Source organism: Ursus maritimus, unplaced genomic scaffold (assembly GCF_017311325.1).
Source record: "Ursus maritimus isolate PB19 unplaced genomic scaffold, ASM1731132v1 scaffold_11, whole genome shotgun sequence".
NCBI lineage: Eukaryota > Metazoa > Chordata > Mammalia > Carnivora > Ursidae > Ursus > Ursus maritimus.
The window spans coordinates 21,386,108-21,530,286 of NW_024423453.1; the positions used below are offsets into that span (position 1 = coordinate 21,386,108).

The 144,179-nt window shown below is 41.1% G+C and overlaps 3 protein-coding genes across 16 annotated transcripts in view; 1 reads left to right on the forward strand and 2 right to left on the reverse strand.

The window, feature by feature from the left end:
• The first annotated feature begins 40,822 nt into the window (after positions 1 to 40,822).
• On the forward strand, positions 40,823 to 100,432 carry JADE1 (jade family PHD finger 1). Of its 7 annotated transcripts, none has more exons than XM_040626296.1 (11): positions 40,823 to 40,979; positions 57,753 to 57,830; positions 69,455 to 69,540; positions 72,559 to 72,716; positions 74,664 to 74,851; positions 78,045 to 78,256; positions 80,917 to 81,084; positions 82,362 to 82,478; positions 86,381 to 86,902; positions 92,363 to 92,480; positions 96,625 to 100,432. In XM_040626296.1, exons 2-11 carry the CDS (start codon positions 57,779 to 57,781, stop codon positions 97,533 to 97,535), a joined length of 2,532 nt encoding a protein of 843 aa, XP_040482230.1. In that variant the 5' UTR covers positions 40,823 to 40,979; positions 57,753 to 57,778; the 3' UTR covers positions 97,536 to 100,432. The 7 variants fall into 7 exon arrangements, with proteins under 7 accessions (XP_040482230.1, XP_040482232.1, XP_008697953.1 ...); XM_008699731.2 differs by lacking the exon at positions 40,823 to 40,979 and adding an exon at positions 41,232 to 41,400; XM_040626297.1 differs by lacking the exon at positions 40,823 to 40,979 and adding an exon at positions 42,466 to 42,487.
• On the reverse strand, positions 90,811 to 95,405 carry LOC103671150. 3 transcript variants are annotated; one of them, XR_570734.2, is made up of 4 exons: positions 95,260 to 95,405; positions 94,688 to 94,943; positions 93,132 to 93,493; positions 90,811 to 92,539 (listed from the first exon to the last, which is right to left on the reverse strand). XR_570734.2 is itself a non-coding variant. In XM_008699730.2 (3 exons), the coding sequence occupies exons 2-3, from the start codon at positions 93,418 to 93,420 to the stop codon at positions 91,844 to 91,846; spliced, it is 615 nt and encodes a 204-aa protein (XP_008697952.1). In that variant the 5' UTR covers positions 93,421 to 93,493; positions 94,688 to 95,395; the 3' UTR covers positions 90,811 to 91,843. The 3 variants fall into 3 exon arrangements, 1 of the variants encoding a protein (XP_008697952.1); XR_570733.2 differs by having other exon boundaries at positions 94,688 to 95,398; XM_008699730.2 differs by having other exon boundaries at positions 90,811 to 92,169; positions 94,688 to 95,395.
• A 9,081-nt stretch (positions 100,433 to 109,513) lies between the features above and the next one.
• Positions 109,514 to 144,179, reverse strand: part of SCLT1 (sodium channel and clathrin linker 1) — a 193,217-nt gene continuing 158,551 nt past the window's right edge. For 4 of the 6 annotated variants that reach the window (XM_040626301.1, XM_008699737.2, XM_008699735.2 and 1 more), the window contains 3 exons: positions 116,535 to 116,613; positions 113,897 to 113,992; positions 109,514 to 110,048 (listed from right to left, as the gene is read on the reverse strand). In XM_040626301.1, coding sequence (XP_040482235.1) covers positions 109,986 to 110,048; positions 113,897 to 113,992; positions 116,535 to 116,613 — 238 coding nt within the window. In that variant the 3' untranslated portion in view covers positions 109,514 to 109,985. Of the gene's footprint in view, positions 110,049 to 113,896; positions 113,993 to 116,534; positions 116,614 to 133,437; positions 133,515 to 144,179 lie in introns of those variants that run through there. The other 2 variants (XM_008699736.2, XR_570736.2) reach the window with 2 other exon arrangements.

A 144,179-nucleotide genomic window follows, 5' to 3' on the forward strand; every position in this document is an offset into this window, starting at 1 on the left:
TGCTTAACCAATTGAGCCACCCAGGCGCCCCCAGGTATTATTTCTTTAAATAAATTCTCTGGCCCCTTTTCTCTTTTCTTCTAGGACTCCTATTGTACGAATGCTATTATGTTTGATTGAGTCACTGAGTTCCCTAAGTCTGTTCTCATTTTGCATAATTCTTTTTTCTCTTTTTTTCAGCTTGATTACTTTTCATTACTCTGTCTTCTAGGTCATTAATTCACTCCTCTGCTTCTTCCAACCTGCTGTTCATTCCATCAAGTGTTTTTGTCATTTTGTTAATTGAAACTTTTATCTCTGCTATGCTATTTCATATCTCTTATGATCATTGCTTTAAATCCTCCATCAGACATGTTACTTATATCTATTTCAAGCAGATCTCTGGCTGTGGCCTTATCCTGTTCATACATATTGGATAAATTCCTCTGTCTTCTTATTTTGTTTAAGTCCCTGTGCTACTTCTCTATGTTAGGAAAATCAGCTATGTCTCCTGTTCTTGAGGGTGATGGCTTTATAAAGAAGACGTCTTATAGTGCCCTGCAGTTTAGTGTTCCCTGTTCCCCAGGGCCTGGCACTTCCTGGAGTGTCTCCAATTTGTGCTGTGTGTGCTCTCCTGTTGTGTCCTGGTTGCTTTATCTTTCAGGCGAGTCATCTGCAGAGGCTGTCTTTGCCTGTTGTGGGCAGTGTTTGATCCCTTGTCTGAATGTGGTGCAATATTGGTAGGGGTTTGGGCCAATCTTCTGGGGCAGGGGACCCACGGTGCAGGGACTGAGGCTAGCATGACTGGAAAGGGTGGTTCCACTGGAGTGTAGGGCATGAGTCTTGGTGTAAGCAATTTAGGTAACAAGTGTGGGTGTTGTGCTGGTTCCCAGGAGACTCTGTGCTAATGCTGAGAGGCCAGTGGGGGCGGTGGGGGTGGGGGAGGTGTGTGAGTGTTGCTGGGGAAATGGCACCTGCCAGTTCCTTTGTTTCTGGTGGGATTTCTTCATGAATGCTGCCTCTCTGGGACGTGCTTTGAGATGAACAACTAACCTCTCCACTGTGTGCCCCAGGCGCTCTTCAGATCTCTGTTTCCACACTGTAAGTCTGCGGGCTATTTGCCCTACCTCTTTTCCAAAAGCAGCCCCAATGTCCTCTGAGCTCTTCCAGAGCCAAGCACGCTGACCTGTAAAACACCAGGCTTTAAACCCCACTCTTTGCAAGAACTCACAAAATTCAGGACTTTTTGCTTTTCAAGCCGATTGCTATGGGGATTTGTTTTTCCTGTGCATTCCCCTGTGTGAAAGTCTGTCCCTTGCCCTTCTCTGTGACTGTGGCTCCTTCCCTACCACAGTGGGCACAATCCATTTGTCTCCAAGTCATGTCTCCATACTTCCTTCGATATGGCTCAATGTGGCTTCTACTCTACCTTTAGTTGTGGAGTTTGTTTTGCCAGTCTTTAGATCAATTTCTAGGGTATTTAGGAATATGATAGTTATAGCTGTATTTGTGGGACGTAGCAAGTCTAGGGTCCTCCTATTCCGCCATCATCTTTCCCTGTGTCAGTACAAAATTGTTTTGATGTATGTGTATGTGTGCATGCCTGTTTTCTCTATTTTATATTATAAATATTCTGGAAATTTTTCTTTCTGACACATTAACTTTTTAAGCTTAATTTTTAAAAATTTTAAATAGACAATTTACATAATCCAAATTTTTAAAAATTTAAAAGTGTATACAATAAGGAATCTTTCTCCCTCTCTGTTCCCATTCCAACCCACCCATTCCCACTTCTGCATACAACCAGTTATTAAATTTTGTGTATCCTTCTGGAGATATTTTAAATATATACAAGAAAAACAATGTATAGATAATCTTTTTTCCCTTTTTCACACATGTGATAGTCTATTTTGCATATTTTTCACATTTTGTTTTTAGGCAACAATGAATCCTGATGATGTTTCTCCACCGTGGTGCTATCTATCCTCTCTCTTCCCATGCTCCCATTTCTCACCCTTGATATGCATTTACTCTGCACTTTTGTATGCTGGAAATACATTAGTCTGTTCACTGACTAGTTTAGTTCTTATTGTGCTAAATCTTGTACGTGTTTATCCACTCAATGTTGCCCATTTAAATGTAAGCTTCCAGCTGACGTAACAGATGCACTTAGGTCTTTTTTGGGTACAAAATCTAGCATAGCACCAAGAATAATTGTGAGTTTAACAAATATCTTTCATGACTCAACGTCTGATTTCTTTGCCATTCATTCAGTGTTTTGAAACTAGTTCTATCTACTTTTACTACTGTTCAGTTAAATAACATAGATTGGCCAGATTCTGATACAAGAGACATAAGACATTACTTTATTAAGTCAGTGTGATAGAAAAAGACATATGAAATAACTATAAACCTTCAGTTCTTTCTAATTGTATCTATAAACTCAGTTCAATCCTAATCAAAATACCGGTTAGATTTTTTTAAAGAACTTAATAAACATGTCCAAAGTTTATATAGAAAGACATATGTATAGCCAGCTTAATTTTTAAAAACAAGAATAAAGGGGTATTAAAATACAACAAAGCCTTTGTAATAAAAGCAGGATAATATTTGTGCAAGAACAAATCAATGAATGGAATAAAATAGATTGGACGTATTAGACATAATAGAATAGAGCAGACAATAGATATATACCAACGTATACAAATTATTATTGTTAATTTTGTGGTACCACGAAAGAATGAAGAGAAGATAATTTAACATGTTTTTGGGGAAACTTGTTCTCTATATTTAATATTATAAGAAAATATATAACTGGATGTCTGCCAAAATCATACATGGATTAAAGACCTCAATGTGAACTTTGGAAGTATAAAACTAATAAAAGAAAATATAGAAAACCATTCCTGCCCTAGGAGAAAGAAATAGCTCATTTTTCATTTTATTCATGTTAAAATTTCCAAATATATCAAAAGTAGAATAGAACAGGGGTGTCTGTCTGGCTCAGCAGGTAGAGCATGTGACTCTTGATCTCAGGGTTGTAGGTTCAAGCCCCATGTTGGGCATAGAGCTTACTTAAAAAAAAAAATAGTAGAATAGAATAATGAACTCCACATAGTCATCACTCAGATTTTAAAATTAATAAGATTTTTATCATATTTTATTCTTCTATCCCCTTTTTTCATTTTTTTTACTTTACCAAATTATTTTAAAGCAAACCCAAGATTTTGTATCATTTTATTCTTCATAGCCTCCAGTGTACTCTTAAAAATATGGCCGTATTTTCTATGTGTGTCCATGATGCCATCAGTGCACCTATAAAAAATAGCAATCATTAGTTAATGACTTTTAAAATAAGATTTCAAAATGTAAAATATTGATGCATTTGATTATATCAAGGTTAAGAATTTCTCTTCAAGGAAGAACACAGTAAAGATATGACAATGCAGAATGGAAGAGATATTTGCATTATCTAAAACTGTTGAGATTAGTATCTAAAATAAACAAGGAACTCTTGCAAATCAACAAGAAAATGATATCAAACTCAAAGGGAAAATAGCAAAGGCTACAACTGGCAATTTGTAAGAACGCAAATCCAAAGTCTAAGTATGTGAAGAGGTACTCAAAGTAACTAGTAGTTAGTGCAATTAAAATGAAAATAACAAAATATTACTTCACACGTTTATCCTCAAAAAATTTGGCTAGCTAATGCTAAGTATTGGTGAGATGTGTGCTGGTTGAAGTGTAGGCCGGTATAATTTGGGAGAGCAATCTGGCTCTACTTAGTTAAATTAAGTTTACAGTATTCCAGGATCCAGCAGTTCTGCTCCCGGGTGCACATCTCAAAGAACTGTCACACAGATCCATTTAGCAATGTGTGTAAGGGTGTTTGTTAGAGGATTGTTTGTGATTATGGGAGGTAGGAGGCAATATGGGAGAGCGAAAAGATGAAATATAGAGTACCAATCTGCAGTTAGAAGCAAGGCAGAGATGCACACGTAGCCACATGTATGGACATTAAGATTACGGATGAGTAAAAAAAGAATGAAATTTATAATAGAACACCATTTGCTTAAGAATACTGAGCACAAAACACTGTACATTTTACAAAAGTACATACAGCCAAAATACACATTAAGTACATTAGAAATAGTTTCCTGGGTGGGAGGAGGAGAGGGAGAAGAAAGGGGAAATGGGAATGGAGTCTAGGGATAAGAGAATAAATAACTAGAATAAAAGCAGAAACTTTGCACATAACAGTGATGATAATGTACCATGTACTGAGGAACGTGATTAACTCGTCTTTCTATGCCCAGGCAGGGAAAGGGGTGGGAGGTGCATAGCAGAGACAGTGTACATATCTTTGGATGAGCCTAAAATAATGGTCACCTTTATCACAAGATTTGAGAAACTAAATCCAGATACCTGAAAAAAATCTCTCCTTCTGATTGAATCTCAATATTAGAAACTATTAAAGATTCTTTTGCAGAATAAAAAGGAGTCATAAAGTGCTAAAAAAAACAAACACATATTTCTGGGTGCCTATCAAAGGGTCACAGGAGCTAACTGAAGGGCTCACAATAGCCAAATTTGGAACAACTCAAGCAACTAAATAACAAACTAGTATCAGATTATAACCCAACACATAAGTATCCATAAGTCTATACTAATAGAAATAAATGATTGAGTACATTAATAAATGGGGAAGAAGACACAGATCTCTTCTGTTCGTATGCAGAATTCCATATAATTTGTGTAGAGCATAATTCCCCACTCCTTAAGCATGGGCTAATCACAGACTTCCTTCCAAAGAGGACAGTATGGAAAGGGGACATAAAGAGTGACTTTACAGTAGAGAACGCTGACAGAAACTACCTCCACATAGCGATCGAGGGCCACTGCAACAATCATAAATCATGTTGATAGTGTGTACCCTTAATATGACATGATGAAAATAGCACTGTACTCAGTGATCTTAACAACACCCCATAACCCCAGTCTAATCATGAGGGAAAAAATCAGAAAAATTCCAATGGAGAGGCATTCTACAATATACCTGATCAGCATTTCTCAAAAAAGGTCATCAAAAAGAAAGTCTGAGAAACTGTTACAGCCAGAGGAGCCTAAGGAGACACGAGAACTAAAATATAATTTGGTATCCTGAAACTGAAAAAGGACATTAGGTAGAAGGGTATCTAATAAGTATGGGCTTCAGATATTAATAATGTATCAATATTGGTTAATTAATTATAACATGTACCATATTAATGTAAAATGTCACTAATAGGGCAAACTTGGGGTTTAGTGTGGGGTGGGGATGCAATGTGGGAACTCTTGGTATGATCTTCTCAATTTTTTTGTGAATCAGAAACTTCTTGGGGCACTTGGGTGGTTCAGCCGGTTAAGCATCTGCCTTCAGCTCAGGTCATGATCTCAGGACCCTGAGATCAACCCCTTTGTCAGGCTCCTTGCTCAGTGGGGAGTCTGCTTCTCCCTCTCCCCTCTCCCACTCATGCTCTCTCTCGTGTGTGCACTCTCTCTCAAATAAATAAAATCTTAAAAAAACAAACAAACACAACCATTCTTTAAGAAAAGGCCATGAAGTCAGTGGTCAATGGACTACCTTATAATATGCCCTGATTCGTTCCTCTATCCCCCTCTATGTATAACAAAAAAACTTTCCTTTCCTCCCTTCTGACTAGGGAAGTATTTTGTTTGTTTTCTTTTTCTTTTTTTTTTAAGATTTTTTATTTATTCAATAGAGAGAGAATGAGAGAGAGAGAGAGAGAGAGAGAACACAAGTGGGACAGAAGGGCAGAGAGAGAGGGAGAAGCAGGCTCCCAGGGAGCCCGATGCTGGGCTTGATCCCAGGATCCTGGGATTATGACCTGAGCCGAAGGCAGATGCTTAACCGACTGAGCCACCCAGGTGCCCCTATTTTGTTTGTTTTCATGTTGTTTTTGTTTTTTGCTAAACACAGAAGAGATCTTTGCTCAGAGACACAGAAGGTTTTTCTTTTCCCCCTTTGGTGTTATGAGTGAGCTTGCTAAAGTTAAAAGCAGATGACTTAGCACCCTTGAGTAGATAATATAACTACATAACTAGTTGGAACTTGGAGAGACTTCCAAGGCAGCTGAGAAATGGCCAGTAGTATACACTGATAGTAGCTTCTACATGTTAGAACAGTGGACCCCTTCCTTTGCAATCTTCAAAGTTCAACCAATGCAATAACAATGATAGTTTTAATTGATCAGAAGTAACTACCATTGGAAGTCTAGTTATAGAATCTCTGAGCACAGCGTTCAGACAGGATTCCCTGTTGGGGCTTTCATCTCCAGCGCCTAACATGGTGCCTGGAACCCAGTAGGTACTTAACAAATATTCATTGAGTTGATGGTAATGTGCTCCTAGCGTTCAGTGCAGTCAAATCTTTGAGCAGAAGAACTGTGTATTTTATTAGGGGGAAAGTTGGACCATGTCACTTGAAAAGTATCTTTCCCTAAGTGTGTATTAATGTGCTAGCATGAACTCAGAACTGGCCTATCAGGAATGCCTTATGTTTTCCTCAAGGAATCTTGAAGCAGTTGAATGTTACAATTTTTGTGTGTATTTTTATTAGCTACAGAACCTTGCCAATTCACTCATGCTAATCTGCAAGTCCTGTAATTATCACAAAAAAGTACTCTGGCAAATTAACCCCACTTCTCAATGCAAGCTTAATAGAAAAGAGTTATTTTGAAAGCTCAATGAATACTTTACAAAACACAGTGCAACACACTTATACTTTGAGATACAGCCTTAAATAGCTAAACAAATTCATTGGCATTAAGTGGTTACATTTCCATCCTTTATTTTTTTTCTATTGACTTAATTTCTTAAGATATATCTGACTGGATGCTGCCAAAGGGTCTCCTGGAAGTGTGCAGCCATGGTGGAGGGGAGTGGAGGGAGCCCCATGTTTGTGAAGGAGAGTAGACGTCATGGGAGATACATATGCTTTGAACAACTCGCTCCACTGAAATATCATTAAGAGAGTAATACTTGGTTATAATCAGGGGTTACACAGTAAGACTGTGGATTCAAAGTAACTAATAATTGCTTAGTATAATCTAAGACTCAGAAAGACCCACAATAGAATAACTACAAAGAAGTAAAATCAAAACACAGTCTTGGATGTTTTGATCACTGAAGCTGGAACAATAGGGATAACCATGAAAGCTTATCTCTAAAATAAGTTCTTGCAGGAGTCAGTGAGTGGAGACCAAAAGCAGACTCTTAGAAGAACTAACTTCAAAAAAGATTCTATATAATAAGGGTCAAACTGTTAGACTAAAATGCTGAAGACCTCCCAGGGATTCTAGGTCATGCCTAAACCATCAAGGTCAGCACAGACATTTCTAGAGACCTAGTATACTTGCTCTTCCAGCCTCAGCCCCACTCACAGCTCAGGTTAGGCATTGAAGTTCCCTACCAGCTGGTTGGACTGGGATACAGGACAGGCCTCTTTAAACGTAGAACTCCCTGGATACTGCAGTACACTGGAAGTCTTGTGAGAGCCAGTAAGTGCAGCCTGAGTGTCTAGGGAGATCAAACCTGGAGAGTGAGATAAGGAGAGAGTCGAGTCATTAGTCACCTCTTTTAACTAACTCTCTGAAGTTGGCTGGCTTCACACTAGACCTGGAGATTAATGGTAAAGAGATAGCTCTTGCAATTCAACTTCTGTTAAGTAGAAGGAAATTTAAAGCCTCCCCCGAGCATTTGCTTCCTCTTTAAATGCTTCAAAACAAATTTCAGCATCTGTAGGCTGTTGCTGGCTCTCATCTTGCACATAGTCCTTAATGGGGAAGAGGGAGAGAGCCAGGCATGCCCTATTGGACAGGGACCCATGGTTCTCTGGCTTTTCACAGCATTCTCCCTAAGGGAGAAACAAAATGACAAAAGTCATGGGACAAAATGGCAGCCCTGAGAGGTCATTACACTGTCAGTACACACAAGTTATTATGCTGAAGAGGGGGAAAACTACTTGCAATTTTCTAAGGATAGCCTGGAGTTTGCCAAAGAAGTGCTTTTTGTTCAATTATCCCTTATAGACAAGGATACATATGTAAAAGTTAAGAAAATTCAATACTAAGAATGTTTTTTCTGGCTTTGAAAATTGTACTAATACATAAGCAAGATTCTTACTTCCAGAGCCTCAATTACTCAGTTACCAAAACATGATGTGGATAAGGTGACAAACCCCACTATCCATCCACCCACCTGCTCAAACAGAAATCTGTGATTCCTCTCTTCTCATATCCAATCCATTAGTCTCATTAATTCTCCCTTCAAAAGAGTTTAATTCATCCTCTCTTCTCCATTTCCATGGTACCATGCTGGTCTAAATCACAATCATGTTTCACCTTAACTATTACAATATCCTTAAATAGAGGTTAAATAATCTTATAATAATCTTAAGTAGAATTTACTCTTGTCTCTTTGTAATCTATCTCATGGCAGCCAGAGAATTTTTTAAGTAATCTCTATACCCAATGTGGGGCTCAAACTCATGACCCTGAGATCAAGAGTCATATGCTCTACCAACTAAGCCAGCCAGGCATCCCAAGTCAGAGGAATATTTTTGACACTCCATGAGATCGTGTCATTAATGAGAGCGTGTCATCTTCGATAGCTTCCTTCCAAGGCCATACATGATCTGACCCCTATCTACCTCTCAACTTCATTTCCTACCACATCCTGCCTGAACACCAGTGGCCTGTTTGGAGTTCCTTGACTAAGCCAAGCTTCTACCTGCCTCAGGAACTTTGCCCTCATTTCCTCTGGCTGTAATGCTCACCTCCTATGACTGGTTCTTTTCTGTCCTTTAGGACTTAGCATAAATGTCCTTTCCACAGATAGGATCTCTCTCACCAATCTGTCTCCTTCCCCAGTTATTTTCCCTTTACTAGTATCTCCTATTTATTTTGTTCACAGCATTTACAATTTGAAATTGTCTTATTTAGGGACACCTGGGTGGCTCGGTCCATTGGGCATCTGCCTTTGGCTCAGGTCATGATCCCAGGGTCCTGGGATCAAGCCCTGCTTTGGGCTCCCCGCTGAGTGAGGAGCCTGCTTCTCCCTCTCCCTCTGTCTTCTGCTCCCCCTACTTGTGCTTGCTCTCTCTTTGTCAAATAAATAAATAAATAAATCTTGAAGGAAAAAAAAGAAAGAAAGCACCCTATGTTTGTGGAAAAAAAATTTTTTTTTAAATTAAATAGTTGGGTAGGTCCACAACAAACTAAAACCAAATATAAGCTCATATTTTTATTCATATTTTAGAATAAAGGTACAGAAAGGTCAGTCTACTAAAGAATCTTGAGAAAGAAAGAGAGGCACAGAAAGAAGCACAGACCTGAAGCCACAGGGTCCCAGGAGGAAAGACTGGCCTTGGGTCTTGATCATCCAGTTCCATGTCTCATACGGTCTGGGTGTACTTTGCTTACGTCCTTGGACATCTATGAAGTGTCTATTGTTATCTGTTCTTAACTGACCTAATTTGAGAGAGTTTCTACTTCTGACAAGAGGAATGGGTGTTTCACATTACCATCAAAACCATCAATCAGGGGCGCCTGGGTGGCTCTGTCGTTAAGCATCTGCCTTCAGCTCAGGTCATGATCTCAGGGTCCTGGGATCTAGCCCCGCATCGGGCTCCCTGCTCAGCAGGAGGCCTGCTTCTCCCTCTCCTTCTCCCCCTGCTTGTGTTCCCTCTCTCTCTGTCAAATAAACAAAAATAAAATCTTTAAAAAAAACTGTCAATCAGTACACACATATCTAATGGATGTCTATGTTTAAGACACCTGATAGACGGGATGAGGGCAAACAAATACGTATAAGAGGTTTTTATTGCCCTCCGGGAGGGTAAATTTAGCTGAGGGATGGCACAGAGATATAGGGAGTGTGATTAGCAGTGCAAGGCTGTATATGCTAAGTACCACATGACACGATTCTGTGAGTCTAGGACTTTTTAAGAATCAATTTTAATAGTATTTAAGGCAAAATGAAACTAGAGGCTGAGGAAATAATGGCTGCTGTTTCAAAAGAACCACACAATACTGAATTTTGACAAATTGCTTTTATCAGAATTATACTTTTATCTAAGTATTTAAGGCACATTTTAGCAAAATTTCAAAACTGCTAACCATGAGTCAAATCTATTCAGATTAATTAAGAATAAACCATTCTTGTGCTCTTTCCGAAAGCGATAATGACTATCTCAGAGTATCTAAAAAGTGTTTGGTCTTAACAAAGGATATATAAAGTCCCTGGCGTGTCCAAAGTGAACTCTTGGGTATTCTATCAAAACGGGCCTCTTGTTACCAATCACCTTAAAAAGGCACTGCCTGATACCGTCTCTGCTGACAAAACATTTGCTCAGAAAAGTAATCTCTAGAGACCTGTGTCTGATGTGAGTGCATGTAGGAACTAATTTTTCTGAACCACGATTTGTAGAAATACCATCTTCTAAGGATGCTTGCTCTAAGATCATCTCAATCTGAAGTAGAAATAAACTCTGTAAAGGCAACAAGTTTATTAGGATTTTTTAAAGTACATTTTTTATCAACACATGTTTAAAAGGAAACAAAGATGGGAGATGAGGAATAATTGGTTGTCTGTCATATCGTTGCATAGAAATCCAGCATATATATCATGATCTGCTATTTTGTTCCCAAATGACGTTCTCTGTCTTCCATCAGGTATACATGTTCACAGCATTTACAAGTTGAAATTGTCTTATTTAGGGACACCTGGGCATCTGCCTTTGGCTCAGGTCATGATCCCAGGGTCCTGGGGTCTCTGGACCCAAGACAGAATATGAGTTGGTAATTTGTGTTCATGTGCCAGTGCTGATAGTGCTATTGCAGTGAATGAATCAGTGGTTCTCAAACCTGAATGTGGACTGGAATCACCTGGAGGCTTGTTGAAGTACAGATCTACTAGGCCCCACTCCCAGAATGTCTGATTCAATGAGTCTGGGGTGGGCCTGAGAATCTGCATTTCTCTCAAGTTTCCCAGGTGCTACTGATGCCGCTGGCCTGAGGGAACACACAGAGAACTGAACAACCACTCTATTCATATAAGCTTCAGCCCTCTTACTAGTGTGGACTGTCCTGTTAGATAAACTCAGAGAGTGCACCGGAACTGTATGAGAAACAATCAGAGGTGGTTTTCTCATGAAACCTATTGCTCCAAGTCATACAATGGTGTTGAGGATTCTGTCTGTGATTCTGATTGATTTTTAGCTTCCTGTCTTCACATAAGGCTCCTTGCCTGCTGATGGTGGTTTCTTAGGTAAAGAGGCACACAGAGCAGGCACCAGTGAGATTGCCAGCAAGGAGCCATTGCAGATGAAAACCTCACTGAAGCGAAACAGATTGGTTCACACTGATGGCTCCAGTGACAGTGCTGGGCCAGTCCAGTTGTGGTGTTTGGAAAGGATTGCCCAAAGGAATGGAGTGCTGACGAGTGCTACAACACGGGCACACCTTGAAAGCACTATGCAAAGTGAAAGAAGCCAGTCCCCAAAGATTCTATTATATGACATGATTCTACTCATATGAAAGTCCAGAACAGGAAAGGCTATAGAGACAGAAAGGAGATTCGTAGTCTTAGGGCTGATGGGGGCCAAGGCGGGGGAGGCAAGCAATGGGGGAGGAGGTTAGCTAAAGAGTACAAGGTGATGTAAATGTTCTAATCATGGTGATGGTTGCACGTGTCCGTACATATACTAAAAACCTAGTGAGTGACTGCTGTGGTGTGTGATTTCTATCTCGGTAAAGTGCATACTTTATTCATTTTTATACCATGCTCATTGTCTTCCTACTCTCTAAAAAGCTTTTTTCAGTACTTGTGGGTATACAGACTGTCTCAAACACAAGGCAAGGCACTAATATTAATGGCCATATCTAAAAGCAAAGAAGGGATTCCCAAAATATGATTAAGCCTTTGGTACCTATTATTTTTATCCAAAGTGAAAGAAAAAAGGTATGAAAAAGTGCAAAAGGTATAAGACGGACAAAACAGGAAAAAAATTTCTGGCTTCTTTATAAGGTGATTTGTAAAATGTAAGTGCTCTAAGCATGAGACTTAGGAAGAAACCACCGAGGCCTCCACTCCAGGAAGCACAGTTTGAAGGGGAGCATAAGGCTGGGGCCCCAGAAAGCACTGTATACATCCCTAGGTATAAAGATGGTGTTAAGGAGCTAAATAACATTTCCTCTCAAGGGTAACAGGAGACACTGGAAAAGAGGTAGGAGGAAAAAAGGCCCAGAACAATCCAGGCCTTGAACACAGAAAAAGAAAAGTAAAGGCTTCAGAAAATGAAACTCATCCCAGAAGCAAATTAGGTTAGAGTTCATGAATGTATTCACAAAACATTTTCTGAGGACGTATAATAGCCCCCAATGCTGTGGTCAGATACCATCCTGGGCTCAAGCAATATAAAGAAAAAAGATGCCACATCACCCCTCAAAGAACTTATTATCTAGTAGGAAAACTGGACAAACCAGTGGTCACAGTACTTTCTGATGACCATTTTGATAAATGGTGCTTTGCAAGCCCAGAAGAGGGACCGGTAAATCATACTGTGGGCTCAGAGACAGCTTCCTGTAGAAAATAACCCTGGAGCTGCATTTGAAAGGACAGGTAGGAGTTGGCTAGCTAGAGAATGAGGGGATAGTGTGTGACAGCTCTGACTTAAGAGCAGCTGGGGACCCTCAGCTTTGGAAGTCACCATTGGCAGGGCTTGGGTCCTCCATGGTCCCAGCATCTGCAGAACAGATCTACCATGGCTCTAGATTTCCCTGGGGAACCCTGACCCATGGGATCTGGTGACACCACCTCTTCCTCTTATTCCTCCCTCCTGAGGACTTGCTATTGGTAGTGGCTTGCTATTGTTGTTCATCTCTGGTTGCCTCACCATCTCAACTGACTTCTTAGTTCTTCCATCACCTATGTAACCAATTCACCAAAATAAATGTCCTCTGGCCCAAAGACAAAAAAAGAGCAGGTGGGAAGGCATAGAAACAACCCGTACCATTTCTGACAGGAAACTGCGATTAACTGTGAATGGCTGGGGTGAACCATATGTGTGAGAGGAGAGAAACAAATAAAATAAGACAAGTATGGGGGCGCCTGCGTGGCTCAGTCAGTTAAGCATCTGCCTTCAGCTCAGGTCATGATCCTGGGATCCTGGGATGGAGTCCTGCATTGGGCTCCCTGTTCAGTGGGGAGCCTGCTTCTCCCTTTTCCTCTGCCTGCTGCTCCCCCTGCTTGTGTGCACTTGCTCTCTCTCTGTCAAATAAATAAATAAAATCTTAAAAAAATAATAAGACAAGTATGGTGTTAGTGCTAAACTGAAAGAAACAGGGAGTCATTGAAGGATGAGGCAGGGATCTGATTAGCATTTAGTAAGATCACCTTGGAAGCAATGTAGGAAATGGTTTTATTGGGATTGGCCATGGACAAATCAGTGGCAGAAGAACCATTTAGGAAATTGTTCAAATAAATCCTGGTGAGGGATGATGCTGGCATGGAGTAGGCAACCGTTCTCAAACATTTATTCTCAGGAGGCTTTCACATTTTTAAAAATTATTAAGGTCTCCAAGATGGCTACCTTAGTTCTAGACGTATGCGGACACATCAATGTGATAGAAGACAGATGATCAGTTAATGAATATTTGTGTTTAAGAGCCAAGATAACTTTTCTCAAAAGTCCCTCAGCTGACTCTCTCCCAGTACTTAAACCAGTCAGTAGGAAGTTGGGGGTGGGGAAGAGGAAGCATCATGTTTGGTTTTAACTGATCGCGATTCATTCTCTGGGCTCCAGCCCCCTCTGAAGCTCTTAGAGGCACCTACTAGTAAGGAAGAAAATGGGAAGGTAAGTGCTATTGGGTAAGCAACTGCCAGGGGCAGCTATAGGATTCATCAGTGTAGAAGATATCAGTGGAAATCTCGTGTCTACTGGTGATTAACCAGAGAGGCGATTAAGTAAGCGGAGCTAAGAACTGAGGACTGGACTCTGAGGAACACAGACACTGGAGGAAGGAGCAAAGGGAAAGGAAGCTTTGAAAGAAACTGCAGAAGGTACAGTGGTTGAGAGCGTGTGCTCTAAGTCAGCCTCTTGGAGTTGGATGCTACTAACTTCCTTAGCTGTCCGATCTGGAGAAAATCACTCAGATTTTCTAACCTAAGTTTTCTCATCTAGAAAATTGGGGGGATTAATTATGCCTATTTCATTAGTGCTCTTAAGAGGGAGGATTAAACACAATAATGTGTGTAGTTGTCCCAGAACACTTAATAAATGAGGGCTCTTGTATTATTCACGTTAGTGTTAATGAGGATCTGCTTCAGAGATGGCAAGATAGTCAGATGTAACCAAAGCCAGGAGACTAGAGAATTTTTAAAATACCTCCGGCGGGAAGTACAGAAAGAAGTCATAAGGTGAGGACCATCACGAAACGCTTATGGGTGTCCTATTGGCATTTTTACCACCTACTATTACTGTACGTTAAACTGGCAGTCCACAAATTTTATTTATTTTTTCTTTATTAAGTTTTTAATTTTAATTCCAGTATAGTTAACACACAGTGTTACATTAGTTTTAGGTATACAATATGATTCTATATTCTATACAGTTTATACATTATTCAGTGTTAATCATGATATGATAAGTATACTCTTAATTCCCATCATCTATTTCATCCACTCCCCTCTGGTAGCCATCAGTTTGTTCTCTATAGTTAAGGGTCTGTTTCTTGATTTGTCTCTCTCTCTCTTTTTTTCCTTTGTTCATGTTCTGTTTCTCAAATGCCACATATGATTGAAATCATATGGTATTTGTCTTTCTCTGACTTACGTCACTTAGGATTATGCTCTCTAGCTCCATCCATATCATTGCAAATGGCAAGATTTCATTCTTTTTTATGGCTGAATAACATTCCATTATATATGTGTATGTATATTCCAGTATGTAGACATACATATACACATATATATATCACACATCTTCTTTATCTACTCACCAGTCGATGGACACTTGGGCTGCTTCCATAGTTTGGCTATTGTAAACAATGCAACAATAAACATAGAGGCGCATGTATCCCTTTGAATTAGTGCTTTTGTATGTTTTGGGTAAATACTCTAGTGAGATTACTGGATCACTGGGTCGTAGGGTAACTCTGTTTTTAAGTTTTTGAGGAACTGCCACACTGTCTTCCACGGTGGCTGCACCAATTTGCATTCTCACCAACAGTGTGTGAGGATTTCTTTTTTCTCCATATCCTCACCTTCACTTGTTGTTTCTTTTTTTTATTTTCGCCATTCTGATACCATATTATTTTTTTTACAAAAACTCCAGGGGCTCTTGGGTGGCTTAGTCAATTAGGCATCTGCCTTCAGCTCAGGTCATGATCTCAGGGTCCTGGGATTGGCCCCTCATGGGGCTCCCTGCTCAGTGGGGAGTCTGCTTCTCCCTTTCCATCTGCCCCTCCACCACCCCACCCCCTGCTTGTGCTCTCTTTCTCTCTATCTCAGATAAATAAATAAAATCTTTAAAAAACCCCAAAACTCCAGCTAAACATTCTGTATCTGTGTAGCTGACTGCAGGATTTATATTTTATCTACTGTATTGTATTTAACCTTTGGTTTCAGTCAAGCTCTCTAGCCTGACAAGATCAGTTTGAATCTTTGGTCTATCATGCTTCCATTAGGTGGCTTTTCCACTGTTGATGTCATCTATGTATTAAATGAGTATGTCTTGTATATTTTTATCCAATCTTATAACAGGTAAGCTGTAAGAATATTTAAAAGAGAAGTAACTTTTCTCTAAATTTCATTCCATTTCCTCATTGGTAAAATGAGTATAATTATATTTATCTCACATAGGGTTGTGATAAATAAGTAAACGCCTGAATATGCTTAATATTGTGTCTACACAAAGGTGTTACTAAATTCTTCCTTGTTTCCTCCTCTCTTCTTCCTGATACTGTTCCTTTCCTCTTTTTCTTGTTAAATTTCTTTAAAACATTGCTTTAACATATTTCCTTGCTTATAAAGAGAAATCACATATAGAGTAGCACAATGTTTTGAAATCCAATTGGCTAGCATAGATTAAATTGAATTTCATGCTTTGAATTGATGACAGTGCCCTAAAGTTAGGATAAAGGCATAAATACACTTCAGTCTCCTTTCTCATGATCCCCTAATCCCCACTCACACACTATTCCTCACACCCCCTCCTCCCACATACCCTCAAGCCCCTCAAAGCAGATCATAGTCACTTCACTGTTAATAGAAATATAATCACTGAGTACCTATGCTGTGCACAGCATCAAGTTGGGGCTAAAGATAAGATAGTAGAAGCCAAAAACAACCTCTGCTTTTAGTCCTAATGTACTCAAGTACCTGGATTTAATCTCCTCAGGCTAGAATCTCTCCCTTTCCTTATAAATCAACTGCCTCATGCAACACAAATGGGGAAAGAAAGTTACAAGAACCTTTCTGGATTTTTGCCCTGTTTTCCAGGTAACATGCACATTTCATACATGTATTCCTTTGTGCTTTCAACAAATATTTCTTAAGCCCTTATTATGTGCCAGACATGATTATAAATGCTAGGGATACTGTAGACAGCAAGACAGGCAAGGTCCCTATTCTCACAGGGTTTACATTCTGGAGGGGAGAGGCATACAATATACACACCAAAAAGTACATGAACAAGACAGTGTTAGAAGTAAGTGTCATGTAGAGTATTTGAACACGTTTACAAGTGTGTGACTAGAGTGTGACTCCTTTAGACTGGGTGGGCAGGAAAAGCCCGTTTGAGCAGGTGACATTTTAGCTGAGACCTGACTCACAAGAAAGAATCAGTCACACTAAGATCTAAAGAACATTCCAGGCAGAAGAAACACTAGCACAAAGCCTCTGAGGTAGGGATGAAATTGCTGTGTTCAGACGGCTGAAAGGAGGCCAGTGTGGCTGGATTATAGCACCTGAAGGGGAGAGTGGTGTGAGATAAAGGGGGAGAGCCAGGGGCCAGGTCATGCTGGCAGGACCTCAAAAACATAGAGTCCTGTTAGAATCTCCTGGGAAGCTTTAAAAACTATGTGGGGCCGCCCTCCAGGGATTCTCATTCACTTACCCTGAGGTGGGGTCCAGCCATGAAAGGTTCCCAGAGGTTGAAAATCAGTGATGTCTGGGCTTCACAAGCCATGGTGGGGGATTTGTGTTTTCTCCTAAGTGGGGTAGGAAATCACTAAAGGGTATTAAGCAGAAGAGTGATGGGATTTGAGTAATTTATTTAAAAGATCCCTCTAGCTTCAGTATAGAGAGTGAATTTTTGTGGATCAAGAGAGGAGGCAGGCTATTACCGTATTTTTGTGGACATATGCTTTCAGTTCTCCTGGGTAAATACCTAGGAATGGGATTGCTGGAAACAACCCAGATGTCTATCAAAAGGTGAATGGATAAACAAATTGTGATATGTTCATACAATAAAATACTATTCAGCAGTAAAAATCAAGAACTACCGATACATGCAATAATATTGCATGTTAGGCAAAACCAACCAGACACAAAACAGTATATGCTATACTATTTTTTTATGAGGCTTAAGAAAAAGTAAAACTAACCTAATCTATGGTGATAGTGATCAGAAGTGGCTGCCTCTAGTGAGTAGGAACTGGCTGGAAGCAGGTTACTAGGGAATTAAGTAGGGTAATGGAAATGTTTGACATCTTGATTACTTAAGTGTACGCTTTTATTAAAACTTATTGAAAACTTAGGATCTGTACATTTCATTGTATGTGAATTTTGTCTCAAAAAAAAAAGACAAAGGATACTAATACACACCAACTAGAATGGCTTAAAAAAAAAAAAAAGAAACCAATACCAACTACTAAAGAAGATGTGGAAAACTGGAACTCTCATATATTACTGGTGGGAATACAAAATGGAAAATAGTTTGGCAACTTCTAGTAAAGTTAAATAGGCATTTAGCATGTGACTCAGCAATCTCACTTCTAGGTATTTACTCAAGAGACATAAAATATGTCATGCAAAGACCTGTAAGTGAATATTTATAGAGCAGGGATTACAGTTAGAAGGCTATTTGTAGTGTCCTGTGGAAGATGATGGCCTACTCTAGGCTGATAGGAATAGAGATGAAGAGAAGTTTACAAATTCATGATATGTTCTAAAGGTAGAACCTCATTGTTGATTGCATGAGAAGAAGAGAGGAATCAAGAATGACCTAGGTTTTTGGTATGAGCATCTGGGTGGTTGATGATGCTATTTACAGAACTGTAGAACACTGAGAAGAGTAGGCAAGGGGGAAGGAAAATTGACAGTTCTTTTTTAGCCATGTTAAGTCTGAGATGTTTATTAGACTTTGTGGACATTTTAACTATGATGATAAGTGGCAATAGAATGCTGTTCCTGTAGGTTGTGATAATAGAGTCCGCAATAGGCCTATGAGACACAGAGCTTGACGTACTTTAATGTCAATAATTGTGGATCAAACAGGAGGCAAAAGCAGGATGAGATGAAGCAATAAAGAGTTTAATCCAAGCAAATGGTGTAGTCACGAGTGGAGATTTATGGGAGCTAATAGACTTAAAATTAGATAATGACATGCTTTAGATTCAGAAATGTGGCTGATAGGACCATTCCTTAATAGTTTTTTTGTGTGTGTGTGCCATAATTTTTTTTTATTTTAATGTTTTTTTATTATATTATGTTAGTCACCATACAGTACATCCCCGGTTTCTGATGTAAAGTTCGATGATTCATTAGTTGCGTATAACACCCAGTGCACCATGTAATACGTGCCCTCTTTACTACCCATCACCAGTCTATACCATTCCCCCAACCCCCTCCCCTCTGAGGCCCTCAGTTTGTTTCTCAGAGTCCATAGTCTCTCATGCTTCATTCCCCCTTCTGATTACCCCCCCTTTCTTTATCCCTTTCTTCCCCTACCGATCTTCCTAGTTCTTATGTCCCATAGATGAGAGAAATCATATGATAATTATCTTTCTCTGCTTGACTTATTTCACTTAGCATTATCTCCTCCAGTGCCGTCCATGTTGCAGCAAATGTTGAGAATTCGTTCTTTCTGATAGCTGAGTAATATTCCATTGTATATATGGACCACAACTTCCTAATCCAGTCATCTGTTGAAGGGCATCTCGGTTCCTTCCATGATTTGGCTATTGTGGACAATGTTGCTATGAACATTGAGGTGCATATGGCCCTTCTCTTCACTACGTCTGTATCTTTGGGGTAAATACCCAGTAGTGCAATGGCTGGGTCATAGGGTAGCTCAATTTTTAACTTTTTAAGGGACCTCCACACTGTTTTCCAGAGTGGCTGTACCAACTTGCATTCCCACCAACAATGTAGGAGGGATCCCCTTTCTCCACATCCTCTCCAGCAATTGTTGTTTCTTGCCTTGTCAATTTTTGCCATTCTAACTGGTGTAAGGTGGTACTTAGTGTGGTTTTGATTTGAATTTCCCTGATGGCTAATGATTTTGAACATTTTTTCATGTGTCTGTTAGCCGTTTGTATGTCTTCATTGGAAAAGTGTCTGTTCATATCTTCTGCCCATTTTTTGATTTGTTTATTTGTTTCTCGTGTATTGAGTTTGAAGGACCATTCCTTATTAGTTATCTACAACTACGTAACAAAACCTCCCGAAGTTCAGAGGCTTAAAACAATAGTAAATGTTTATTATCTCACAGTTTCTATGGATCAGGAATTTGGGAGCAGGAGTTTTTGTGTTTTGAGCAGGAAGCACCTGCTTGGTCTTAGTGTCAGTCAGGGCCACGGTTAGCTGAAGGCTTGATTGGGGCTGGGGTATCTGTTTCCCAGATGGGTGATTCATACACATGGCAAGTTAACACTGGCTGTTGGCAGGAAGATTCAATTCCTTACCATACAGACCTCTTTGTAGTGCTGTATAGGAGTAGCTGGCTTTCTCCAGAGCAAACGATCCAGGAGCACACAAGGTAGAAGCACTGTCTTTTATGACCTAGATTCAGAAGTCACTCTGCATCATTTCCACAATATCTTATTGATTACACAGGTTAGCCCTGTTTGGAATGGAAATGTCTACCCAGGAAAGTAGCTAACAAGCGGTGAGAATCATTGCAGTCTATTTGGAGGTACTGGTGACAGGCAACTCTCTTTTTATGTTTCGAGTTTATGATATATGAAGAGTATAAAGGGACTCACCCTGGTAGTGGTGTCATGAGCAAAATTCCCTTAGATATTTGTGGCTCCAAACCTCATATGTGATTCAACCAACTTTGGAAGAAATGCTCAAAAGAATTTGAGAAAATAAACTTTTTTTAGAAAGCAATAAGCATGTTTTTAAATGGTGGGAAGGTTTAAAATTAAATATAGAAATATGTAAGAAAATCAAACACATTGTATTAGTATTTTTGTGTAAAGAAATCTTTACACTTAGTATTTTAAATATTTATAATGTTTAAGAGAATATAACCTATTAGAATAACAGCACATTATATGTGTAGAGTTAATTTAAAATGTGTAATCTAAGTAAATTATTTATATTTGTTATTTAGAAGGGAAAATTTCAAATGTAAATGTAATATTAGACATTTAAAAGGACTTAAAATTAACACATTTTTAAGATTAATTCATTAGATATATATGAATTACTTAAGTATTTGGAAAGGTTTTTTGTTTTGGTGTTTTTTTTTTTTTTTTTTTTTGGTCAGACAACAGAAGTATTTTAAAAAACAAATAGAATATATTAAATTTATAAATGCAATTAATATATTTAAAATAGATTAGTTAAGTAAATTTGAAAATGTGACCAACCAATCAAAACCCCCCTTAAAACTGTTTAAATTTAGCTATATCTAGGAGCCCGAGGCTGGCTCAGCCGATAGAGCATGCAACTCTCGATCTCGAGGTCGTGAGCTGGAGCCCCATGTCGGATGTAGAGCCTATCTAAAATAAATATAAACACATAAATACATAAACAAACAAATTTATTTATTTATTTAGCTGTATCTATAAAACGTATAAGTTGAATCTGTAGGCTTAGAGAAAAATATCCAGGGGTTTTGACTTTGTAAAGTCAGTAATTAATTTTCAAAACAAAGTAACTTCTGAATAGTTTCTCTATGCACCAAAGTCATGCCTGAGTGAAGAGATTCTCTTGAATGGCAGGTAAGGAAAGGGGGGAAGAGGGATTTTGGCTGATGAGCCAGGCCCTACCCAAATAAGCATGGGCCTGACCTTTGGTCCTGCCTGATGGCTGAGCTGGTCCACCTGGATGAGCTCCTCCCTGCAAGGCCCAGACGGTGGGGGAAGGGAAGCAGGAACCATGCCCGTGTCCCGGTAGGTCTGTGGTCTGTCTCCCCATCTACCTCCTTTGTCCTCACTGTGCTCTGTGCATGTAATAAGTGCTGTACTGGCCTTCATGCCAGTTCACAGTATGATTCTTGCTCTCTCCAAAGAAGCTAAGCACATGGCATAATGGTCTTTATTAACTTGCTCTTTGATTGTCCAAGGGATTTCTAACTGACCTTCGCGACTAAGCAAAGAGTACAGTAAAAACCTGCACAAGGTCCTGGACGTGAAAGCAGCAAAGTCATCACGTTGTAGTCATATGACCTATTGATATAAAACAAAAATATAGACAAACATTGATTAATATTGGATAGCACAGTCTCACATTTTGTTTTTGGTTGTCATATTGAAATTTTAAATTGACTCTAACTGATCTTACATCTGAAACCCCTACCCAGCTGTTTTATGGGCAGGAGTACTCTTAAATTTTCTATTAACCATATCTGTCTGTCTTTCACAGTTTATGCTCTTTGTCTGAGATGGATTAAGGTGCAGGAAGGGAGCTTCAAAAGTCTCTGATTTGTGTGTGTGTGGGTGGGGGGGGGAGTTAAGGGGTACTCTTTGATGCCAGATGGCAGGGTAGCCACCTCTTTGCAACGGCACCTGCCCAGTGCCTGGCCCTACTGCCCTTCACATGGGTTTTAGCATCCCCTGCACTGCCTGATGAGCTGCCACAACCTCTCAGTCCAGATTTCTCCTCGGAGACCTTCTCTTCCCCAACCTAGCCCTGCCCTTACCACCTGCAGGGCACAGCGGCCTCTCACCCAGGCACAGCGCTACCTCCACTCCCTGCCATACCCTGCTCCGACAAGCAGCTGAAATCCCACCCCCCAGCTGAGCTGGCTCAGCTCCAGGGGTTTCCAGCAATCTAAGCACTATAAGGCTTTGCTTTCCTAGTAGGGGAGGCAGCCTGTTTACAGAATCTTGGCTCTGACAAGACCTACTTCCATTTCTCCTTCACCAACTTCATTTTCCTGGATTGGCAGTAAAACTTGCCCATTCAGCCCTCTGTTTTTCTCTTTAACACAGGCAAAAACCCCCTCTGCTCTTGTCATCCCTGTCCCTGGCATGCCAGCCAGCACTCCTCTCTTCCTAGGTGCTCAGCAGTGTACCTAGGCCCCCTTTTTTCTTATTTTCCCTCTCCTTCCCACAGTACTCAGAGCCTGGAGGGCATGTCTTTCTTCAGCGCACTAAGCTCCAAGGATCTTCACTATATCATGCAACAGTGTATGGTTTGAGTCCGTCATGTGAGCAGAGAATGATCAAAGCTAGGTCTTAGGCTGAGGACAAAAATACATTGATATTATATATGTACCTGTATTTCAATTGAAACTAACTTTACATACTTGAATTTTTGAGAGGGTAGGGATGGGGAATTATATTTAACAAAGAACTACCACCTGACTGTTATATACAAAGTACTGGACCTTATCAACAAGGAGTGGACACCTTAGAGGGGGAGAAAAACATGTTTAGAAGTATCTTCAGGGGGCACCTGCATGGCTCAGTCATTAAGCGTCTGCCTTTGGTTCAGGGCCTGATCCCAGTGTCCTAGGATCGAGCCCCCCGTTGGGCTCCCAGCTCCACTGGGAGCCTGCTTCTTGCTCTCTCACTCCCCCTGCTTGTGTTCCCTCTCTCACTGGCTGTCTCTCTCTCTGTCAAATAAATAAATAAAATCTTAAAAAAAAAAAAAAAAAGAAAACAAGAAGCACCTTCAGTAGAAGCCAGAAGATGGCAGATGCTATGAAGAAGTTCCAACAGAGTCCCGCAGGTGCCTAGGGAAGGGTGGGATGAATCCCAAATGAATAGATCCAAGAAGGCTTCAAGAAGCAGCCACAAATTTCACAGGGTTGCTTAGGGGAAAGGGATATAGGAAAGAATAAGATCTATGGGTTTCTGCTTTTGAGGATTCGTGGTCTAATGGCAGAGACCAACATAATTTGTGGAAAAGGTGACATTTAAGCTAGACTTTGAAAGATGTGTGATTTCAGTAAGCAGGGATAGAGAATGAGAGAAAAAGGAATTTCTAGAAAAAAGAAAGCAGGATTATCAAGGCACCAATGGTTCTTTTTCTCTTCTCCTTCCTAGTTCTACTTCATCTGCATGATTTCTGTGAAAATCATCTTCTTGTTACCATAGGATCACATGGTCTCTGTAAGAATCATCTTCCGATCATTGGTTGGTGAATGCTGCTGAATTCTGACCCAACGGGATGATCAGTTCTTCCTTATGGAATTTGGAACAGAAACTGAGAAAAAAGTAGTCAGTTTCTCTTGGGGACCAGAAGGTAAACTTTGCAGTTGTTGATGACTGTGACCTTGACAAATGTTAGAAGACAGAGAGGAAAAAAGAAAAGTGAGAAGAAAGAGAAAGAAATGAAGCAGATACAAAGGGGGAAAAATGTCAGAGTGAGAAACTGGTGGCCTTTGTGTCTCTGATTTTGGACATTCCTGAGGCTCAGCCACGTTTCTGCTCTTGGTTCCCTGAAATAGTCTCATTGTGGTACATTTCCTTTTCTTTAAGCTAAATTGAGTTTTTTAGATTTTTGTTGTTGTTGCGTGCCACCAAAAATCTCCTAGCCAGTTGTGTTAGTTTCCTAGGGCCACTCTAACAAATCACTTCAAACTTGGTGGCTTCAAACAACCATTCATTCTCACAGCTCCGGAAGGTGTAAGTCTGAAATCAAGGTGTCAGCAGTGTCATGCTCCCTGTAAAGGTTCCAGGGAAGAATCCTTCCTTCACTCTGGCTAGCCACGGGTGGCTGCTGGCAATCCTTGGCATTTTCTGGCCTGTAGCTGTAACACTTTAATTTCTGCCTCTATCTACACATAGCCATTTTCCTTCTGTCTGTCTCTTTGTGACTTCATATGGCCTTCTTACAAGACACCAGTCATTGGATTTATCCCACCCCAATCCAGCAACGAGTGGACCCCTTAGTGTCCTTTCACCTTACTAATTACATCTGCAAAGACCCTATTTACAAATAAGGTCAGATTCTGGTGTTCCAGGTCAACATGAATTTTGGGAGGAACGCTAACCCAGTACACCAATTCAATACCCCAAGGCAATGGGGCTGCAAGTTCAGGCCATGTTTACAGCCAGGTGCTTGAAGACCTAGAATGTTGTGTTGAGGATGCTGAGGTTTGCTCTCTACCCGAAAAAAGAGGCATCAACTGCTCTGTGCAGGACTTCCATGGAGGATGGCTTTGGTTACAGTGTATAAAACACATTGGAGCAGGGAGGGCTAAGAGGAAGGAAAACTAATTACACCATTGGATAATTCAAGTGAAAGGTAATACGGTATTGAGTCAGGATAGAGGATGTGGGAATAGGAGAAAGGGACAAGCGGGAGACACATTGCAAATTCAGAGTTATCCAGACTTGACAATTAATTGTACAGGGGAGTAGGAGAAAGAGAGTGAAAAAAAAGAGAAGAGTCTAGGTGGACTGTACAATACGGGTGGTCCATAAACATCCCTGAGCTGTTGCCAAGTGAGAGATGGTATTATCCAGAGGGCTGGTATTAAAGAAAAGGGCAAGGCTTGAGGATCTCACAGGAACCCAGAGACATTATGGTCAGGGAGTTGGAAGTAAGCTTTCAGTTTGGATTACTTCCATGAAAATTATTCCACGTTTGTGTAAGAGGATTCCATGGCATAGTCCTTACTTGCTTTTGTTTATTTTTGTTTTTAAATACTCTTTCCCTGCATCAAGTTCTTTGTCTGAATCATGTATTTTTTAATTTTAAAAAATCTTGCCAGATTACTTTCCTAAAAGGCTATAGCAATTCACGTTTCTACCAGCATTATATGAGAGTCCCCCTTCTTTATTGTTTTCCACTATTAGTAGGTATTTCACTCTTTAATTTTTATGATTTAAAAATACGACTTCTTTTAGTGGCTATAAAACATTCCATCATGGGGCTCCTGGGTGGCTCAGTCGGTTAAGCGTCTGCCTTCAGCTTGGGTCATGATCCCACGGTCCTGGGATGGAGTCCTGCATCAGGGAATCCTTGCTCAGTGGGGAGCCTGCTTCTCTCTCTGCCTGCCGCGACCCCTGCTTGTGCTTGCTTTCTCCCTCTCTTTCTGTGTCAAATAAATGAATAAAATCTTAAAAAGAAAACATTCCATTGAATCAACATGCCATAAATTACTTAAACATTTTCTGATTTTAAGTTTATTTTTTTAGTAATCTCTACACCCAATGTCGGGCTCGAACTCATGACTCCAAGATCAACAGTTACATGCTCTTCTGACCGAGCCAGCCAGGCACCCCAACATTTTCCTATTTTTGGACATTAGATTGTTTCCCATTTTTTGCTATAATAAAATGAAAAACCCAGAAGTGGGCATATTTTATACATAAATCTGTGTCCTTCCAGTGATGCTTACAATGGTGCTTATACTTTCAAAGAAGAAAGAAGATTACACAGATATAGCTCCCCCAGGTTCTTTGCTTCGTTGTTTTTCTTCCTGTGTGCCTTTCTTTCATTTCACTGGTAATATTCTAGGTGGACAGGTAAGGGTATGAGAAGGGGAAAGGGTTAAAACACATAGATTTTTTTTATTGTCTTTGAGTTCTTTTTATATATGCTATTCCTATCCTTCATTACCAAAGTGAACCGGAATTGCTATTAAGCCATTATTAGTTCCCTAATTTTACCTTATACATAAATAAGTTTCTCATTTTATTGATGGAAGAACAAATGCAAGAATATCCTGGCATTGTCTGGAACCTACAAAAGCAGCTTGACGGTTTTCTTTTTTCTTTCTTTCTATCTATCTATCTATCTATCTATCTATCTATCTATTATCTATCTATCTATCTATCTATCTATCTATCTATCTATCTATCTATCTAACAGAGTGAGAGAGCACGAGCAGGGGGAGCAGCAGAGGGAGAGGGAGAAGCAGACTCCCCACTGAGCAGGGAGCCCAACGTGGGGCTTGATCCCAGGCCCTGGGATCATGACCTGAGCTGAAGGCAGACGCTTAACTGACTGAGCCACCCAGGCGCCCCTTGACTGTTTTCTTAAAGAAGTTCTGAAAAGCATCAATCTTTACTTCCATGATGAAAAAAAAAAAAAGAAAAAAGATGAGGGACGCCTGGGTGGCTCAGTGAGTTAAGCATCTGCCTTCAGCTCAGGTCATGATCCCAGGGTCCTGGGATAGAGCCCCACGTTGGGCTCCCTGCTCAGTGGGGAGGCTGCGTCTCCTTCCCCCTGCTTCTGTGCTCTCTCTTTCAAATAAATAAATAAATAAATAAATAAATAAATAAATAAATAAATAAAATCTTTAAAAACAACCAAAAAGCAAGCAACAAACAAAAAGATGAGATTTATATCTTGGTACCATGAATGGTATATAATATATGAGCAGATAAATAAATATCCTTTTCTGTATTCTTTTCCCTTAAACATTAGTTATTAATGTCAGAATGCTTCGATTGCAGAATTCTCACTTGAGCAAGGTTTTTATATAACGTTATTCATATTCTTGGCCTGGACGCCAATTAAGTCTCTCAAGTCTAAAATCGCTCTGTTTGCTTTTTAAAGAAATCTGCCCACCTTACAGACCTACAAGTTAACTAACCAGCCTGTTTTGTTTTGTTTTGTTTTTTCTCCCAGAGGACTTTGCTCTGTTGGTTTCCTGCCAGCCCTTACTTTCAAATTGAAATAGTTCAAGTTTCTCTGTTTCTAGAACATAGAATTCATTATGCCTGGATTTTTGCCAACAATGTCCCTCTCATGTTTTTAAAACTAGATGAATGTTACAGAATGACCTAGTGGGCTTGACCCACGATTAGAAGTCAGGCATTGATGTATTAGATGCCCTTATGGATGCTCTGTTCTGGGTAGCAGGGCTGCTAGGGCAGTGGGATTCTGCAGCATGGGAAGGCATCCAGGGTGAAGCTTAGGGACTGGGGTGGAGAAATATGTGCAAGAGATTAAGTAAGATTTGGCTGATGTGAGGCAAGACTTAGATTCTCTCTGCCCTTAGGGCTCTGGTGGGTCTCTATCATAGAAAGGGCATAGTCATTTATTCCTCTTGGCCATTTGGGTAGGAAACAGAAAGCCAGGTGACAGAATATTTATAAAGGGCTCTGGGAAGAAGCACTCTAGTTTTGTTTTGTTTTCTCCCTTCCATTTTCAATGCTCTTTTTTCTTTTCCTACTTCTGCAACCCTGATTATATTGTATCTACCAGTCTGAAAAGGTATTCCTTCCTGCAACAGAACAGAAGTTTAAGGAATGTATACATCAGCGTAACCTTACAGCCAAATGAATTTTTCATTTGTGTGGCCCTGTTGAATGACATAAAGAAATTCCTTTGCTTTTTAGGTTACTTCCTAGGAATGTTTAAGAGTCTAAATTTTTTTCTCTTCTAATTGGTTATATAGTTTTTAAATTAAACTTTTACTTTTGGGATAATTGTAGATTCACATGCAGTTTCTAGAAATAATGCTAAGAGATCCCGTGTACCCTTTACCCAGTTTCTCCCAATAGGAACATTTTGAAGAACTATGGTACAGTATCATTGTGTGATTCATTTATGTACAATATCATTAACATTGATACAATCAAGATCTATAACATTTCCATCACCACAAGGATCCCTTATATTACCCTTTTATAGTCACATATACCTCCCTTCTTCCCTGACTCCTTCGCTATCCCTTCTTGACTGCTGATCTACTCCATTTTTGTAATTTTGTCATTTCAAGAACGTGTATAAATGGAACCATACAGTATATAACTTTTGGGTATTGGCTTTTTAAACTCAGCAGAAATATCTGGAGATTTGTGTATGTATCGATGGTTCATTTTGTTTGTTTGTTTATTTAATTGCAGAGTGATTTTTTATGGTATGTATATACTATAGTTTGTTTACTATTCACTCATTGAAGGACATCTGGGTTGTTTCCAGTTTCAGGCTGTTACAAGTAAAGATGCTATGAACATTTGTGTACAGGTTTTTATGTGAACATAAGTTTCCATTTCTCCAAGATATATGCCTATGAGTGCAATTGCTGGGTCGTCCTTAGTTTTATAAGAAGCTGCCAAACTCTTTTCAAGAGTGGTTAGACCAGTTTACATCACCACCGGCAATGTATGAGTGATCCAGTTTCTCCACATCCTTGCCAGCATTGGATGTTGCCACTATTTTTTATTTTGGTTATTCTGATAGAAGTGTAATGCTATATCATTGTGGTTTAAATCTGCATTATTTTATTGATGGCTAATGATGTTGAACATCTTTTCATGTGCTTATTTGCTATCTGTATATCCTCTTTAGGAAATGTGTTCATGTTTTTTGCCCATTTTCTAATTGAATTGTTTGACTTTTTAAAAATTGTTGAGTTTTGAGTGTTCTCCATATATTCTGGACTCTGGTTCTTTGTGGGGTGTGTGGTTTGCAAATATTTTCTCTCGATCTGTAGCTTGACTTTTTATCCTCTTAATGGGGTCTTTTGGGGAAAAAATAATTTTGAGAAATCCAACATATTATATTTTCTTTTATGGTTTGTGCTGTTGGTGTCAAGTGTAAGAACTCTTTGCCTACCCCTAGCTCCTAAAGATTTTCTCATATTTTTTTCTAAAAGTTTTACACTTTACAGTTAAATCCTTAGCCACATATTTATGTGGGTGTTTAGATGCCTGCTGTCTGAAATGAGCTTTAGAACCTGCAGTTCTTTCTGTTCTAATTTTCTTTCTCAAGTATCTACTGACTCAGTTCACTGATACCAAGTCATTGATAACAATTTCTGATGAGGCACATGATTCTGACTTTGTAACGAGTCAGTTGAGTGATGTACTTCAAAGCATGAACTTGGGAACCGGACTGTTTGAGTTCAGATCCTGGGGCCACCTCTCCTGAACTTTGTGATCTTTCGCAAGTTACTCAATCCCTCTGAACGTCAATTTTTCACACCATTTACACCTGGATGAAAAAAATAATCCCTATTCTAAAGATTGTTGTGGTAAGGACGTGAAATATTATGTGTAAAAATGGTTAGCTCAGTGCCTGATACATACACGCTAAACATTCAATAACTGTTGATCTCCATCCTTCCCACACTCTATGCAGATTCTCTAGGACCTCTCCCTAACTCAGAGTCTCCTTCCCCACAGTCTCCATTTCTTCTTCTCTGCCTGTCTCTCCTGATCCTTATTATTCTCCTTCATTAATGAAACCTGCTCAATCTCCTGTGGCATTTGAAAGATTTTTCTATCTCCAAACTATCTGAGTAGCCATATATGTGGTCAGGTTAGCTTTTTTGTTTCATGGACATATTATGTATATAGTACATATCTCCTTAAGGGCATGCTCCTAGCCCTCTTCCATGGAATCTAGCTCTATGCTGGGCAAGTGGCAAGTCCTCAACAAGTCCCCAATACGCTGATACTGGATATCTCAGTTACAACAGGTTTTGTGTAAAGCAACTTGGCAAAATGAATCCAAAGTCTTAAACTCTTTGACCCAGTAATTTACTTTTTTCAGAATCTATCCAAAGAATGCTAAACATATGAAAAAAATTTATACATAGGAATATTTTTCATAGCCTTGTCTATAAAAGTAAGGACTTAGAAAGACATAAAGATGTAGCAATAAAAAATCAGGAATCATGCAAATTCTACTTATATGGTAGAATATTGTACTATTATTAAGATTCCGTTTTCTTAGTCATGGATTATATAGCTATCAGGATAGTCACTAAAGCACTTTTTACACAAACAAAAAACATAGAAATAAATTAGAAGCCCAACTATATGGATAAATTAACTTTAAAAGTCCCGAAATAGAATTAAAGTATGATCCCATCTGCTTAAAAAATGTATGTACATATAGGTACACAAGCATACAAAAGACAGGAAAAATATACACCAAAATTTTGTGGTGATTGTTGAGTAATAGCTTTTTGGTAATTTTAATTTTAATTTTGGCTTCTCTATAGCATAATATTTATATTTTTAGCATAAGAAAATAAGAATGAAAGTTATAATCTCGTTTTTTAAACAGTGTTTTGGAGACTATTTATTACATAAATGTAATCATTATTCATCCATCACATTCAAAACATTTATTTTAGGCCCTACTAGGAACACAATGGAGAACACAACTGATCACAGATTGTCTAGTGAGGGGTACAAAAAAATTACAAGACAGTAAGAGAAGTGACAATACAGCAATAGTGCTGAATATCATGGGAATTTAGAGAAGGGTGGTAGTTAACGAGGTAGGATAAGCCTTTTTTGTGGAACTTGAGTGAGTTGGAGCCAAAAGAGAAGGGACAGATAGCAAAGAATGATCCAAGCTTAGGGATAAAGATTTTCAGAGTTCTCTTGAGATACCACTGATGAAATATGAAAAGCCATGAGTGTGGAAAAGCGTTTGGAAGGAAAACTAGGAAGAGTAAATAGGAATTGGAACATGAAGGACCTGATAGACTACGTTGGTGACATGTTCTATCCTTAAGAATAAATAGAAAAAAAAAGGCAATTAAAGGTTCTAAATGGAAATGGCATGATCATATTTTTTGCTTTAAAAAGATCACACTGACTATTGGGTAGGAAATGAATTAAAGGGAGATAGAACTGGAGGCAGGGAGAACAGCTAAGTGGTGGTTTAGGTCAATGAGATGTTAAGAGTAGCTTTGGGGATGAAGAAATGAGACCTGACAGAGAAATGACTTGGGGATAAATTGGATTGGCGGTGTTGGTGGAGAGGGCGTTGTTGGGGAAGAAGAGTTTCCTCTGCCTTTGGAGGTCCTTCTGGATGGACTAAGAATCAAATTGATATGAGACAGATTAACAGGAGAAAATCAAATTTAAGAGTTAAGTATGGGGAATCCATGGAGACCTGAAGTTCCAAAGACAGTGAGACAACTTGCTGCTTCTATGGGCTAAGGGGAGGTGTAGGGGTCTGAGGATACAAAGGGGAGAAAGACCATTAGCAGGAAGGTGAAAAGAGATGTCTGGAAAACAAAGATTGTCCTATTATGTAGGTAAGTTTCTTAGGTAAAGAGGAATCTCTTTTAATAGCTCTCTTCCTGATACTGGCCAGCAGTGGAGGGGGAGGTTAAGAGCTTTTCCTAAATCAGCTAGGTTTTGATTGCTTTTAACTCAAAATAAAGTTCATGTCAAAGTGGCCCATTTTGGGGCGGCCTGCCCTTGGCCCCCACAGTGTCAACGAAAGGCGGGAGTCAAGGAAGATGTTTTGGCCCCTGAGTTGGCCTTTGTGGATGGTGGTGCCACCAAGTGAGATATGGGACAGATGAGGAGGTGCTAGGTGGGAGGAAAAATGAGTTCCGTTTGGAATATGTTGAGTTTGAGCTGCCAATGGAGTGTTCAGGAAACTATTGGAGACGTAAGTGTGATGGTCAGGTGTGAAAGTGGCTGCATAGACATGTGTTTTGAGGGGCAGTAATGAAAGTAGATAAGGTCACCAGGAGATACATGTATAATGAGAAGAGATGACGGCTTAGTATGTAACTCGAAGGAAAACCAACATTTAAGAGGCTGAAAATGAGAAAAAAAAAATGGACTCAAACCTGGTCTGGGACAGAAATTTTTTTGTATGATGTAATTTACAACTCCTTCTGGGAAGCAATTAGCATTCCTGATAAAGTGCGTGAACAGTATTCTGACAGACTTTAATAAGACTGAGAACTCCTTCTGGGAAGCTAGGGTTACCCATCCAGCTGATTGACTAGCCTAATAATCTTTAACCAGATGTTCTTTTTTTTGGTATCCATTCTAAACGGTTAATGGTTAGTGAACCATTCTTTTTTTCTTATAAAATGTCTCAACCAAAATTATTCCTTTAGTTGAATTTTTCAAAATGCTTCTTCTCATACTCAAGGCATCGCTTTAGCAGAAAAGAAAGAGGAACCTGCAGAAGAATTAGAAGAGGCTAGAGAGGTAAGAAAGAAACCAGAAGACTGTTGGTGTCATGGAAGCCAGATGAAAGCATTTGAAGAAACAGGGCACATATGAGCAATAGTGGCAAATGTTAGTGGGAGGTCAGGTAAAACAAGGTTGTGAAATTGCCACTGGAATTAGTAATAAGAATGTCAGTGGTGATCTTGTCAAGAGCAGTTTCACTGGGGTGATTGGGGACATCAGTCAGATATCAGTGGGCTCAAGAGTGAGTGTAGACCATTCTTTCAAAAACTGTAGCCATGAAGAGGAAGGAATAGGAAGAGAGCTTTGAGAGTTTTTTGTTAGTTTTTTTTTTTTTTTTTTTTTAGTGGAGACATTAACTATATTTAAATGTATTGGGGAAGAAGTCAATAACCAGAGCAGTAGAGGTACCTGAGAGAGAAGGGCTAAATCTTGAGTTAGAGAACAGAGAAAGTGGGCCAGTCTCCAGGGATTCTGAGTCCAGGTGGAGAGAAGGTCCCCTTTCTCCCACTGTGACAGGAAAGAAGGGAGAAGATAGGCCTGCAGGGAAGACTGAAAGTTTGGTGATAGAAAGTCAAAGGCTTTCCTGCTCAATGGCCTGTTACTTCTGTGATGTAGGAAATTAGGAGCTCGGCTCAAAGTGCCAAGGTAAGTGGCAGGATGGCAGACTAAGGATGGGAAGAAAGTTCTGAGAAAGATCCTGAGGAGAATGAGAGGTTGAACTGACTCGGGAAATAGGGAGTGATTTCAGGACATTATGGAGGTGGAGGATAATGAATGCCTTGTGAAACCAATCAGTACAAGTCTGTGATTTTTTCCAGTAGTGCTTAGAAGTTTGGACTTAGGTGTGAAGTAGGCTAAAACATTTCAATCAATCTGGACTGTCTTCAGTGAAACCATTGAAGCTTTGCAGCTTCCTTTGCCCATCCTTTCTTTTCTTTTCTTTTCTTTTTTTTTTTTATGTTTTTTTATTATATTATGTTAGTCACCATACAGTACATCCCTGGTTTCCGATGTAAAGTTCGATGATTCGTTAGTTGTGTATAACACCCAGTGCACCATGCAATACGTGCCTTTCTTACTACCCATCACCGGTCTATCCCATTCCCCCACCCCCTCCCCTCTGAAGCCCTCAGTTTCTCAGAGTCCATAGTCTCTCATGCTTCATTCCGCCTTCTGTTTACCCCTCCTTTCTTCATCCCTTTCTTCTACCGATCTTCCTAGTTCTTATGTTCCATAGATAAGAGAAATCATATAATTGTCTTTCTCTGCTTGATTTATTTCACTTAGCATTATCTCCTCCAGTGCTGTCTGTGTTGCAGCAAATGTTGAGAACTCGTTCTTTCTGATAGCTGAGTAATATTCCATTGTATATATGGACCACAACTTCTTAATCCAGTCATCTGTTGAAGTTTGCCCATCCTTTAAATGTGACACCTTAGTTTTGAGCCTAGGTTCTCTTTTCTTCTTACTTTGTAGACCCTTCCAATTAATCTCCTCTGCTTCAAGGCCTGAATTAATCTCTCTATGCTGGTAACTCCTAAACCAATACTAGTGACTATGGGTGCCAGGGGCATGCTGCCCCAAGATGGGCTACTTTGAAATGAATGTTATTTTGAGTTAAAAGTAATCAAAACCCAGAAAATGCAGAAAAAGCTCTCTTCTTGGTCCTAACTGCCTAAATTTACATCAGAAAGGAGAGCCTGTACCGGGAAAGGAGCTATTAATAGAGACTCCCCTTTACCTAAGAAACTTATCTGCATAATAGGGCAACCTTTGTGTTTCAAGACATCTCCTTTCACCTTCCTGCAAATGGCCTTTCTCCCCTTTGGATCCTCAGACCCTCCCCCTTTCCTTAACTCATGTAAGCTTCATGTTGCCTCATGGTCTTTGGAATTTCGTTTCCGTGTGGATTCCCTGTACATATGCCTATTAAATTTTATTTTCTCCTGTTAATCTGTTTCCTATCCATTTGATTCTAAGTCCAGCTAGAAGCACCATAATGCAGAGGAAGTTCTTCCTCTGCAACGCAACCCAGCCTTTCTCCAGAGCACCAGACTCCTGGGCTCATCTGCCTTCTGAGTCTTTTGTCAGTGTCTCCTCAAGTTCATGCATTTCCTGTACTCTGAGAATGAATGTGAGCTCCAGGAGGGCAAGGCTGTATTTGTCTTTTTCACCATTGCATGCCCTGAGCTCAGTGTTCAATGGATGTCTGTTAAATAAATGAAAGAATCCACTCAGTTCTCTAAGCCTGAGACGTGGGAGTCATCCTTTACTTCAATTTCTCCTTCACCTCTGACATCCAATCCACCAGGTCATGTCCAAAACTAAGTAAGTCTTATGGCAGAAAAAAAAAGTGGGAATTATCAAACAGTTTTAACACAGGAACGTATGTTTGCTCTGCCTCCTTTTCTTGGCTTCATTAACCCTGGAACGAAACCAGTGGAAGGGCACCTCCCTCTCAGCTTCCTCTCCCTATCTACACCCGGCTCTCTCAGTCTTCAAGAAAAGGGAGCCCGTTTTTCATTTGCTAATGATTTGGGCTCAGGTTATAATGGGCCATTGAGGTATATTGTGGAAGAAAAGAGGAAAATAGAGCTTTTCGGAGGAGGGATAAGGACCTCGTGGGGTGGCGACAGACAAGTGAGGGAGGAGGGGCCTGGGATGGGAGCCAAGCTTGCGTGAGAAGGGAGGCTGAGAAAAACCCTGCCAGGGGCACAAGTCCTCCCAACCACATTGGGGGAAACTGGCACTTTGATCGCTCGGGTCCCTGAGGCTTGAGCTACTGCTCTATGTACAGGTTCAGGGCTTGGACCCCTCTGCACTGGGGCTTTAACCTGTTCATTGCCCAGCAGGACCTTCATTTGGTTCCCCTGGAAGATGCTCCTCTCCCAGAACAACTGCATCTATCCAGTGTGTGCCTCTTGAGAGGCCCCAGGGAGCTCATAAGGTCTAGAGACATCCCCTTGGCAACTAATTAGTTGGGTTGAAGAGTTCCTACAGCCCTTCCCCGAATGGGTGCTGAACTGGTGAGCTGGAGACCTCCGAAGAGCGGGGACAGTGTTAACCATGCCTCCATCATGGGCTGGTTTGTCTGCTTGTCTCACTTCCGGGATCAGTAACTGTAGTCCAAGCCACCTTCATCTCTTACCTGGTAACTGCAGAACCCTCCTTACTAGCCTCCCTACCTCCTATCTCCCACCCCATCCATTCTGCACACCGAAGTCAGAGGTTTTGTTAGAAAGAGAAGGAGGAAGGAAGGAAGGAAGGAAGGAAGGAAGGAAGGGAGGGAGGGAGGGAGGGAAGGAGGGAGGGAGGGAGGGAGGGAGGAAGGAAGGAAGGAAGGAAGGGGAAAGAAGCAGCACAATACTTCACAATACTTGACCCCCTCCTCCTCCCTATCTGGCTAACAGCTATACTCCTTCACGTTACAGCTTTAGTGTCACTTATTCTGAGAAGTCTTCTCTGACCACCCCCTTCCCAGTACACACACACAAGATTAGCTGTCTAGGTATATATTTTCCCCAAACCCTGCAGTTTTAGTGTAATTACTTGTTTATATTTTTAACTAACTTGTGGGCAGAAAATAGGCCTACTTGTGTGTTTACTTGTCACCTTCTCTCCAATATCCCTCTGCTTTGAGTATGTTGGGTAGGAGTCAGATCTACACCAGTGGTTCTCAAACTGAGCATGGATCAGAATTACCCCGAGGGTTTATTAAAACACAGGTTACTGGATCCCCCTTCCTGATTCAGTAGGTCTGGCCTGGGGCTGGAAATACTGCATCTCTGACAAGTATCAGGTACAGCTGCTGGCTGGCTAGTTGGAGATCACATTTTGAGTTACCACTGTTCTGCACCTAGTAAGAAGAGAGGCTGGAGAAGTGGATTGGAGTGACTTTTCAGATAAAAAGAAAGTTTGAGTGAGAAGTGTACATTCTGGACATTTCAGAAGTAGTGGCTAAAATGGGAGATATTTGAATTTAATATTAAAGATGGCAGAACTTTCCAATAGTTGACAAGATCCAGGGAGTATCTATGAGAATGCATGGTTGAAGTGGCCTATAGATGAAGGTATGATATGGAGGCAAAGACTTGAAATTAAAAATAAATAAATAAATAAAAATAAAAAAAATTTTTTTACTTGAAAATGTACAATATTAAAATGAAAAAAAGGGTGTAAGTGAAAAGAAAGATTGTAAAATGGAATGTGTGACATCATTCCAATTTTATTAAAAATACCTAGAAAAAATACTGAAAATACTTTGCAGTGTTTATAATAGTTATCCCTGTGGGTGAGTTATATTACCTTCGTAAATTTTCAAAATTCTCTCCATTATCATATTTTCCTTTCATAATTAGAGGAAAGCTTTTCTTATTTTGAACCTCTTCAGTCTTAGACATTTCCATCTGGTTGGATTAAGTTATATCCCCTCTCATCCCTCTCTTGGTCTGAGTTCTCATTGACATCTTAATTTGTGCTAAAAGTATGAACATCAACAAAATTGAAACAACCAAAATAAACAAGCAAGATGAAAGGAAAAGAAAGAACATTAAGAAAAAAATAATGTAGTTGTTACTGACACCCACAAGAAAGTATCTCAGGCATTGGCCTTCTAATTATTGCATATATTTGAAGGTTGTAACCACCTACCTGGAGGGGTGACCAGGTCGTTTGGGACGGTGACCTGATTGACTGGTCAGACAGGGAACTCTGGTCCTAATCTCTTACCCATCACCTCCAGCTTCTTCTCATAGAATTCAGGCATGTGCTGAATATGGTTCCCAACTTTACTCTTCTTTTTCAGAATTATACCTCCTTATCTTTCTTTGAACTCGAGCCCCTCCCATCCAAGTAATACCATTTTTAAAAGTTAACAAAATTTATTTTCTATAATTTAGTATTAAAATTATTATTTTTAAAGATGTTGTTTATCTGACAGGGAGGGAGAGAGAAGGAGAGGACAAGCAGGGGGAGCAGCAGAGGGAGAAGGAGAAGCAAGCTCCCTGCTGAGCAGGGAGCCCTATGAGGGGCTCCATCCCAGGACCTTGGGATCATGACCTGAGCTGAGGGCAGATGCTTAACCGACTGAGCCACCCAGGTGCCCCTAAAATTGTTTTCTTAAAGACAATTTGACAACCTAAACCCTCTTTATAACAAGGTTTATTTGGGGCATAAATTCAAAGTTCCAAACAAGTAAAGTTTAATAAACTTTTAGAACACAACCCATTTTATCCAGGATAGCCTTTGTGCAATAAAAAATTCTCTCTGTGTGTCATAATGTATACAAACCGGCAGTGGTATTTGCCAGTAAGAATTTTTTGCTCATTTTCTAAAGGACTGAGATAAATAGGACTTTCAACATGTGCATTTACTTCATTTTAATTACGAACAATTCTGTGGCTGCCTAGCTGGCTCACTTGGTGGAACATGCCACTCTTGATCTCAGGGTTGTGAGTTCAAGCCCCATGTTGGGTGTGGAGCCTACTTAAGAAACAAAACAAAAGAAAAAAACAACTATTAATTATGAATAATTCTGAATCTCTTATCAAGACCATATAATTCTTTACCTACAGAGAAGTACATACGAGTGAAATGACTTCATGGGTTTAATCATGTATGTTTTCAAAATCAGGAATATGACTATAAAGTTCCAAATATTTATTTCATAAAAATCCATTATTATGGAAGAAAATAATTGAACAGCGTATGACTACAGCAGAACATAAGGGATTTATAGAATTATAACTCATCACAAACACGGATCAGATCAGACCAGATGAGGTCAGGAAAGACTAGAATCTTGATATTTCAACCACACTGATGACTTCGTGGCTCTTTTCTTAAATGTCCTTTCATCTCTGGTAATAAAGTGTGAATTAACAGAACTGTTTTAAAGACTTGAAGATGGTGATCCTGAGTGATTCGGCAAGGTAAGACAATAAGTGACAGAATGGAACAGAAAGTAGTTTTTCTATTTGCCATCTTAGTACTTCTTATTCTAGATTATATTACCTCTGCAGCCGCAAGGCAAACCATGTCACATTGCCTTTCCTATTTTAAAAATAGGTTGTATAAAAGTTTCCTTTGTGGTCTGATGGCAAAAGGCATACCTTATTTTTTAAATGCCAACTGTTGGGGCTCTTGGGTGGCTCAGTCGGTTAAGCATCTGCCTTCGGCTCAGGTCATGATCCCAGGGTCCTGGGATCAAGCCCCCATGTCAGGCTTCCTGCTTGGTGGGGAGCCTGCTTCTCCTCTGCCTCTGCCTGCGACTTCCCCTGCTTGTGCGCACACGCTCGCGCGCGCGCTCTCTCTCTCTGTCAAATAAATAAATGGAATCTTAAAAAAAAAAAGTCAACTGCTGATCATCAATGACAAAATGTTTTTACATGTTCCTTATGGATTCAAGTGTCCCTCATTTCTTCAAATAATCATCACTTTCTAAGTTAGGTAAGACAATCAGAAATCACTGAATTAAAGAAGTTAAAAAGAAGAGGCATCAGATATCATCTTGTCTATCATCTCATTGGGGAAACTAAGGCCAAAAGAGACTTGTCAGAGTCACAATGTGAGCTGGTGGGAGTCTCCTGACTTCTAGTCCAGGGTTATTTATAACACATGACACTGCCTCAGTGCATCAGTATTTTGAAGTCACGGCATAATTGAGAGAATATTCTTGAGACCATCAGTCCTGATCAATCTGTCAGCTAGACGAGTCTGTGTGCCATTTTACCTCTTTGTTTTTCTCATCAACTTATTCAGTACACTTTCATTTTGTTGCCTGATGTTTTGGGAGTTGTATAGTCAGAAAAAACAAGTAAAACATTAAGCGGTAAATGTAATTTGAATTTTTTTTAGGGAGAATATGTGCAGTAAGGCTGGCTGGAATTTAGAAAAGTTGCAATTTTCCAGAGACCAAGAAAGAGATATGGAGGAATGGCTCAGGGAATTGATAACCTCCAACTGCCAGGGCCTCTGCTGGGCACTTTTGTGGAGCTCTCTCATTCCTCTTAACAACCCTTCAGGTTAGAAGCTGTTAACATCATTTTATTACTCATGAAGAAATTGAGGGTCCAAGAAGTTCTATAATTTACCCCCATAGTCATACAAGTTGGTCAACTGGTAGAGCTAGGTCCAATGTGGTCCGTCTGGCCATGAAGCCTGTGTACTCTTACTTCTACAGGAGAGTATGTGTAAGGTGAACCAAGGAAGGTAACAACAACTGCGGTGTGACCTAGTAATAGTAATAATGACAGTATAGTGCTTTATGTGTGTGATCTCTAAACATGATTGAGCATATTGAATAGGACTGACGGGGTGTCTCTGTACTCTTCTTCAGTGAAACAGGAGAGGAAGATAGAGATATATACTTGAGATTTCCTTTGGCTTGTTTTCTGAAAAAGTATTGAAAGGCTTAGTTTTGTTTTGCAACATTTATCAGATTATTACTTTTTTTTTTTTATTATGTCCTTGATGTAGGTGGATAGGTTGGTGTGTGATAGTGTGAAGTCAAACCTGGTATCTTCAGAAGAACTCTTCCAGCAGATAAGCATGCTTTGGGTTCAATAGTGATCACTGTTCACATTTACATGTGAATGGGAGTTTTTATCTGCACCAAGGTCTTTTTCCTTTTGAAGCTAAATGTCATATACACGCTCATTTCCTTTATGTTAATCTCCACATGAAAAAGCAAATTTGTATTCTGTGGAAAATTGGCAACCAGTTATTTTTACACATAAATACCCCCCAAATAAATATCTGCTCTCGAATTTTATATAAGTCTGCAACTCCAGTTTTAAGCTTTAGTCTCCGTTCTCTTATTTGGAAGGCAATGTCCAGTTCTGTAATCCTGTAAAATAGAAAGGTGGTGTCCATTTAGAAATAAACACTGTCTTCTAATGAATTAATCCTCCGTTGCAATTATCAGTTCGATATAAACTTGGGTAAAGATGCAGTCCTTCTCAAAATTGGATTCTCTGTATTTAAAAATGTCATTCTAATTCTCAACTCCCTAGAACTGTTACTACAAAAGAACTATTTATTTTGCCATTCAGCCTAAAAATAAAACCTTTCACCCAGATTACACACTTTAATAGTCTCATTTGTATCTAAATAATTTTAAACTAATTTGAAAGAATCCATTTCTAGGTGCACTGAGATTAGACAAGAGTTGGAACTGGGGCAGTTTGAAGAGGGTAATCTAAAAGCCCACCTCGCTGCTTGGAGACTCCTCAAGAATTTCTAGACCCACAAGGGAGGTGAGGGAAGATGTTTTAAAAGCTGAACAGTGCCGCTCTTTGCCAGCTCCTGCGGACGAAGGCCCATCCGGCTGCGGCGAGGACCGCGAAGAGTTAATGAGGGACGGAGCCCCCCGCGCCGCGGACTCCCGGCGCGCTCCCTCCGCCCTCGTGTCCCCACCCTCTCGTTTTGGCAAGGGATTAAAGTGCTCCCCCCTGTGGCAGCAGTGACCCAGAAATGAGTTTGATTCACATAGCCCTTCCTCCATAACAAGCCAAACGCCCGTCCGAGAGTGCCTCCCTGCGCGAGTGCCGAGTGTGTGCGCGCCGGCGAGAGCAGGGGCCCGCCCGGCTCCCCGCCCGCCCGCCAGCCGCGGCCCGAACTCATGCAGCGCGGAGCGAGCGGCGTGGAGCCCAGCGCCTCCGCCAAACCCTTCCGCAGCAGGTACGCGCGCGGGCCGCGGGGGGCGCGCGGGGTGGGCGCGCCGCGCGTGTGTCCGCGCGTGTCCGCGTGTGGGTCCGTGTGCGCGTCCCGGTACCGCGGCGGCGGCGGCGGCGGCAGTGGCGGCGGCGGCGGCTGCAGGACGAGCCGAGAGGCTCAGCCATGTTTGATGGTTTTGTTGCTTTGCTCGGGAGTTCTCGGGAGTAATTTAATGCCGAAGGTCGCTGCCTAGTGGAAATAATATAGTACGTCATTAATATGGCGCCAAAAGATTGGGTTCTCGATATGTAGCGAGGAGGGAGGGCAGGCAGCCGCCGAGCGCAGCGTTACTATCCCACCAGTAACTTGGGCATTGCTGGGGCGGGGGCCAGAGGAGGAGGAGGAGATGATTTTTGGATCCTGAGAATTGATCTGTGTTGGATCAGTAAGTTTTATTATGATTATTTTTCAATTTTGGGGGGGCTGAAGACTTAAAGCTTTTTCTTCTTTCGGATTTGCGAAGAACATGCGGTTTTCAGGTGAATCATCATTTAAACGCGTTTAGGAGCAGAAGCCCAGTTTAGTTGGCTTTAGTTGATACAATTTTTTAAAAAGCCAAAGCGCATTAGGCTGCATGAAAGTGGAAAGCATAGTAGCAACTTGGTAGACAGATGGCAATGGCAGAACGCAGGTCCGCGTACATATATGAATCCAGAGTGTGTGTGACCGTGGTGGCGGGGGGACGACGACTATATTCGTCCAAACATAGGTGTGTGTGTGTCTGTGTGTGTAGGTCCATCTCTGTAGGGTGGCCGCAGCAGCCTTGGCTCTTGTCACCGCGTCACCACATGTCCAAAATATTCTTTGCATCAATTCAAGGGCAGTGAGCGGGGGGTGTAGGGACAGCTTGGCAATTAGATTCTTCCAAATTGGGTTTCCAATAATCAGACCTTTTACTTAAAGCGAGACTCTGTAAAGTGTAAAACCCTTCATCGGTGAAATTAGGAAGGAGTTGCATTGGTAGAGCAAAGTACCGATTAACCATGAACTTAAAACGGATTGCAAATTGCAACCTTTGGCACCATCTGCAAATTGTGGGGGTGGGGTTGCTTGGGCTTCGCTGCCTTAAATGAACGTGCAGTGTGTACCCCGGGACTGCAAGTTGCAAAGCCCTTCAGTGCACGTGTCTGGTGCCTGTGAGTGTGTTTGTGAGTTGGGGGCTGTTGTTTGGTAGCCAGCAGGCTTTCCGGGTTGTTGGCGCTGGCTTGCAAATGCAGGAGAAGGATGGAATGTGGAATGTTGACCAGGGAACCGAATCCTGTCGGAACGGTCCCATTTGCTGGAGAAATTCGATCCCTTCCACCTCCTTCCCGCTCCCCCCGCCCGCCTGCGGGCAGGAGGCGGGGCCGAGGACGCGGCTGCTGCTCAAAGTGGCGGAGCGCGGCGGCGGGAGGCAGGTGCACGGCACCCGCCAGTGGGGGTGCCTCAACTTCCGCGGGCGTTTAAATAGCAGGCTCTCTCCCCTCCCACCGGTAATAGGTGACCTGGCGGCCGAGGGCGGCGGGGGGAAGGGGACGGGGGAGACCAGGGAGCGAGCCTCCGCGGCACGTGGGCAGGTGCTGGGTGGCCCCGGGGCCAACTTTTGTAGCCCGCCTCTGGCGTTGGAGGAGAGGCGGCTCCATGTGGAAATGGGGGCGGGCGGCGGACAAGGCGCTGCTTTCTCGGCCGCGGCCGGAGCGTCACCTAACGGTCCCAGAGGCGCTGCCGCGGGGCCCGGGTGGGGGGCTTCGGGGGCGGGGACGCCCGGCCCGCCGCGCCCGCGCCGCGGGAGCCCCGCACAAAGCCTGCGGCGCGGGGGCGTCCGCCGCGCCCCCGCCTAGGGAACGGCCCGAAGCCAGTCGCCGTCCCCGCGCCGATTCCGGCGGGCGGCCGCAGGCGTTTGTTTGTTGGTTCCGCGCCGCCTTCCTCGCCGGATGGCTTCCTGTGACAGAGGTGATACACAGTTTCCAGAACTGTCTGGGGGCGGGAGCGGGAGCGGGAGCCGAGCCCGCTCGGGGCTGCTCGCCGTCGCCGCCGCCTCTCCCATCTCACAGCCGTTTCTAGCCGGCGCGCCCGCCCCAGCTCAAAGGTGCCGCCCGGGAGGGACTCGGGGAGGGGAACGGCGCGGCCGTTTCCAGCGGCGCAAGTGGCTTCTGGACGCGAGGGAGCGTTTGATTTGCAACTGGGGCCGAGCGGATTGGTGCAGCTGGCGGCGGCGGGGCGGGAGGAGCGGCGGCGGCGGCGGCGGCGGGGGGTGGCCACTTTCAAATGGAGAGGGCGGCGGCGGGGACGCCGTTGCGGAGGGAGCGGGGCTTGGTTGCGCCACGAGAAGGTGTCATCATTGCACCGGGGCTAATTCCGGCGGAGGTGCTGGAGTTACTTTCCCCTCCTTCCGCGCTGTTGTTTCTGTCGCCTCGGGAAGAGGAGGAGGAGGAGAGGGAGGAGAGGCAGGCAGGGAGGGAGGGGGCGGCGCCGCGCGAAGCCGCGGCCCTGCGCACACCCTGGCGGGAGGCGGGAGCCGTGCGAAGCGTTCTCTGGTGCGGGGCGGTGGCCCGGCTCCTCGCCACCCCGGGATTTCCCCCTCTCCTGCTTTCTCCCCCACAGCCCACCCCGCACTCCTCCCTCCCTCACAGGTTCCGCGACCCAGGATTCTGCACCCCGCCTCTCGCCCCGCTTCTCCCCCACTCCAACCCCTCCCCCCACCCACCCGGCCCCGGGCTTCCCGACCCTGGGCTCCCCCTCCCGGGCGCGCGGGGGCGGCTGCAGCCAGGCGCCCGGTGAATGCAGCGAGCAAACAAAAAAGCGGGCGATTTAAACGTGCCTTCGAAACCCGTTAGGAATGCGTCGTCACCCGGAGACCGTTTAAAAGCTGCTGTGGCTGGCTTTCTAGTAACGAGGAGACCGGCGCCCCACCTCGCCTCGGCGGGGGCGAGGGTCTGTCGTCCGCGGTGTAGTCCGTCCAAGAGGGAATTTAAATATTCTTTTCGTGAAATGATAGCTGCAGTTGAATGACACGACAGCCACATTTTTAGGGAAGTGGGAGAGAATCTGAGGTTTCCATTAATGGGGAATGCTTAGGGGCTTATTTCCCAAAGGTTTTTATTAGGTGAACTATTTTTCCGTTTCAGGAAACCCACTGTGAAAGCCTTGCTCTTTAGTTATTTGTAGCTCAAGGCTATTTCAAAGCTGATGAGCTAGGCCCTGAAAGCTGGTTTAATAGTGGTCCACCAATGGTTAGAGATTACTACAGTAAGTTTCATTTTGATCAGATCATAGCTGACCAAGATTTAATCACTTCTAGGTAGAGAAGGAAGAGTTCAATATAACCATACTTAAACAGATTTAACACATTAGATATAATTGTAGTAGAATGGGCAGCACGAGTTGAGAGAGGATGTTTTGGAGGTGACACTAAATAACAAAGATCTGCAACCCAGAATTTTATTGCTCTTTTATTCCAAATACTTCAGTCTCATTTAATGTCACTTTTAAGTCAGATGACTTCCTGATTTGTATTTTGCTTTTCTTCCTTAAGTTTGTGTATTTTATATTTGTATCTGAATTGGCATTTTCGATGTCTACAACAAATAAAATTTACAGCTAAGTGTTCTGTTTCCCCGTATCTCCCTTCATTTTTATACTATCCGGACATAAAGGGAGTTGCCTGATAGGCTGTAGAATTTGATTCCATCTTAAGCTCGGAGGCTGCTTTTTAGTAAGAAAAGTTGGATGGGCTGCTACAGAAATGTTAACTATGACAAAGCTAGGTATATGTTCATTTAAAAGGAAATAAAAGTCCATCTTATTAGTTCCTCCTTTGTCCCTTGACAGATTTTAGCCTATAATGAGCATTATTCTTATATTAGTTACTAAGGTTGAAAGAATAGCTGTAACCAGAAAACTGTGAAAAATGGTAAGTGTGCTTGAGAGTGAGATGAAAGGAAAAAACTCTTAGGATTTTAAGAAAATGTTATATTTTAAAGGAACTGTTGCTTAGCTCAGAGGCTTGGGGGAAAATGATTAGCTAAAACTTGGAGAACTTCGAATAAAAGCAGATCTCCATGTAAATCGCTTATACTAGGCACTTAATAAATACTGAGTTTTGACTTTAAGGAGCCCTTAGTGACTTAAAGTATTATTACAGAGGTGGTGTTACATGTACATTGTTGGAAATTAGAAAATACAGAGAAGCAAATATAACAACACATTCCTTCTATCCAGAGATCACCACTGTATCACTTTATAAAGTGTCTATGCGTATGTGTATAGGTTTTAATCAAAATGAGATCATACTATATATACAGTTCTATAAAGATTTTTTTTTCCCCTCTCCCCTGTCAGCCAGCTTGGTAAATTTTCATCTCATCTATTACTGGGATATATTCAGATTTCCTCTGTTGGCCCTAAAATATAACAGAGCAGCTTTGTCTAAATTAATACTGTCCAGCTGAAGATCATTTATTGCATCTGGTTATTATTTTTCCCATAAGTAGATTTTAATCCGTAGTTAGTTTATGACGGAACCTCTGACATTGTGGAATCAAGCCTTTGGAATTAATCATGACTGGATTTTGAAAAAGTTGGAAATGAAAATAGCATTTTATTGTAATTCGGGTTTAGATTTGGAAATTATTTGCTTGAAAAATACTTTAAAGAAATCTGCCTGATGTATTTATCAGTAGGCTTGTTGGGAAAAGAATTATCAACTGTTTGTTTCAGTACTGAGGTGGTTGGGACAGCAAACATCAAAATCTCAAACTGATCCTGTCCTGTATCTAGGATTTGTCAGGAGTAAGAGAGGCATATGAATCTCAGTTTGCTTACTTCCTGTTAGTGAAGCTCTTCCCTTCTTTAGTATTGTGCGACACCCATTGTGCCATTACAGTTAACAGTCTGTCAGAATATGCATTGTAAACCCAGTTTTCCCACAAGGTTAGTAAAACAGACATCTTGGCCAGTACATTTTGCTTTTTATTTGGGTTGGCATCAAAAAGTTTGGCTCAGTTGTTCTGTTATACCAGTGTTAAACTTCTTTCCTCCCCTCCCTGTAAGTTAAAACATTGGTATCACATTCAACAATATGTTTTAATTTTTTTTAAATTTTTCAATAAAGAGTGGCTTTGCTTGGAGTTGTTAGTTTCTTAGTATCAGAAGCCTGGTAGGAACCTTAATTGGAAAAGTGTTTTAATTCCTGAGACAAGAAGTTATTTCCTTGAAAGTTTTACTTCTCAGTCTGTTTTCTCTGTTTTCAAGATCTTGTAGCAGCTTATGTGATTCATTATTTAAAATTTGGACAGTTAATATGTTACTTATAGTATACGATATTTCAGAAAGTTTGAGACTTACACTTACTTGAGAGTTTATTGTCATTTGCCTGGCGTACTTAATATAAAAGTATTGGTCTGTGATTATGAGTGGTGTATGTTTTGGTGTTTTTGCTTGGTGGACTGTGATGCATTCCTTATGCAAGTGTGGACTTAGAGGGCCTTTACCTTTGAGTGGAAGTGGCATCTTGTCTGCAATTTTAGCTTAGGGTCAAGTGTCCTGAGTCTAGACAAAATCTAGTCTAAGAGGATATTGCTCCTGACTCTAGCCAGGTTATTGTGGCCTTATCTGGCCTAGGTCTTGAATGATTACTAAGGATGTCTTTCCTCACCTGAAAGCAAAATATTGCCAGACATGGAATGGGAAGCTTAGTTGTTGGGGGAATTTCCATTCTGTATTAACTCTAGACCAGTGGTAGATGATGTGCACTTAACAAATGTTCAGGATCAAACTTTTGATTACTCTAAACAAGTCCAGTATTTACTTTTTGCTTTTGGTTCTCCAGGTAGAGTCAAAACATAATTAGGTGATTGAGGACAGTTGAAGTAAGTTCATTTTTAAAACCCTGGGTTCTTTTGGGCTTGTTTGTTGAAGGAATTAAACCACAATATTCTCTTGTTTTAAAAGCACTCACAATTGGCAGTAGTGTATATGTATATGTAGTATTGATTAATGTCTGCACAGGAGATTTTATTAAATCTCCTGACAGCTTCTAAGACGGTTTCTTTCTTTCTTTTTTTTTTTAAGACTTTATTTGTCAGAGAGAGAGAGCGCGCGCATTGTGCGTGTACAAGCAGGGGGAGCAGCAGGCAGAGGGAGAAGCAGGCTCCCCGCTGGGCAAGGAGCACGATGCGGGGCTTGATCCCAGGACGCTGGGATCATGACCAGAGCTGAAGGCAGATGCTTAACCAACTGAGCCACCCAGGCATCCCCCTAAGACCGTTTCTTAGCACTGATTTTAAATGACGATTTCAGTGGTGAGAGTCCAAACGGAAGAATAAAATGAGTGTGTTTTTTTCTTTACTCCTTACTCCAGAATAAGGAGCAAGAATTGGCAACGGTAACAAGTTGCTGGAGTTCGAGCTGAGTTGCATGGTTTGCTTTTGTTTAACACAGGTATACTAAACATGATTTAAGATTTTTTCTTGATTACTCATGGTCATCTTTACAAGCATCAGTTATTTCAGTGTTGAAATATAGTGATGCATTTAAGATGTGGAGGCTGAGTACTGGTGGCTTGTAACTTTTTTAAAGTTAAGGACCCTTGAGATCTGAGATCTGTAGAATCTTTCCCCAGAAAAATTGAGTTGCACTGAAATTTGTGTGCCATTTCAGGGATTTGGGGGATACTTTTAAATGTGTTGTTGGATTCCAGTTTAGTGTTTAAATTCTGGTGATTTCTTTTTATGATTTCTCTCTGATACTTCTCTATCACCGTTAACCATGTATTGTTAAAATGCCTGTCTAGAACAGTCTTTTTTTTTCTTTTTTCTTATTGGTTATTGGCTTAAAAGTTAAGCTTGTTAGAAGTTTTTATAATTTAGTGTACACTGGCTCCAAGTAGGTGTCTCAGGGGTTTGAGAAAAATTCACACGTTTCCACACATGGCTTTTATTTAATTTGCTTAGAGCATCCCTGTCCCTCTTCTCCCCTTTTGAGTTTAACCTGTTCTAGTTAAAAACTTCTTAAGGAATGTGTGTCTGATCCTTAACTTTGTAAGATTTAAGGCACTTGTTTGCCCAGGACCTGGTCATTAATTCACATTTCACTATACATACATAATGCTGGTTTATAAACATACTACCAGTATGTTGATTTGTAGCAGAGATGAGTACATTCTTTGCAGAGAGCCAGATAGTATATATTTTAAGCTTTGTGGGTCTGATGGTCTCATAAAACTGTTTAACTCTGCTATTGTAAACGTGAAAGCGGTCACCGGACAAAAGGTAAATGAATGAACATAGTGAGATTCACCATTACCTGGTCACCAGATTATTCCTGCTGGGGCTAAGTTACCTTTCTGGTAGGAACCTGAAATAAGCTGAAATCAGAAGTTGGTTTGATAAATAGGGAGGGAGTTTGCTCGTCTGAGGGCTGTGGTTCTTAATTCTTTGGTTCTTAGATCCCTTTTGAGGATAGAATTTATACCATGAGCCCTTGTGTACCTGGGAAAGCACACTTAGGTAGTCACACCCTCCAGGGGGCCATACCAAGAAGCCCCGGGTAGGGGACTATGCATTATAGACTGGAGTTCCCCACAGAGGGAAATAACCTCTCTCCAAGCAGAATGTGTGTGTCCTACCAAAACCAGAAGCTAATGCCTACTGCTCAGACCCCCTGTGATTAGTGTTCAGGAAACTACCAGCACACTCTTCTTGGAGCTCTACCTTTTGTATGCTCCACCAGGCAGAATGGCATTTACAACTGTCTTCATAGCAGCTTGCCAGGAAACCATGTTTCAGTTTCTAAGTTAACAGACTGTTTTTCATTGATTATATTTTAGTTGTCTGCTCCCTGATAATATATAGTACGCCGCCTTAATCTAGATAGCATCTCTCTAAATCACAGTAGGTGTCTAGGAGGGGAGAAGCCCATGGTCTGGGCACCTGGGAGGAGTTGGCTGGCACTGAATGCCTACTCACCTCGGGAACTGGTCTTTTGTTTGGAGACTGGCTTTGTTCTAGATCGGTGGGTCTTTGCTCATGCTGCTTAACTTCTCCTGAATTCAACGTATTCCTCTTTAAAATTAGGAAAAGTGGATTAAATTATCTCTAAAATGTTTTCTAGCACTGCAGCCATTATTTTATGGGTTTCCTTTGGGAAGATTTCCTGTAGACCCAGTCCTTGGAGTGAGACTCTTTTAGCCTTAAACTCAGAATACTTTTCCAGACCTCGTTGCTGGGTTTTGAGACCATCTTTATGTGTCCGTGACCGTAATAACAAGACTTGTACAATTGTGATAATGTTTGTTTTCATATGGAACTCAGCTGTAAATGCGGTTTTTGTTAAGTGTGCTGTCTAGGTCTTCTAATATACAACATTGGGAGCCTTTTTTTTTTCTTTTCTTTTTAACAGTACTTTAAAAGATTTTTGGTGACTTAACATTGTTAGTGGTAACTGATAGTTTCTGACAACCGGCTATAATCAAGGAACAAAGTTCCTCCAAACAGCTGCATTTCAGTCTGTGCACAGTGTGATTGTCATTAGCTGGTTGAGTCTGGTTTCTGCAGAAGCTGCTTTGTATATCCTGTATAAGAGCATCTGGTTTAAGCATTTAAAAATCTTTTAAAATTACCCTGTAGACACTTTGCATTTATTGACTTAGTCTTCCGTGGGCAGAATAAGGGTTTGTGGACTCCTTACCTCGGTTCATGCAGAAATATCTCCTGTTAACATTTGGTTTTTCTAAAGTGTTACCCTTCAGTGGACGTTTAGACTTTGACCTGATTGTGTGTGTTTGTATGTTATACAAAGTAGAATTCGGTTCAGAGACAGGCTGGTACACAACTTTGATTTCAGTAAGTATTTTAGGGAAAAAAAAACTTTTAGTTTTCTCTGGTAAATTGTCAAAAAAAAGTGTGAAGAGGGGTAGGACATATGGGGCAAATAGGCTTTATCTCATAAATTCTGACTTGAGTGGTAGCACTGTGTTAAGAAGGATTCTGAAGTCATGTCTGGGCTTGTGGAAAAGAATGACCTAATTTATTAACCATGCCTGCCATGGGTGGAGGAAATGGCCTATTTGGTAGCCGTCTCTGGAATGTAGCCTTTTTAATTTTTATTTATTTTCCAAAATAGTACTACTCTTGCAATGGTTAGGAAGTGGAATGTTTATTCTTTAAAGGTAGTTTAAACCCTAGTTTTCCTGTCTAGGTTAGTTTTTCCTGTTCTCATTGCATATATTTTTAGTGACCTGCTACTGGTAATGGCTGTTCTTATGTATTTTGAAAACTTTTGCTTTTGAGTAAATAATGAGTGGGTGATAATAGCGTTTTATGGTATTATCCTGTTACCTTTTCTGCTTTTTTCTTTTCTGTACTATTCCATCAAACATTCTTTAGAAGGCAGGCATAAGCCTCTTGTACCTCATCTTAAGAAGGGGTGCAGTATAGTTCATTGTTGGCTGCTGATTTTGGACTGATGCTTCACATGGGACTCAGAAGTTGTGCTCCCAGGATCTAGTATATATATGGTGAGTGAGGAGCAGGGAAGAAAAGTGTTGGATATGTAGGACAGTATAATGGTTAAGCAATTAAAGTCTTATAAAAGGTGAGACAGAGAAGTAAAAGTTCTCATCTCGTTCTATCTGAATACTTCGGTCACATTTCTGAGAAATAAACGGCATTATTAATATCCTTTATATTCTTCCAGAAAATTTCCATGAATATGCAAGCAATTGGTGTATGTATATATTCTCTTCCTTTGTCCTTTTTATATGTAAATGGACCTATATTTCAGGGTTTTTTCCCCCCTTGCAGTTTGCTTGTGTTTCTGAATATGTCTTTGGCGTCTCCATATCTGAGCATACAGATCTAACAGAAGAGACTTCTGAGTAGATGGAAGTAGGGATAGAAGCTCAAGACTGGAGGCCCAGGTGACCCGACTGCCTTTATTGTTTGGGTGCGAATTCCTTTATTCCCACGTCAAGGGAAGTTAAATAAATTCTAAATACAAATGATTGCAATGTTTTGTCATAGCTGCTCTTCAGTTGCTGAGTCAGTGATTACAGATACCTGTGAGGGGTTTGAGTGTTTTTAGAGCTCATAAGCAGGGACTGGATTATTTATAAATTGGCAAATGGGAGCTGCTTGTGATTCATTTAGAACCATTCAAATTTATGTTTTCATTGACTTTTAAAGGCCGAGTTTACAAATAATTTATGAAGAATTTACAGTGAACTAATGCATTATAGCACTTGGGCTTTATTAGTAATGTTTGTACAAATAAATAATCTGGTCAGTTACGGTCTCTTTTGGGAGAGGTGGTTATTTACTGCTGAAATTTCCACTGAGTATTTTCAAGTGTGACATTTTCACAAAGGCTCTATAGTAGCTTGGGCAGCATTTTTTAAACAGATTTTGATGTATGACATTATAAAGGACATTTTTAAAAGTTCTGATTTTGGGGGGTTTGAAATATTTGGACAAGGTTAAAGCTTTAACACTTAAGATCTAAGCCGTTTGTCAGTTACATCAAATATGTGACTTTTTTTTTTTTTTTTTTTTACCAGATACCTTTGCTTAAAGTGAGGAAGCTGGATTTGAGTTATAGTCACAGTAGTATTTTTAGACTCTCAGTGAGCATATGAATTAGATAATGTTGCCAATGTGAAAAATTCTGAGCAATTAATGTTGTCTTTAAAAACAGGTAAGAAATCAGCTGGATTTCTTTCACATTCATTTGAGGAACAGAAAATTGCTATGAAGTACAGATCATTATTATATTTGGATACTTTGTTACAGTGGGTATTGTGTATGCCATGGAAGATAAGAAGGTGATATTTTAAGAAAATGTAAGTTTTTTTCTATGGGGAGTATTCAATAACTTAGGAATCAACGTATCTGTTACATGTTTAAAAATAATATCCAAACTGTATGAACTTAGCAAACAGAAAGGAAGTAGCTCATTATAAAATGCTTTTTATTAAAGATGAGTTAGTGTCTGAAAATATTCTCCTTTATATACCTTTTTATATTACACATTTTCTAAATATATTTTTAAATATAGTAAATTTAGGTATTAGATTAACTTTGACAGAAAATGGAAGGACACCAGTAAATTTGAAGATAATGTGACAGGGGGCTCCTCGTGGGCGTAGTTGGTTGAGAGTCTAACTCTTGGTTTCCACTCAGGTCGTGGTCTCAGGGTCTTGAGATCAACCCTGTGGCAGACTCTGTGCTCAGTGGGGAGTCTGCTTGAGATTCTCCTTCCCTCTCCCTCTGCCCCTCTTGCTTGTGCTATTCTCTCTCTCTCAAATAAATAAATCTTTAAAAATAATACAACAGAAGTAGGGGCGCCTGGGTGGCTCAGTCGTTAAGCGTCTGCCTTCGGCTCAGGGCGTGATCCCAGCGTTCTGGGATCGAGCCCCACATCAGGCTCCTCCGCTATGAGCCTGCTTCTTCCTCTCCCACTCCCCCTGCTTGTGTTCCCTCTCTCGCTGGCTGCCTCTATCTCTGTCAAATAAATAAATAAAATCTAAAAAAAAAATAATATAACAGAAGTAACTCCAGTTAGAGGTCAATTAAATATTAAAGTGAAAGCATCTCAAAATTCTATAAAGCCGAGTGAGCATAAGATACACTTTGTGTATGAGAACTCAGTCATTCATCCAATAGTTTATTTTAATACATAGCATTGCATTAGGTGATAACATAGAGAAGTAGTGGTGTTTAATTGAGTGCCTTCTAGAACTTCTTGAGAGTGAAATAAGAGTGAAACAATGGATAAAATAGATACTTTGAGGAAGAAACCAGACTTTCTACATGAGCCATAAGATAATTAAAATCACTAGGGTGTAATCTTTTTATAACTGTAGAGTTTATGGCCTGATAAATGGTCCCTGCTATGCCACAGAGAGTAATTCTAGTAACTGGATAGTTTGTTTTCCTCAGATCTTTCCCAGGAATAGCATTGAATAAACATCCTCAAATTCTTAATCATGTTGCTCTTTTGTAAAACCCGTTCGCTCCTTATCCCTGAGGTCATTTCTCATTCTTTCTTCCTCAGAATCACATACCAGTCATGCCTCCCTGGGACCACACCCAGCTCACTGACCTGGTTCACTCTTTGGTAAATTCCTGGGCCACCTTGGGGATGGATTCCTTCAGCTCGTGGCTGCTCTTAACTTTGGGCATGCTGATGTTTTTTCCCCCAATTTCAGTCTTGAGAAAAGCTACATTTTAAGGTTTTGAGGTACCTTGCTATCTCATTTATGTATCCTGTGCCCCACCATAATCTATGAATGGTAATCCTGTAACCTTGATAGCAGTTCTCACAGTGAAGCTCCCTGTCTACTTATTTGCTTACTGTATATTCCCTTGGGCCATTCTATATCTTGTTCACCATATTTCAGGTATCCAACTCAGTACAAATTTAATCGAATTAATATATTAGTTAATCCACTAGTTTTAACCTGTGTGAAGAGAAGATTGAAGGAAAGGGATTTGCATGTAATGTCCACAAGGATGGTCATATAAATAGTGCCTGCGCTTCCCGAGGAGGCGGTACCCTGAGCAGTCACCACACGTGCCTGGTTGTCTTGGCACGCCCCTCCCTGCAGCGGAGGTGCCAAAGAATTGTCACTTGACGTCTCCATCTGGGGTCTCTTTGGCCAATGACCCCTCTTACGTGGACTTTCCGGGCAATGTTCTTATTATAATCAGGCTTCCTGGGTAGTCTTCCTCTCTTTGGACAAAGTCCAAATGCCTAATAATTAGTATTTTTATCTGCCTACCTGTTCTGCTTCTCGTGGCAAATGGACACTCCAGGCTCCTGTAAATCGCATCACTTTAAGTCAGTTTTGATGAAACCAGGCAGAATGTCTGGGTGAGGACAACCCAGAGCACTCTGGGTGTGTCTTATTAGAGCTTGTCCTAGAGGCTATTTTGCTCAGGACCCTCTCCATGATGTCTTATTTTCATATTTAATTAAAGAGGATCTCTGTTCTGAAGAACTCTATAAATTTCTAGAGACACACATCTGTGGAACATTTAAGTGATGATACAAAGCAAGAATTGATTATTAAAGAAAATAAAAGGGTGAAAAAGTTCTAAATGAAGAGAGATGGAATGAGTAGTACAGAATGTAAGTGCTTTTAATTGGAATGGGGGACCGTGCTTAGTGGCTTTGTGTGAAGCCCTGAGAAGAGGTGGGATTGGGGGTAGGGAGAAAAGGGCAAAGAAGCCACCATTAGCAGAGGCTGAGAACGGAAAGAGGCCTGGCCCAGCAGAGGCAAGCCTCGCTGAGGGGGCGAGGTGTCAGAAGACGTCTGAGTTTCTGGCTGCACCCATTTTGTAAGTGTACAACAGAGGGAGAGATTTGTATAGGGAATGACTTGATGTGGTCTCCTATTAGAGAGGATTAATTTCTTGTAATCAGAAGGGGTAAGAAATTATAGGCACAGAGAATGGAAGGGAGGTGCTTAAAGCTATCCAGATACAGGTGTTTGAAGACAAATCTGTGAGGCAATGTTAGGGGAACTTGAAAGAGTCCTACATTATGAATCAGTAAGGGTTGGCAATTGGGTCAAAGGTAAAAAGGGACATATATTAGTAAAAAAATGAGCAAATAGATTCTGGGTGTGAAGATGCTGTACAGAATATGGTAGGTTACATGTATGTTGTCAGATATTACAGTGCTTCGCCTAAAATGTCATGCTTCCACTTCAGCTACCTCCCCTTTATTTTTTAGGACTCTGCTCAGGGAATTTTTCCCTGACCCCATCACCCTCTGTTCCTACAGAGCCTTGTGCCTACCACTGTCAAGCACTAACCATTTCTGAATTTCTGTTTACTTGCCTCGCTCCTCAACCAGACCAGGAGTTCCACGAGGTCAGGAATAGTTTTTCTCCAGCGCCCTCTAGTAGATTCGGTATTCACGTGTTCGTGGGATGCATTATACGCTATTACATCTTCTTGTGCTTTCTCTGGAGTGTTGTGAGTTTTAATTAATTGTTACTTACTCCACTGTTGTCTAGATAATAAGCAGCCATGCCCTAAAAGAGTCAGCGAAGATAATGATGAAGAGGGCCCTCTGTTTTCTTTCCCACACTGGCTTTTATTGGACAGATGCTTGAAGCATACAACCACTGTATTGTGTATCTTAAAGATACTAACATGTACTTTGATTTCTTGATATAGCAAGTAACCCCAGGTGAGACAAATCAGCCTGATGTCAAGGTTTAAGTATATTAGAGCAACAGAGGAGGAACTCCCGCTGTGCCCTAACCCCCATTATCACCCCCCATTATTAGATTCCCTGGAGAAGTACAATATAGCATTCTCAACCTTCATTTCTCAACATCTTTCAGGGTGGATGAAAATGGAATTCGTTAGGAGGAAAGTACTATTTTTATTCTTTTTTTACCTGCATAATTTTCCTTGAGAGAGTGTTTATGTGCGTTTAGGAGCGTCATTCTATTTTGGCCAATGCTTGCATTTTTCATTTAGTGACTGTTGAACTGGGTGTTTTCTCTGGCAGTTGTGTTTGAAGGCTAGGAGGAAGATTTTTGAGTGAAAAAGATGCTAAGTTCTTCAGGCTAAATTTAAGTTGTCCTAAGCAATGGAGAAGCGATCAGCACTGGTTTTCTTGTTTCTAGCTTGGGGAGTGTTTCCTGGGCTTCCTTAGCCTCTTTCTCCTCCTCAGTTCTCACACCCGTTCCTGAGGTGGGAGCTCCATCCCTCTTGTGTCACATCACACCCTTACTTTTAAGGAATTTCTCTTAGGTAGTCCTCCCTTCTTTCCTTCCTTCCTTCCTTCCTTCCTTCCTTCCTTCCTTCCTTCCCTCCCTCCCTCCCTCCCTCCCTCCCTCCCTCCCTCCTTTTTTAAAGCTCTTTGGTGTAATAGGCGTTGGGGAGCTGAAGCTGTTGTTAGGAATGGGTGGTCTTTTGCTTTTCCCTCTCGTCCTTGTGCCTCCTGTGGGAAGGGAAGCAGGGCTGCCCTCCCTGGAAGGTTGGAGGAGTGTTTAGCTATCAGTAGTTGGTGTTTTTGGTATGTGGTGACCAGGCAGGGCAGACGGTCCTTCCAAGTAGGGAGTTGGCCACAGGTGTTTGTTGGCGTGGAAGCTTCTGACTGGAATGGGCCTGCCCCAGTCCAAGTTATAGATTGCTGGGTGTTAGTTATGGGTGAATGGGGCTTTGCAGAAAAGGGGTGGGTGGGTTCTAGGACTGTGACCCTGCCCCACAGTATGAAACCCTAGCCCACAAGATAGCCCATGACCCAGATCACAACTCATGTCTGGGCTGCAACTTGGTCAATCCTTTTATTAATGGTTTTGAAGAATCTCAGTTGGTGAACAGAAACCCACAAACCTTAACTGGTGTCTCAGAAAGAAAATATAAAGTTTTGGAATTGTAGATTAGGGCCTGAACATTTGAGTCAATCATACAGGTCTCTTTTGCAGGTGGGAACAGACTGCACTGTATGATGGGTTTTCTGCTTTTTTTGGTCTGCTCTTCAATAGGTCCATTTAGAGTGGAGCTTTGGGTTTCTGATTTCTGTCTTGTTGTAACACGGTGGTTCTCCACATTTTGATCCACACCATTCCTGTGCTCCAGGCTGTGAGAAACACACCACATTCTAATGCTCTGATTCCCATTTGAGGGGGAGTTTGGGATGTACTTTTCTTGAGGGGCTGAATGGGTACTTCTGACTTGAAAAGCCTTCCTCTCTCATCGGGAATCATTGCCCTGCAGTAAGATCAAGTTCCTAAAAATGTCAGGGTGATCAGTAATTTCAGTTTGGAAAAGCTTTTTGGATTTCTTTAGAGAGCTGCCTGTGTGAATATGACCAGGGAATCCATCTTTATTAGTTCATTAAGTGGCATTTAATCTCTGTCCAGTGTCCTCTTTCCTAAGTAGAGTCTTTCTCTTACCTGGTGATTCTGGAGGCCTATTATCACCTGGATGGAGTCAGAAAGGTGTGCCAGGTGTCTGGCTAGGGGGTAGGTTGAACCAGGTTATAAGGAGTTGGGTGAAGCTCAGTGAAATTGGATTTGGAATTCAAAGCTCTCACATACAGTGTGACCTTGGGCAAGGTGCTGCTTAAACTTTTTTTGGCTTCAGTTTCCTCAAGAGTAAAGGTGAGGGGGCTGGATCAGATACTATGTCTTGTCCCTTCCTGTTGGAGCTGTGAATGCCAAGGGGTTGGAGATGGCTGGAGGAGATACTTGCTTTCCTAATACCCCATTTATTTTGTTCCTAGAACTAGAACTCTAGGTTATTTGGCTTTTAGGATTATTTTAGCAATATTTGCCTGAGAAGCATAATCATGCCCAGTGCAGTGTCAGTATTCACACATCCAGGCGCAGCCTCATCCCCATCCCCCATACACACCCGCGTACTATGAATCTGTCTGTGGTGAGGAAGCGCTGTGCTCATTGCCGTGGGTTTTTTCTGCAGTGCTTGCCACCAGTCCGCTAAAAAGACTCCTGGAATTGTTGTAGTGATAATGTCACTGGAACAAGAGAGAAACCTGGCACCTTTGGGAGACCCATTGATACGAAACTTCCCCACCCCCCCCTCCTTTTTGAAATCTGTTCTGTTAATGATTGCACCTAATTATGTATCTTTGGTCTTTTTACTGTTGACAATTCAAATGCTTCTTAAAGCCGATTGTTTGCTTTTGTATGCTGTAAATCCTGGGCTGCCATCTGAAGCACAACTTGATGATTGTGTATTATCATCTTGGGTTAAGTGCTGTCTCATTGCTTTGCAGGCTGCCTGCTGTTTCCCGGGGAGATCATGAAACGAGGTCGCCTTCCCAGCAGCAGTGAGGATTCTGACGACAATGGCAGTAAGTCCTGCTTTGTTGTTCTTGGAGCCTACCCGGGTTTGGGTCAGTGTAAAAACATGATTTTTTAATGTGATGTTTTAAATAGCTGAGGCCCTTCGCATATCAGGCAGGTCAGAAGGCCAAGGCCTGGAGAATCACATCTGAGAGTGGTACTACAGGTCTGTAACCAAGTCTTTCTGGTAAGGTTGACTGCAGGCGGGCATTCCTCAGGCTTCCGGTTTGTTATCCAAGGACGAATAATCCAGTTCCAAGAGTCACTGGTGTGTCTGTTTTTCCTAAACATCATTTATGGCCCTTAGACTTGCTATTTATGAAGAGGGAACTTAATCGAAGCCAGTTAATTATCAACTAGTCCAACCTGATACAGAGGGAGATTGAAGACTGCCTAGTGTGATGTGAGAATATTAAGTATAGGTTTTTAGTAAGTTGAGAGGCCATGCTCTTCACTTGATTTTTAACGTCACTGTATTTAATATGACTACTTCCTTCATCCTTGCTCTCTGGCATCCTCATATTTTCACAGTGCAGTTGAGAACCAGAAGTTAGTTGGCTTCCAGGCAGTCAAAATAAATGTCATACAGCTTCTGTGTATTGAGAAGTTAACATACTACTCGAAGAGCTCCTCTCAGATAACAAGGAAATTTTGTACCTAGCACCGTGCCTGAGCTCCAGCCTGTTAGCTTATGTTTTAGGTTACAGATTAAACTTGAGAAACCTGCTTGCTCTGCTGCATGATAGGAAGGGTATTAGGTCTGCTTTCAAGGAACTCTGTCTTAGACATAATATGAAATCCAGCTCTGACAGAAAGTCATTAGGGGGTAATAGAGATGTCTTTTCGAAGCTTGGTGGAAACGCGTTTTGTAGGCACAAATTCAGGGGACAGGAGGGCCAGGGAAACGCAGGATTGAAATTTGGGCAGGTCCTGGAGGATGAAATAGTTTTTAGGCAAACAGGATTGTTTTTAGTTTTCTAGTCTTGAAGTCTTCAGCAGAGTAAAAGCTGTAAATTAGACAGCAGGGCTTGCTGCTAAAGGTGGCCACACTGACAGCCATGAGAAACACAGGGAGGAGGACCAGAAACATGAAAACCAGAAGAACTCAAACATGGCATTCTGTTGGGGAGCTTTGGGGACAGGCATGGGGCAGTGGGATGTGGATTGGGTGGCTATAGGAAGAGTGTTGGGTGTTCGGGGTACATGGAATGGTAGGCTGTGACAAGATTGCAAAGGGGTGGGCTTGAGGAGCTAAGGGATTGGGACTTGGGGGACAGACAGTGGGAGCTGCTGATGTTTGGCACAGGGAAACAGTTAACTGGATGAGGGAAGGAGAGACACGGAGGACTGGGGGCTCCAGAGAGCAGGGCTTTCCTTTTATTTCCGGGAAAGGTGTTGAGGGTCTGTGCCCAGGCACAGGCAGTTAAAACCACTTGGGAGAGCCGTTGAGGGAGCCTTCTGAACTTCTTAGTGCTTGTCTGTATGCAGCCCTCACTACCTGTTTTTTTCCTCTGATATTTACTTAGGCTTTTTTACTCCTTGAGGCAAAAACATGCTGAGATATTTCTTTTCTGACCCCTGTGGTGCCTATCAGAGTGTCCTCAGGAGCCCTAAGTACTCAATAAATGCTTGCTGTTTGCTCGAGTACACAATTTTGTCCTGCGGCAATTTTAAAAAAGTCTTGCTTTTTTAGGTTCAGAATTAATCAGAAGAAGGTTTCATGAATTACTTTCACATACTAATAATGCTTAATACAAGGCTTAGAGTCCTGTTTTAATATATTTTTTGGCATTGGGCAACAGGTTTGTGCTCACTCTGTGTGCTCTTGTTGCTGCTTCATTTCTTCCCTGAGAGAGCTGGTTTAGAAAAGGTTTGCATGGATGCATCTGGCTGGCGCGGTCCGTGGAGCGTGTGAGTTCGAGCCCCACACTGGGTATAGAGATGACTTAAAATCTTTAAAGAAAAGAAAAGAAAAGAAAAGAAAGAAAAGGTTCTCCTGGAACGTTCTCTCACACTTAGAGCCTTCCCCTTTCTGGTCTAGAGTTGCCCAATAGGATGGAAATGTTCTAATCTGCTGTAATTGAGGAGCTCTGGTGGGTTTTAAGATTTTGTTTAATTTTAATTAATTAAAATGCACATTAAAAGAAGTTGCAGTGGCTAGTGATGACCATGTTGAACAGTGCAGTTCTGGACCGTGGCCCAGTCTTCTTCTCCTCGGCCGCCCAGAGGCTCCACCCCCGAAGCCCTTGTGTTGGTCTTTTTGGGCTGCCATAATGAATACCACGACTGGGTGGCTTAGACAACAGGTAATTATTTTCTCACAGTTCTGGAAGTCTGAGATCAAGGTGTCAGCAAGTGTGGTGTCTTCTGAGGCCTCTCGCCTTGGCTGGCCTTCTTCCTGTGGCCTCACATGGTCTTCTGAGCATGCACATTCTTGGCGTCTGTGTCTAAGTTTTCCTCTTAAGGACATCAGTGAGATAGGATCAGGGTCAACCCTAATAACCTCATTTTTTTTTTTAAGATTTTATTTATTTAGTTGACAGAGAAAGACAGCCAGCGAGAGAGGGAACACAAGCAGGGGGAGTGGGAGAGGAAGAAGCAGGCTCATAGCGGAGGAGCCTGATGTGGGGCTCGATCCCAGAACGCTGGGATCACGCCCTGAGCCGAAGGCAGACGCTTAACGACTGCGCCACCCAGGCGCCCCCCTAATAACCTCATTTTAACTTAATCACCCCTTTGAAGGCTTTTATCCAAATGTCACATTTTGAGATACTGGGGGTTAGCCTTCAACATAAGAATTTCCGGGGGACACAGTTGAGCACACAACAGCCCTAGATAGAAGACCAGATGTTTCATCTAAATAGGGATTTCCACCTAGAACTCTTATTAGAAAAGAAGGAGGAAGAGCGTGCCCAGAGTTCACCAAAATGTGTCCATCAAAAGTCACCTTAATGGTGTGACAGCCATTTTCTTCTTCCTCTTAATACATTCCTATTTGTGCTGGCCTCCCTGAGGAAGGTGGAGGCAGAGCATGATGGAGCATTCTAGAGTACTGGAGGGTTAAACTAGGTAGACCACAATGCTGGGTTCTGTCCTTCTCCAGGCTAGGTGTGGAAATCACGATAGCTCTGGTAGAAGGTAGGCGGGCCATCCTTTTGTCATATAGTTGGTTCAGTGTGAAGCATATGTTGATGCTTTAGGACTGTACTGTCTGTCCAGGCTTAATGATTTGGTAATTACGGTAGACGATGATCACAGTAAACAAACAGCTCTCATTAAGAACCCTTGGAATGCCAAACCTCCTAAAAGTATGTACATATCCACGCCATGCAGTACCCTTTCCAACCCTCTCCTAGGGCACTTGCTTCATAGCATAGGCCTCTGGCACCGGCCAGCTTATTTGTATTGGAGCCCATCTTTTTGTGTAAGCCCGTGGTGGCCTGAATGGGGTGCTTTCTACCCTTGCAGTTGGGGCTGCAGAACTGGGCCCACCCTCAGGTGGGTGTGGGCACTTGGAAAGCACTGATTGCAAGAAGGGCTGGGTCTGTGCAGTGGCCACTCCCCAGCCTCTCCAGCCTGCAGCCCTGACAGAATTTTGGCAGCAGTTCCCAGCCCAATGCAGAACTTGTCCAAGTGGAGGAGAGGCAGCTGCAGACGTCAGCGTGGGGCCACACCACCGGCCGCAGCCACGGCTGGGCCCTGCTGGCCTCTGGGCTGGAGTCCTTTGCTTTGTTTTCTGGCCCGATCCAGGGGAATACCAGTGTGGTATTTACAGTTGGGGATGGATGGGCATTTTCTGTGCCAGTGCAAGCCCTCATCCAGCTGCAGTCGGAGTTGTTGAAGCCTTTCTCCAGGTGCCCTGTGGAGGGCTGGCCCTGCAGTTGGATGAAATAGCTTGGGGTGTTTGCAGGCTGTGTCTGTAATTGCTGGACTCCTGGGACTGGGTGGCCCTCACCAGTCTCTGAAGTTACATGTTGTGCCAGGGCGTGGCCCAGGGAAACAAGCCCTTCATTTCCTGCTCCCAGCCCAGGATCCTCTGTCCTTAGGAGTTTTGGCAAATGTGGGAATGGGCTCCACCGGCTATTATCAGTATTTCCAAAACCTGAAGGAGATTGCATTTTTATCTTCAATAAAGCTGCAGAGCCTAATTAAAGCATTGAGTGTCCTTTCTTTTGGCAGGAATTATGGATTGTTATCTCAGGCCAATTAACAGCTCTGATCACCGTCCTTCTATTTTTTTCCTGTAAAAGTAAGACAAGAATTAAATATTACTTAATGAGTACTGTCCATTTGGCACATTTTTTTTTTCTCTTTTCAGAATATGGAATCTTTGGCTAGGTTAATAAGGGAGCCAAATGTAAATGATGTCTTTGGGTTTTTTTTGGTGGTTGTTTTTAAGTGTACCTCTCAAAGACCCAGAGGGAAATTAATTAATTGATTGATTGATTGATTTTTAACAAATAATGGGAGAAGTGTGCTGGTATTTTTAAAGTTTTTCCTGAAGTTGTGAAGCAGGGCTTCCTTTTCCTGTTGAATTCCTAAATGTCAGGGCTGTGTTGAGTTCCCTGTGGGAAGGCCTGGAGTGTTGCTGGGGGTCTGGAACCAGGTACCTTGGGGACCCTCCTTGGTCGCCTAGTTTCCACACCTGTACTGGCCCTGAAACATTCCGTCTTCTCCACTTACCAGCTGAGCTCTGCTCCATCACCTGTGATGATGAATGTGCAGAAAAGAGTGCTGAGCAAAATTCAAAACTACTAATTTTGCATTGGTAATTAGGGTCGATGAGTAGTAAACATAAAGTTATAGGAGGACTTTTGTTTTTCTGGGTGCTCTCCAGCTTACAGATAAACAATGAAGAGAGCAGAATTTTAGTGGCTGAAACATACTTTTTGCCTTGTACCTCTTTATGTCTCGTTGCATTTAGAGTTCCCTTACATGTTTTGATAACTTGCCTTTATTTTCTTAATTCGATTGGCTGTGCTTGGTGACCTTCATGCAAGTCTTTGGTGGTTTCTCTTTTGCATAAAAGTTAACTCTGCTTCCACTTCCATTTATTTTTGGCTGTACTTTTAATCTGTTCCTTCCCCCATCAGTTGCATCTTGTGACGCTAAGGGATTGTGTAGGCATTCTTGAAATGCAGGGATTTTTGGTTCAAATACTGCAGAACGTGAACGTGTCCTGAATCCGTGTCTCCTCCGGGCACACAGAGATGGCTTTGCCCCTTTTCAAACCCGACTTGTGGCTTGGCTTTGACACTGGCAGGCAGAGCAGGCATCCTCTTGGGCTGGCGGAGCAGTAGCACAAAGTGATCTAGCCCGCGGACTAGTCTTCGGTAGCTGTTGGACGTGGACTGGGCAGGAGCGCTGGCTAACTGAAACACTGGTGTGTCAGTTCGTGGAAGGCCCAAGTGTATTTATGTTGAAACATTCCTGAGCCAGTGTTTTGAATATATGCGTTAAGCTTTTGTATTTTGGATTGAGGAAGTGAGTTGGACCGCGGAGCTAAGCTATGCTGGGATGGGGGGGCTGTGGTAGGTGTAGGGTCAGCCCCTGCTAGAAACAGCAGTTACATTAGACTCTTGTCTCCTGTCTTGCAGTTAGAGCAGATAGTTAATAGCTACATTAAATTTGCTTACTTTACAGTGGGAATTTCCACAGCAGTGCTTTATTTGCACAGGGCTGTCCCTAGCTTTGAAGTAATGCATAGGGGCGTGTCTTGGGTCTGTGCACTTTTGTGACACCAGTTGACCTGCTGGACTCTTTGGTACTCGTTGGTCCAAGTGCCTTACTTTGTTAAGCTAGTTTGACATTCCTGAAGACAGCAGCATGTCATTTAGTGTCTAGAAGCACAGCAGTATTGGAGACAAATAGCAGATTTGGTATTTGGTCAGTGGTGAGGTTCTCTCACAGTTTGCGTTTTGTGGTGGTGTGAACACCCAGACCACCATTCATTCCAATTTCTGAGCCTCGCATGCGCCCTGCAACCTGGCTTATCACACACACGTTACCAGTGGAGTGTGTGCAGTGGGTATTAAGTCTACTCTTGAGGTTTTTCCTTATTTTAGATCTAGGGCAAGAAGCATGGCTATTTTTAATTTCAAAGGAGAGCGTTTGAGATACCTGCCTGGTAGGACCCGAAAACGGCCGAGCGCTCTGTGCATGTACAGAAGCCAGGCTCCTGAGGCTGTGATCTGTGAGGCTTTTATAGCGTTTATTGTTACCCCACAACGTTCTGTTCAGTGGGAGTTCGGGGATGTTAAAACAAAATGTTTTCTCTATTCATTCTTTCCAGTGTTTAATAGAGAATTGTTCTTAAATGGTGTGTACATGTCCAGAATTTTTAAAGTCACTTAAACTTGTCACTAGAGTGGACTAACTTTAGGTAATACTGTCTTCTGTATGGTCAGTAAAGTAATTTTAGACATCATTGGCATATTTTTAGAGTTTTCAGCTCCTCCTGAAAGCAACAAGAAAATAAAAATTTTACTTGCCATATTCTTAATTTAGTTTGCCATTAAATGTTGACATTCTGAAGACAAAACCAAAATGCAGCACCAACCAAGTGTAATCTTAGCACATGGTTTTTAAGAACTTACAGGTGGCTAGTGTTTTGCTGTAACATAAATCACTATCTCCTGGTTCTTGTGGTATTTCAAATACTCTCAGTTCTGGTTTGTTTGTTTTCACCCAACATACTTCAAAAAAAGTTCTGTAACATACCTTTTTTTTTTTTTAATTAAAAGGGGATGCAAATTATTTTTGCTCGAATAATATTCTGGGAGCTTCTTGACCACTTGGGAGGTTCCTTGGAGAGAGCATGGCTGTAGAGAGAACTGGTATAATACCGTCAAGACTTGAGTCTCTGGCCTGTAGGCTTTCGGTGAATGTTTCTGTAGATGTTGGTGCATTCCTGACTGGAGGCATGGCCCCAGCAAGTTGTCTTTAAATGCATTTTTGCTTTATTTTCCATGACCTCATTTTCCTAGAACTCAGAAGCCTTTTTTTTTTTTGCCCCTTTTTTTTTAAACCCAAAAAGCTTTTTTTTTTTTTTTTTTTTTTTTTTTTTTAATAAACCTGTCCTCTAGGGGCACCTAGGTGGCTCAGTTGGTTGAGCGTCTGAGTATCCGACTCTTGATCTTGGCTCAGGTCGTGATGTCAGGGTTGATATTGATCCCTCCCCCCCAAAATCCGGGCTCCTGTCTCAGTGGGGGGTCTGCTTGAGATTCTCTCCACTCCCCCCACCCTGTGCTCTCGTGGGGTGTCTTTCTCTCCCTAAAATAAATAAATATATCGATCTTTAAAAACAAAACAAAACCTGTCTTCTACTAAGTAAAACAGGTATATTCTTGGTGCCTGTCACCCTCAGATCTTGACTTATGGTGGTGCTGATTCTTCTTGAGCATGACTGTTCTCAACAACAGTATATTTTTTTCCACTTAAAGTTTTTTTCTTTTTTTTTCTTTTTTTTTGAGAATCTGTTATGTGCACAGTACCAACTCAGGTATACCATATGTTGTAAATAGTCACCTGTGTCTTCTGCCTGATGGCTCTTGACGGTGCTTAAAAGCTTAAAGTAAACCAGAAAGATCACCAGCAGCAAATGTGTGCTGTTGGACATGAAAGGATCCTCTAGTTCTCTGTCCAAATCCTCACCTTGTTCGGCAAAATTTAGGTTTTATACAAATTACGTGTGTGAAGTAAAATGGGAGCGTTATCCTTTCCTTCACTGTTAATGGATGATAGAAAATCATCACTTATTTTCTGCGTGCATTTGAAGTATGCACTTTGATACATTTTGAAATGTTTATACCCATGAAATCATAACATTCAAGATAATCCTCTCTTTTTTTCCTAGTTAATCTCTGATCTACTTTGTTACTATAGATTAGTTTATATCTTCAGAGTTTTGTGTAAATGGAATGATGTAATATGTACTCTTTGTCTGGCTTCTTCCGTTCCACATAATGATTGCAGCATCACGTTGTGTGTTACCAATAGCTCATTCTCTTCTTTAGTGCTGGGTAGTGCTCCATTGTATGGATATAGCATAATTTGGGTAATAAATTGTATGGATACCATCATATGTTTACTCATTCAGGTTGTTTGTGGCTATTTGGGTGATTACTGGCTTTTGGCCTTTATGAACATTCCTTTTGTCAGTGATAATTTAAATTTTGCCTTTTCCCCAGTCTTTCCCTTTCTGCAAAGTGAGTTTTTAATAGATAACTTTTTCTCTTCCTTTTGCATTAGTTAAATTAGAAGGAAGAGGAACAGACTATTTCTGGGTGGACCGTCGTTTCCCTTGGATAACACATACCAAATTTGTAGTATCTTCGGATACCTGGTTTTAAAAGCAAATGTGGTACAGACACCATTTCCAAGAATATAAAAGCAGCCCTAGGAAAAGTTTCTAAGTGATTGCCATTATGTGGGTTGTGTTCTTGGCCAGCAAAGCTGTGCACTTCCTGGGAACCTTGGACACTACCTGGGGGGGACTCTGACAGATCTTTAAGAAGAGGCAAGAGTGTCACAAAAACCAAGAATGAGCAAATTTGGGGGCACCTGCCTGGCTCAATCAGAAGAGCATGTGACTCTTGGGCGCCTCGGTGGTTCCTGGTCCTGGGATTGAGCCCGAGTCTTGTCAGACTCCTGGCTCACCGGGGAGCCTACCCCTCCCTCCCCACCGCCCGTTTGTGCTCTCTCTCTCCATCTCAAATAAACGAATAAAATCTTAAAAAAAGAGAAGAGCATGCAGCTTTTGATCTTGGGGTCGTGAGTTTGAGCCCCACACTGGGTGTAGATATCACTTAAAGAAAACTTAAAAAATGAGCAAATTTGTTTCTGCTGTAACTCTGAAAGTATTTGACTATAAAGACTCACCTCCCCTCACTCTGTGTTCGTTCTTAAAGTATAGCAATGGAATGATTCTTCTAAAATTTGTGGTTTTCTTATATTTATATAATTCAAAGGAAAGGCCTTTTTGCCGTGTATCTTCTTTCCCCTCCATGAAGACTTGGGCATCCTTCTAGAGTTGCTTGCACTCTTCGCCGTCTCTCCTCTCAGCCTGTGGGCTGGCCGGAGGAGGGCCTGCAGGACCAGAGGGTGAAAAGAGGCGGGTCTGAAGACATGGACTATGGGCCTTCCTCTCCAGGTTCCTGATGTAGCTTTTGTCTTTCCTTTTTCCACTCATGACCAGATTTTGGACTTCTGCAAGTTGGGTTCGCACCGCTGTGTGCCCAGAATATTTCTTTCAGTGTGGGAGTGAAACATTCTCATTCATTGGAGTCTAAAGAGACATACTTATTGTTCTTTAAGGAAGAATTTTCCAAAATATTTACTGAACAGTACAGGCCACCTGTAGGAAATGTAATTCTGCTAACCTAACAGCAGTCAGTTGACCCGGTAACAGCCTTCAGAGCTGGTGACCAAGGGTAGTACCCACATCTTCTGTGTCAGAAAGGAGCTTGGAAATCTCCTTTAGTCTCGGTCATTGCAAATCCGATGATAGGCTTATGTGCAAAATCTATTTCTTAAAGGTGCTTTGATTCTGTGTCCCTTGTCTCTGGAGTCCACAGAGATAAAAACTTCCTCTTTGAGTGGCAGATGATTTTACTGGTGGAATGGCAGTTCGCTCGGTATGGGGCTTTTATTTTGCGGAGGTTTGTTAATTTCTGGGAAATAGTACAGTATGTGTTCAGGGTAGAAGTGAGTGATGAGTAAGTTCGACACCCATTGGGGACAGCTAGCTGTGAGGGCTGTTTCAGTACTCTGGTGGTGGTATGGTAGCCACAAACAGGAGGCCACTGCAGTTGACCCATAAAACAAGTGACAGGAGGCAGAGGTCGGTGGGGAGAAAAGAGGCTGGGATTCTGAGGTATTAATTGCAGTGAATATAACTTGGCCAATGATTGGATGTATCCCGACGACTCTTAGATTTCTGAATTCTAGTAGAAATGGTAGTGGTATTCATCAAAATAGAAATGGAAGAGGAATAACAGGTTTGGGTAAAATGTTGAGTCCAGTTTTTATCGTGCTGAGTTGATTGACCTAAAGAACCCTGAGCTGATGTCTTACCTGAAGGTGAACGTGGACCTGGAGCTTGGCAGGGAGGTGAGCGTGGGAATGCAAGTCTCACAGTCTCCTGGGCACATTGGGAAGACCGATGGCAGGGATGAGCACTCCCTGGGGAGAACACTTGGAGTAAGAAGGAGAAACACTGATGTGTACAGGATTCATAGAAGACTGAAGGACCACCGGGTAGACAACAGGAAAGAGAATTGCCACCCAGGCTGAGGGAACATCTCGAGCAGGATGGAGTTGGTAAAGAACGAGATCTCAACATTTGCTGCAACATGGACGGCACTGGAGGAGATAATGCTAAGTGAAATAAGTCAAGCAGAGAAAGACAATTATCATATGATTTCTCTCATCTATGGAACATAAGAACTAGGAAGATCGGTAGGGGAAGAAAGGGATAAAGAAAGGGGGGGTAATCAGAAGGGGGAATGAAGCATGAGAGACTATGGACTCTGAGAAACAAACTGAGGGCCTCAGAGGGGAGGGGGGTGGGGGAATGGGATAGACCGGTGATGGGCACGTATTGCATGGTGCACTGGGTGTTATATGCAACTAATGAATCATCAAACTTTACATCTGAAACTGGGGATGTACTGTATGGTGACTAACATAATATAATAAAAAAACATTAAAATAAAACAAAACAAAACAGGATGGAGTTGGTGCTGCAAAGAGGTCTTAGCCTGAGAGGAGCTTAGACATAGTGGCAGTTAGGAGACATGGGTGCCCTGGTAGGGCTTCCAGATTCTGTGGCCTGGTGGAGGAGAGGCTGGATAACAGGATTAATTAGTTGTGGAAGAAAGGCACAGAAAAGAGCCAGTTGGCATTTTTGGGGGGAAAGGGGAGTGGGCAATTTTAAAGGTTATTTGGCCATAGCACTTAGTCTAGTGTAGTCTGAGCTTCCCTGTTCCAGGGCATGCTAAGTTTTTATGTTCTGTGGAGTTAAAACTTTTTTTCATGTTTTGGGAGTGGCATTACGATTTAAGATAATGATCTAGCATTTAGAAAGTTTACTGAAAACTCAGTCAAATGTTTTCCAAATTGTATTGAACAATGTGAGAGACTCCTAAGAAGTGTAGGCCTACAGATGAAGGCTCCACATGCATGATTCTCTTAAAAGGCCTCCCCCTCCTGTGTGCTGTGCCTGGGCTACACAGTGAGGATCGGAGTGATCTTGTTAAGCCTGCTCTGGAAAGTGAGTGGTTTAAGTAAGTGCTGGGAGTGGAGGAGCATCGTGGCTTATGTCGTGGGGAGGTGCTGAGATGAGCCTTGCCGAATTTGGTTGAAAAAGCCCCCGTGGGGGCATCTGGGTGGCTCAGTTGGTTAAGCATCTGCGTTCAGCTCGGCTGTGTTCCTGGGACTCTGGAATCAAGCCTGGGGCTCCCTGCTCAGCAGGGAGTCTGCCCCCCGTCCCTCCCTTCTGCTCCTGCTGGTGTGCTCACGGGTGCGCACACTCTCTCTCAAATACATAAAATCTTAAAAAAACACCAAAACCCTGTGGACACACAGTGATTTGTGTACTTTTAATTGTTTCTCTTTGGCTATTTGTCTTTAGGCCTCTCAACTACTTGGTCACAGAATTCCCGATCCCAGCACAGGAGAGGCTCGTGCTCCAGACCTGAAGATCGAAAACCTTCCGAGGTATTTCCTGAATGATGGTGTGACTGTGCATGTCCTACCGTGTGCATGAGTACATATGATTGGCACACACCTGGTTGATTGATACTGATGTCTCTCTGCAATCCTGGGCAAGTTATCTAACTTCTTTGTGCCTCAGTTTTCAAATTTGTAAGACGGGGGTGACACAGGTGTTTGCCTCATAGGATTCTTGTGAGGATTAAGTGGGTTAATACACAGACGTTAATACATACTAAGCACTTACAGAGTGCTCAGTGGTAAATGTTAGCTATTATTATTAATTATATTCTTTTTTTCCTTTTCTGTTTCATCTTCGCTGGCTCCCAACAACTTTTCCTCTGGCCAGGAGATCAGCGGGTTCGGCTGCTGCCAGTCACTGCCAGCCTCAAGTTAGTTTTGGCCATGAATTTGTGGCTTATTTGGCAACAACCCATTGTAATTCTGGGAGTTTTGTTTTGGCGATTACGTTTAAGGCTTTCCCCCCTTCTTTTTCGATTTGTTTCTCATCTTCTATTTCCCTGCTCCCCCACATTTTGTTACCTCCCTCCCTCCCTACCTACCTATTACCTATTGTCTCTTTATTTAACATTGCTCTTAGGTGCATTTCTTGCTGCTGGCCTTTGTTGGTGAGGGGCCTCTACTGGTCCTGAAGTAGGTTTTCCTTGACCACCTCTGCCGGGCTCTGAGGGTGTAAATGATTGCAGGAAGGGCATGTTAGTTGATCGCAGTTTTAAGGTTTCAGGAGGGCAGGTTGTGGGGAAGATGATAGCCTTTGGTTCAGCGCCTTGTTTTGTGCTGCCTCTTGAAGGGGATGGCTTCAAAGCCTACCTCCTCCTGTAGCTGCAGAGGCCTGCGTTCCACCAGGTTCTTCTGTTTCTGTGCCTGTAACGGGAGTGCTGGAAGACGCTGTGTTGTGGAGTGTAGGGGTTTTTAGTTCTGGAATAACATTCTCCATGAGGAAGCATAGCATATTTCCTTTAAAATCATAGAAGACATCCCAGGAGACACTTAAACATTAGATCAAACCTTCATGGGAAGGTGGCCGTTTTATTGCCTTCATTTTCCCAGGCCTTTGTCATTTTGAACCTGCAGTGCTCCCCTCCTTTCCTGTGGGATCTGAGCGGCTCTGCCTGTCTTTATTTCTTTCATTCTCGGTGCTGCCTCCACAACCAGTGTACTCCCATTCACACTGTACACTCTTAGCTCAGGACAAGAGTACGGGGGCTTTGGAGAGGGGAGCTAGTACTGGGCCTGATGGACACGAGGCAGCGGGGAGGCTGAGCAGCATGGGTGGTGCCGGCCTTGCCCCCGACCCGTGTTGTGTTTGATTTTTTCCCTAAGATTCTCTGAGTGGAGCTCTTAGTTCACACTGCTTTATATGTAGGTTAGCACTAACGTCGAATTCTGCCAGAGACCGTGGGGGAGTCCGTTTAGGGTATCGGTTTCAGTCCTTAACCGTCCTTATCCGAGTCTTTCAGTAGAGGAAGGGCGGGCTGCCTTTTCTCATCTTGTTGCTTCAGTTTGACTTTCCTCCTTCTTTGGTAGACTCCCTTATTTTTTACTTATAAGACTTAGTTGGAATGTGTTTTTTAACTGATTTGCTTCCTGAAGATGTAGACCTGTGATTTTTGTTTTAAAGGACTTTTCTCTTTTGGGGGTAGGAGGGCATGGGTGATATGGGTCCTGTGCACCTGGGCTCGGCGCCTGCTTCGGGGGGCTCCGTGCTGCAGGGGAACCTGACCTTGCTTGTGCTTTTGTGGAGGGTGCGCAGCCAGGTTCTTGCTTGTTACTGGGACTTGAAAAATGAGAAGTGGCATAGTGGGGAGAAGTTGGTGTCGAAAAATGGCAGGCCGGAGAAATGGCCTTTTTATTCAGCCACTGCCTCAGACTTTATTATGGTGAAGTTTATTAAAGTGATCAGCAGTCTGAAAAGCCACCAGGAAAAACAAATATGGACCTATTAGCAGGCATATAATGTGAACCGTGCCTCGCAGCCTAAGAAAGAACTCCCTGTCCCAAGAAGAGAGAGTTCAGCATTGTGACTTGTGTAAACAGAGAGTGTAGCTTACAGATGCAGGCATGCTTCGTGCCAAATACAACTTTGGGCCAGCGCTAATGCCAGGGTCAGAGCTTCCTTATGTAGCCCTGAGACACGAGTGGACTGAGGACGAGGCCCCGGCTGGCAGGAGGAGCATCTGTGCGAGGGCCACCTTTGCTCTCGTCTCCTCTCTGCCTCTGATGAGGGGTTGAGGACTCCCTCCGTACAGGGGTACTTTGGAGTTTTGTGGGTCTGTTTTTGGTGGGGTGAAGAGAGGGTAGAGTAGCTTGCTTGCTTGCTTCTTTCTTTCTTTTTCTCTCCTTCCCTCCTCTCCTTTCCCCACAAACACTGCTTCCCTTATGGAAGGTAAAGGTGCGTAAACATGTTCTTTACGAGCCCTTTTTCTGACTTGACCCCATTGGTCTGTCATTGCTTCTTTCCCATATTTTTTCCCCTGTACTTCTGCGTGGCACCTGCCATCCAGGACCTGACTCCCCAAATACCTTGCCATAGGCCCTGGTGCCCTGGGAGGCAGGAGCTGGGTGGTGGCGGTCTGAGTATGGAAGAGGAGGCCCTGGTAGTTTTGGGTTTTGGCTTGAAGTTGTTACATGGTTAGTGGAGTTTTATTTCTTAAACGTTTACCAAAAGAGCACCCTTGAGTGAAATAGCAGCAGCCCGCTTTTGAATTGGGAGTTCCTAGAGCTTTTTTGGGGGAGGACAACGAGGTTTCTTCACTGCTGTCAGAGATGCTGCAGGCTTGTGGAGTTGACGAAGAAGTGAGAGGGTAGTGTGAGCCGTTGCCATCCCCAGCCTGAGAGGCCAAGGGCGTGGCAGGCTGAGGGGTTCCTGTAATAGGTCAGACCCGATCTCTGCTGATACAGTGACCTTGTTACACGGCAGCTCCATGGTTACCCTGCAGCTGCCAGCACTCTGAGTCAGAATGCAAATATCAAATGTCAGTGACCCTTTCTCTCCCTTTCCAGGTGTTTAGGACAGACCTGATCACCGCTATGAAGTTGCATGACTCCTATCAGCTGAACCCAGATGAGTACTATGTGTTGGCAGATCCCTGGAGACAGGAGTGGGAGAAAGGGGTCCAGGTGCCCGTGAGCCCCGGGACCATCCCTCAGCCTGTGGCCAGGTAGACATGCCTCTCCACCTGCCATTGCCTCTCTGCCCTGACAGCCAGGTGCCTGAGCAGGGCAGTCAGATAATAGGAGGCCTCTAGTGGCCACAGAAATACAAACACGTTAGGTACATAGAGTAGTGATTTTGTGGGCCATGGGCTTCCAAACTTACTATTCCAGCCATCTTGGGAAGGCGCTGTTCTCTTTCTAGAGGAGGGCAAATTCCACGACATTTTGGCGAGATGACTGGCTGGGGAAGGGAAATTTGGATGTTTACACAACTGCTGTTTTTTTCCCTCACCCCACCCCCAGTTGTGTTCACTCTGGAGAGCAGTTCTCCTGGAGAGGAGTGTTGCAGGGTCGGGCTCCACCTCTGGAGGAGGGCGGCTGAGAGGAGGCCTGCCAGATCCTGGTTATGTGGAAGGGGGGCTTCAGAGGAGGGACAAAGTTTGATGAGTTCTCTTCTGCATGGACTTTGCCCAGTTGTTCTTGCCAGGCTTTCTTTGGGTTGACTTAGAAAACACTTTTCCCCTTAAGGGTCTTGTGGGTCTGGGTCCTTGATGACTTACCTCCGCATGGAGCTGGGGCCAGTTTGCTCATTTCTTCACTGTGTTGCTTCGCTGATGTGGAGGCCCCCCCATAGGGAGGGGAGATTCAGGGCCTCTGTGCTCAGCTACTGCCTGGTTTCTCTGCTGTGCTGTCAGTCAGCTGCCGGCTTTGTGAAGTGGACTCTTTCATCATTGCTGATCATTGTTGTTTTGGGGTCTCTGTGACAAATGTCCCTGTGAATGTGCAGCCTTAAATGACCAATCCGATGCCTCCATAGGCCAGAGTCCTGGGCTCTGCAGGATAAACACTGCGTTTGCCTTTGGATCTGCATATGGGGCACAGCACTGTTTCAGCATTGGCAATCCCCATCCAGGAATTACTCACCAATCATTTTTTTATTTGGGAGCCCAGCGTAAGAGCAGTATATGTTACCACAGCTTATGGAGCTTTTAGCTAAAACCCATGGTTGAGTCGGAGAAATAACTCCCTTTGGTTTGCCTGTTTCAGTGTCCTGTAGATGAAATCACTCTGGTAATTGTGAGGTTGATGACAGTACTGGGACACTCTTAGGACCACTTGTTGATGGTGACACAGACTGCTGACACATGGCAATGTGGAGGGAGGAGCTGTGTAGACGGTGGGGCTGTAATGCTGGGCCTTTGTCTTTAGGAAGAGGGCCGTTCCTTCCAAGTTGGGAGTGATTCGATCTTGTGTGCTGTCATTTCTTTTGAGTGGGGTGTGGTGGAGGGCACTCCAGGTGTTAACAGGTTTGGGGAGAGGGTGGCAGTATAAGGGGAAGCAGGAGCTTGTGGTCCTCTCCTGGGATCCTAAGTGTATGCTGCGAGAGTCCCCTACTTGGCTAGGCCTCTTGGATTCTTAGCCTGCTTAGTAACGGACAAGGGCTAATTTTATTTTTAAGATTAGAGGTGGTGGGTTTGTCCTCTTGGTTCTCCAGTGCCCCGCTGTGTGTCATCCTGCCTTTGTGGTCACTCCTCCACGGTGTGCTTGAGAACCTAGTGCCAGACCTTCAGCAGGTGGGCAGGCCTGATTGGTAGAAAGTGATTTAATTTAACCTTGGAACTTCGGAGGCCAGTGTTTTCGGGGTTGCCAATAGGTCCGAGCAAGTGCTGTCCTGGATCAAGGCAGGGCATGCGGTCTCCCAGGAAGCCAGTTGGAAAAAGCTGGTTTTGAGGACATCTCCGTGTTTTCACTTGTATCTGTTTACGTTTCGGGGGCTTTAATGAATCCCACTTAGTTTTATTAGCAGTAATGTTAGGGTTTTAAGCCTGTTTATCTGGTGATAACCTGGGGTTTAGGGCGTTGGGAGTAGAAGCAAGTTTTGGGCCTTGTGACAGACTTTCTTTCATGTGGCAGAAAGGGTAACCTGACTGCTTTGTTTTCTTGTTAACTAGGGTCGTGTCTGAAGAGAAATCCCTCATGTTCATCAGGCCCAAGAAATACATTGTGTCGCCGGGCTCCGAGCCTCCAGAGTTGGGCTATGTTGATATCCGGACGCTGGCCGACAGTGTGTGTCGTTACGACCTCAACGACATGGACGCCGCATGGCTGGAACTGACCAACGAGGAATTTAAGGAGATGGGTGAGAGACCACGGGTTATATTGTTTTATTAACGAATGACGAGTAGAGAAGAATTTCAGGCATGTGGGTGCGTTGTCGAAGCTCCTCCACGTCACCTGGTGAGGCCGGCTCCGTCCTGGCTTCGTCTCAGAGTCAGGGGGTCTTTTTGGGAGATTCGCGTGTCTGGCTATGGCCTCTGTGTGCAGAGGGCCTCAGTCTGTGAGGGGTTTGTAGAGAGAGTGGTGGGATTGAGGAAGGATGGTTTCCATGGGCATGGGAGGCAGTGTTCTCCACCTCTGCCCTGATCTACCTGCCTCACTTACCTCAAGGGAACCGAAGGCCAGAGAAGTGAAGTGACTTCCCCAGGATGACAGGAGGATCTGGTCTACACAGATTCCTGCTCTGGTAGTGTTTTCCTGCAGTGCGATTCAGATCCTTTCTTCAGCTGTGGCCTGTTGTTTCTCACAGCAAACTCCACACGTCGGCCAAGCTCCCCGTTTTCTAATACATCTCTTGTATTTTTACCTCTGTGATTCTCCTTAAGTCCTGCTCCGAACCTGGAGTGCTTTTCCCTTTTACCGGTTCCCCTCTGCCCTGCTTTCTTTCTGTGAAACCCCCGCTTGGCTGAGCATTTTGCCCATCGTGGTCTGTTTTCTGTAAGTTCTTTGCTGTGTGCATCTACCTCTCGTGCTTCTGTACCTCATTTTACTTGCGCCTCCGGTGTCAGGACCAGGATGGCACGTCGGTTTCCTCTCACATGGCCACCTCTGACGGCTAAGTGCTGCGTGCGGGGCTGTGATGGGCAGGAGCGCGGAGGTCAAGTCTGGGCTCGGTTTGGAGGGACTGTGAGGATGAATTAGAATTTGCGCTGTGGGCCCTGGGTGGGGGAGAGGTGCAGAGAGGTCTGTTGGCAGTTTGGCACACAGTAAGTATTTACACAGTGCTTGGTGGTGGATGTCAGCCCCGAGGGACACAGACGGCTGGTGGTGTGTATCAGTCCTTGAGCCTAGCACAGGGCCTGACAGACAGCAGACACTTGCGCTGCCTCGCTGCTCCCCGGCCCATCGCGTGGGAGCAGTAGAGCCGACGGAGCCGGCAAGGTGTGACTTTCTCCTTGTTTGATCACTCACGTATTTTGACGAAGTACAGTGCCTTCCTCCTGGTCCCTGCTTTTCGGTATTAATGGCCAGGATGTTAGCAAGCCAGGAGGTTGTTTTACACAGTCTGTTCCTAAGTTTTCAGAGCTGTCCTGGAACTGAATACCGTTTCGTTCTAACTTCAAAGATTATAAAGTTCTGCTTTGTAGCAGCTGTGTAAAGACCCGCATCACGCACCTGACTGGCTGGGTGTCCTGTCTACGGCAGAGGGTACAGCCAAAGATGCCGAGGCCTCTGCGGGTGGTGTAAGTAACGAGTACTGGGCTCACTCACCAGGTTGAAAGGTAGTGAGGAATACCTTGGCAAGACAGGTATGCGGTTGTCTAACGTAAATTGAACATATGCTTTTTAAGATGTTTTTGTTTTTATTGGTCTTTGTAATGGTAGAAGTTAATTATAGGGCATAGGATTGTATTTTCAAAGCCAGTGTTGGTTTCAGAACTGGTAGGAGGAATTGAGATGTAAGTGCCTGGCTGGGCAGTACAGTATCTTATCAGTAAATAGAGTGTGAGAGATGGATAGGTGGCTTTTTTGAATATGTGCTTAGAGCTTATCACGGTGTCAGTTCTGATGTGTTCTCCAAATTTTTAAAAACTTGAAGTGTTAATTTGATGGTTTTATATTTATCAGAGTGCATAAAAGTTGGCTCTAATGACCTTTCTATTGTTTCTTACCACTTACATGTTTTGTTAGAATATTTTTATAACCCGTTTTTTCTTTCTGCATGAGTATTTTCGTTGTAGGACGTTTGGAATATATCCACAAATGGAAGAAAAGAAAAGTCTTATCTCACCACTACTGTAACCACGATAACCATTTGAAATTTATTTTTAATCATTCTTGCATAAGAATGCATTTTATTTGATTCACAATGAGCTGTTTCCTTTGCTTCAGACATTCCTTGTGTTTCCGTCTTTCATGTGTCTGATTAACTATGCATCTCAACTTTGTAAATTCAGAGGGTGAGGAGGGATAAACCAGTTAAAAACATTTGTGTGCTCACAGTGAAATCTGTTCTCAGAGCAACATTTTAAGCAGCAAGAAAGGAATGTTTTTCAGAAGACACTCAAACCATAATACATGGTCGTGGTGTTTTTAAAAAATATTTATTTATTTAGAAGATTTTATTTATTTGAGAGAGAGAAAGAGGGAGACTCTCTCTGAGTGTCTGCTGAGCAGGGAGCCTGACTTAGGTCTCAATCCCAGGACCCGGGGATCATGACCTGAGCCGAAGGCAGATGCTTAACTGACTGAGCCACCCAGGTGCCCCCCCTTTTATTTTATTTTTTTAAAGATTTTATTTATTTATTTGAGAGAGGGAGAGGGAGAAGCAGACTCCACACTGAGCAGGGGGCCCGACACGGGGCCGGATCCCAGGGTCCTGGGATCATGACCTGAGTCTAAGGCAGAGGCTTGATTGAGCCAGCCAGGTGTCCCATGTGGTCATGGTTTTGAAGTCACTTACACGTTAGTTGTTACGTATAATATTACAATGAAATGACAGTCCAACAACACGTGTATTTAATATCCTTAAACCCTTTTGGGATTTATCTTTTGCTTTTCCACTTAACAACACTACATCTTCAGTGTCTGACCATAAGTAACAAACTGTTGCATGCAAGATTCTTTCTGCCTTTAATTTGGAGATCCTTCCTTGGATCAGTCTGAGAGGCATTCAGTAGAAAATGTTTGGGACACTCAGGAGGGATTTATTTATAAGATTATTTATTTATTTATTTATTTATTTATTTTTTTTTAAAGATTTTATTTATTTATTCGACAGAGATAGAGACAGCCAGCGAGAGAGGGAACACAAGCAGGGGGAGTGGGAGAGGAAGAAGCAGGCTCATAGTGGAGGAGCCTGATGTGGGGCTCGATCCCGTAACGCCAGGATCACGCCCTGAGCCGAAGGCAGACGCTTAACCGCTGTGCCACCCAGGCGCCCCTATTTATAAGATTATTTATACATTGTAAATATAAATATACTAATAATGTCTTACTGTAATATTTATTAATATGGTTTTATTAAAATGTTTTTTGTGGCATTTTTCCTTTAGGAATGCCTGAATTAGATGAATACACCATGGAAAGGGTCCTGGAGGAATTCGAACAGCGATGCTATGACAATATGAATCATGCTATAGAGACTGAAGAAGGCTTGGGGATTGAATATGATGAAGATGTTGTCTGTGATGTCTGCCAGTCACCTGACGGTGAGGACGGCAATGAGATGGTGTTCTGTGACAAATGCAACATCTGTGTGCACCAGGTATGTGGGCAGTAAGGCCCAGAAAGAAAGGAGCCGCCTGGTGTGAGCTCAGCTACCACCAGGGAGGCCAGAGGTCTTCCTCCGGATGGGGTCTATTTTCCTGCTGTCCTAAGTGAGTTAAAGAAGTGTGCTCTATGGGCGACATCTTTTTGTTCCTGATAGGTTCTTACAGTGTTTGCAGTATTTCCTACGACTTCTTACAACGGGAAGAATAGGACCCTCTGTGGAAATCATCTTCCCTCGGATAATGTTTTTATTCCTATCCATAGAAGTAAGGTTTACTTCAAAGGAATATATGAGCCCCTCTGTCCTGTCTCTCACTCCTGAGTTTAGATATTAACACGGGGCGGGGGGGTGGAGGGCAATTTTTAACAGGTGGTTAGTTTGCTGTATTAGTTAGGCTGCCATAACGAAATACCACAAATGGGGTATTATTTTGTAAGTCTAAAGACTAGAAGTATGAAATCAAGGTGTGTTGGTGGGGCCATGCTCCCTCAGAAACTTATAGGGGAATCCTTCCTTGCCTCTGTCTTCTGGTGGTTTGCTAACAGTTGTTGTGTTCTTTGGTTTGCAGCTGCACAGTTCTAGTCTCTGCCTTTGTTGTCACATGGTGTCCTCGTGTGTCTGTGTTTTCACACATGGCCACCTTCTTCTAAGGACATGCATCATAATGGGTTTAGGGACCCACCGTAACTCCAGTATGACACCATCTTAACTGATTATGTCTGTAATGACCCTGTTTCCAAATAAGGCCACATTCTGAGGGATTGGGGTTAGGATAACTTCGTATCTATTTGGGACTCAGTTCAACCCATAACATTTGCTAATGTATTCGTTTTTAAACTGTGATGTTAAGGAAGAGTAAGGACTCTTAACTATCCTGAAGTAACTATTCCTATGGAATATTCTTTGGGTGACCTCTCAGAAAGAAGAATCAAGTTTGTTCTATGAAGTTCTTGCTGATCGTAGTCCTTCAAATGTGTCTTCCTCTTGGGCTTCGCCTCTGCTTGAAGATGTCACCACCGGTGGCCTTGTGTCAGCTCGTCCTGACAAGGAGACATGAGGCCACAGTCTCCTGCTTTAGTCATGTTACAGGCCACCTTTTGGCTCTAGATTTTCAGATTATCTGGGAAGTTTCCTGGGTTAACAGAATTCTCAGGTGGTTTTGTTGTGTCAAGATCACTGTGACTACCAGTGTTGCCATTTTGTTGCTGGTGTTCCCCTCTTGGGTATTTTTTATGCCATTTTACTTATTTTTTTCTCCCTGAGAATTTTGTTTGAGAACAAGGATTCTGCTTGAAAACTGGTTGAACCCTCTGTGTTATAAATGGGTTCACTGACGTCCCCCTGTGGTTTAGTAGCAGCATTGGAACTGGGACTTGGGACCCTGACCCGTCAGCCACCCCTGTGAGCAGCCTTCTGTGCCACTTTGCCACTTTGCCCTCGCGTTTACTTCGCCTTCCTGTTGGGAGGTTCTTGAAGGCTTCTCTGGAAGGCATCCTGTATTTGTACTTAATCTTTTAATTTAGCGTAGGAAAAAAAGTTCTCTCTTCAAATGTGACTTTCTCTTTTTAGTATTTGAAACCTTAATAGCGCTATTAAAAATTTTTTTTCCAGTAAGTCTGTGTTGACAGTGGCTTACTCACGGCACCGACCTCGGGCTCCTAAGCTCCAGTCTTGGTGTTACTTAACTCTGCTCCTCTCTTCATGCTTGTGGTTTCCTTTCTGCGTCCTGGCTATTCAGATGGCAGAGTGGCTGTGTTTTTCCTGTCTGGAGGACTGGAGCCGTGTTACTGTGTCTCTCGACTTCCTGACTTCTGGTTCATTTAAGGGTACGGTTCTGAACACTTTGGTGTTTTTAGAGGTTCTGAGTGTGCTCCTGGTGCCATCCAGGTTTTGTTTCTTCACTGTTTAACAGTTGCCTTTTCTTTTTTTGAACCGTCTTAATGACTTTAGTGGTAGAATCCTTGATTTCAGCAGTTTTGTGTTGGCTTGTGTAATTTTGCCATCTTGTGCAAACCAGGCTTTGTTTCAAATATCGGCTGAAGAGACCAAATTCTCTCTGTCTACAAGGTCTCATTTTTCTGTGCTGTTGTGTTCACTGGGGAGAGTGGTGGGGTCTAGTGAGGGGATTTTGTTTCGCTGTGGGATTGCAGACTCTCCTTAGTTCACGTTATTTCAGAGGCCATCTCATTAAACAGCTTTCAGAGACTCAACTGCTTGGAGCGTTTTCCCTCACTTTGTGTCCCACCCACGTTAGTAAATCAGAGAAGGAAAAGGTTCCCCCACTTAGCCTCGTGGAGTGTTTTGAGAATTTACTGCCCAATATTTAGAAACTTAGCGTAGATAGGTGCCTGTTAGCAGTATAGCAAAGCAGATTTTCTGTAAACCTTTTTGTCCTCCGGGAGTTTCAGGGCCACTTTCTAGTAGATCAGTATGTGTTTATCCCCGAAGATCTCAGATACCTGCCGGCTGCTCCTGTGAGGCTGCCTGGCCTTTTGGCTGAAGGGAGAGGGTCTCCAGCTATGCGGACGTGGCAGTACCTCTGTTCTGTCCTGTTAAAATCTTTCTAGGTGCTTTTTAAATGGATAGATACATGGGGAAAAATAAATGTTTCTTCTTTCTCTGTTTTCTTTGGGGGATGTGCTGTGGCTTCACAGGCCTGTTATGGAATCCTCAAGGTCCCAGAGGGCAGTTGGCTATGCCGGACGTGTGCCCTGGGGGTTCAGCCAAAGTGTTTGCTGTGTCCCAAGAAAGGCGGAGCAATGAAGCCTACCCGCAGTGGCACCAAATGGGTCCATGTCAGCTGTGCTCTGTGGATCCCTGAGGTAGGTGTGGTTCTTAATGGTAGCTTAGCTCAGGAGGTACTGCGGGCTTTTAGCTGGGGGTGGGGGTAGGGGTGGGGGTGGGGAGCCGCTCATAAATACAGGGTATTGTAGCCGATGAGTAAAAAGACACCTTTTAATTGCTGTCTTCCCCCCCCTCTTAAACTGAATCTGAGGCGTACTGTCATCTTGACGTGGTATATAAATTTGTGGGAATGTTAAGTGGAAGCAGCAGTGAGTTGGACTCTCAGGACTGTGGCCCAGCTAACCCTCCCACTGCTGACACGCGCTCCCAGGAGTGGCCTGCGGCACTCACAGCTGTGGCCTCCCTCTGGCCTGGGTGCTGCTCTGGCCTTCCCCAGGGATCAGCCCTAAGTCCCTTGGCCTGGTGAGCCAGCCATGCAGCACTAGGATGGTTAAAGAGCCACTGCTTTAGGTCACATTTTTGTGATTTTTATTAAAATTCTAACTTAGCCTCAACCTTTTTAATTTCAGGTCTGGTCTAATTTATTTCAAGTCCCAGACCTTGACTAATTTAATTTGCATGGCTCACTGTGAGACTATCATTTGTGATTCAAATTTCAGCATTTTTTTGGGTGTGTGATTTTGGTACATTTTTCCTCCTGAGGAAAATTATCTGGAAATGATTTGGATTGGAGACTTGGTAGCACCGAATCTCATGGTTTGGTATTAACGGGGATGCAGTTCAGTGATCCAGGCTGAATGCAGACAGGATACCTTATTTATCTTGGTAATTTTCCACTTTGAATGTAGTAATGTTTTCTGACTGAAGAGAAGCGTTTTCTTCACTGAGGGAGATACTAAAATTAGTATATATTTACTTCATTGTTCACAAACTATTTAAATATATTTAAGAAGGCTTTTCAGTCTTGACCACTTCATTGCGGGTCGGAGGTCTAATAGATTACATTGTCCTGATATAGACCGATCTTTGCTGTCAGACACTCAGGTGAGAAGTGACCGTTGCTGGTTTATCTGAGTGTTTTTATAAACAGGCCCCCCACCCCCACCTCCGATGCCTGGAGGGTATGGTGCCTGGGGACTGGACTCTGGGGTTTTCTACTGCTGCTGGCCCAGAAGCGGTCCCTGCACTGTCCAGATGCTTGATAGTAGGGTTTTCCTGCCCTAGGAGAGTGCGTGCATGCCCCTGGACACCGGCTGGTAGGACGTCTGTAGGAAAATGTTTCTGCTATCCATGCTCAGCTCTTGCTTGTCTGATGGCTTCTGCCATCCTGACTTGCTGTTCCTTGGGCCTCTAGGTGAGCATTGGCAGCCCCGAGAAAATGGAACCCATCACGAAGGTGTCTCACATCCCCAGCAGTCGGTGGGCGCTGGTGTGTAGCCTCTGCAATGAGAAGTTTGGGGCCTCCATACAGGTAATCCACTTAGTCATAATGGTATCATTATCCTTCTCTGTTTTGGGGCTGGAGGAGGGAGGGCTCTGTGAACTGTCAGAGGATTTGGGGATGGGTCTAGAATCAAGGTTCTCATGGCTCTTCTGCGGCTGCTGAGGAGTGATTTGAGCCCAGTGCAAACGCCTTTAGCGGGTGGATTGTATCCGGCGTAAGCCGAAGCCCAGCTGTGACAGTCACAGAGCACCTCCACCTGAGCTATACGGCAGCTCCAGTTTGTCTCTGGTGTCTGCCTTTCCGCCCCAAGCCCGGCACTGTGGCTCTTTCCACAGGCAGACACCCTCCGGGAAGAACCGGTCTTGGCACTAGAGCGTTGGCCACCCTCCCACCTGCACTACAGGGCCGGTGGCGGAGCCGCCTCTGTGGCTGCCTCCCGACACTGCTGGTTTCGGTGCACTCGCAGGGTGTGTGAGACCTTAGCTGTGCGCTGCTGGAAATCAGCTCGGTGTGCTGATACTTTTGTGTTTGGGAGAATAGAGTCCTTGGAGCACCAGCTGGGTAGAGGGACACCCGCGAGGTGCTGCACCAAGTGTTGTTATCTGAATCCAGGTTGGATATCTGATTCGTCATGGCCCCGCAGGTGTGGGACGGATGGGAGGGAGCTGCTGTGTAAAAACTCTGCGTTTTCTGTGTTCATACACACACTGATACGGAAAATCATTAGGTAGATAGAATTCTGGAGGGAATGTAAATGACCTGCTGGTTTTTCAGGTTTTCTTTTCTTTTCTTTTTTTTTTTTTAAGATTTTATTTATTTATTTGCCAGAGAGAGAGCCAGCGAGAGAGGGAACACAAGTGGGGGAGTGGGAGAGGAAGAAGCAGGCTCCCAGCAGAGGGGCCCGATGCGGGGCTCGATCCCTGGACTCTGGGATCACCCCTGAGCTGGAGCCGAAGGCAGATGTTTAATGACTGAGCCACCCAGGCGCCCTGGTTTTTCAGGTTTTCTAAAACTCTGCTCCGGAGGTTAATTTCTGGGCCTCACCTTACTTGCATATAGAGTCATGACTTAATATGACCGGGATGCTGTTTCATTCACCAAGGTCTTCAAGATGCTGTTTGTGGTGGACATTGGCCATAAAGGTCGAGTCCAGCTCTTTCTCTGGGGGTCCCAGCTCAGGGCCACAGGCTGGTCCTTGGCCTCCACAACACATTCTAAGAGCAGAGGCACTGTTTTGGAGTGGCTTCTCTTGATGCAGAAAACACAGCAGATCAGCACAGATACGAACTGCCAGGCTTAGGTTTTAAGGAAATGACCTCATTGGGCAAAATCATTTTGTATTTTGGCTAATAAATGCTTCTTTCAGTAAAGTTATCCACTGACCGGAGGTTTTTAAGTTTTTTCATTTTTTAAGCCTGGTATTTCTACTTTCTTCATTATCACCTCCACTGGAGTTCGAGAATCCAAAATGTAACATTCAGAGGGTGAGGCATGAGATAGCTGGTGGGATTTGGCTGTGGACATTGAAAATAGTGCAGGGTTTTGCATCTGAATAGAATCAGTTTAAAACTAAAACATGGCAGAACCCTCTGGCCTTGGGAAAGAATGGAAGAGAAAATTTTTTAAAAGCCTCAGAATTGAAAACAAGCATTAGAGCCCTGCGAGTGCGTTTCTTCGTAGACCTACCCATGTGAGCACTTGCAGGACACAAGCTGAGGGGGACTGAGGGAAATGGAAGCTATTTCTTCCATGTTACCTGATGTTCTCTGGATAGAATGTATGCCCTTTTTCCGAGTACACCAGTCCTGGTCCTGAACTGATGTTTGTGAGAGGTGGGCGAATGGGATCTTTTGTTTTTCTTTTGAAGAGAGAAGGGTAAAATGACTTTTTTTGTTGCCATGGACCTCTTTTTCCCAGAACATTAATCTGAAGGACTCTAAGAGGCCAGCTGAGGTTGATGATTTTTCATATCTTCACAGAATAGATTGATTTTATTAAAGAATTCCTCTCTGAAATGTCTGCAGCTGTGAAGGCTCTGGTTTATGTTTCTGTAACATCTGTTTGCTGAGTCAACCTGAATAGGAAAACCCAGAGGAAGGCCGTTTGGCGCTTTTACAAAGTCCTGTATAAATACTCTGCTGCAGCTCATTCCTCTTTAACGTTGGAGCGTTTGGGCTAGGTGTAGTTTAAGCCAAACCCAGATAGCGTCTCAGTCATCTGTTCCTACTTTTACTTCCCACTCGGCCAGGTGCTAAAAGGGAGGAGCACTTTGTCTTTTAATGATAGTGGCCAGGTTGTGTGTGTGTGTGTGTGTGTGTGTGTGTGTGTGTGTGTTCTGCCTGCCACTAAAGCTGATTTCACACATTTGGAATTGAGGTTATTTATAGGTAAAATTACAGATTTATGTGAGTTCGTATGCCTTAAGTGTTTGTAATGGGATTGGTGCAGGGAGCTGGATTTTCTGTACTTCTGGGTATAAGAGACTTTATAAAAATGGAAGAAATCACGGCTGGCAGTGAGTCACCTCTTCAGTACTGAAATGATTAGGGGAAAAAGCCCCAACTCCAGCCTCTGCCATTTGTGGTTATGGGATTCAGGGTCTGTTGAGTAAGTTTAATTAAGCTTTCAGCTGGCCTGGGGCCACCGGGTTCTGCTCCTCTCTGCAGTCCTGGTGTGCCTGGGGATCACTTGCCTCGCACAAATACAGTGTTGCTTTTAAGGGACTGGCTTCAGTCACCGCAAGGAATCTCCTTCCAGGGATTTGCCCAGCAAGATCAGATGGGGAGAAGTTAATGGCTTTTCTCCTGCTAGCCTTCTGGCTTGCCACCTACATCAGGGCTCTAGATGTCGCCCCGATCAGGCAGTGAGAGGGAAGGTGTTCAGTGAGGCGGAAGGCACAGCCAGGTGGTGCCTGGTCTCTGGGTTGACGTCCCTGTGACCCACAGGAAGCGGGTCCTTCACAGTTGGGCTTCCACTCTGCAGTCAGTCCCGAGTGACGCTGGGCCTCCGCTGGCCCCCCGAAGCTTCTGTGTCTGGTGGAGCTGCTTCACTGGTGAGGAGACCTTTTCCCATCCCTCTTCCTGTGCTGGATTCTCCTTTTTCCTGTTCTTCCCTACTCTTCCAGGAGTTTTTTATTCACTCTCCTCAGACTTGAGCAGCCCTTGGCTGCTTGGAAATGTACAATTTATTTTCCCACTCGTGTTGGGCTCTTCCTGGCTGGAAGTAAGCGTGAGGATTCACGTTCCTTGAAAAACTCTGACTTGTAGTTATTCTTCCTGAAGAGATTCTTTTTCAAACTTTTTATATAAGCACTTTTATTTTATTTATTTATTTTTTAAAAGATTTTATGTATTTGTCAGAGAGAGAGAGTGAGCGTGCACAAGCAGGGGGAGCGGCAGGCAGAAGCAGAAGCAGGTTCCCCACTGAGCAGGGAGCCCAACAGGGGGCTTGATCCCAGGACCCTGGGATCATGACCTGGGCCGAAGGCGGATGCTTAACCGACTGAACCACCCAGGTGCCCCTATGTAAGCACTTTTAAAAGAGTTCAAATCTAGGAAAACCAATTAATTCCTCAAGAGTTTACTCTGCATATTGAGCACTTGTTCTTTCTGGTATAATCTGTGCGCCAGACCACCTTTGTCTGCATGTGCCATTTGTGTAATTGTGTCTGTTTTAGGAGGCATTTCGGATGCAGTTACTTTCTAAGAGAGTGATGGTTTGGTTTATGAAACCTTTCATGGGAAGAGTTCCCTTAAATCCCAAGCCTTACCTCCTTTCAGACTAGATGCAGCAGGGTTCACCCAGGTAGAGCGCCCTCTCCTGGTACGTGCGTGAAGTGCCACTCTTCCTGCGCTTGTATGTGAAGAGGGCCTTCAGCGACACTGTCGCTTCATAGCTGTCTTTTCTCTCATTCTCTGTGTTCTTTCCAGTGCTCTGTAAAGAATTGCCGCACGGCCTTCCATGTGACCTGTGCTTTCGACCGGGGCCTGGAGATGAAGACCATCTTGGCGGAGAACGATGAAGTCAAGTTCAAGTCGTACTGCCCGAAGCACAGCTCACATAGAAAACCCGAGGAGAGCCTCGGTGAGGGGGCCACGCAGGAGAATGGGGCTTCTGAGTGTTCCCCTCGGAATCCGCTGGAGCCTTTTGCCAGCCTTGAGCAGAATCAAGAGGAGGCCCACCGGGTGAGTGTCCGCAAGCAGAAGCTGCAACAGCTGGAAGATGAGTTCTACACCTTCGTCAACCTGCTGGATGTTGCCAGGGCCCTGCGGCTGCCCGAGGAAGTTGTGGATTTCCTGTACCAGTACTGGAAGTTGAAGAGGAAGGTCAACTTCAACAAGCCCTTGATCACTCCAAAGAAAGACGAAGAGGACAATCTAGCGAAGCGGGAGCAGGATGTCTTGTTTAGGAGGCTGCAGCTGTTCACTCATCTGCGGCAGGACCTGGAGAGGGTAATGATTGACACTGACACCTTGTAGTGACTTAGAAAAGAAGATTGCAAAGAGGCGGCTGCTTGCCCAGAGCAAGGAATGGTAGCCAGTTCCTTTACTCCCAGACCCTTGTACACACTGCAGCATGAGGTTGTGTCGGTTAAATATATTTACAGGCTGGTAAACTCACTGTACATATATGTAAGACTGCCACAGAGTGGGGAGTTTCTCTGTGATTTATTTTTAAAACACTTTCCCACTAATCCTTGTTCTGTAAGATCAAATGGGGTGTGTCCCCCTCCCCCCTTCATTCCAGTACTAGAGGGAACTGAGCCCCAGGAAAATGACCAAGGGGTTGGCTCAGAATTGTTTGCAGACGGAGTTAGAAAGACCAGGTGGATTTGATTCATGGTGGGGGCAGGTAGAAGTGGGAAGATCTCTTGTTCAAACCTGGGGAAACACGGCGTGCTGGTGACGGGCTCATCAAGGAGAGCTAAGCACTGCCTCTCTGGCCCACCTTCATTTCTTGGCTAATTCACAGGGACATTCCGGTACCGTCCCGGAGCAGAGCAGGCAGTGGGTGCCGATGTGTGTGCGTGAACTTGCACACACACGTGTATTTGTTCCCAGGAAGGTCTCCCGGGCAGTGAGGTGCTAAGTCATCACTGAGGCAGTGTATATATCCTGTGCGTGTGTGCTCGTGTGCCCCTGTGCCGTGTGCGGTGGTGTGGCGTGTCTGTGCGGGGCCAGGTGGGCTAGCTGGCGCATAGGGCCGCCTGACCTGAGGAACCCCGAGTAGTGCTCAGTACGCCACTTGATCACGCTACTGGATTGTGAATGTAGTGGCTGTTGGCTGCCTGGAGCCTCGGCTGATGGCACTTCCTTCAACTCCTGGCTGCTTTGTGCCTCCCCAACTCTCCACTACCTTTGGAGCCCCAGCCTGGACCTCCCTTCCTCCGACAGGCATAATTAGGAGTGGGCTGTCTTCCCCCCCAGGGCCTCCTGTTCCCTGTAGGTAGTTTCTGACTGAGGTTGCTAATTGGGGATGCGTCTTAGAGCGCCTTTTGCGCCACCTCCCCTGACTGGCAGCTATGATTAAATTCATTAGTGCACAGGAGCTGGGACCCAAGCGCTCTGGCCTGAAGCATCCTGCACTGAAAGGCACCCAAGTGGCCTGAAACAGTTAACGCATCGCCCCCAAGCACCTCACTTATTAGCAGGGAGTGATTCACCTGCCTGGGAGAGGATCTGACACATAGATGATTTGAAATGAGAGCGTAGGCAAAGAATAGGGATAAATCGGAGGAGTATTAAGCAGGAAGATCCAGATCTCACAGAGACCTGCATGGCCCTGCTAAAGATGGCATAGGAGCGGAAGTATTAAGTGTTCATTAGAGATCCTTTTAGTGTGAGACCGGGTGCCTGAGGGCCAGCTTGCTGTGACACCCCCTCCTTGACCGGGTTCAGATTCCAGCTTCAGGCGGAGGCCCAGCAGCAGAGGCAGGCGCGAGCGGGGCGGGGGTTAGTGAGGCTCTTGTGCTGCCGTGCCCCCCCTGGTGGTGAGTGTAAAGAAGACCTCGCCTCAACCACATGTATGTGTGGCATTTTTGTTAAGAGAGGAGAAAGGGATTGGGAGGATAAACTGGAATCCTGGTGAGAAGCCGTTACCCCAGCCTGACGACCGCTGTACTCGGGGTGCATGAGCTGTGCAGTCAGATAGTCCTCAGGAGGGAGGACGACAAGTCTAAATGTTTGGACTGTGTTTGTGTCACCATCACCACAGAATAAAAGTGTAGAAAATGCTTGTGGTGTACTAACTCTTTTCTGTACTTCAGTTACTCAGATTAACACGCACTTATAATGAAATTCTAAACATTTTTTGGCGTCATCACTGTTGGTTTTAAGTAGAATGATACCAATGATGTACGAGAAACAGGGAATAAATCAGGATTTGTGTGTGTGTGTGGTGTTACTTACATTTACTTTATTAAAAGAGAGTTTTAGGGGAATTTAGTGTCAGTTTAAAATGGGCTTATTATAATGAAAAATGAGTCTTCCAGAATTTGCCATGATGCCCATGATGGTGGAGGCTTTAAAAAAAATGGAAATCTTTGCTGTGCCCCTGACAGCTGCACAGCGCTTTGTAGTTATAGACAATAAGTATATCAGGCCGAAGGTTCATCAGGGCAGGGGTGACCGGAACAAATCACAAATTACTTTGTTTTTCAATTAAGTTAGAGTTCTGCTAATTCACACAGTAGTAGTTCATAGCAGGTACGCAGAAGCCGTGAATACATGGGACTATAATCAAGGCTGTGGTCAATCCCAAACTGACAAATGAGTAGCCTTCGTTAGAAATGCGAACAACTGATGAACGATAATGTTAATAGCTCTTTCTTGCAAATACACACCTCGGGGCATTCCACACTGGGTACAGTTCTGGATGGTAAAGTTAGGTGGCAGGAGTGCATTTTACGAGGGTTTGGGAACCCCCATCTTTAAGAAGACACAATTGCTGATGTGTGGTCCATGGTCAAGTTCCCGAGGCTGCCACTTCACTCTGGTGGGATTCCTTTCCCCTAGACGTTGTCTTTTAAAAGATGCAGTAAACATCAGTTCAGCAAATGAGAACTTTCTCAGTCCTGCCCCGTCTGCACTTGTGGTTAGCTCATCCAAAGGGGCCGACTCTTGGGAGACTGTCCTACTCAACACTCAGTGGAATGATCACCACTGAGAATCTGATAGAGGCTACAGTTGTCCCTGAACAAAAGGCATGTCGAGCTTTAGTGTGCGAGCAGTGTTTGGGATTCAGGAAAACCCCTTGAGACCGTTCTTGGATTCGTGAGAGCTGTGGTTTTAAGAGCATGGGCCCCAGCTAGCAGCAACATTACCTGGAAACTTAACAGAAATGCCAAGTTTTGGACCCCACCTCTGACTCAAGAAACTGGGAGCGGGGGGGGGGGGGGGGGGGGGGGGGGGGAGTGGCCAGCATTCTGTGTTTTAGGGTCCCCACATGTTTCTGTTTGAGAATCACTGCTTTTGGGGAAAGCCTGACTCTGGTTTAGCGTGGTGTGGGAGTGCACCCATGAACTGATTTTTTTGGTTAACTCCTTGCTAGCAGCTGGGATGAAGCAGGGGAGGACGATTGGTTGAGTGGCGCACAGGAAGGGCCGAGTGGGGCATGTTTTCAGGTCGAGCCTCCAGTCACAGCAGGGGCTGCTGGTGGAAGTTGTCCTGTGAGGAGTGTTTTGTGCATAAAGGAGGGAAGGTTTAGGGCGCTCACTAGTCTAAATGTGGTCAGCCAGGCCTGGGTTATTCAGGGGTTGATTTGTCCCAATGAAAATCCACCCTGGCCTTAGCTTTTGGGGGTTTCTCATCAGAGCTCATGGGGAATAGCAGTGGAATTTGCCCACGTAGCAACCAGGGTGGAAGCCTTTTCTGGGGATAGTGGTTGAAGCTATCAGAATTAAATTTAAGTAATAGGCAAAGTTCAGGTGCCCTGGTTTCCCTGTTTTCTGTTTTCGTGGATACTTTCAAGTCAGAGAGATGGGAGTATCTTGGCTGTACATCTGACTTGAATACAGTCCCCTCATCTGCTCTTAGGATGTCAGAATTTGTTTCTGTTTCCTCTTTCCAGAAGTCAGATTCCTTGATGTAAAAACCGTTGGCCCAAAGTTTTTACTCTGTGATACAGGTCTAGGTCTTCCCTCTTCCCCTTTCTGAGCTTCCACGCTTAATCCCCCCACCCCACCCCGGTGGAACAATACTTATCAAAGACAATAGCCTGTGAGCCACTTCCATCCCCAGATTGGTCAGGATTTTTATAAAGGACATCCACTTCCTGGCCTGGGGCTCGGAGGCTGTCACAACAGGCTCTAGCCAGAGTGAATTACACCAAAATAGTATTTACTCTGAGACAAGGAGAGTGATTTTCTTCTCAATTCTTTTAATTCTAAGATTACACACGTGCGCGTGCACACACACGTCTGTACATCGAGAAGAGCTGTTCGGAAGGTCCTAAGTAGTCCGTGAGTTGGGAAGGTCGGCAGAAGCCCTACTCGGAGCTCCCGCCTTAGGCCGGGAAACTCCAGCATGATGCCGACGTGCAAGCCAGCCAGCCTGTTCCTCCTCATGCCTCCTGTCCTCTTGCAAACAAGGCAGCCCCGGACACAACTCGGGGAAGAAGGACGGCCAGAACGGTTAGGGTCCAGAAAGCACTGGAAACCTTAGGGGAGGGGCCTGCACGGAAGCCAAAGGGCAGAGTCCCGTGTGTGTGTGGCTTGTTGCCATCCGTCCTGATGGAGAAGGTCGGTGACCCTTCTACTTGATCAGTCAGGGTGGCAGGGAAAGGGGCTGCCCACGCCTCAGGAAGACGGGGGTTCTAGGGGAGAGTCGTCAGGCCTGGGACGGAGGCCCTGTACTCCCGCCGCTGAGCTGCTCGGGGCGTCTGGTCTTCATCTTCCCGAAGAGGTGTAATTGTAGCTCCGGTGTGTTGCATTTGACATTTGTGTTTTCAGGCGCGTGCAATCTAGTCAGGTTTCCCAGTAGGTTTGAGGACTGAGAATTTAAGGGCATTTATTGACTATTTTGTTTTTGTACTGACTGATCACAGGTGGCTTCAAAAATGGGGAACAAATTTAGGCGTCAATTAGTATTGGTTAGTGGGCGGATACGCGTGATCCCCAGTGGCTGCAGGCAGACGCAAAGTGGAGCTCTTAGCACTTGGGTCTTTTTAGTTACTTAACAAATGAATGTGGAAGAGGGCAGTGGCAGTTGGTCGAGTGATGATACAGGGGGTTGGGACTTGAAATGTTGACAGCATGTCAATGGCAGAGCAAGGAGGACTTTTCCTGGCTTTACATTCTAGAGGAACACATGAGCTAACCTGTGAGCTCCAGACATTTCAGATACTGTCCAGTTGACAAAGAAGTTTACTTGAATTCTTGGTGCCCATCTCGTCTTCTAATGGGCTCGGTGCAGGGATAATTTTTGGCGGGGTCGGGGGGAGGGGTGCTCCTCTGATGGCCCTTGACCCTGTGCTTCCCTAATTCCATCCTCAGGAGATGCTTGATAAAGTGGCTTCTGAACTGCTCTAAAGCCTTCGATCATAGAATTCATGGGGAGAGACTGCTGAGGGGTGGTGAGCAGAGTCCTGTGGCAAGCGGTGGCACGTCTGGACTTGGACCCCAGTGGTCTTCTCTGCTGGATGAGCCTCAGGCCGGGTGTGGTGGAGAGGGCAGGGCTTTTGTTTGAGGTCCCCTGCCATCTCTCTTCCGTGTGGCTGCTGCCTACATGGAAGGGTGTATATGGAATCCTAGTTAGCAGCCCAAGAGTAGTTTAGAGATTGGATAAAATGTTGAAGTGCCTCGATTTCAGATGTCACTCACGGCCCTAATAGGATACGTTTCCCAGGTAAAGAAAAAACACCAAAGTACATTATGATGTGTTGCTTACTTAGCGTCTTTATTCTCTACGTTCTAGGTTCGGAACCTCACTTACATGGTGACCCGCAGGGAAAAGATTAAGCGGTCTGTGTGCAAAGTCCAGGAACAGATATTCAATCTTTACACTAAGCTCTTGGAGCAAGAAAGAGTTTCAGGTATGCATTAAGCTCTTGTAGGTCAAACAATAGTGCAGGGGTTTGTAAGCCTTCGCGTTCTGGGAAGGAAAAAAAAATAGTTTCTTTAATTTTCTTTTATGTGTGCTATAGGAGAATCTGAGAAGCACAGACTTTCCTATTCAAAGAAAATCTTTGGGCATCTGAAGCATCACGGTATAGGGAAAAGGGCTTTGAATTTGACCTCAGATAGGGGTCGAATCCTGAATCCACTACTTCTAGGCCAAACACATGCAAGCCCAAGTTTTTGGAGGCTCCCCCATTTCCTCCTGAGTAACAAGAGGATGGTATCTCAGGCTTCCTACTGGGAGCTCTTGTAAGACTGGAATGAAACAGCAACTTCTATAGTGTGTTGCAAAGTACTTGATAAATGTGAAGTGTCATGGGGACAACTATGAAGACTTACACATTATCTAGTCTTTGGATCTACCTGTAACATATGGTAAAGAAGATGTGTTAAGACCGTGTACTTAGGGCACACATCCATGTTGAGATACCATTCACAGTGGACCTTTTGGTGTAGGTGGAAGTTTGGATATTTTTGAGATTCAGCCCCAAGTGTTTATTTAGTGCCTTCTCTTATTTACATTGCTTTGGGCTAGGCAGAGTGAAAAAGGAAACGAAGATACATACTTCTTCTGTTCTGGAGAGCACATCCGTTACTTGGAGGTTGGAGGTGGGGTGCACAGTAGGGCAAGTCCTTGAACCTCTCTGAGACTCTCGATCTGTAAGAGGGGCTAGGTTCAGAATCGCAGCCTCTCACGGGTCTCTGAGCACTGACGTTCTGGGAGTGTGAACTCTGCGGAGCAGGTGTCGTGAGGCTCTCAGGGAAGGAGATCCACTGAGTGGATCGGCCAGGTCTTGGGTCTTCGGGAGCCAGTCTCTGCGGCCCTGCCCTGTCCCTGGGCCTGAGCGGCAGCATGGGCAGTGCCTGCCTTGTGCGCCACAGAAGGCTGACTTTTCCTTCTTCTGTGGCTTTTTGTCTCTGTAGATGACTGACACATAGAAACAACAAAGAAGTGGTTATAATCTATTGTATTGAAACCCAAATTCTGGTTTACCTAAAACTAAGCAGATGTATGGAACTAGACGTAAATTGGTCAGCTCAACAAAGAGAAACAAGCTTAGGGAGTTTCGAATTATATTCTTGAGGTGTTACATAGTTAATACTAATGGCATTAACTTACTAATGTTATTCTAGATATTTTCTTCCTGAGAAGAACTATTTTCCAGATGTATCATTAGCTAGAGTTTACAGTTACAAAATTTAAAGTTTTTGTAAGTAGGTTTCACAAGTGAAAGCAGTTTGATTCCGATTGTTTCAAGTGAACTTTCATTCTTAGTCCTACTTGAATGCAAATAAACGGGACCTGTTATTCCTCGCCTTTGCGGCCTCCTGTAAGCAGCGCGCAGGGAGGGCCCTCAGCTGCAGATTGCCCAGCCTCCGGCCAGCAGAGGCCGAGCGGCCAGCGCTGCCCTTGAGTGGGATCGTTAATGCAGGCTGTCCCCACCGAGTTGTGCCATTGGAGGGCTTTCTGTGACTCTTAAGTTGTTATGTAATGAGTGATTACCTATAAAAATAAGCTGTAAAGACCATTTTCATCTGATTTCACTTAAGAGTCATTTTTCATGGATATTGCAGGCAGCTTTTTTGCATTTCACGGCTGAGGTTTTTACTTGGGTAAGTGATTGAGATTCTTAACCAGGTTAGAAGTGTTTTGCGTAACACAGCTGTAATGAAATCCTACTGCTGTTCCGGCAAAGGTAAACAAACCCTCCCTCCCTTCTGAGATACGAACCATACCAAGTGTGATGGGTTGAAAGCAACATCAGTCTTTCTACAGGATGCCACAGGGGATAAAATGGAAACCCTTTAGGATGCCTTTTTCCCCCCCTTTTTTCCAGTTTTAGACTTTCAGTTGTGTTCTCACTCATGTCCCAAGTGGAACTCCTGTCTTGTAAGATAGATGGTTCCAGGTGAGGAGGAGATGGCCACGACCTACGCGTGTCAGTCAGGGCCCGTGGTTTAGACGTGTGTGTGTGTGTAAAGCTGAGAATGGGCAGGGCCGTTCTGCTGGATGAGCGTGTCCTCAGTGGGGACAGTGCTTCTGGATCGTGAGTCCGAGGCTTTCCAGAGACATGGATCCCAGGTAGATGGAAATTGGGCTTTAGAAAATAGTGCCTCTTACCTTTGTTTTCCCACAGTAGGTGACTGAGGAAAGTAGAAGTGTGGCCTGAAGGTTGACCCTAAGGTTTGATCCTTGAGGAAGCAGGCATCTCGGGCCCAGCAGATTGTAGAACTCCCTCCCCCGTGGCGCCCACAGCACTTTTGTGTTCGGAGCTGCTCGCTCCATTCTGTTCACATGCGGTGTCCGCGTCTGTGGAGCAGCGAGGGCTTGTCCGGGCTTCTGCCTGGCAGAGCCTTGTTTTCCTGGCGGCTTATACCTTACGGGAGACAGAACATGAAAACAGCTCTTTATAGATGCCCCGGGGGCTCTTGCAGAAAGTGGTCCTTGTGATAAACTCCAGTGTGTTATTGAAGTCACTGTTTTTCACACTGAGAGTTATGATTCCTTAGTTGGTGGTGAGACGAATTCCGTGGGTCACCACCAGCACCGAAGGCGAGTGACATGTCAGCGCCACATCAGATGGAGAAGGCTAATGTGATTTCGTGAAATGTGAGCTCTTACTGGGTTACATTGTGAAATCTAGTTATTGCGATGTGCAACAAAAATGTTTGCAAAACACCATTTTAACTTACCCTCCTCACGTTGGATGACAATTCAGTTTAATTCCACAATAGGCTTTGTATATAATAGTGAAGATTTTAAAAGGCATTTGCTGGGGCGCCTGGGTGGCGCAGTCGTTAAAGCGTCTGCCTTCGGCTCAGGGCGTGATCCCGGCGTTATGGGATCGAGTCCCACATCAGGCTCCTCCGCTATGAGCCTGCTTCTTCCTCTCCCACTCCCCCTGCTGTGTTCCCTCTCTCGCTGGCTGTCTCTGTCTCTGTCAAATAAATAAATAAAATCTTAAAAAAAAAAAAAAAGGCATTTGCTATGTGTCAAGAATGATTTTAGGGGCGCCTGGGTGGCTCAGCTGTTAAAGCCTGTGCCTTCGGCTCAGGTCATGTTCCCAGGGTCCTGGGATAGAGCCCCGCATCAGGCTCCCTGTTCGGCGGGAAGCCTGCTTCTCCCACTCTCCTTGTTTGTGTTCCCTCTCTCACTGTCAAATAAATAAAAATCTTTAAAAAAACCGATTTTTTAAAAAGATTTTGTTTATTTATTTGACAGAGAGACAGCCAGCGAGAGAGGGAACACAAGCAGGGGGAGTGGGAGAGGAAGAAGCAGGCTTCCAGCGGAGGAGCCTGATGTGGGGCTCGATCCCTGAGCCGAAGGCAGACGCTTAACGACTGAGCCACCCAGGCGCCCCTAAAAAAATGATTTTAAACACCTTCCTTTCTCATTTCATGCACTTCAGTTATTTATCCTCATCATAGCCCCGTGAGGGTATATTTACTTTGGAGAAGGAAACTCTAAAGATTTTCATTTATTTATTTGAGAGAGTGAGTGCAAGAGAGCACGCAGGAGGGAGGGGCAGAGGCAGAGAGAATCTCAAGCGGACTCCAAGCCTGATGGACTCCAAGCCTGACGCAGGGCTCGATCCCACCACCCAGAGGTCATGACCTGAGCCGAAAATCAAGAGAAGGAAACTTTAAAGCCCCAGTTGCTGCCCTTGTGGTGCTCTCAGTCTTGTCGGGGAGGCAGGTGCCAGCCAGGTGCAGGGGTAGAGGCAGTGCCTGACCAGGTGGATTCTGCATGGATTCCTCTTTGAAAGTCAGATCGCTTAATTGTGTTTGAAGGAAAATGTTTTTCTTGGAAAGATGTTTCATGAAAACTTTTGTGAGCTTCAGCTATTTTAGAAACTACAGCAGATTAAATTGAGTCTGCAGGTTGAATGCAGATTCTCAAGGCAGGTAATATTTCTGTATAAATTTTTATAAACTGGGAGGTTGCATGTTGTACAGTTCGGTGGGGAGTTTGCATTAATAGGGCCATGCTAAAGATCTAGAATTTTATTTTTTTGGATCTTCTGTAATTTTGCTTTCTTTGTGGTTATATGTTCATAGGTGTGCCTTCTTCTTCCTCCTCCTCCTCCTCACTGGAAAACATGCTTTTGTTTAACAGCCCTTCTGTGGGCCCTGATGCTCCCAAGATAGAGGACTTGAAGTGGCATTCTGCGTTCTTCAGGAAGCAAATGGGTACTTCCTTGGTTCATTCGCTGAAAAAGCCCCATAAGCGAGATCCACTGCAGAACAGCACTGGGAGCGGAAGCAAAACCCTGCTGAAGCAGCCGGACCTGTGTGCGAGAAGGGAGGGGATGGTGGTCCCAGAGAGCTTTTTGAGTTTTGAAAAGACCTTTGCAGAAGCACGTCTCATATCAGCACAACAGAAAAATGGGGTGGTGACGCCAGACCATGGGGACAGAAGAGACCATCGTTTTCATTGTGATCTCAGTAAGGGAGACTTAAAGGACAGACCTTGTAAACAGAGTCACAAGCCTCTCAGGTCCACAGACGTGTCCCAGAGGCACCTGGACAACACCAGAGCTGCCGCCTCCCCGGGAGTGGGGCAGTCAGCACCTGGCACGAGGAAGGAGATGGTGCCCAAGTGCAACGGCTCCCTCATCAAAGTAAACTATAACCAGACTGCAGTCAAAGTGCCTACAACGCCTGCCAGCCCAGTGAAAAACTGGGGAGGATTCCGGATTCCAAAGAAGGGGGAACGGCAGCAGCAGGGAGAGGCCCACGAGGGGGCCTGCCACCAGCACTCAGACTACCCCTATCTGGGCTTAGGCCGAGTTCCAGCCAAGGAGAGGGCAAAAAACAAATTAAAATCTGACAATGAGAATGACGGGTATGTCCCTGACGTAGAGATGAGTGACTCAGAGAGTGAGGCAGCGGAAAAGAAATGCATACACGCCAGCAGCACCATCAGCCGGAGGACAGACATCATCAGGAGAAGCATTCTGGCCTCTTGATGAAGCTGCGATGGTGTGGGAGCGCTGCGGGCTTGTCGGGGAGTTGCTGCACCGGAGCTCTGACGCGGGGACGGCGGAGCCCCGTCACTCCTGAGCTACACAAACACATTGACTTGCAAGTCAGAGTGAATTTTTTTTTCAGAGTCATTTATAAATCATTGTTGTGAGAAGTGTGTTATCTGCAACTTGTTGAGGAAACACAAGAGTAGACAGATCGTAACCGTCAGACACTAAGACTAGAGGCTGAATTAAACACTACAATAAGAATGAATGAAATAAGTCTTTAAAGAGGGCAAGGCTTACGGAAGCCTCCCGAGTTTGTATTGCCCTCTGTATTCTTCCCAAAGCACAAACTCTTGGTTACCTGAATATGCGGAATCAGATGCAGTTCTTGAGAAACCCTCACGTACCATTTAATAGCCCATGAACTTACTTTCTAGGACTGTGGCAGATGTTGAAGTTATATTTATACTTGGCCCACAAGGCTGTTTGTGTTGCATTGTAGTTACAGGCAGCAGCTCCCGAAGCTTCAGTAACTCTAGGGAATTCATGTGTAAATTAGAACAGCAGATGGGGAAGAGAGAATTTAAACAAAAGGTCAGTACTGGAAGGGGCAGGGTGGAGCTGCTGCAGCTTGCGGATTGAGGGTAGCGAGGTCCCATGGCCTGAAGCACTTGAGTGTGTGCTGGGTATGGAACTGGTGGAGAGTGAAGCCATTATAGAAAGTTTTGTGAGAAAGGGCAGTTTTTTACCAGTCCTCTTGACCCATTTTTACCAGTCCACTTGACCTTCCTCTTCCCTAACCACTGCCTTTTGGGCCAGCTTGGGATCTCCCTGGCCTTTGGCAATACCTGGCCATCTGGCTTCCAACAATACTAATGGCTATTCAAGTTCAAGCGATGAACTTCCAGACTCTGGTGACATACTTTCCAGAGCCAACCACTAGTGCATATGTTGGGGAATCTGGGCTTCCAACATGAACGGATTCCTTAAGAAAAAGGAAAAGAAAAAAAAAAAAGCAAAATAGGTTATATTTTAAAAACAACAGAAAGGCAATAAGTTGCGATAACCTCTTACCATTGACCAAGGTTATACGGTAAAGAGACTGAAGTGTGATAGATTTCCTGAAGCTCCAATTCGTAACTTGGACTTTCTGATTGCAAATGGCAATAACTAGTAAGTTATCAGCAATAATGAATTTAGCATTAAATTTAAGTACAATGTTCTGTTTTTGCACTCACTGCAGTGCGTATGTATTAAGACAGTGGATAGTGTTAAGGTCCTGTTAATTTTCTTTGGAATTCAGTGTAGTTGTGAATCAAACTTAAGAGAAGGAAAGTTTAAATAGTAATGAGATTTAGAATTATGGGCACTTGGAACAAGCCCAACTTCCCCTAAATTATCCTTAGTTTGTTAATATCAGTATTCAGATTCCTGATTCATTTATACATCTGTTTCCATGTGGCAGGGACATTCTGATACTTAATGAGTGATGCTTTGAGTTCTGTAGTTACCTTTCAAGTCTTCCAGGTGATTGTCAACAGCAAAAAAGGCTTATTGAATTCCATCTTGCTATGCAAGTTTTATCGGATGATCAAATAGTAGATCTGATGCATCCCCATTGTATGTATGACATTTTCAAACCAAGTCTTAACTTTTCAAGTACATTTTAGTAGCTAATTCAGGGGAGGGGAAAGAATGACCCAGGTTTTTAGATTGACTATTTTTGAGCTATGGGGCTCATTTTGAAAGACTGCTGTCCAGATAAGCTGTTGCTACAGATATTAGGAGTTTCTTAATGAATCCAAGTTGTACATTCACTCATAGCATAATTTAAAAATCAGATTTTTTTTGCATATGAGCAAAAAACTTTTTGCTGGATACAGAAGAAGGTGGACACTTTTTACAGTTACCTTTTGACCATAGCAACAGCTCTGGGTGAGAGTAGAATATATAGAGGGGTAATGTCAAGCCATAGAAAGAAAATCTAAATTTTAGTAAGTATATGACCTCTCACCATTTTAAGAGGTACCAGATTCATTTGCACTATTTAGGAATGCTAGTTTTGTGCAAAAATAATGCCTTACCTGTTTTTTCCCCACATTTAGGTTGAAAAGCTTTCAAACGTTCCAAGTTATGCTGAACCAAAAAAAAACAAAACAACAAAAAAATAAAAACCCACACAAAAACAAAACACAAAAATAAAAAGCCCACACTTTTTATTCCTGCTTTGAAATGCAAATGGTATAGAGCACGGTTTCTCTGACAGTGTAATGATAGCTTTGTAAGTTAGTTCACGTCCTGCTGGGAACTCTGTATGAGGCGGCCATACGCAGCACCCACCCACCCCACCCACTTGCACTCTCTTAGTATGAGCCATTCGCTCTGCTTTTCGTTTCTTTTCTTTGAAGCTTTATCTTTCCTTGTGCATCCTGACCAAGAAATATCTTTGATTATGATCAATGTATTATGTCAAAATGTAGGCTAGTTAAACTTTTGTAAAGTTGCCTGGAATGTCATTTGTTAGGTTATAAACACAAAATGAAGGGTTCTATGTGTTGTGTACAAATCTTAATTATTTTGAAATGGACAAACTTGTCATTACATTTGTAACCTTGTACAGAGGATTTTTCACTATGTGCCTAGCTTGGTGTCCATTCAGCTAAAATTGGGAAAAAAAAGGTGCATGAAGAGTTAAAAAAATCAGAAATTAAACAAAGTATATGTAGAGATGACTATTTTATATTACATGGCCCAATCCTGTATTTATTTCTACCCCCTTTTTGAAAGTATTTATAAAACTAGTTGAGGACAGCTGTATTTTTTTGTTGAACTATTTAGTAGAATTTGTGCCTTTTTGTCTGTATGTGAATAAATGCTGTACATTTTGCAATACATTTTTCAGTGTCTTTTGAAATCTGATTTTGCTAAGTATTTAAAGATGTATGTGACATAGTGGTCCTGAATTGGTGTATGTATGTCGACTGTCTCATGGTTTAGGCAGGAGAACTATAGGGGACAGAAAGATCGTGGAAGAGCACAGATTCACTCGGCTGCTGCCCGGCTCACCTCTGATGGTGAGACCCTGGAAAACGATAATGTTTCAATTTTTAGTATTCTCCACCTGGAGTTCTTTCCAGAATACAATTTTTGATCTGAAAGTAAGCTGTTGTTGAGTCTAAGCAGCTTAGACTGCAGGGTCAGGGAGACCTGGGTTTAAAGGCTGAACGGCAGCTTATCAGCCATGTGACCTTTGCCAAGTCACCCACCCTGCATAAGCCTCCATTTTCCCATCTGTAAAAAAGGATTACATCCCACTGTCTTTACTGGGGTTATTGTGATATTTCAAGCAAGTTCATAAACCTCTCCTAAAGCATGCAGTAGGCATTTAGTAAATGGTAGACTGTGAGTAGGAACAAGGCCTTGATTCTCCAGCATATTGACCAGTGAGCCTTCTGAGGCAAGAAGTGTTATTCCTGAATGACAGGAAGACTTTAAGATCCTTCAAAAATAATTTTTCAAAGGGTAGTTTCATTAAATGCTGTCTTTTGATCACAGAATTCTGTAACACTAGGACAAAGAAGAGGTCTCTGCGTTCCACAAAGGAGGTAGGTCTAAGATTACAACAGTAAGCATTGGCAGAACTGGGCCTAGACCCTAGTTGTAATTTCTGATTGTGTTTTCCCAGCCTGAAGCAAATCTTTATTTAACCACCACAGGCAGAAATTAGGATGAAACTTCCTTTGTGTTGGGCACAGCAAAGCTGCTAGGGGTTTATAGTCTGCATTCTCTTGTAGATTATGAGTCACAACAGGGTGGTGTTACTGTCCCTAATTTATAATTTTTGTAGGATCTTGGCCAGTTTTTGTTTTTTTAAACATGAATTGTTCATACATTTGGCTAAAAGCTTATTTCTCCTTGTTCCTCCTTAGTGACTATTTACTTCCATGTTGCTTGCTCTGAGGAAGACCCCAGAGAGAAATAACTGTGGTTCTTCCTGCAAGGTCTTAAACTTGAATAACCACAATAGTTCCCCAGGGAAATTAAATCCCCAGGAGCCAAAGGAAGGGCCTATCATCAGTGGTTCTGGCAGTACGTGATGGGAAATGTGGCACCAGGGACTCCTGTTCACGGTTTTACCCAGATCACTTAGAAAACAGATTCTACCTTTGAAACATTAGCCAGCTGCAGCTAGCTTTGCAATTAACTTCAAGGTTGAAATCTTCAATATGATTTCCCTTTAATGCTCAGAACTGCATGAGATGATGTGTTCTAGTCTGGGGTAGAAGAGATTGCCTGGTCATTGAAAATGAGTTTTAAAGCGAATCTGTTCTCTACTTGCTTGACATCAGCTACTCACTGCAGAGAGAGTTTGAGGTCTGTGCAGTCCAGCTCTTCCTGAGTTCTCATGGGCTGCTCACTGGGCATTTCCTCCTGGATGTACACAGGCGCTGGAGAATGTGGAGCTCGTCCTTTGGGAGTCTGCCCTTGAACTCCCACAGCCACATGGTGAGCCAGGCACTCTGGATCACACTTCAGGATTTTTCATTACTCTCAATCCCACTACCACCTGCCGCGTAGTTCAAGCCTCATCATTTCTTGCCTGGATTATAGCAGCAGCCTTTTATGTTTCCTTGACTCAAGTCTTAGTGAAATTTATCCCTCCCCCTCCGGCCCCCAGTAGCTACAGCCTTGACAATGCCATCTCCATAGTGAAAACCTGCAATAAAAACAGACTCTGTCATTCTGCTTAGCCTTCAGGGGACCCTTCAGACTTCTGCAGGTAACGACAAGGGTTTATCAAATGGCTGACACTGGTCTGTATTTTATGCATATTTAGTTTGCTTAGCCCTCACAATGTGAGGTAGGCACCACTATTTAATTTGCAGATGAGGACACTGAGGCACAGAAATTAAGTCATTTGTTCAAGGTCAGTTGGTACAAGGTCAGGCTACAACTGAACTCCCTGGGCTCAACTGCCTTTCAGAATATAAAAATAGTTCACATCAAATAGTTCGTGTGTTCTTGAGTATAGCGAGGATTATACATGTGAATTTCCATAAAGTAAAGCTAATAATGTTGGCTTAAAACATTATGTTCATGTATCAGTTGAATGACTGGACATAACCTAATGGATAATGAGCAACATGATCGGCTTATGGTCAGTCCCTGCCTTCTAGGGAGAATGGAATTGGTTTCATTTCATATACATTTATGTAACACACACACACACACACACACACATTCACAAATAAAATATATGCATATAGGATCAAAGAAAACACTGTCATCAGAAACTTAATTCTCCCTATGTCCTGACACACAGTTCAAAAAGTTAAAGAGAACTATTTAAAATTACATAGTTTCTTGATGATGAATCTGGAATTAAGACTAATGTCTTCAGGGGCACCTGAGTGGCTCGTTTAGGCATCTGCCTTCAGCTCAGGTCACGATCCCAGGCCATTGAGCCCCGTGTTGGGCTCCCTACTCAGTGGGGAGTCTGCTTCTCCCTCTCCCTCTGCCTGCCGCTCCCCCTGCTCATGGTCTCTCTCTCTCTCTGTCAAATAGATAAATAAAATCTTCAAAAAAAAAAAAAGAAGACTAATGCCTTAGGACTTTAAACTGATGCTATGCAAAACCTTCAAATCAATGTTCTGGTGATATAAAGTACAATAAGCCCGGTTAGTTTTTAGAAATAAGTAGTCACTTCTCGGTCTTTTGGCTAAGATCAAGTGTAGAAATGAATAAATCAAGCAATGCCAAATTAAATAGCAAAAATAAAAGAAAAACATGTATCATGTATCATTCCTAGTGTATCACTAGTGTATCCTGATATTCTCACTACTGCTTGGCTTACATATGGCTGTTGGAAATACTGCATTTATAATTATGGGTTAATTATGGCTATTTTACCCACTAATTTGGCTGATGGTTCTAATTTCAGGATTATTACCAGTGTGATACAATTTCTTTATGAAGCAAATCTTTTTCTCTGGTGTTTCCCTTCCCCATGTAGCAGCCTCAAAGGGTGCTTTCCTTCTTCTCTTGCTAATTATGGCTCTGCTCCAGCTTTCCTGTTTGAATTGTTTGAGCTTCTCTTTTTCATATTAAATCCCTGTGATCATATCTTTGCCTCAACTAGTCCCAAGTACTTACTCTAAGTGAGTAAATATACTTCTCAAGCATCATGCTTTAAATTACCATGCTTGTTTTGACAAATCATACAATATTTTATCAACTACTTTATAATTGCTAAACATATTTATGACTTTTTGGTACATATGACCCTTTTTTTGGTGAAACTGTTACCACTCATTCAAGAACTCTGGAAATCTTCAAAAGAGATTGCATTACATAGAAAATTTCCTAGGAAAAGCATTTTCCTATCTGGTGGGATTTGGTAATTTTTTCAAACCTTGAAAAGAAATGGGCCATAACCTAAAAAGTCAAGTAAGTTTAGTGGAAAACAGAGATTTAAGCAAAGGAAGAATAACCTCTTTTGAAGGTTTTCAGATTTCTTTAGTGGGTAGTAACAATTTCGCCCAAAAAAAGGATATTTACCAAAAAATCATAAATATGTTAAATTGTGTTTAACAATTATAAAGTGGTTGACATCCCATTGTATGATTTCCTGTGTCAAAACAAGCATGGTATTCAACATGATGTTTGAAAGGCATTTTTTCACTTAGAGTATTTAGGACAAGTTGAGGCAAGTTGCTTAACGTTTATAATACCTTATATCTTTGGAAAGGGAATGATAAAACCTAACCAGCAGGTCTGTTGAATTCTATGAGGTAATAAATGCAAAATGCCAGCATATATCTTACGTATGATAGGTGCTCAATAAATAAACATTAGTCATAGAGATCAGCACGAGGACTACAGATCCAGGGAAAGATTCCCCAAAACATTCTTTTGGTTACTTGTAGAAACATGGTTACAACTTTTCCCATTCTCTTTTATCCCCTATAGTTTATACGAAAGGCGATGCTAGTCTTATATTTTTAATCTTCACAAAGCTGTGCTAACAGATTTTCTACACATCACATTTTGCTCTGATTTTTTTAATTCTTTGAAAATAGGATGAAAATATTGAATGAAAATTTCCATGATGCCATATTAAAAGCTTTAAGGGTTTTTAAATAAACATACCCCCCCTCCCCCCCAGTGATTACAAGGCTGCTACATGGATCTACTAAAAAGAAATCTATCCGGGGCACCTGGGTGGCTCAGTCAGTTGAGTGGCTGACTCTTGATTTCGGCTCAGGTCACAATCTCAGGGTACTGGGATCAAGCCCCAGGTTGGGCTCTGTGCTCAGCATGGAGTCTGCTTCTCTCCCTCTCTCATATAAATAAATAAACAAACAAACAAACAAACAAATAAATCCTAAAAAAAGAAATCTGACGTTTTCTTCTTGGACAGGATTACTAGATGAGGTCTGGAAAGTATGACAGTTATGGCATAAAGGAACTTTTGCTGGACAGAGTGCTGGGTCTTTCTTGATGCTTTTGTGATGTGAAGCAGCAGCAAACGGGCCAGATTAAAAACGGGCTGAAATGACCAGGCCCCATGGATCCTGATTATCCATTATGGGAGCTGGTGGTTGGTGTGTTCTAAGAGACCAAGTGTACTCACATCTGTCTAGTTCTCATCTTTTTCATGATTATCATGAACATATGTGTAGTATGTTTACCAAATCGATAGATGACATCGCTATAAATAAAAAGTTGTCAATGGTACAATAAACACGGCACTAAAACAAAATAAAACAGACATGGTCCCTATGCTTATAAGTAACAAACTGGATGACAGAACTGGAGCTAAAAGGACCTCAGCACCCTGTAATGACATAATAAAATTTAAAAGGGATGAATGACCAGTCTGGCTTCTGGGGCAAAGATGTGGCTTAGCAACAAAACCTCTGGAAAAGACTCTATTTATTTATTTAAAAAAATTTTTAAAAAGATTTTATTTATTTGACAGAGAGGCAGTGAGAGAGGGAACACAAGCAGGGGGAATGAGAGAGGGAGAAGAAGGCTTCCCGCTGAGCAGGGAGCTCGATGCAGGGCTAGATCCCAGAACGCTGGGATCATAACCTGAGCCGAAGGCAGACGCTTAATGACTGAGCCACCCAAGCGCCCCTGGAAAAGACTTTAAGAATTGAGTCAACAATATGCTCAGTATATCCAACAGTGAAATTCAAATTCCAAAAAAGTGAAAATGATTTTAAGCTGCATTAATGGAGTACACACTCTAGAATAGTAACTTTTTTTCTCATCCCTAAATACTAATGAGAAATTATATGTACATTTCCACGAATCACTAACTATAGTAACTCCCAAAGCATGCTTCCCTAAGAGACGATGTCAGACTGTTCTTGGGGTTGGGAAAAGGGGAAGTATGTAGTTTGAACCATATCCTTGCCCTGGGGATTCTAATACATTGTCTTCCCTACATGTAGGTGGCTACCACTTACCCTCTCCCCACCCCTCTGTCATGATCTAGAGAAAGGGAATAGTTTTTTTATACCCTGAATATAATTTTTGGTTCTGGGCATAAGACTGATGCATCCCAAACATATCTGGTGTAAAGTAGGTGCTCAATAAATACTGAATGAATGGTGAAGGATATATGAAAATTGGAGCACTTTCAGAGGCCAGTGCCTGGCTGGCAAAAGTACTCAAAACCAAGTCCTCTGAGGAAATGTAGATGTCTATTAAGTGCAGGGAGAATGTGATGATTATTTTCAAAAGGCCAAAGACCTGCCACATGTAAGATGGCTTAGACTTACTCTGTTGCACAAAGCAGAACTAAGGCAGGAAGACAGATCTCAGTTCAATGTAAGGAAGAACTTTCTAATGGTCAGAACTGTTGGAAAGTGGATTGGGGCATCTCTAGGGGGAGTACCCTCATCCCCGCCACCGCAGTGAATTTTAACAGCGGTGCCCAATAACAGCAGTAATTTGTTTTCTAAAAAGAGTGAACTTTAAGAATGTATATTTAGAAAGAAATAAACTAGAGAAGACTCAAAGTTAGCTCCATAATGTTATTCTCACATGCTTACATTCCAGTCTACTTTTTGAGTGGAGGAAACCAGAGTAGTGTTGAAGCTAGTACATGGGAGTGTCTACAGGAAAGTGGGGCACGTGAGCACGTTCTGTGGTGAACCCTTGGGCTACAAGACCACTTCCTTAGTGTAGATTGTTTCCTTGGTAGCTGGGTGAGTGCCAGTGTTATAAAAAATTACTGTAAAGATGCCTTCGTACCCGTCCTATGATTTTTGTTATTTAAGTATATACATATTTATTTAGTTTCTGTATAAATACTAAGATAAGTTAACACTGCCCCAAAGGCACACATTTGAACAAGTCTGAAGGGCTGGTAAGGGACAGATTTCATACATAACACTGGGGTGCTGACTGCCGTGTCTGTCTCCTCTCTGTGCACATATCTCTATGTATATATACATTTTTAAATAAACTAAAAAAAACCTAATTATTTTTGATTAAAATGTTTGTAAAAAAGCCCATTACAGATTTGCTATTTTGGAAAAATTGATAAAATACATTATGGTTAAAGAACAGAATTTATACCAAAATGTTTAAAGTATTTTTTCATTCTTCCTTGATTTGTCTGGGAGTTGGCTTGGCAGACTGTGCAGCTATGAAATATTCATATTTGCTGAATAAACGAATGACTGAATTGTTGCTAATGTTCTCCCATATTTGGGGTAGTTACAGTGATCACAGCAGAGGAGAAATTAGAAGATTGTTGGCTGCCCCAATTTGCATATTTGTATACAAAGGGAAGAAGAGGTAATCATATCTCTTTTCTTCCTCAGGGAGACACAAATAAAGAAACATGAATAAATAAAATGAACTGGCTGTGTTGTCCTCAATTTCAGATTTACATCATTTCTTTTCTCTCTTTCCTATTCATTTCCCCTGTCTCCTAAAATACAGTTCACAGAAAAATGATACTTACTCTCTTTGTAAATGAAGGCAAGACTGACCAATATGAGAAAAGTCAAAAACTCCACTACATTTTTACATTGGAAATCATTAGCTAACAAACTTCTCTGAAACAAAAATAACCATGTATGTTCAGTTCTGTTGGTAAACACAGTTTAAGTCTGTTCAAATTCAGCAGAGGTAAGAAAGGCCTATCCTCTGCCTGTTAGTAGCCTATCCCTCACTTGGAAACTATCTAAGTATTCAAGAAGGAGGTCCGACTGGAGAGAGGGTTATCAATATTCACACGTAAAGAGTAGGTGCCTATGGCCAAAGTTTGGAGAAAGTGCTTATGCAGAGAGATTTACCTTGAAGAAATGAGCCTGGGAAGTTAGATTTTCTTCTTGAAAAAGGACAATCACACTTATATTTGTCTACAACGTTAGTTTCTGAAGAGCTTCCTCCTACAGTCTCATTTTTTTTTTGTATGATATAATTCTAACATCTTTTCTAATTAAAAGTTTTTAAAAATAAATTTTATGTTCTATAAAGATGAATATGAACATAACTCTTATTACATGGAAATTAGTCTGTGAATGACATGGGAAGAAATTTACATTAGAGAATCAAATGGAAAATTCTTAGGAAATGAAAGTAAGCTAAGTGCCTAATTATCATTTAACTATCATATTTGTATTATTTCGTCTCATCACTGCATTTGACACTAGCAACCATTTGTCCCCTCCTACACATAGGACCAGAATCCCTGCCTCCTTTAGTTTTTGTCATATTGGATTCTCTTGGCTACAGCCTTCTCACTGCTCCTGTTCAGCCTTCTTCAATGACTCTTCTCCCTGAAATCATTCAACAAAATAAAGACATTTTCTAAGGTCCTGTCCTTAAAAATCCTTTTTCAGTTTTTGAACAAAACAGTTATTGAATATACCCTCTGTGTGCCAGAAACTATGTTGAGCTGCTAAGAATACAAAGAAGGAGAGCAGACATGGGTCTTGTTCTTAAGGAGTCTACAGACTGACGACATTGAAGAAAAAATTCAAAAAGAGTTAATTACTGGGGCGCCTGGGTGGCACAGCAGTTAAGCGTCTGCCTTCGGCTCAGGGCGTGATCCCGGCGTTATGGGATCGGGCCCCACATCAGGCTCCTCCACTATGAGCCTGCTTCTTCCTCTCCCACTCCCCCTGCTTGTGTTCCCTCTCTCGCTGGCTGTCTCTATCTCTGTCAAATAAATAAATAAACTCTTTAAAAAAAAAAGTGTTAATTACAAATTTTCCCAAGTGCTATGAATAAAAAATCCAGCACACTGTTATGAGAAATACAAGGGGACCTAACCTAGTGTGGAGGATGGAAGGCTCTCTGAGGCAGGGCTGTCTGCGCAGTGGTGAGCTGAAGAACATGCAGATGGCAAGGGAGGCACGGAGATCCTGCGGGGAAGAAGGTTGATATACCGATGGAAGCAGAAGGCCACCATTAGAGCTACAGCATGAGAAATGAGGGGAAGAGGAAGTCAGCCACATCAGATAAAGCCTCCAGGCAAGCTCCTATACTCCATGGCTTCAATTCTCAGTCCTGTGCCAAAGACTCCCTAGCACCAGTCCTAAGCTTCTGACGGTTGCTTGAATATTTACAAATGAATGTTTTCATGTCACTTCAAACTCAATTCATTATCTTTTATCTGGACCACTGCAATAGTTTCCTAACTTGTTAGCCAGATGCAAACTTATCTGCACTCATCACCGGAAAGCAGGGTGTCCTAAGTTCAAACCAGGAGCAGAGAAGCTAACTATGTGGATCTGTAAAAATCAGCTAGACTGCAATAGTTCAGTGCCCATGCGTTCTCAGACTTGAAGATTCCATTTGATTAGTACTGCTTTGAGTAACAGAGCAAAACAAAAAACAAAACCTCCCATATTCTTAAATATCAATATTTGATAAATACTGGAAATCGTGTAAATTAAAAATGAATCACTACAGTTATACATTAAAATACATGACAGCATCATTTTAGAAAGTGCATAATTTATTACATTTATGAGTTTATAATAAAATGGATACTTGGGAACTTAAAAAAATGGGTTAGGAGTAACAATTAGATGTAAAATTCTCAAATCATGGAACCTGAAATATTAAAATTCTAGCATTGTCTTAAAAATCTCTTTCTCATGATTAGGATAGTTTGAAAATTATTATGCTCTTCCAAGGGAAGAAAGGGGAATTGAAAAATAGACACGTTGATGAAGGCAATGAATTCTTCTCAGCTGGCTTTATTCTCCACTGAAGCTCAATATATGGTTATATTTTCTTTACTTACAGGAAGCTGCCACTGTTCTGGTTTCCAATAACCCTCATAACAGAATGGAAAATGCTTATGCAAAATGACACAAGCCTTAACCATTCTCTGCAGTTTTTTACCATTTCAATACACTTCTAGTCCAACAGCTTTCCCAATTCTAAAGGTCTGTGAGTGAACTATGAATATTTTTAAATATTTTCCAAATTCATCATGGAGGCTGCTTTTCTTCTCTGCACTGTAATCACACTGAGCTGCAATTAAAATAGACAATCAGTAAGTAGTTACTTTTTCTATGGACAATCTTACATTAATACAAAGTAATAATGCATCACAACTTAAAATTATTGAAAATAATCTTACTGGAGGGGTTCCTGTAAGAGGTCATTTTTGGTGTTCATGTCTGTTTTACTCGAGACTTTAAAATACCTGTATTGCGCTAGAGATATGCATGTCAAATATGACATTCCATAGCTCAGAGTGATATACAGTAAGTACTTAGAATGCCAAAACATATTTCACAGATGTATGAAAAACATCTAGATAAAAAGTTAACTAGAAAAGTGAGTAAAATACAAACTAAGCACAACACAAGGTTGGTAATAAGATGATGATAAATCATAGTAAGAAAGCTCTAATAGGTAAATAGTCTTCAAATTTCAATTGGAGTTGATATTATATATACAAAGTAAAAAAAACCCTAATAGTACAATAGAGTATACATTATAAAGAAGGCTTCTCACCACTTCCTTCATTCTATAGCCCTCTTTCTAGATATAACCACTATTTCCATTTTCTAAGTATATTTCTAGAAATAAATTCTAAATGAGAATAGATGCATACATTTCATCACCTCTTTTTATTTAAAAAATGATAAAGCATTATACACACTTTTCATCTTGTTTTTTTCCTTCTAAATGATCCACTTTACAAATGACTCCATGTGAGACCTACTTTATTCTTCTTAACAGCAGCAAACTTTCCCTGTATTGATACTCTATAATTTAACTGGTTTCCTATTGATGGGCATTTAGATGGCTTTTAATCTTTTAAGATTATAGACAATGCTGCAATTAGTATTTTGACATGCTTCCCTACACAGACTTGCCCAGGTGCAAGTATACCACCTGCAGAATAAATTCTTAGAATGACTGGGTCAAAGGTGATGTACATCACAATATTTTAAGAGATACTGCCACACTGGGCTCCAAAGAGACTGCACCAACAGACATTTATATCAGTGATGTGCGGAAGTGCCAGCATAATGTATTATCAAACTTACGATCTGACATGATCGTGAAATGGTGAAAAATGATATGTGATTGTGGTTTAAGCTTGTATTTGTCTTATGGGTGAGGATGAGCATCTTTTCAAATGTTTAAAAGTCATTTGTCTTTACTTTTCTGTAAATATTTTTTATTCTTTGTCTTTTGTACTGTTGCACTTTATTTGTTGACTTAGCCATTCTTTACATATATGTTAAGGATATTACTTTTGTCACATGTATTGCAGATATTTTTCTCAGATCGTCATTGACTATGACTTTAAAATACAGACATCTGAAATTTTACATGTTCACATTTATTAATTTCTTTTCATAGTTCCTAGGTTTTGTGTTCTTGCATAGGAAGGCTTCACCACACTGATTTTAGTGTCAAAAGAATACAGTATGGCTTTCAGTAGTTTAGGCTAATACACTTAGAACATACAACCATAGTCCAAAGATGGATGAAGAATGTACAGAAAAAGGTGATCAGAATAGCACATTCAGAGCACAGAGGACTCAGTACAATGCAGGCCTTGCATGTGATGCTGGACTGTACTGGACGTCTGATGTGCACAATAGAGGAAATCATAATCTTCTAACTCCACTCCTTTGTTTCATTAAGTATCAGGCCCTTAGTGAGATAGTCTTTCTAATAGCAGTTTCCAGTTTTTAGAGGAAGATGGGAAAATTAGAAAAAATTCAGAGAAAGCAAAGATAAAAAATTTTAAAAAACAGAATATATGTCTAATAAAGAAAGTTTATAACTTGGATTCATTTAAGATAGAAAAAAAAATTAACTCCAGGGAATAATTCCTTTTGTGGATGGGGAGAATGCTGAATGATTACTTTTCATCTTCAAATGAAAACAGGATGGAAGGAGAAAAGCTTAAGGAAAAAACGTAAAGTGGTTACTGACATAACATTAAACAAAAAAAGCTCACAAAGAGAAGGGTGAAATCCTTGTCATTAGAGAGTTTAAGAAACAGGAGAAAAACATCAGGGTTGGGCTGTTTAGGTCTAATTCTGTCAGGAAGGAGACTAAACGAGATGCCAACTGGATTATCTAAATAAGGTTCTGTAACTGTACTCTTTTTACTATAGAACTCAAGGTAGTTGATTTTAAGTAGGCATTTTCTTTACCATATTCCTTAAAAAAGGTACTTGAAGCTCTAAGGATTGTGATGTAGAGATTTAACTTCTTATATAACTTAAGTATTTACTAACCACTTAATGATTACACTAAGTGCTTATATGTGTTAATTCCTCTGATTTCTTAGTAACTCTATAAGGGAAGTGTTGTTATTCTACATTAAACATGAAGACACTGAGGCTTAGAAAAGTTGAAACTGCCCCAGATCACATGGCTGCTGAATGGCACCAGGCTATGTGCCAGGTACCAAAACCTACACTTTTAAGATCCTGCCCAGTACACCTTGGCTCCTGTTAACTTATAATCTAAATGAATGAATGCTTTCTTGAATGATAAACTACTAAATCCATTAATTCATAATTTAATAAGAAATTAAATTTATTTGATAAAGCTATAATTACTTTCAAGAGGGAGGGGAATAGAAGGGCAAATTACTGGATTTTCTTTAAGTGCCATGCATTGTTCATATCAGAAGATTTCAAAAAAATCTGTAAATGTCACATACATAAACTGAATTCAGTGAGTATTTAGAGCTGTTGTACTATGTATGAAATACTATAATATCTATGCATAATATTAATTTTGATTGAAACAGTACATTTATAACCAAACATATTTAATAAGGTAGTAACATGGTTTCTTTGCCTGCCTATCTGTATCTGTTTCCAGCCTATCTTTATAATCGCTAGACGATCTCACATTGCTCCTAATAGGAGGGAGGGACTATTGCTCCCACTGTAGAATAAATTGCCCATTTCCTTTATGTGATCTGTGTATATTATGAGTAATTACCCCTTACTATTTTATTGATGTTCTGCATTTCTACTCTATTTCCCATTGGACAACTTTTATACAGTATTTTAGAGTCACATGGTTATATACAAATGTGCATTAAATGAACTTAACCTATAAGCCATCTTTTTCCATTTAAAAACTACAATAAAAACAAAGTTAGTGCAATTTAAAATATTACATTCAAAGCAATGTTTTCTACTTCCTAATCTGTCAGTGATCATGCCTAAACAGAACAAAATTCTAGAGCAGTGCTGTCCAAAAGAACTTTTTGTGATCATAGAGTTCTATTTATGATGTCCAATATGAGGACCATAGTTACATATGGCTACTGAGCACTTGACAGCCAGCCAGTGTGGGGCACCTGGGTTGCTCATTCAGTTGGGCATCTGACTCTTGGTTTCGGCTCAGGTTATGATCTTGGGGTTGTGGGATCCAGCCCTGCACTGGGCTCTGCACTCAGCATGGAGTCTGCTTGAGATTCTCTCCTCCTCTGTATGCCCCTTCCCCTACTTGCATGTGCACTCTCTCTCTCTCAAATAAATAAATCTTTAAAAAAAAAAAAAAAGAAATCCAGCTAGTGTAATGAGGATTTCAAATTTTAATTTACTTAATTTTAATAATTAATTTAAATTTACACTGATACTTATGGCCAGTGCTATCGTATTGGACAGCACAGTTGTAGATTTAGGTGTCAATTTAGAAGACTCGTGTTTATTTCTGTTTTTAAAGTTTACTTGTTCAACCTCAAATATTAAACAGACTAATTTTAAATAGTTTAATCAAGTAAAAATAAAACTACTAGGTCTCTGGGAACTTTTGAGGAACTTTTCTTGTCTTTGATCTACTCAGACTATTCACTCTCTAGGGATCATGAGGAAGCTCCCTCCTACCTGCTGGGAAGCTGCAGCCGCTCTCTGCTCTGCCTGACTTAGGCGCCTTTGAAGCCTGTTGGCTTTTTCTTGATGCTCTAGAATTAGTTTTTCATTCTGTTATGGGGAAATATAAAACAAACAAGTTAGAAATCCACATGTGACACAGAAAGTTTTTGTGGAATAATCAATGAAAAATCTGAATATCACTTTACTCCTTATAAAAGGCAAAGATAATAAATCTCCAAATTAACATTTTTCCAAATTATGAACTTCAAAGTTCAAAACTGGTTTCATACTTTGACTACACTGTTTTTTTTTCCTCCCTACATGTTACCAAAGAAAGTGATTTAAATCTAAAATCAAAGTGAATCAGAAGACCAAGATTTTAAATATTTGATATTAACCTTGAGATGCCAGAACACCACTTCAGAATCACCTGGAATATGACAACACAGACTGCTGGGCCTCCTGACCACAGCTTCAGTAGGATGGCATGAATTTTGAGAATCTGCACTCCTACCGAGTTCTTCAGTGGTGGTGATGTTGTTTGCTAGTGATTCAGAACTACTATGTGAGAGCAAGCTTCTAGGGAAATTTTGACATTGCCACTATTAAAGTGCAAAGAACAGAAAATATTCATTCTAGAAGTCTTGATCTTTAAGGGATAGACTTGTCTTAAATGATTTGTATGTTAAAGGTATTACTTAAAAGGGGGAAGAACTCTGTTTCCACATGTTCCCCAATGCATTTGTATACTTTAGAGGATATTAGGATCATCAACAGAGTTATGAGGCATTGGTATGAACTGAATTATGTCCCTAGAAAAGGATGTTGAAGTCTTAATCCCCAGTTCTTATGAATGTGACCTTATTTGGAAACAGGGTCTTTGCTATTAATTAAGGTAAGATGAGGTTTTAGGGTGGATCCTAATCCAAAATGCCTAGTACCTTCATAAAAAGGGGAAATTAGGACATAGAGACTGACATGGACAAAGGGAAAACCACATGAAGACACAGGGAAACCACCATCTACAAGCCAAGGAACACATGAGGCCACCAGAAGCTAGGAAAGAGGCATGGAACGGATTCTCCCTCAGAGGGAACCAATCTTGCTGACTTCTCGATTTGAACTTCTGGCCTCCAGAATTGTGAGACAAAAATTTCTGTTGTTTAAATCACCAAGTTTGTAATATTTTGTTAGACAAGCCCCAGGAAACTACACAGACATAATGAATATAAATCTGTCACAACATGCTGTCATGCAGACAAGTTCAAAGAAACTATCAATTATAAAATGTATTCGTCCTCTCCATACTTATTAGCCTGAAAAAAAAGTTTTTGTAAAACTAGAATTAGTATGTGGGTTTCTGGCACTTGTCTGAATTGAGAGAATAACACCAGTCTAATCAGGAATAGTAAGAAAAACACACTTTCTATGAAGAACTAGAGAGAGTTCTCAGGTCCTAACATGTAAGTGGTAACAGTGAATGTCAGCCTAGTAATATAAAATACTGAAATAACAATATACTGCTAAAATGAGCTGCTTGTATTTCCTATTGTGCCCAAAAGCAAAATTAAATTTTATGAAGAGAACTATACTGGCTGTTGCAATTTACCAAGATATTTAAATATGTAGTCTTAAATTTAAAAGGCACATCATTAACACTAGAAAAAACTTGGGAGGAAAATCCCATCATCTGTAATAATCACTTTCATAGGTACCATTAGACTACATACAATACGTATTTTTCTGTGTCACTATCATAATGGTTAAGGAACAGTTCAAGTTAGGTAAATCATAATATATGCAACAGTTCTTTTTCAATTGATCATTTTGGCTGCTCTTGATCTTCCCATATTACTAACATTATTGTGTTGAATATCTGCCTTTAAATTTTTTCATGTTTTAAATTATTTCCTTAAGTACAGATTCCTGGAAGTTTTGAAAACTACAATGAGTATTTTAATGGCTATTGTTTGTTTTCTAAATGGCTCATATCAATTTATAATGCTTTGAAACTTAAGAGTAATGATTTCATTATGGTTCTATAGATGGCCACAAAAATATAGCAGACCATATAGCCAATTAATGAAATTCCAACAAATACATTCAAAGTTAGAACATCAAATGAAGAACAGAGTTCTAGAAAGCTCTAATCATAATCTAGAAAATGTTAACGTTTTTTAAAGATTCAAAGAGAAAAATGATGAGCTCTTGCTGCATTTAGTTCTAAAGCATTAATCTGAAGGAGTATTTTAATATATTCCAGGAGGCAAAAGTAATTTCTACATATCTTATGTGTTGAATTAAAACAAAATAAGAGGAATGGGCTAAAAAATATAATCTTAGACATGCTTAGAAATGAAGGGGATTTTAACACATTTTCTGCAACATGGCACAAGTTATATTGGTGAAACTGAAATAAGAGCTCTACCTTTTGTCATTTACATATGATGAATCACTGACTTTCAAAGCTTTTATTCACATTATAAAATGTGGATTTTTAGGGTTATGGATGATTTCTCTGCAAGGAGTACTCACCTCTGTATGGTCATTTCCAAGTAGAGAATTAATTTGGAGTTGGCTCAGGTAAAATTCTATAACATGTGTATCAAGCTGCAGCAGAAAGCACTTCCCGGGAGAGTCATTATCTTACCTCAACTACCTTTTCATTTGCCATTTCCAGCTGAGAAAGCAGCTCTTGGGTATGAAGTTTCTGTCGACTCAGCTCACTCCTATTAATCAAGAGAGAGTCCCCCCCCAACACCAAGCCATTAATATCATTGTTCAAAAATCTAACAAAACAGAATCTTTTTTAGTAAGATATATGTTCATGTTTTAAACAAAAATACCTTCTTATGTGCAAAATAAAGTTTTTTTTTAAATAGACCATATTTTAAAGGACTCATTTATTTATTCATAAAATGCACATGTATTCTGGAGATTAGCTGCACAACAATGTGAATACACTAGACACTACTGAACTGTACACTTAAAAATGATTAAGATGGTAAATCTCATGTGTATTTTATCACAACTATAAAAATGTTAAATTTTATGTATATTTTACCACACAGAAAAAGCAAAAAAATCCCACACACATATATTCTAAAAGCACTTAAGTGTTTTCAATATTATTATCTTGAGGAATTATTTGGCATTAAAATGAACATACATTCATGTTAAACAGAAGTATTTGTTATTATAAAATCTCATAAGCTATTGTGATTCTTAGCTATAGTATACAGTTTTAAGATTCATATATAGTGCTTCTTAGAGGAACTCAATTTTTGGAAATTTAAGGTAATATTAATCACTCCAACATCATTTCAGTGTAGTATATTCAGAATTGGTATTTATGTTTTGGTTGTATATACACTATATTTTATACATTCATATCCTTTATACTTTAATAGCTGGATTTATCTTATGCAGAGAGCTGGTTGTCATCGTCTTCTTCTTTTCTTCTTCTTCCTCTCCTTCCTCTCCTTCTTCTTCTTTTTTCCCAACATAAGATTATCTTGCTTTTGGCCAAAGATAATTTAAAGAGTCTCAGATACAGAAAAAATATAGTCTTTTTTTTTTAAGATTTTACTTATTAATTTCTCAGCGAGAGAGCAAGAGAGAGAGCACAAGCAGGGGGAGCAGCAGGCAGAGGGAGAAGCAGACTTTCTGCTGAGGAGGAGCCCAAAGTGGGCCTCAATCTCAGGACCCTGGGATCATGACCTGAGCCGAAGGCAAACAATTAATCGACTGAGCCACCTGGGCATCCCAGAAACAATGCAGTCTTAAAAATAATTTTTAAAAAGATCAAATTTCTGGGGCACCTGGGTGGCTCAGTCGTTGAGCATCTGCCTTCGGCTCAGGTCATGATCCCGGAGTCCTGGGATCAAGCCCTGCATCAGGCTCCCTGCTCAGCAGGGAGTCTGCTTCTCCCTCTCCCCCTGCTTATGTTCCCTCTCCCGCTGTGTCTCTGTCAAATAAATAAAATCTTAAAAAAAATAAAATAAGATCAAATTTCTGAGTATTAAAATACTCAGTTAATTCAGGATTGGTTTTTGACTTTTGACTTTCTGCTTTTTTTTTTTTTTTTAGATTTTATTTATTTATTTGACAGAGAGAGACAGCCAGTGAGAGAGGGAACACAAGCAGGGGGAGTGGGAGAGGAAAAAACAGGCTCCTAGTGGAGAAGCCTGATGTGGGGGTTGATCCCAGAACGCTGGGATCACGCCCTGAGCCGAAGGCAGATGCTTAACGACTGCGCTACCCAGGTGCCCCTGACTTTCTGCTTCTTAAAGAAATCAACAGATTAACACTTCTAAAATAACTTCGGCTTTGAATTTTTTCCAGGTGAGCTGCACAGCCTAAAAACTTGGTAAGTCCCTTATGTGACCAATATGTGTATGAATAATTGTTAAAATCAGCAAGCAATTTGTTATACACAGGAGAGAATATAAAATGTCATCCACAAATCAATTCCATAAATATTTACTGAACACTAGGTGCCAAGTACAAGGTATATGGTAGTAAACACGTAATTGTTGCCATGACAGAACGAAGAGGGAAATGGCTTCATCCACTGAGGACACTCTATGAGGACACTGAGTATCTATCACTGATTCTGTGACAGACAAACCCAAATGTTTTATATTCGCTTTCTTTTGGTGGTAATAATAATGTAGAATAAATTACTGTGCTTACTTTCAAGTACCTTGTGTAGCTTAAAATTACTGCTGCTCCTCAACATAACAAAACGAAGAAAGGCAAACTGGTGGAAGTGGCCAGTCTTCTAGACCAAATGTAATTAAAGGTAAAGTTATGTACATTAGTGCTAATGAGAAATAACCTTTGAGTACTACTGAAATTAAGATGATACAGTGATCGGGGCGTCTGGGTGGCCCAGTCGTTAAGCGTCTGCCTTTGGCTCAGGGCGTGATCCCAGGTTCCTGGGATCGAGCCCCGGGTCGGGCTCCCTGCTCCACTGGGAGCCTGCTTCTTCCTCTCTCACTCCCTCTGCTTGTGTTCCCTCTCTCGCTGGCTGTCTCTCTCTCTGTCAAATAAATAAATAAAAATCCTGAAAAAAAAAAGATGATACAATGATCCTACTAATAAAGTTAGCCAACATTGAGTTTATGTAAGACCTTCTCAGAAAACACCTACTGCATAATTTGATACCTAAACTATTCACTTAGCCATGGCATTTTACATGATAGTAATAATTTCTGACAAGTACTATTAGATAGTAATAATTTTCCACAAAATTTAAGATCACAAAGATTCAAATGATTAACTTTCAGTTATTTTTAATCTGTGTAAATATGCTGTTGGGTATCAAGCTCCGTAACCCCCACTGGATGATGAGAAAGTTTGTTATTCATTTTTGTATCCTTAGGATCTAGTACTCAATAGAGCTTGGCAAGTAATAGCAAAGATGATGATGATGGTGATAATAACAGCAAGCACTTTCATAGTGCTTACTATGTGCCAGGCACTTCTGGGTGTTTTATTTAAATTATTTAGTTTTCATGATAACCCTCTGAGATCCCCAGTTTTACATATGAGAACATTTAAAAACAGAGAAATTTAAAAATAAAGTTAGGTCATGTAGCTAGTCCAGTTGTAGAGTCAGAATTCAAAAACTGAGACCTTTTGTTTCAAGACCTGTGCTCTTAACCACTCCCCTACATTGCAACATGGCAGGTGATAGCTAAATGTTAGTTGAATGAATAAGTGAAGAGTATATACGTGTGAGTTTGTGTATTAGATATTCTAGGAATATAAAAATTTACACATTCACTTAAAAACCTAACAAATTATATCTTTATTTTTGACTTCTTCCCTAAAGTTTCAGTCTTTTATTCAAAGTCAACATGCCTAATACTAAACTTTTTGCATTTCCTTGAAAACCTACTTCTCATCTTGCTACTCAATTTTTATATCAACAACATCTCTGCCCTCACTGCCTAGGTTAAACACCTCAAATCTATTTCTCACTTTCTCTTAAATGCAACATGTAGACTCTAAATAGACTCTTCCTTTGCAATGTCTCTTGCATCTGTTCTTCACTTCTATACAGTGTTACCACCAAAACTGAAGTTCTTTTTTTTAAAAAAGATTTTATTTATTCATTTATTTGAGAGAGAGAGAGGAGAGAGAATGCACAACAGTGGGGAGGGGGAGGCAGAGAGAATCTGGAGTGGGGCTCGATCTCATGGCTGCGAGATCATGACTTGAGCTGAAACCAAGAGTTGGACGCTTAGCTGACTGAGCCACTCAGGGGCCCCCCTCACAACTCAAGTTATTATAACTTAATTTTGAGATTTATTTCATTTTTTTAAAAGATTTTATTTATTTATTTTACAGAGACAGCCAGCAAGAGAGGGAACACAAGTAGGGGGAGTGGGAGAGGAAGAAGCAGGCTCCTAGCTGAGGAGCCTGACATGGGGCTCGATCCCAGAGCGCTGGGATCACGCCCTGAGCCGAAGGCAGACGCTTAACGACTGCGCCACCCAGGCGCCCCTTGAGATTTATTTCAAAAGCCAAATGCTCAGCTTTTCAATATCAAGTGAAAAAATTATGTAAAGTGTATCACAATGCACATAGAAATGCTCAATTAATACAGTGGTTTTCCATCTCTAACCCATACATCATGAATGTACTTCTCTAAGTCACTTTAATAATTTGCTTTATTAAACAATAACTTCCAGTGGCTTTCTGCCAATGGACAAAAGAATCCAAATTCCTGAGACTGGCATTCAACATCCTCCAAAATTTTGTGTAATATTTCTTTCCAACCTTATCTCCAATAGGAGCCTTCCACTTCGGTTAGGTTCTCACTATATCACACATTAACCATATATGTAACACCTTTAGGCTCATGTTTATGTCATTTTCTGTATCCTCGTTTTTAGATTTCCCTTTGAAATCCTGCCCACTCTTTAAGATTCCACCTTTGCCCCCCCCCTTTTTTTTAAAGATTTCATTCATTCACTCACTTATTCATTCATTTGAGAGAGAGAGAGAGAGAGGGCACACGTGCTAGTGTGCACCAGCATGGAAAGGGGCAGAGGGAGGGAGAGAGAGAGAACCTCAAGCAGACCTGGTGCAGAGCCTGATGCGGCTTGACTTCACGACCCTTATTGTGACCTGAGCCAAAACCAAGAATCGAATGCTCAACCAACTGAGACACCCAGGCACCCTCTTCCTCCTATACCTCCTTTCCAGTTCATTTTAACCCAGACAGTTCTCTTCTCAAATCAAAGTTTTGGTACCTATTTTATGTTCATTTAAGACATTTAAGCAATTCTCTATTATAATGCTAATCAGTCATTTATATGTGTGTGTAAGCATACCTAACATATATGTACACACACACTTCCTCAAGTATAGTGGAAACTTTTAAAAAGGGGATTGCTTTTAATTTCTATAGTATTTACCACAGTGCTTTACATATAGGGTATCAATAAACATTTGCTGATTTATGGTAAATTTCTACAGAAAACCTGGCAGTTAGAAAATTTTATTTCTTATTTGCTCAACAAACATTTACTGAGGAATATACCACAAAAGATATTTTAGATAAAGGTTATTTTTATTTATTTAGATTTATTTATATTCTAGTTCTTTCCACAAAGGATTTGAAGTGGCTAAGAAAAGGATATTTTTCAGTTAGGCATTTCCTTCAATCTCACTTCTGAATGAAATTTTAGAAGGTATTAAAGGGTGGAGAGAAAAGTGATTTTGCCAACTCTATCCCCTGAGACCTTCCTAGAGCCTGCCTGTCAGTCCTCTGCAACTCCTTATTTCTCTGTCAGGATATTTCCCATCAGGAATAAAGGAAAGATGCAGGAAGATGATCCAACTCTGTATTATCTATGAGAATTTTTCTCTTCATTACAGAACATGTATGAGTTCCCTGTATGAGTCCCTAAATCATTAGTGATTTAGGATAAACATAAAATAAGACTTTTCAGAGACTTTCACAGTGGTATTACACTTGAAACAATTGCTAACTAAAGCTATATAATCTCTTCACTGGAAGTCTTTAAAAACAGAAACATTCTTACTTATCAGGGATGATTTAAGTGTAGCCTGCCAGAAAGTAAAGAGATAGATGACATTTCGTTTCTCTATGACTTTATGGCACTTAAAGAATATTTTATTCTAATTAAAGAACTTAAAGGAAGCTGTGCTCATTTTCTCTATATAATTTCTAGCATGTTATACAATGTTATAAAGTTTAAGGTAAAATTATTATCTTCTACCAATTTTAATGTTAAGTGTATAGGAACGAGGAATTCCTTAAAATATCACCAGCGAATTGCTTAGCTCATCAGTGTCCTAAATATTTTTAGTTCAGTTATATAGTTCATGTTCACGTGACATAAAATTCCTAGTCATGCCTGCAAAATGTAATTTAGAAATACAGTTGTAAAATATAATTGATTTACTGCTTTCCCTGTAAGCAAAATTTTACAAAATAATTTAGCAACAAAGTCATATATGCTATATCCGTTAAGAAAACATTAAATGCTTTAGTAAACAAAATATTACCATCAACACTGATAAGTCATCGAATTCATCAATCTGAGATGAAAGTAGGTCAAGAGTGAGAACCTAAGGCAAAGCTTCCTCGTCTGTGGTCAACAGATAGGCTTTAGGTATGCTCCTAAGCACCCTGAAATTATCTGCAAGATCTGGTGTGTTTGTCTTTTCCAGGAAGACAGTCCATAGATTTACTGAGATTTTTAAGAGGTCTGAGGCCTAAGGAAGGACAAGGATTTTGTCTGGACTTTTCATCTGGAATATACAAAGTTTTTTTTAGATTTTTATTTTAAAGTATGAGCACACTGATTGGAGTGTTTCAATGTTGAATGTCTTTCTTACACAAACCACATCCATAATGTATCATCTACAATTTCCACTTTTGGCTTCATTAATGTGGTTCAAGCATTTAAAGGCACTTGGCAAGCAATCCAAATACAGAGTTTTCTAGATTTTTATAGTATTCCCTCTATTATTTCAGGGTTGTCTGTCCAAATGTACTTCAATAGCAAATTCTCCAAAGTATCCAATTCAGTTTTGAAAGAAATCATAACTTTCTCTGTCTGTACTCATATATCACTGGTATATTTATTTATGTATTTCCAAAACAAGTGTAACTGGCATAACCTAGTTTGGGAGCAAACATAGTGACACTTGTAAAGCAAGTGACAGACGACAATATTAGAATGGAGTAGACTAAGACATGGGCATGTAGAATGCCTTGGACACTGGTGAGTAGTCTTCGAACAGCAATTTAGTTCACTAGTTAATGTTGTTACATATATGATGAAGTGGATATCAGCCAAGAGAGTTTTCTACTGTACCTTAACTTTACCACTGTACCTTATTATTAGTTTGAGCTTGCAAAGTAGTTATTATTCTCATCTTCTAAGTAAAGGAGTCAAGACTCAGAAAAGTTATTCAATGTTCCTAAGGTCATGCAGTGATTGAGTGAAAAAATGGGGTTCATACCCAGGCTTTAATCAAAATCTTCTCTCAATTAAATCACACTGCCTCATAATTACAAAAGATATTAGTAAAGCATATCTGTGGCATCATATAATATCAAGACCTAAAAGGCAAAATGAAGATTCTCTTAAAAAAATTAATTCTAAGTATGTGGCAAAATGGTCAGTAATTGCAAAGATTGTGATCTCAACTTTTTGTACAGCTTCAAAAGACTTGACTACTGAAAAAGGAAATTCATCCTAAGGTTTCAAATCTCATTCAGTTAACTAAAAATACCACAGGTTAAAGCAGACAGGTCAGCTTTAGATATATTAGAGCACTCTTCTTCATAGTACCAGGTTTTTTCCTTCCCTATCTGCACATTCCCCCTAGCGATCTCATCTATTCCATGACTGTAAAGGAACACTAATGAGCACCTCAAATCTAACCTGTCCAAAATGGAAACTACTTCTTATCTAGACCACCCCAAGTTTCCTCCTTTCCTGTACAAGGCCTCACCATCTACCCAGATGTTCAAGTCTAAGCTAAGGCATCATCTTTGACTCCTCCCTTGACTCATTCCCTGTATTTGACATCAAATAAATTTTGTCTTACCTCCCTAATAGATTTCATAACTGCCTACTTCTCTCCATTTCCACTGACCACACTCTGCTCTGAGCTACTATCATCTATTGCCTGGAATACTATAATAATCTAATATCTGGTCTCCCTGACTCCATTTTTGCCCCTTCTCTAAGTCCATTTTCCATACAATAGCTAAAGTGATCTTTTAAAGATCTAAAGATGTTTAAAATCCTTCAATGATTTCCCACTACTGTACACTGGTCTTTAGCTTAAAATAGTCTTACTTAAATATTTTACTTACAGTAAGTAAAAATATTTTACTTAAAATGCCCTATAAGATTCTCATGATCTGATCTATGCCTAGTTCCTTAACCTTATACCTTCTCTCTCTTCACTCACTATACTTTAATTACATGGGTTTACTTCTTCTTAATACTGGAGCTTTGTACTTGCTATTCTTCCATCTGCCTGGAATATTTTCCTGGCTTTCTTGTATAGTTGATTTATTTCTATCATTCAGGCCTCAGTTTAAATGCTAGCTTTTCTGGCCACTTTTTAAAAAATTGTGCAGCCCTTTCAGCTCCCACCCCTGTCACAGTTATTATAGCAACTCATTTGTTTTCTTCATACCATTTAAAACATCTAAAATTATCTTGTTTATGTTGGTTTACTTTTTTACTATTTGTCTCTCCCTATTAGAATGAAAGCTCTGAAAGAGGAGGGACTATGTTCACAAGGCTTAGAAAAGTGCCTGGAACACAGAGGGTGGTTTTTAGCTGAGGACAGTTTTAGCTAACTCCCCAGAATCAGTTAACTAGTACATTTTAATAACAACATTTCTAATATGCTATATTTTGCCTTTTCAAAGTTTTCACCACATATGTGCTCTCACAAGAAAACATATTAGATAATTCAGTGATTACATTTTCAAAGTAGCTACCAAGTGGTACCACAAATTTGGGAGATTCATACTAGGAAAATGAATGTGAGAAGGAGCCTTATGTACAAAAATCATGCATGGGAAGCTTATTAATAAGTTATTTGAAGAATAAACTCAAAGTTACAAAGTAATACGTGAATTTTCTTCACAACATCTAATTTTAAGTGCTGATCTTAAGATAAGATTGAGGAAATATAAAGTGCATTCATTCAACAAATACTGAAATGAATGCCTGTCACATTTGACATATTATGCTAGATGTTAGGGAGACAAGGAGGACCAAGACCTAGTTACTGCCACAGTGAAACTTATAAGGTACTATGAAAAGCTCCTACTTTATAATATAGGTTGTAAATGCTATAAAAAGTGCTATGGGAATGTAGAGGGATGATTAGGGATTAGAGCTGTCTCTCCAGAGCAAGTAAGCTTTTAAGCTGATATATGAAAGAGAAACAGAAGAGTAAGCAGGGTAAGGAAAAGAAGAGTGTTACAATCAAATCCATGGGTGGAGGCCAGGCAATAAGAAAGGGTAATAAATTTAGGGAACTGAAAGGAGTTCAGTATGTACACGGCACAGAGTGTTACTAGGAGCTGGTAGAGGGAGTAAAAGAGGAGAAGCTGGAAATACATATTGCAAAGCATCTTCTATGTCTTTACAGAAAGTTGAAACAGCCATCAACACTGGGGAGGCACTGAAGTATTTTTTTTTTAAGTAGTCTCTACACCCAGCGTGGAGCCCAATGCAGGGGTTGAAGTCATGACTCTGAGATCAATAGCTGAGCCGAAATCTAGTCAGACGCTTAACCGACTGAACAACCCAGGCATCCTGGCACTCAGTATTTTAAGAAGAGAAGTGACATGGTTAGACCTGAATATCAGAAAATCCTGCTGATTACAGCAAGAAAAAGTAGTAAGGAAATATGACTGTGGTAAATTTGAGGGTTATAGTAGTAATCCAGGTAAGCAGTGTTGATAGCCTGAACTACTGGAGGGAAATGGATAGATTCAAGAGATATTTAGGAGGTAGAATTAGTAGTAATTGGTTTAGGGGTGTGAGGAGAAGTTTAGGATGACATCTGCAGTTTTGTTTGAGCAACTGGGTAGATATTACCACTCATGGAATAGGAAATACAGGATAAAATAAAAAGTTGGGTTAGGGGTGAAATAATGGGTTTAGTTTTGAATATATTGATTTTGAGGTACCTATGGACATGCTCAGTAGAGAGTTGGAAATATACATTATTTAAAAAATGTCAGCACTAGAAGCTGTTTTATAATAATACTTAACCCTTTTAGAAATGGATACCTAACCCATGCTGAAAGGAAGAATTTCCACTCAAAATGTGCTTCAATTCTTAGCATCACTGGCATATATAACTGAAAAGCATGGTTATGAGTATAAAACAAAATGCATGAGTTTCTCGGAACATCACAAAAACTTCAAATAAAAAAAGAGAAGTTATGGTTCTTTAAGGAATGGGAGCTTGAAATTTGGGCCAATATCTTAGGTGTTATCATCAATTACTGTAATTGCTCAGATCACTCTGTTATTATTGAGGCACAGTTTAAGATAAGAATAAGCCATGTATATTTTGGTTGGTGCAGCATAGGGGAAATTTCCTCAATGCCTGAAATCCTTTAGTGATGACTAAAGATTAAATCACATAAGGCTCTATTCTATATTATACAAGAGAATTAAAAACAAAAGGTGTACTATTCGTTTCTGGAAAATGATGGATCTGCCAGCTGCAGCAAGTGCTTTCTTTGAAACTCTCTTATGACAAATTAACATAGCATGTGCCAGATGTTTTTTTTCTGTTGAATTATACTGTAATATGCTTCAGTTACTTTTAGTAATTACGCATTTTGTAATCTGCCAGTACCTGCAGCTGCCTCTCATTCAATTAAAAAAAAAAAGTAGTTATGGCAGCCAAACATTACAGATATATAGCCAAGAATAATGTTTTAGAGACTGAAGAAAATTCCTTAGGCTCAAATCCTGTGTATTTGTGTGTATATATATATATGTGTGTGTATATATGTGTGTATACACACACACACACACACATACACACACATCAATAAAATTGTAGTGAATGAATATACAATATGTGGTATTTTCATAGAAAAACATTTTCTTCAGAAAATACCACATATTGTAAATTCATTCATTCGATATAATTTTATTGGTCAACTATATGCCAGGCAAGATGTTAACTCACATGTAAATGGAAGTTCAGTAAGTATCATAAAGAAGAATGAGCAGAACGGTATGGGAGTGTAGAAAAAGGAAAGACTTGGTCTGTCGGGGGAATTAAAAAATATCCCACAGAAAAAAATGATACTTGAGTTGGGTCTGAAAGGAAGAAAATTTTTTTCAGGTGGGAAAGGACATCGCTACAAAGAAATTGCATGTACAGACTACCTCTAGAATCATCTTTGATTCTTACCTTTTCCTTTTCCTTCATATTTCACATTCAATCCATCAGCACCTTCTATTACCTCTAAAAAAAATCTCCCAATGAATTCACCTTTCTCTTTCTTCTTAGTCTAAGCCACCATTATCTCTTAATAAGAACCTTGTGGTAGCCTTCTAAGTTTTCCCCCCAGCTTTATTACCCACTTTCATTTTCCACATAATAGCCTGAGTGATCTTTAAAAAAAAAAAAATCAGATCAGGCAACGTTTTTCAAAACTGACCATTGGCCTTCATTCACATTTAAAACCCCTCAACGTGGCTAATAAAAACCTACAAGATCAGGTCCCTGTCTGCAGCAGAGACAATGTTCACCAAACATTCTGTTTGTTCCATATACATTTCCTAGACTCTTACAGATTGGGTCCATATGACTAGTTTGGCCAATGAAGGTAAAAGGAAATGATGTGTATTACTTCAGAGCTGAACTAATTAAGAGCCAGTGTTCTCCCATCCCTCTCTTTCCCTATTTCAGTGATTTCAGGAAACCACATGTTCAAGACGGTAGAATCTCTAACAGCAGAGTCTTTCTGCAAAACTGCCTGATATGTACAGTATAAGCAAGAAATAAAACCTCTGTTGTGTTAAGTCTATGAGATGTCAGTTTATTTGCTGTGGTGGCTGGAAATACTTAATATAATACATTTCCCAAATCTCTAACTATCGCCTTTATTTTGCATGCTGTTTCTTTTACTTCAAACATACCAAGTGTACTCCTATGTTGGGGGTCTTTGCACTAACTTCTCTCGCTTGGAATGCTCTTTCTCCTGATGTTTAAATGACAGGATCCTTTTTGTCATTAGATTATCTTAAGATTTATTTTCTCACAGGATCTTCCTTGTCTACCATTCTCAGCATCATCACATTAACTTATTTTAATTTTCTACATAGTACTTATCTGATTTTAAGCACACACACACTCAATAATTCCACTTTCCCATCAATAATCTACTATCTTCAAACAAAACAAAACAAAAAAACAGGGGGACCCTGGGCTTTGCTGTATCATCAGTACTTAAAGAACAATGCCATTCAGTAAATATACCACGAATGAGTGGAGTGTGGATGAGGAGCTGTAAAAGGGCTGGCTGAGCACACTGGGTTTACTGAAGTGGGAGTTCAGCGTGGCTGGAACACAAAGAACATGAAGGACAGAGGTAGACAGGCAGATTGCTGATAAGAAGGTGGAGAAAAGACTACAAAAAACCTATAGGCAGGGGCGCCTGGGTGGCACAGCGGTTAAGCGTCTGCCTTCGACTCAGGGCGTGATCCCGGCGTTATGGGATCGAGCCCCACATCAGGCTCCTCCCCTGTGAGCCTGCTTCTTCCTCTCCCACTCCCCCTGCTTGTGTTCCCTCTCTCGCTGGCTGTCTATCTCTGTCAAATAAAAACTTAAAAAAAAAAAAAACCTATAGGCAACAGTAAAGCAGAAGTCTTTAAGTAGGCAGGGCCAGAATCATAACTGCTTTCAGGAAAATAATTCTGACAGCAGTATGAAGACTGAATAGAGCAGAATAAAACTGTTGGCGGAGAAACCAGAGTGAAGGAGGCTGCTTTAACAGTCATGATTAAAGATGTGAAAGATCCGACAGGTGGCAAGGACAAATATGTTACCACATGTTTACATATCTGGAAGTATTTCTTTGGACAGATTCCAGTACCTGGAATTGCCAAAGGGTATGTACAGTTGAAATCTGTTAGATACTGCCACATTACTTTATAAAAAGGATCTGCCAGTTTACACTCCCACCAATACTGTACACCTATTCCTGTTTCTTCATGTATTTGCAGACACTGAATAATCATATCTTACATATTTGTCAATTTGCTGGGTAAAATTATTGTTTAAATTTGCATTTCTTCAGTGAATAGTGTGGCTGAACCTTATTTGCTAAATTTAAAGGAGCTTTCTATTTCTGCTTTTGTTAAGCTGCCAGTTTACATACTTTGTCCATCTTTCTATTAGGTTGTTAATCTTTCTTCTTAATTATGGAATTCTTCATGAATTCTGCTTATTAGTCCTTTATTTTTTGTCATTTGTCTTTTATCTTTGTTTAGTACCTTTCTTCATGTAGAATTTTAATTTTTATGGTTAAATCAATTAATCAATATTTTCCTTTTTTGCATTCTGGGTTTTGTGTTTTAACTAGAAAGACCTTTCCTTTCCAAGATAATAAAAATAAACTTATTTCTTCTAATACCTTTTTTATTTAGCTTGTTAATCCACTTGGAATTTACCTTATATAAGGAATATAGAATATTCTAAATGATTTAAAATTTTTCCAACAGCAATTTTCACCATTGATTTGAAATGGCATATTATCATGAACAAAATTTCTAATTTTACATGGTTTTTGTTTTACTGTATTCTGTTCAAATTATCTATCCCTGTGTAAATACTACCAAAGAGCTCTACATATTTTGATATCTGGTAGGGTAACTCTCATCTCACTTTTTTCCTATAGAAGTTTTTGATTTAGGGGCACCTGGGTGGCTCAGTCAGTTAAGCATCTGCCTTTGGCTCAGCTCATGATCCCAGGGTCCAGGGATCGAGTCCCACATCAGGCTCCTGGGATCGAGTCCCACATCAGGCTCCCTGCTCAGCAGGAAGCCTACTTCTCCCTCTCCCTGCAGATCCCCCTGCTTGTGCTTTTTCTCTCTGTCAAATAATAAATAAAATCTAAAAAAAAAAAAAGTTTTTTATTTAATCTATAAAAATAATAAGGTCTCATTCAAGTAAGATTACTACAGATATAGGACAGTTACAAATGTTATACATTAATAATAACTATTAAAATTATTTCCTTTTGTAAGCTCAAAATTCCATATTACATATATATCAAGATAAAAAAGAAACTAAGAGGGAATAATTATAGATGAATCAATAAAATTTTACAAATTAAAGCAAACTTCAAACTGAAAGAAGATACCACAGAGGAGCTCAGATTTTTAAAAAGCTTTTATACTGGTTTTTTGAGACTAAGATGAAAAACTTCCTTCTATGGGAAAATTATTTAATTATTTTCTGTTATATCCGTTACATTTAATTATGGCTATACTTACTTATGGTAAGATCTTAAGAAATCATAGGTACCTGGTAATTATATTTAATTGTCAGTCATCAGAAGGAACAAAGGTTTCCAAAGGCAGCACAATTAGTCTAGAGAGGACTCTAGGATCCTAAAGGTTTTGTGGCTATGCTGGTATTTGGTTTTGTCTCTCATACTTTTCTAACTGTAGTAAATAGGTGGACACATAATAAGCAAGAAAAATAGCCAACTTATAAGAATTTAATTGTTATGAAGTGGGAGGATAGAGGCAAACAGCCAAGTATTTTCAAGATTTGTTGAGTACAGACTAGCACCAAGTTTTTAAGGGGCACATTTTTAGGGAGAAAGCTTTGATCCTTAACATGGCACAATAATGACACACCAGAAAGCAGGATGTTGGGATCTAATCTCCAGAGCTCATTTTTGATAGCTAGTAATAAACACTTTTTATATGAATGGTAGAATGTATAAATTCATGGTATATACAGAGAAACTCTTACAAGGAGGGTCAGATGCATCAAATGAGCCATTTGCTTTTTAAGTACTGCTCTGTAGTTTATTTTGTAATTTATTATTAGTGAAAGACCTAATAGGTTGAAGACTTGGATTGTACCATTGGATCACTCTGAAAACAAAACCATTTCTAAGGGTAGCAAATGAATCCTTCCCCAAAGATACAGAAATACCATCTAGGAGTTAGACGTGTGCACTACTGGTACAACATAACACACATCAAATTGCTAATGCCCAATATGGATGCTACCGTAAACATGTCCAGTATAGATCACATTCATAACATATTTTTTTCATTAGAATAAGCATAAATTTTAATTTTCTACTTCAAAAATTATAAATTTATTGTGGTGTCCATATAATTCTCTATTACGATCAATAGGTTAGATGTGTCAGTGAAAATATTTTAGTAGCTACATTTCTATTGCAAAAAGATTGACTTGATTTCATATATACTCCTCAGTGTTATTTTTATCTCCAAAGAGGAGAGATACAATTTATATATATAAATCTTGCCTAAAATCTAGTGCTTTCTAAAACTAGTAATGTTTTCATAAATTATAAGTGTCATGCATTCTATCATGGTTTACTTTGAATACAACGATCTCTTAGCATTTATAAAGGCTATTCCCTAAGCCCAGTGTTCACTGTTTGCTTCCTAAACATTTTACATGCTAGGCATGGAGTCAACATCTTATATTTGTTATCATACGAATAGAGCCTTATAATAACGTATGGGGTTTATAGGTAAGTGGAAAGGATTGGGGCTGTGTGGGATTCAAATTCAGATTTGACTGACTCTTGAGTTAGTGCTCTTATCTCTAATGCTGTGCTGCCTCCTTATGCGCTAAAAACATATTGTTTCTCAACATTCTTAAATATATAATCCTTTTGTGAAAAGAAATAATCTTAATGCAAAATCTTGTGAAATTATTCCTATGTTGAAAATTAACATTTTAGTTTTGACATGTCTGAGCATACTAATACAATTTTAGTGACACAGTTTGAGACATGGAGAAAGTTTTTCTTAGTATATTCCAATGTAATTCTATTTCCAACTGTGTGGTTTAAACAATCAATACAGGAATATCAAGCAAAGGTTAACTATAACTATGAAAGCTAGATTTTCCTATGCAAAACCTTAAATATATGCAATGAAAACTTGTTAGGATATAATGCTTTCTCACATTTTTATAATTTTATAAAAATTATATAACCAGAAAGTTAACCATAATTATTCCTTTTTAAAAAAGATGTTTAAAGAAATATGACTAATCTAAAAATTCAAAGCATGTAAAAAATGTAACCTATTTAGTTTTGATAATCGATTTACTTTTGAGCAATCTTTTTCAATCTATTCAACCTACCCCAAATGCCACAGAACAGGGGCTTTTAAAATTTATTACAAAACAGTGCTCTGTCACAAAAGCAGGAGAGGTGATGGCTAGAAGAATCTGTGGATTTTGTTTGTTTTTTGTTTTTTTTCTCCTGTCCTTAATAAGAGCATTCAAAGGATTCTTTCCATATATATTTATTTTGAGTTTATTAAAAACTGTTACACTGAACTAGAATGGCAGAATGAAAAGTAGTGATAATAACTAATATCCACTTGAACTTGAAAGGATAAGATCATGATAAGAATTGAAAAGGATGTTGAAAATATCTCAAGGACAGTCAAGAACTAGTAATTCAGGGACAGTAAGGAAATTAAAGAACAAAATCTGAGTATATTTCTAATTTTACAGTTTATGAGACACTTTGATATTTACACTTTTTCATAAATAACCCTAGAAACCTAACGTAGCTTTCATTCTTGTTGATAAAACTGAAGCTTGGAAAAATTGATTTATTCATAATCACACATTTGTGGGGCAGACCTTGGATCTGAATTTAGTATGTTAGCTTTTTACATACCCTAAGATCTTATGTCAGTCACTTACGTTTAGGAGAAAATTTTTTAGGTCTCTAAAAATGTATTTCGGTAGCTCATTGTTTAAGGACACTGATAAATATACAAGTCTAAGCTTATATTTTTCAAGATCTAAAAGGCTGTCGAATTAAAGAGTTATGCATAAAAGATGGAGACCACTCTAGGAGGCCATACATAGTCCTCTAAGATTCTACGTAAACCGGAAATAAAATGAACATAATGCCTTCAGTTATGTGCTGAACGGATGATTTGAAAAGTTCATATTCTGAAACATTACTTAAGAAGCTTTGAGAACAATTTAAGTTCTTAGTGATGCCATACAAATTGAGTTTGATATAAATTCAAATTCATAGAAATGGTAAAAGAAATAAAGAATTAATTCACTAAAAGTAGAGATCAAATTGCTAAAAACATGGTAGCAGAGTAAACTTCCATTAGTATAGATCTTTATAATCTGACTCCCCAAGTAGAACATAATGTCTCTGATGGCAGGGCAATATTTGCTCACTTTTTTTTACTGATGCTAAAAGCTATTTTAAAAAATATTGCATAATATAAGAAAAATAATCTTACCCATTTTCGGTGTCAAGTGATGGTATTATTCTCTTGATTTTGAAGGAAATAATTCTATTTCCTTTCTTTCCTTTTATCTAAGAGGTAAGAAAAAATCACTAAATTACTGGAAATTTGGTAGCTTTAACTTATTTAGGGTTTGGAAGGTTGTTTATCAAAACCTAGTTTTTGAGGCTGGACAGAGAAGAGGGTAAGGTGTGAAACTGAAATAAATCCTAGTTATATTGACTGGATTCAAGGTACAACTGGCGTCAAGATACAAACTTTCTTGACTGGGTTAGGCAGGGCTCTGTGACCTAACTGAGCATATCTACTGAGCGTAACTGACCACGGCGCACTGGCACGGTGTGTGTGTGTGGGGGGAGTCTAAACAAATTTACAACCCAAAGTTTCATTTAGGCAGGAATGTTCCTTAGAAGATTGGTTGGTTAGTTTTAAATTGCTTATTCCATGAATTATTTCCATTTATTTCTCTCTTGAAGGCCACTTCATGTTACTATATTAAGCATTCCATTTTTTATGGAAAATTGTTTTAAAAAATTGTTTTTAACTGAGAATTCAACAGGAGGCAATACAGCAAATGGAGATGCAATCTACGGGACAAATGAAGAGTCTGGCTTTATATTGGCACAGGGACAGTTTATCTCATTACAGCATGGTATATGGGAAAAGATGCACACAGAAACATAAATGCAGGAGAAGTTCTCTTCTGATTGCTTCACTTTTCTCGGTGAAAGAGGAATTGAGGTTACCAAAAGAAAGTGATGGTAGGGTGGAGATGTAAAAGATCTGAAGAAGGACAAGAGGGTATGAAATAGTCGCCAAGGAGAATAGAATCTACAGCCTGACCGCCAGGCAGCATAAAGACCCTTTTTGTGATTGTGAATTTAGAGGGAGACCATGAGCATGACTATATGTTTTTGTCCAGACACTTTAAGCTGAATGGGTGAAGGTACAGGGAGGACAACAAACTGGATGTAACCAGAGCTTACTCGACAAAAGGAAGAAGAGGGAGTGTCAGGAGAGTTCAGGACGATTATCCCTGCTGACTCTAAAACTACACTCCCTTCTAAAATATAAATACTACCTATTCCCCTTTTCTGCCTTATCTTTTTCTTCAGCCCTTATTATCTACCACATTTTATATTTAATTTCTCTTGTTTACTGTCTCTATTAGAATAAAAACTCCATGAGGGCAAGGATTTTTGTCTGCTATTGTCTTATTTTAAAAGGTACGATTCCTTGCTGGATAATGGCAAAGCAGTTCCACTACCTACGAATGCCCTGTGGTTTAACGAAGAGAAATGACTGGCTGGTTTATTAGCTAGCAGCTATTTTGAAAGGACTCGGTGCTTTGGATATAATTTTGATCTTTAAAATTGGTAATATTAATTTCTTATTATAATAAAAGGACCTTAAGGTGATGGTGGTTTCTCTAAAATTTTTTTTCTTAAAATTTAATACTTTTTATTTTTTAAAGCATACGTAGTATGATTCCAATGTTATTAGATTCCCTCTCTACATACATTTATTCGTTCACCCTTTCTTCTTCACCCTGCACCTAGGGACAGCCTTGAGAATATCAAGCAATATGGAATATCACCAATACCAAACATGATTATTTTTTTCTCCCTGAGATGTGAGTAGATTTGTTCTTTCTGCTTTGGATTTCTAGTAATTCCTTGAATTTTCATAATGCCAATGATCACTTATGACTAAAAGTATTATACTCTAAAATTTTTTCTTAAGCAGAAGAGAGTAATAAAAAGTGGGAAGTGATAAGAAATGCTACTGGGATACATGTAAGGGCCAGATGAGAAAATCCCTGTGGCCACCTTCTTCCTAATTGGGGGTAGTAGGGGGTGAGAGAGTAAAATGAATTAACAACATTTATAAGAGGCATCTCTGGCATAGAGTGTGGAAAATGGACTAGAGGGAAGACAAATTTAGGGTTCCAGAAATCAACTAGAAAGCTGTTGCAGGAATCCAGGTAAGAAATGAGGGTGGCCTGAACGAAGGTGCAGGTAGTGAGGATAAAGGCAAATGTCTTTGAAAAACATTAACGAGGCAGGACCAGCCACACTCAGCAACTGAAGGTGAAGGTACAGGAAAGGAGGTACAAGGAGAGGAGCCAGTGTGATCTCTGCTTGCCATTATTCTGTGGACCATATCCATGTTGTTTTCAAGATTCTGACTATTGGGAAGGCATAGGACTACTTCCCACAGTATCTGAATTTTAGCTAAAACACCATCAAAAGTCTATGAAAAAGAAATAATTTTCAGTGTTCAAAAGAATTAAGTTATGGTGGTGTGATGATAGGCAGCAGGACTGAGATTTTTTTGACACCAGACTAATTCCAGGAAGCTCATTTGAATCAGTCATACATGGAGCTACCTACTCTGCTTGCTCATAAAGCTGGCCTTACCTCCCAGAATTCAGGCTGAAGGGATTCTTCTTTGGTCTTGCACTACTGGCTAGCAGAAACTTCTTTAAAAAATTACATTTCAATAATTCAACTGAATCACCTACAGACATTTTACAGAATACTTATCAAGTGCCCAACACCTTGCTATGGATTTTATATTCACATAAACAGCTATGCTCATATATACATTCAACAAATATTATGTGACAATAACTACTGATGTATTGGTACCTGTGGATATACATGCAGAGTTCACAGAGATTTGTAATATATAACCAATGTGTACTTGAAATTTTAGAACAGGAGTTCAAACACGAGGTTAAATGTAAATAATCCTAGACATATTGTTTTGTGTAATGTTTTATTCTCTGAGAGTATGATCTTGATTATGAGCAGTACTAATTTTAAAAAACTTATTTCACTTGATCCTGGTGCCTATGTCTTGGACTATGTATTCCTTTATCATCAATAGTTTTTGTAATAATTATTAGAATGGGTAGCATTTTCAAAAGTTTATGAGATAAGAAAAAAGTTTCACTATAAGGCAGTGGTATAATTATGGGAATTTATGTTTCTTAGTCTCTTGAATAGTGGGGACACATACTTTATCTAGTGTTCCACAAAGTTCAAATGAATTTCAAAAACTAAAATTATGCATAAAGGATAAAAATTGGAAGGAGAATTTGTCCTAGAAAAGAAACAATTGAAAAAATCAATTAGCTTTCATTCATATATTCAATGCATATTTTCTGAGTATCTACTAGGGCTGGACACCCTTTTATGGTCTAGGGATATTGTGGGGAACACACGAGACAAGTTCCTTTATAGAGCTGATATTATTGTTAAGGGAGAAAGAAGATAAAAAGTGTAAAGAAATAAATATAAAACACAATTACTGTTAATGATGAATGCTATAAGGAGAAACAAAAGTGGGTAATGGGATGTAATAATTTAAGGGCAGGGCCTTGTCACTGAGTGGTCACTCAGATATTTTTTATACAAATTAAAGTGAGTTTTTAGGTATCTGCTTTTGTTTCTGGAAGTACCTGTATAAATCTGCAGACTGAAGTATTAGATACTTTAAGTTGCAATTCTGAACTTAGTTCTGAACTTCATGGAGTCATGAGATAGCCAAGATGCAAATAATCTTGCTGAACACTTTTGAAGGTGTACTAAAACCCCAAATCAGAGCAAATTTGGATATTTTCAGGTAAGTTTACTAATACAATAAAGTATATAAAATTTTAATGTGCTTATATTCTTGCGGAGTTTATATCATTTTAATAAATCTACATGTAATTTTTAATACAAAGATAATATTAAACCAAATTGACTTATTCATTACTTTTTTCCCCCCTGAGCACTATGGAAAAATCAAGTGTAATGAAACCCACAAAGAAGTGGCACTGCCTTTTTCTTAAGCCTGATGCAAAATATCTGCCAAGTGACAAAAGCTTTCTCTGAGTAGATTTACAGTTTCTAATCATCAAAGCATACTAACTGAAGAAAAAGCTATTATGTTAGAAAATGGGATGTTAAATCTTTACAGGACATCCTCAGTATGGGAAGTCTCTCCCTAAGCAGTTACAAATTGTGCTACATTTTTCAAGATGTTTTTAAGATCTCAGCTAACATGACAGGCGCTTTTTCATCTCTCATTTCAACACTGTGATATAAATAAATCATAGTTAGGCACTTCTGTCCTATTAAAATAATGTGTCCTTATATCCTAGGCTTATGATTCCATACTATTAGTTGCTTCAAGGTATAATATAGTTGTTTTTAAATGTCGTCTTGACTCAGTTTTGAGGCCCTAGCTAGAGGCCCATCAGTTTCCCTTCTTGTGCAGCTGATTAAATTCACACTCCCAACCACTTTGCTTATTGGGTTCTCATAATTGGGGCCACTATGCAGCTGCCTTAACTGACCCAGGGCCAGATATCAGACAACCAGAGCCCACTGAAATCATTCAAATTAGCCATTCCTAAAACTATTTACTCTGCCTCATTCCTTCCATGGAAATTACAAAAAAGGGACTTGGCCACTGTTCCCCCTACTTTCTCTGCCTTGTGACCAACCCTGGCGCTTGCCCTGAGTGGCCCTGTGTTTGCTCCCAGGGAACTGTGAATATAAGAAATTAGAGAACACTTTCCCGTGTCTCTCTCTTGATCTGTGGCTGGCCTCACTATATCTCAAAGTAATACAATTAAAACACAAAGGTACACAACATATTTTAGTTAAGAAATAGTACTAACATCAATTGCCAATGTTTTTAATTAGAGGTATTATGTTGTAAAAATGCAACATTGGTTCTCATGACCCTGATGCTAACTAATTCCCTGTAACAGTTCTAACTGATCTGCTTTGCAGCTACGGTCCATTTCAACTTCCAGGATAATATAACTGACCAGAGACACATGTAAACTCTGTATAAGACAAAAATTATCTAAAGATTTTCACCAGGTTTTCACCAAGACACATCAATCACTGTGCTAAATGAGGTGGATATTTTAAAGAGTATATGCTTGGATCCAGTAAAAGCACATGAAGCCATGCAGGTTAATCAATTCATAAAATACTCTACAACACTTTAAAAGCATTAAAGAAATGAAATATAGCAAAAAGTCCCAAGACAATTACTGAGTGGAAGTTTGTAATGAGAAAAATAAGCAGAACATTGGAACACCAAAGCTTCTTATGCCCTGGAAGGCATTTACAATACCCCACATTTAGGATCTGGTTCTGTTATCACTCAGATAAGGGGGTGTGGGACCACACCCAACATTTATCTGGGACTCCAAGGGGGTACTCCTTCAGGATAAAGGTGAACCATATCTTAATCCACATCCCTCCTTGCAAAGTCATAGGACTATAGTGAAACTACTTTGGTCATAAGCAAAATAGGAGAAGAAAAAACAAACAAACAAACAAACAAACAAACAAACAAACAAACAAACATTCCTGTGAAGTTGTGGCCATAGACCAGCTATCTTACAGATTTACCTCAAGAACAAATACCTAGGGAAGGCCAGAAAGCCTACCTTCCATCATGTGCTCAAAACCAGAAGTGCTCTACGGCACCCAGAAGTAGCAAAGGCAAAGCCTCCCTATGTAAACCCCATAACAAAAATTTTCTAGGGCAATTACTAGCAAGTAGATAGAGAAACCAGACAACATGCATAGAACCAGCAGAAACAAACCTATTTGATACTGAATTTATCAGATGTAGACTTTCAAATAATGTTTACTATTTTAACAGAAAAGCAAGGCAAACTTGGAAATGTTAGCAAGAAACAGGAGGCTCTAAGAATGTAAAATGGCAGATATGACAAAGTTAAATAGAACTTCTAGTAACAAAAAAAACCTTAAGATAAAAACTCAGTGGACACATATAGCAGATTGAACACAAAAAGAGAACTTATAAAATATTAGATTTGAAGAAACTGTCAGAATACAGCACAGTGAAAAGAAAAAGATGGAAATAAAGAAAGACATAGGAAGGTAATATAAAAATCTAACATACCTTTGAGCAGAGTCCCAGAAGGATGGGAGAGAGGGACTTGTGCAGGGGCAACATTTGTTTTGTTTTTAAAATCAACCTTATTGAGGTACAATTATGGAAATAAAATGTAGTCATTTTGTGTATAGAGCTTGGTAAGGTTTGGCAAATGCATATACCCACATAACTACAATCACAGTTAATATACAGAATATGTCCCTCACCCCAAAATATTCCCTCATGACCCCATGCAGTCATTGTCCCACCCCCAGCCCTAGGCATTCACCATACTGTTGTCATTAGATTAGAAATGCCTTTTTTAGAATTTCATGTAAGTGTGATTGTACAGGGTGTGCACTCTTCTTTGGCTTTTCTTTCATCTCATTTTTGACAATCATTCATGTTGCATTTAACAGTGGTTTGTCCCTTTTATTGCTATGTGTTTAACCACACAACTCTTGATGGACATTTGGGTTGTTTGTCATTTATGGCTATTACAAATAAAGCACCTACAAATATTTGTACACAAGGTTTTTTTGTCTATGAATCTGTTTTCACTTCTCTTGGGTAAATATCTATGGGTACAACTGCATGGTCATATAGTAATACATACTTAACTATGTAGTAAACTGCCAAACTGTTACTATCATTATTGAAAGGTAAGATTTGTTTTTAATAATCTGAATACAAGTTCTTTGTCAGTTATACTAAATCTTTTAGTATAAATCTTTTCTCACAGTCTTGTTTTCATTTTCTTAAATGGTAACTTTTGAAGAATACAGGTTTTTAATACAATGTAGTCTATCAATTTTTTAAATGATTTGTTCTTCTTGTGTCCTATGTAAGAAATTTTGCTTACCACAGATTTTCTTCATGTTTCTTCTAGAAATTTTGTTGTCTTCCTTTTATATTTAGGACTATGATTCATTTCAAGTTACTTTTGTATATATATTGTATATAATGGTGTTGTAGGTAGCCTCTAAAATGGCCCCCCCCATTTCCCTACCTCCTGGTATTCAGAACCCCACACTCAAGTGGGGGGAAGGGGCCTATACTCGATGACTTGATTCTAATAATGGAAAAAGGTAAAAGTGATGGGGTGTCACTTTAAGATTAGGTTAAAAAAAGACCACAACCTTTGTCTTCCTTCTCTCCTTCCCTCCCTTTCTTTACTTCTTTCTTTCCCAGCTCTCACTTTGAGGGAAACGAGCTGCTATGCTGTGAGTACACATGTAGAGAGGCTCAGGAGGCAAGGAACTGACATCTGCCAACACCTCAGTTAACACCTGAGGCCTGCCATAGCTTTATCCTGAACTCAAGAGTGAATCCTCCCCTTTAAAGCCTTGAGATGACCGCAGTTTAATGACCGATCCTGAGTCAGAGGCATTCTGGTTCAGACATGCCTGGATTCCTGACCCACAGAAACTGTGAAATAATAAATGTTGTTCTAAGCCACTAAGTTTTGGAGTAATTTGTTATATAATAATCAATAATATAAAGACTTTTCATCAAATATAGAAAACTTTGGGCCATTATTTCTTAAAATACTCCTAAGTCCCACCCCCACCCTTCTTTATACTGCTTGACATTGTCCCTCTGATCACTGAGGCTCTCTGCTTATTTTTTTTTTCCTGCCTTTTTTTCTCACTATACTTCATTTTTGGATAGTTTTTTTTTCTTTTCTGTCTTCAAGTTCTTTGATCTGTTCTTCCGCAGTGTATAATTTGTTAACCACATTCAGTAAATTAAAAAATTACCAGTATTATAATTTACATGCCCAAATTTTCATTTGGTTCCTTTTTGTATACTCCATTTCTTCTCTCATCTTCTTCATGTGTTCCTTTAAATCATTGAGCATATTTATAATCATTAAAGTTCTTGTCCATTAATTGTGCCACCTCTGTCACTTCTGAATGTGTTTCTCTATGCACTGCTTTTTCTTCCTGGCTGTGGGTACCATTTTTGCTTATCTAGTAATAAAAGTGTTGGATTTGTTCTTGCAGGCAGTTACATTACTTGGGAACATGCTAGATGATTTTGAGGCTTGGTTTTAAGTCTTGTCAAGGTGAATTTAGAATACCTTTTTTTTCTGGGCTGGTTTAATTCTATTAATAAGGTGAAGTGATTCTTTACTGCATGCACTATGTATTAACAAGGATTCTCCACTCCAGCTGGGCAGAACTCTAATATCTCCCAGTCCTATATGAGCTCTTGATGTTTTTCAGCTTACAGCTCCCCTGTCACTGTCTGCCTGGCTTTTTTGAGTTTTATTCTACGTATGAGTGAGAAACACATTCAAAAGAACTACGCAGATTTCTGAAGCTCTTTCTCTGTGTAGTTCTATCTCCTCTGGTTCTCTGCCTTGCAAATTTCAGTTACTCAGGCATCAGACCTGGCAGTGGCTGAGATTATCTTCTCTGGACCATGGTTCTGAAAGGACCCTTAGGCAGAAAACCAAGATGATTCTACATTTTATCTTGTTTCTTGTCTCTCATGGATCAGAAAAACAATTGTTTCACACATTTTGTCCAGTTTTCTAGTTGTTTCTGGTGGGAAGTTAAGTCTGGCACCAGTTTCTCCATCACAGCAGGAAGTAGGAATTCCCAGAGGCCATACCTAAAGAGTTGATACCCGGCAATTTCCTGAACCAATACTACACTACACTATCAAAAGGCACAAAATATAACAAATGAAATGAAACCCATACTTAGATATATTACAGTGAAATTACAGAAAAACAAAACATTTTAATGGCCACAGGAAAAGAGATTACTTTCAAAGGAGTGACAAGTGAGATGGACAGATGATTTCTATATAGAAAAAACAGCAGTCAGAGGTTAACAGATTGTTGTTTTTAATTTTCTGCAAGAAAATACCTTCAACTTGGAATTCTGTCAGCAAGCAAAATATTGTTCAAATATGGACATAAAATAAATATATTTTACAAAAAGAATTGAGAATTCATCACCAGCCATATCCTCACTAAAGCAACTTCCAAAAGATATAATTTAGATATGAGGAAAGTAGTCCTACCTGGAATATTTGAGATATAAGAAGATATAAGAAGAAATGCAGAACAAAGATGAAGGTAAACTATATGGGCTGATATAAATGAACTCTAAATATATAAAACAATTAGTAGGGTGAAATAAAACACTACAAAGCAGAATTTAAAATCTGGCAACAATAATATGTAAGTTGGGCAAAGGAAATAAATGGTGTTAATATGTTCCGAAGTTCTTGTATTATCTGGCAGGAGGATAAAGACTTTGATTAACTTTAGACTTTCCTATGGTAAATAATACTGCATAACTTCTAGGGTAACAACCAAAAGAATACAGAGTTATTTAATTTCCAAAGCTTAGGAGGAGAAGTGGAATGATTTAAAAAAAAAAAAACAAAAACAACATCACCAAGTCAATAAAAAAGATGAGAAAGGAAAGAAAAAGAAAGCAAAGATGACAAAAATAGGAAGTACTAAAATAAAATACAGATAACAAATCTCAATATACTTTGGATTACACTGAATATAAATGAACTAAACGGTCTAAAACAGAACCATATACTGTTTCTAAGAGACAGATCTATGGAAAACAGAAGTAATTAACAAAAAGATAACTAAAATATCCCCATATGTTTAGAAATTTAAAAATTTCTAGAAGAGGGGCGCCTGGGTGGCACAGCGGTTAAGCGTCTGCCTTCGGCTCAGGGCGTGATCCCGGCGTTGTGGGATCGAGCCCCACATCAGGCTCCTCTGCTGTGAGCCTGCTTCTTCCTCTCCCACTCCCCCTGCTTGTGTTCCCTCTCTCGCTGGCTGTCTCTATCTCTGTTGAATAAATAAATAAAATCTTTAAAAAAAAAAAAAATTTCTAGAAGAAACATGAAGAAAATCTGTGGTAAGCAAAATTTCTTACATAGGACACAAGGACAAATCATGAAAAAATTGATAGACTGCATTGTATTAAAACCTATACTCTTCAGGGGCGCCTGGGTGGCGCAGTCATTAAGTGTCTGCCTTCAGCTCAGGGCGTGATCCCAGAGTCCTGGGATCGAGCCCCACATCAGGCTACTCCGCTGGGAGCCTGCTTCTTCCTCTCCCACTCCCCCTGCCTGTGTTCCCTCTTTCGCTGGCTGTCTCTCTGTCAAATAAATAAATAAAATCTTAAAAAAAAAAAAATAAAACCTATACTCTTCAAAAGTCACCATTTAAGAAAATGAAAGGTACAAATAATACCAGCATGAGTAATGCAAAAAGGGTTATTATTACAGATACTTCAGACGTCATATATTATGAACACATTGTGTCTAAAATACTTGAAAATTTAGAAGACATGGATATATTTAGAGAAAAATATAATTTACCAAAACTGTTTCAAAGAAGAAATAGAAAATTTGAAGAGTTCTATAACTGTTCAATGGAATCAACGATCAAAGATATTACCATAGAAATCCCAGAACACCATCACCACCACCACTACTCCAGGCCAAGAGAACTTCATTGGCGAGATCTACCAAATATTCAAAGAATAAACATTTCTAAAATACAAAGTTTATGAGAAAACAGAAAAAGCACCAGTTTCCAATTTCTTGAGGCTGGCGTACCTTAGATACTACAACTTAACAATGCAAATTCAAGAATGGAAAGTTTCAGGTCAATCTCTCTAGTGAACATAGATGAAAAAAATACTAAACAAAATACTAGCAAGCCAAATCCAGCAATACATAAGGAGAATGCATTCCAACTCTGTTGGTTTTATTACAGGAATGCAAACTTGGTATACTAGCAAAACTGATCTATAAAATTTATCCCACTAACA

Bases quoted from the DNA above. Each gene is read 5' to 3' on its own strand.
- LOC103671150 (XM_008699730.2), bottom strand. From the start codon at position 93,420: ATGCTGCCGCTCAGGCCCAGGGACAGGGCAGGGCCGCAGAGACTGGCT. The intron at 92,170-93,131 runs GTATGTATCTTC...CCTTCCATGTAG, and splicing joins TGCTCTCCAGAACAGAAGAA to GCAGCAGCCACACGGAAGAG.
- JADE1 (XM_040626296.1), top strand. From the start codon at position 57,779: ATGAAACGAGGTCGCCTTCCCAGCAGCAGTGAGGATTCTGACGACAAT. The intron at 86,903-92,362 runs GTAATGATTGAC...TCTACGTTCTAG, and splicing joins TGCGGCAGGACCTGGAGAGG to GTTCGGAACCTCACTTACAT. The intron at 92,481-96,624 runs GTATGCATTAAG...ATATGTTCATAG, and splicing joins GGAGCAAGAAAGAGTTTCAG to GTGTGCCTTCTTCTTCCTCC.